The sequence below is a fragment of the Salminus brasiliensis genome, chromosome 21 (assembly GCF_030463535.1).
Source record: "Salminus brasiliensis chromosome 21, fSalBra1.hap2, whole genome shotgun sequence".
Taxonomy (NCBI): Eukaryota; Metazoa; Chordata; class Actinopteri; order Characiformes; family Bryconidae; genus Salminus; species Salminus brasiliensis.
The window spans coordinates 12706684-12828579 of NC_132898.1; the positions used below are offsets into that span (position 1 = coordinate 12706684).

At 39.5% G+C, this 121896-nt stretch overlaps 1 protein-coding gene across 3 annotated transcripts; it reads left to right on the forward strand.

Annotated features, from left to right (window-relative positions):
* The first annotated feature begins 42457 nt into the window (after nt 1-42457).
* On the forward strand, nt 42458-119519 carry hdac11 (histone deacetylase 11). 3 transcript variants are annotated; one of them, XM_072666083.1, is made up of 12 exons: nt 42458-42595; nt 58523-58585; nt 59101-59249; nt 62005-62105; nt 65000-65026; nt 66530-66646; nt 86157-86199; nt 91335-91411; nt 92470-92532; nt 106731-106827; nt 110945-111123; nt 115581-119519. In XM_072666083.1, the coding sequence occupies exons 2-12, from the start codon at nt 58527-58529 to the stop codon at nt 115818-115820; spliced, it is 1152 nt and encodes a 383-aa protein (XP_072522184.1). In that variant the 5' UTR covers nt 42458-42595; nt 58523-58526; the 3' UTR covers nt 115821-119519. The 3 variants fall into 3 exon arrangements, with proteins under 3 accessions (XP_072522184.1, XP_072522183.1, XP_072522185.1); XM_072666082.1 differs by lacking the exon at nt 42458-42595 and adding an exon at nt 57899-58094; XM_072666084.1 differs by lacking the exons at nt 42458-42595; nt 65000-65026 and adding an exon at nt 57899-58094.
* Nucleotides 119520-121896: the final 2377 nt, after the last annotated feature.

The window sequence follows — 121896 nt, forward strand, 5'->3', positions numbered from 1 at the left end:
TTACCGTAAGGCATTGCTGCAGTGCATGTAGACCTGCCGCTTTCAAGGTTTTAGCTAGTATCTGTCATATAGATGATTATGATAATTGATAAGTGGTGAGAATAGTCACACAAATGTACACATTGCCTTTGACTGATGCCTTTTTGTTGTAAATATGATGGATCTTAAACAATTAGGCTTGTTTTTTTTCTTCTGGCTTGAAACCCAAAACAATTACATTTTAGAAGTCATTTTCACAGCCAGAAGTCTGACACTGTCCTCCATGGTCGGAAGCATGGCATAGCCATTGGGGTCAGAAGTCATATGTGGCTTTTCATGGTGGGAAATCTGACCTTGCTCTCCATGGCTGAAACTCTAATATTGCCCTCTATGGATGGAAGTCTGACATTTGCCCTTCTTGGTTGGATGTCTGACATGCTCTCCAATGCACTCCATTGTGAGCTGTCTGACACAACCCTCCAGTCAGAAGTCTTACATTGCCCTCCTGACATAACTTTTGGGGTCAGAAATCTGATGTGCATTTCATTCCTTGGTGGGAGGTCTGACACAGCCCTCAACGATTGGAAGTTTAATAAGACATTTCATGGTCTGAAGTCTGACCTTGCTCTCCATGATCTGAACCAAGCCCTCCTTAGTTAAAAGTTTGACATTGCTTTCCATTGGCAAAATCTGACACAGCCCTCCACAGTCGGACATCTGAGGGCACAGCTTTTGGGGTCAGAAAACTGATGTGGCCTTTTATGATCGGATATCTGCCATTGCATTCCTTGTTCAGAGATCTGACACAGCCCTCAACAAACGGAAGTTTAATGAGACCTTTCATGGTTGGAACTCTAATATTTCCCTCCTTGGTTAGAAGTCTGACATTGCTCTTAATTTTTGAAAAATCTGCCACAGGAAGTCTGATGCAGCCCTCCACGGCCGTACATCTGCCACTGCCTTCCACAGCCAGGAGCCTGATGCAGCCAGGAGCTCAAATAATGCAAAAACTATTTATTTTAAAGAACTCATACAACTTTTATTTTTTCTAGAATACAAGGAACATTTAGTAATCTGTAAAATGTGATAGTATATGTAATATATGTTGGTTGCCTTATGTATGTAATAGGGACATTTGTCAGGGATATGTACTGTGTCTGTGTCTCTAGACGCTCCTTCTAATGAAGGAATTGGATTTTGCACAGTTTGCATAACCTCAGCATTGGGCTGAGCTGCAGTGGAAATGCTATTAGCTGTAATTGTGCAGGAGTGGCATTTGTGATCTGTTACTGATCATCCAACATAACCTCAGTAACTGACCTCACTAATGCTCTTGTGGCTGAACACAATCAAATCTTCATAGCAGTGTTCCCAGAAAAGTAGAGGCTGTTACACCACACAGACACACACACACACACACACACACACAAACACACTTGTGTGAGCTATTCTTTTCAGACAGGTGTTCTGGGACTAACATACAGAAGTGGTAGCCTACCTGTTCTTGTCTAACAGATTACCCTGCACACACTGGCAATTTGTTTTACACATTTCGATACAAAGCCAGTGAAAGGCCGGAGGCTCCGGGGTGTTACTGCAGGGTGTAGCAGGGGCTTAATTGAATCCTCACTCTCTGTGTGTTTGCTATAGCCTGTCTCACACACCTGTCACACTCGTCTAGCACAAAGCCTGTGTCAGTCCAGCACCCGCATTAGCATAACTTTGTATATTCTCTGTCCCTCCAGTCTCTGTGTGTTTGTGTCTGTGTGTGGGTGCAGCAGACGCCACAGCAGTTTCAATGAAGGTGGACAAAGCTGTCACAGTCGGGTAGAAATGATTAGGTTAAATTTGATTACATTAGATTAGATTTGCACATTATAAAGGGTACGTTCAAATCTTATTTGCAAGCTCCTGACAACAAGACTAGAAAAAAAATGAACTACAATATAAATATAATTGATATGTCATTTGCATACAATACCATATCACATAGATAAAATATTATCAATATGAATCTGAATGCAAAAAACTACTAGTAGTAATATTAGAGAAATCATCAATAAAATTAGATAAAATGCCCAGCATATAACATTCTATAAGACTCGTATATTAATTCTATCAAAAAGCAAACTACATTCACTGTCCACTTAACATCCCTGTTCAATTAACTCAACAGAAGCAGAAACGCAGAAAGGCATTACATTGACTGTCATCTTTTAAACAACAATTACAAAATTATGACATAAAACAGCTAACATTTAAGATCTATCCAGCTAGACAGTTTTCTCAAAATAAAATATGTATATCCTACATTGTGGTAAATACTGTATTTTAAAAGTGTGGTTATCAGAAAATATTACAAACAATACAGATAGAACTAGCTACAAAACTACTAAAACCTTACACAGTAAATATCTGTAAAGATGTTGCAATACAGTGGGTGGTTGGGACATGGATGATGGGGATTTTTATTATAGTGTATTGTATAATTTTATATATATAGCTCTTTCATGGAATGGACTGGGACCTATATAACCCTGAGTAAAAGGTGCAGGATTTGTTTTCCCATATTTTCCCATATATTTTACCTAGAGATAATATATTGACACCACAAATTAATTTGTTGGGGCCGCAAATTAATATATTATGGTATAGGAAGAGATAATATATTGAAATACTGACACCACCAATGCATTTATTAATTATATTAAAGCTACAAGATATTATATTAATTTGTTTTTATTTTACCATATAAATATATTATATTGCGAATATATGAAAACATTATATTATTATCATGATATTAATTTGTTGCCTATTACATTATAATATAGTTTACAATACAATATAATAATATAACAATATAAAAGCCACCAGAAGCTTGATTTGTGTCCTCAATATATTCCACCATATTAGTTTTGGGACTTCACGAAATGAACAAAAATAAACTTTCCAAGATATTCCAATTTCTTGAGATGCACTAGTAGGTGTGGGTCACTCGGGAAGGCTGCTCTGAACGCAGGGAGGAATGACCTTTCTCTGATTCCAGTCTCAGAGGAGCACAAGCTGTAGGCAGTAGTGAGAGTGTGGAGCTGTTAATGCCAAGTTCAGTGTTCCGAAACAACCCCACCAGTGGTCATAGTGTTGCTTATTGACTTAATGTGAGTGAAAATTTCTCAGTATTGATCATAAAACAGTCTCTCAGTTCTCTCAGTTCATAAACCTGTAGATCGACCTACAACACTTCTTTGGGAGGTGGCAGCTCAGAAGTTCAGTCAGGTAAGAAGACTTTCCCTTATAGGAATGAGTGTGTTCTATTCAGTTATATGAAATGAAGCTTGGGGTGGCATCCAGACCACTCCTATGGCTACTTTGTCTTATCATTGAAAAAGATTTGCTTTCATAATTTGTATTTATTACCAAAATATAGAGTACTGCTAACAGAAGTGCATCCTCAGATATGGTCACTAACTGTACACCAGCAAGGTGAAGTTACAAGAGAGGGGTGTATATCCATCCACCTTGTTGTCCTTAAACATTCATACACATGCTGGGGTTGCTATGCTAGTCACATACATAAGCTCACACAGAGAAACACACACTCCATTCTGCTGAGGAGTAATTTAAGAACCAATGAATCCTGAAGCAGACTTACAGTAGTCCTTGATCCCTGCCACAACAAGAGCTAACACACTGCATGCTAACTCCTATGCACCATCCATCTGCTGTTGTGTGCAAACAGTTTAATGGCTGGAGAACAGCAACAGGCCTGTTAGCACACACGCTGGGTTAAATTTAGCACGATGGCTCAGAGCAGACAGCATGTGCTCCGCATTCCGTGAAAACGGTGTATAAATCATGTGTGTAGTGATGTGTTTGGTGGTATTGGTGAACCTGCTGTGCTCTGAGGCAGCTCTTTCATGCTCTACGTCTGCCTCATTAGAGCTGGGCCCATCTCCAGCCTTAGCATTGCCTGGAGCTCTGTGGCAAAGGCAAAGTGAGACTGTAGGCTTCATGAGATTCTGTGGGAAATAAAAGTGACAGCAGCTCAGCTAAGGTCGTTATGCAGTTACCTGACCTAGTGACAGAAAAAAGAGAGGCCTAGAGATCTGTCAATTTCTACTTAAGTTGTGCTTTTAGAACTTAAAAAGAAATGGACAGACCCCTGGGCCTCCTAGACAGCAGGTGTATAACACAATGCCATGTAGCTGCATATGTATTTTGATTTGCATCTATGACTGTTTTGAGCTTTAGCAATTTGGTCAACATTCACCTTTGCAATTCTTAAATGCCGATAGAGGGAGATAGTGGTCTAAAGCATGTTTGTGGGTTTCCCTTGACCTATACGTAAAAGTAGTGTTTGTCTTGAAACGCATCAAATATTTTCTTTCTTCTTCGTTTTCCACGTTTGGTACTGCCAATTAACCCACCCGTTCATAGCTCCCTTTAGCACTAGCATTGCTCTGGACACTTGCAAAGCCAGCCACCACCTCTTTTCAAACTGCTGACAATGCTGTGATGCTAGAGAGCCAACACACTCTGCGGAAAGCGGCGGGGCCCTAGCTCCACTACACCAGCTAACAGATGCCTTTGTGGCCAACATAGCTTAAGAGGTATGGGAAAAAAAAACATTATCAACCACGACCGATTGTGCTCTCTCCGACTCTGACCGCTGCTCAGGATTCTAACTTGAAACTTGAAAATAACCAGTTGTGAGTGACCACTGACTCTTGTATACAAGATAATACAAGAGATAATACTTTTATATAAGATAAATAAATAAATCATTGCAAAATCTTGTTCCTCCATTTTTGCGGTTTTCACTTTGACATTGGCAATGTGTTGTGCTTCACAATGTCAAAATTATGTAATAAATGGACTAATATAATTGCTCCAAAATTATGTATTACAGAAAATATTTTTATAGTGATAAGTTATAGTGTAAAGTTGCCATTTTGGAGGTGGCTACAATGTTATTGCACAACAGTGACACAATAGTTAATGTTAAGGATGTCCTTAACATAAACAAACTGCTAACCCAGCATGTCATGAACAACATTGACAAATGCTTGAAAAACAGATGGTGTGTTAAATACATCCTAAGGCATCACCTGAGACTCACAGTGCCCTTAAGCCCTCTCCCTCCTTGATATGGATCAGGTTTTACATGCTGCAGAGATTCAACTTGGTTAAGCATCACAAGCCACAAAGTTCTTCAATAGCTGCTGGAATCAGTAAAATGAGGCTGCAGTGCTTTTTTGTGGCACTGAAACCTTTGTTATCCATGCATGGGCACAACCCCCACCTCTATTTTTGATAAAAAATAATAAACTCCTACGGAAGCAGGTGATGTAACATGATAAATGTGATAATGAGAGAACTAAATGCAGTCACTTATTATTGTTATTAATAATAAAAATACAATTACAATAGTGAAACTAAGTTAATCCACCTCTCCTCACCTTGGTACCTGCCTCCTACAAGAATTAGTTTAAAACTCTGTTAGTTTCAGTTCCACTTCACACTTCAAAAACCAAGCAGAAAGAACATTTGTTTGTAAGGAATACAGCTGAGCCTTTGAATGATATTATCTGAGAGTTTTGCGACAGCCTGCAGATAGATTTCTCCATTTCCCGCAGTCATCAGTCACTGCAGCTCTGTTTTTCACGCCAATCTTATATGTTTTTATTTTCTATTTCACATCACTCACTCAATTCACCAGCAGTCCATAGCCAAGACCGTAACTCTGAATGAAGGCTGCAGAATTGCTGTGTTTTTGTCCCCTACAGTATTCATTACTGCTATATATATGTAATCGACATGTATTCTGTTCATTTGCAGAGTGTTTTTTTTATATGATCTACTTTTAAGCATAGTTTAAATCCCATATTTAATCCTTAGTTTATATTGTGTAGGTCCTTATTATTTGTGTCTGTATTGTAATTTTTCTTTTAAATATTAAATATTACATACTTTATCATTTATTTATCATTTTTGTTAACATTAGGTCAAACTATGACCAAGATATAAGCCTGAAGCTTTCAAGTGAGCAACAGAGCAGTGGGCAATTAGAGGAAATTCAAATCCAGCTCCAGTCTTGGTTCACACTTGGAGTTTGCAAACGGCAAGAGATGGGATTTAGCGTTACACACCTGACTGAACTGTGGAAATGAAATGGTAAGCACTGTTGCAGATACTTTACTACTATAGGCTATTGTGTACCATACAATATATAATACAATATACATATACATACAATATACCATTACCATATATATGGTTAAAAAAATTACATGTGGGACCAAATTCTTCCTCTCCTGTTTTTTTCTGTTTGTTTTCACCATAGCAGCCACAAGAGATACCATAGGAACTACTTGACAACCCCCCAGCAACCTCCTTGATACAATGGCAACCACCTGGAACCCCAAGGCATATCCAAGAACAGCTGAACCACTGGAAACGCTATTGCAACACTATAGCAACCATCTAGCTACACCATAGTAATGAGGGCGAATTACTTAAGTTCTACATTCACCATGCTACTACAGTTTTCATCTGAGCTAAGTACATTTGGTTATTTCATAGATAATAGGATGTCATATAGTTTCAAAAACAACATAAGCAATTTTTGAGAGTATTTGATTGCTAATTGCTGAGGTTAAAATATTTTTTTGACGTGTTAGCTACATTAGCCTTAAAGATGCAGTATAAACAGATGCAAGCAAACTTCAGACATTGAGCTGGCCTGGGTGAATTAAAATTGTGCAAATTAGATTTTATGCCAAAGTGTTGCTTTAAAACAAGCAAATGAACAGCCACCTCCAGGCAGCTCACACAGAGGCCTCATTACTCTCTCCAGTCTAGAAACAGGCAGCTGTTTTAACAGTGACCCTTCAATTTGACACAGGTTTGTGTGGAGCTTCCATCTGGAAAGTGTTCTGATTAAACCACTTTGAATTTGCATGACATATAAACATCTGCCAATGTTGGAGCTAAAGGTCAGCATTCAATAGCTTGCAAATTTCAGTGTTCGTTTCATGGCATTAGCTGCCTGTGGTTTAAATCAGTGGGTTTCGTAGCCCTGCAGACCCCATAAATGTAGTTGTGCTTTTCATCTCTTCTAACACAACACCTGGCTCAGTTCATTAAGGGCTTCATAAATAACTGATAGGAATCAGTTGTGTTGGGAATAGATATTGTGATGGGTGGTAACCACACTACATAGGCAAAAGTATTGGGACACCTGCTCATTCTTTTCTTCCAAAATGAAGGGTATTGTAAAAGACTTTATAATACACTTGAGGATGTTAGGATGTTGGATGGTCATTACCCAACCTCAACTGAACCCAGCTCCATTATTTCAGAGAACAGTTCCACTGCTCCCCAGCTCAATGCTGGGAGCTTTATACCACTCTAGCCCATGCCTGGCATTAGGCTTAGTGCCACAAGGTTCATGTTTATCTGCTCCAAAGAGGACTATTCTATTGGCAGTACTTCTCTATGAGACCAGAAACGTGTGTTGTGCATTCGCACATCTGTGACAGCGATGGATGGAAATTGAAGTAGTTGAATGCATTCATTAGATGGGGTGGCCACAAACATTTGGACATGTACCAGTTTACTCATATATGGTAGACTAAGAAGTTTTACTGCAGTTTTGGATCTGATGCACTGTACATAAAATTATTGACAGTCTTTTATAATTAGTCATTTCAGCTACAGTAATGTGCACTCATTGTTCAAACAGCTGTTCAACTGCACACACACACACAGAGCTTGACATTGAAAGGCACTGTTAATAGACACTCAGGAGCAAATGCAAATGAGGCTAAGGTCACAGTGCCCAGTTCTGACAAAGGAATATTGGATAAACAGCTGTCCACAAACATCTTAGACATATTTTATACGTTCGATCAGAGGAGCCCTTGGGCCATCTAGGCCTTCAGTGAAGGCTTATTGATTTCTAAGAACAAAACACTTCTGTGTAAGTTTTGGTTTATTTTTTTTTATTCAGTAGAATCATGCTTGTATTTAAACTATGCAAGTGTTCCAGTACACTGTGGTATCCGGGCAGATATAGCCAACTGAGCCCTCTGATCGATTTGACTTTTGGACTAGCCTAATGCATCCAATTGATCCAATTGAAACCCATGGGATTATTGTTAGAATTGGAAACCAGGTTTGTGCCAGTACTCTTTACTGAAAGAGTCACCGTAAAACTGTGACATACAAAAATATTTAATATATAAAATTTAAGCTATATGGACAGAAGTATTGGGACACCTACTTTCTACTTACTATCTAGCGCAGGCTTTCTACTAGACATAGGAGCAATGCTAAGAAAATTTGTTTGTGTTCAGTGACAAGAGTGAGGTCAGGATGTTGGATGATCACCACCCCTTTATACCCCCTCTAGCCCACACCTGACTTTTGACATTGCATCAATAGGCTGATGTTTATCTGCTCCAGAGAGTCTCATTTTACTGGCAGTACTTGTCAACAAGGACGTCTAGTACAAGCTGGGGTGTGCATTTGCACATTTGTTTCAGCAATAGGTGCAACTTTAGCAGTAGCATAATGCATTCATTAGAAAGGGCATCGACAAACATTTGATGACAACTTTATGACCTTGTTTTGACATTAATGACATAAAATGAAGATCTATTTATAGTATCTATGGTTTGCCACTGCTTTGTAATCTGTGGTGTTTCTGCTAGGATACATCTCCTTCTAATTAAGCCATTATTTCAGCAAAGTGAAAACAGCTTTTAGGCCTACCTCTAACCTTTACCAGTCAAACAACCTAACACCGTATGTTTTTCAGGCTGTCCTTCTGCAGTCATAACATCTAGACTTTACCATTTGTTTAATGGGTCCATGTAATGAGGCATGTGATTAAATTAAGTCAGCTGAAGTAAATTGGGTTTAGCAGGAATGATGGAGTACTCCATGTTTATCTTTCCAGCATTATAGTATATTAACACAGTCAATGAAACGAAGCCGTCTAAGGGGTTGGATAGTGATTGATTTTTTGAATTTAGCTTTAATGCTTATTACTAGACTGATAATTAAGCACTCAGTATGATGTGTTGTGTACTGATGGCCAGTTTGACGGCGTCAAATTCCGCAGCATGGCACAGCATGAGAGAGAGAGACTTGAATGATGATGAGGCATATGACAACAATGTAAATAATTATTAAAATGAATCTAGCACATATATACTATTTATACTATATACACTCAAATAAATAAAAAGCAGTATATGGACAAAAGTATTGGGAACCTGCTTGTTCATTATTATTTCCTTAATAATAATAATTCCTGGCATTTGGGAAACTGTATGAGGCTCACATAAACCTGATTATGATTGAACGCAGTTTCCAGCTTTCATCATCGACCTCAAGGGAGATCACCAGCGCATGTTCCAACCAATAACTGTATATGTCTTATTTCATTTATAGCCTATATTGTAGTCAATGGTTCAGCTGTTCTGCAATTGTAACCCTTCAATCTAGTTCATAGATTGTTGTTACAGTGGAGGCTCTCGAGGGGAACTGGAGATTCAGTAGGCTGCTGCTTTTCTTAGTTTGCTGCTGACTTATTTATTGGACTCTCTGTAAAACACACAGCGTGTAAATAGATGGGTTTCAGCCTGCACTACAACCAGTGAGGGAAGGGCAGAAAAGACCTATTGATTTCTGGGAGCTACAAAATAAATATATATTTATTTTAAGCCATAGAATCTTCATGCTTGTAATATTTAAACACTAAACACAAAAGATTAAAAATCTTGAAAAACCTAACTGAAATTGTCCGATCAGGATTTCTCTGTGGTATTTGGGTAGACACAGCAAAACATGCTATGCCATTGGTTAGGACAGAAAACATGGATGTCGTGGTTTCATTCCTTTCAAAATTGTCCAGTGTGTGGAACCAATGTGTTGCTAGCTTCAAATAAAAAATGGGCTATCTTTTACAAACTTAAAATGTGTTTAAAATAGAATGTCCAAAAATTGTCATGCATCTGTATTAGTTTCATGCTAACATACTATCAGAGATCCCATAGAGTCAGTAGACGTGTAATAGTTTTGAGATTTACAGCCTGAACAGAAGACTTAGCATTAATAATCAGAGTTCTGCTGGTTACTTAGTAAGAAAATACAATTCTATTATCATGAATTATCCTTCATTAGTTTATTAAGTTTAACTTTGATAGCTCTATTATAAACAAACATATCCAGCAAGTCTCAGAATTGATCTCTCTTTTAAATCAGTTTCAACAAGTCTGTGCGTTCTGTTTAGCACTACTAACACAACTACAGATGCCAGGTTTAATACAGAATCCTGTCTTCATTCCTCAGTTTCGTGGCTAAACCTTTAACAGCTCGGATTTTTGTGCACAGTAATGTTTTGCCAGGGTGCTAGACTGCTAGGCTGCGACTAATAGCCTCAGGTTTTAACATAAATTCTAGCATGGTGCTGGCAGTGCCAAATGGGGCAGAAAGAGTTTGGAAGGTTTACAACTTAATTAACTAAAAGCAAATGTTTCCTCAAAGAGTCGTCCAGTTCAGTCAGTTCTGGAATCAAGGTGAGAGAACCTTAGCTGTTGTACTTTCTTTTACGTACTGTACAAGTTGTTCAGAATCAAGGACTTAAAGTTCAAGTCACTTCAACTTGGCTAACACCAATTTACTTTATTCATTTACTAATTAGGCAAGCAATATTTTAGGATACACGTTTATATTTTTTTTCTAAATTATCACCATTTTTTTATAATTGGAATCTTTCAGGTGTCTTTTAACTTGTGTAAACATGTCATGACGAATGGACTAATAGAAATGGTCCAAAAATATGTGTATGGTTTTTGACAGTGACAATATACTGTATAATTATACAGGCTAGCAGATTACAATATTCACATTAGCATCAGATGTGATCAGTGATTCATGATTGTTGGTGTCAGTCAAGGTTTTTATTTTTTATTTCTATAACTGCTGATCTTAATCTAATAGAACACATTTGGGGTGACGTAGAACATCATTCACCATCAGAGTGCTCCTTATAAATCTGCAGAAATTGCATGGCACAAACATGTCAACATTGGACGAAGTAATGTGTTGACCGCAAAATGAGGCTACCCAGTATTAGTAAAGTACCCAGTATTAGTAAAGTGTTCCTAATAAGGTTCTCTGTAGATGTGTGTTTATTTAAACCTGTAATTGCTAATCAAGATTAATTGGAATTAGTAAATTGACCAGGGCTGCCCAATGTTGTATATGACTGTAAATATATAGTATGGTAGAATTTGTCTAGAATCTGACTGCAATTAAGATACAATATCCCTGTCCTTCTCCTCAAGCAAACTCTATTTTGCTCAGTTTTCTGAGTTGGGTGTAATTTGAATTGGCAAATAGATGTCATTTGAGCTGGCAAATGTGACCGAACAGGTAGCAGCAGAGCAGCAGATCACGTTGTAGGCCTAAAATGTTTCCACAGCTTCAGTAGCCTTGACTGTGGGAAGCTGCCATCACACAGATATGTGTTTGACAGTGTGTGGCTGTCTCTAGACCCGAAACGGGCCAATTAGAGCACATATTAGGAGAAGACATGGCTCAGGCTTATGATCCCTAGATTTTCTGGGTGTTTTCAGCGGGGCCGGTGTGTCCTCATTAAACCGCTGGACCCCCAGGATTCACTAAGGATGCCCACAGTTGACTTCAGTGTGCTCCAATCTGACAATTGCTATGTCTTATAGAACATGTGTGGTTTCCCAATATAGAGACATTTTATGTCTGTATATATGATGGTATGCAAAATGTGGGCACCGCTGGACAAATTATAAATTGAGTTGATGTTAAAGTGAAAAGAATTATGTCCAATTATTGTAGCTCACGTTCTAATTACCTGGCATTCAATATATCTATTGTAATGTGTGTGTGTGTGTGTGTGTGTGTGTGTGTGTGTGTGTGTGTGTGTGTGTGTGTGTATGTATATGTTGTTCCTTTACCTCATTTTGTCTGTGTACCCCATTTTGTCTGGGTGCACTGAGTATCCACAGACCCAAATTGTCTCCATTTGTAAACTGTTTGCCTCACTTCAGCTCTTTTTGGCGAGGCATGGCTCACATAGGAGCAAACTCAAAAAGTTTAAGTGTTGTGTTTTTTTTTGTTTTTTTTTATATATTAGTCAAAGTCGCTCTAGTCCAAACCTCCAAACTCTTTTTCTTAAGAGGACTTCAGGTATGCTAGCACCTGACTCCAATTTGCTTTTTTATGATCATTAACCTAAGGGTTTACATACTTTTTCCATTAGCACTAGGAGGTATTTATGGTTGATCTTAATGAAGATGATCAGAATTTTAATTTTCTTGTTATTTTTTTGTCATTATTTTAGGCACATTATATTTGTCAATGTGCTTTACTTGGATGAGATCACATTTTATGACAAATGAATGCAGAAAACCATACAGCAAAAACAACCTCAAGTTACTTTTAAGTTATTTGATAAATGAGCAATTCATAATCTGAATAATCGGTTATTCGTTTGAATATCAAAGTCAATTTGATTTGCTTTATATATATATATTATATATTATATATTATATAATATAATATACCATGCATTTCCACAAATCTAAGTCTACGACATTCCAAATTCATGACGACCCTCTTTAATCCAGCAGTTGACAGAAAGAGCTGCAAATTGAATTCATCCTGCTCCTGCTCTCATAGAAAGCAAAGCTAATTAATCTCATTGTCAAGCTGTTCCTCTGCAGAACCTTGCTGGCCAGCTCCGCAGGGATGCATGGAAAAATGAGCAGGGGATATGAGCCGTCACATGACCCATCAGAATGTCTTCAAGATTTTGTTATTCGTCCATGCGCCGTCTCTCTGGTCTGCTTTCCTTAGATTGGAGGTATGAAACTGGTCAGCACACACAAGTAGGTCAGGTGTAGCCTTTCACAGCAGGTTTTTGGGGCAAAAAGAATCTGTTGTGCCAAAAACAATGTGTGTTATGTATAAAGCTGATGTTCAAACCTAATCATGTAGCTCACACACTGTGGTTATGGATTCTTCTCCATCATACATATGCATTTGAGGGTGGAGCTACACATTAATAAATTACTTTGTGTCTCGTAGGGTTTTTTGCTTTTTTTATTTTTCAGTTGAGTTTTAACGTGCAATTAAATTGCCCATGCCTTACATTTGTACAGTATTTATCTATTAACCTGACCTATTAACCTGACGTGTGGTTTTATGTAAAAGCAGGCATATTTAATTTTAATGCAACCCCATAAAAATTAGAATTTGAATAGGCTGTCACTGTGCCTTTAAGATTGATATATGCAAATTATCTCTGACTGGCAGCACTGTCATGTCAAACAGCGAATTCAGAATTCTTGCAGTTTTTGATCGGCCTCCGGTTCACACCTCTATCCTTGCTGGCTCTGCATGTGTCTAGGCAGCTATATTTCCTTTTGGATAGCCAAACACACAGGAGATCCAATGCTGAACTGTACTTTTTTCACTGAAAATATAAAAAAAACATGTCTCCATAATTGTGTTGTTTCTCAATCATGTTATAGCACAATCTACTAATGCCACATGAGCTGAGAGGCAGGAAGAGTGTTTGCACATGACATGCCTGTGCTGGATGGGTTGTTTATTGGTGCTGGCATTCACAAACTATGCAGCTGCACTAGATTCATAGAATAATCCTTGAAGAAAATCATCAGGGAAATCATTGTCATTATTTTATTTATATAGCATGCTCATGACCATGAAGAAAAAACAATCATGGAGCACATTAAGCAAGAGGCTATACAGGACAAAATAACAAGCAGCGACACAGTCAATAACATTCAAAGACACCCCCCCTCCTGCCCTCATAAACACTCTAATGGGTTGTTTCTTTTGAATGTCTCATTATGGTCATATGGATTGCTAGTTGTGTCAGTTCTCTTTGAAAACACAGGCTTTCAGTACTTCTGTAAAAAGCAATCTGTGTATATACACAGGTCATATAATTAAACTGATATCTTGTGTCCCTTAAGGTTAACTGAGCTGGGAGCAAACATAATGTCAACATCCCTTGTCATTAATATCATCAATCATAAAAGTATATTATTTAATGCGTATTTAATAATTTAGTGGAGTTATTAAATATTAAATAATTATTAAATAACAGGATTTAGGATGGCTCTCCTCTGTTTCTGCACCCCGTCAACGCCCTGTCTCCTTCCTTTAACCCCTTATGCGCTGTCATTTTTATTACAACCTAAGCATTGTTAATCGGTAACCACATGCAAAGCAATGCAAAACTGTCCGAGTTCTTTCTAAGTTATAACAGCGGAGAAAAATAGCCACCAGTGGTGGAGTTAAAGGCTAAGCCACAACTTAGCTGCTTCATAGTTCTATTTCGTAGAGTCTCCTTGCATATCATCATATCCTGATGCTGTGTAAACTTCAATCTATTTCCAAACTACTTATCTCTTTTATGCACTTTTTTATTGAGAAATTTGTGTAAAATCAACTCCACCAAATTCATAAATTTAAACATTTAAAATTGTAGTAAGGGTCTAGAACTGCTCCTATGCCCTCTTAGTAGTTTCTTAGGCACAGTAATATTCACGTTATAAATATTAGCATGTAGAAATAGTTAACAGTTTGCTGTTAAAGCAAATATTAGTCGGTTGAAGTATGTTGGAAAAAAAAAAGCCTTAATTTGCCTTAAAGCATTTTCATCAAGCATAATGTCTAGTTTTGCTAAGCGTGAAAAGTTAGGTCAATTAAAGCACACCGTTTCTACGAGATCTGCCTCTATTACTGAGGCCACACTTGTTTCATCTCCTCTGAACCCAAATTACAGCCTAAGGTTCACCGCTGATCTCAGGAACCTGGGGATAGTTGTACAAACAGCTGCAATGACAGTATGGTACAGTCACCATCCTTAGTGCTGAGACTGCTGAGCTTATGCGTCACCGTGGCCTCACGAGCAGGAAAGAGACTCCGTGCCCATTCTGGGTACTGCTTCCCAGTGGAGCTGTTGTTCAGAAGCATGATGATTCTGCTGTAATGGAACAAAGCTTTAGAGCACAGATTGAAAGTGAACATTAGTGCAGAATGTCATGGGAAATCGCAGCAGACAGTGTCTACAGTAAGCGTGCTCTACCTCTATTAGTGAGGCCACACTTATTTACACCCCGGAGTAATCCGCATTCAGACGTGTTGTCAGACCCAGCCCTCAATTCCCTGAGCTGTTCAGATTTATGAAGAGCGGTTTCCATTAACAATTCATGAGCTGCTCATTGCCAAACTTGAAACAACAGAGCCAGTACACGTGTTAATAAAATGGCTACAGGCCTGAAGTATTCAGACAGCAGAAGCACAGTAAGAGGCACAGGGGAATATAGACCTGTACTTTACATGCCCTGACAGTTGTTTCTCCAACATCCACTCGTTGCATACTAAACGTAAGCCGCACCAATCTCTGCAGACTGAGGCTTTTCTAAGATTAAACTGTTACTGGAGCGGGCAGACAGAGATGAGGGTGAAATATGCTGTACAGGGATGTAGCGGTGAAGTTTTAACAGTGTAAAATCTTATTAAATCTAAACATCGTATATATACATGAAGTTATTATCAGAAAAGCTCTTGTTTCTCACTGAAGATGGCTATGCCAAAGTCTTCCAATTCGTAGCCCCAGCTGAGTTGATTCTGAATCAAAGGTGCATATGAAAAGTGACTCAAAGAACTTTGAGATGCTCAGAAACGCAACCATGTGTAACCATGACAGGATTCCAGAAAATGCTAACTGGACTAAATTGTCTGTTTCCAGCTAACTATGCACTACAGAACAAACCATGCTGAACACTATTGAACATTACACATGTATACTAATAAAACTAATAAAAACCCACAGCATAACTTGTAGTCCTCCCCAAACACGTTACCTAGAATCCCTTTGCTCTTGACAGTTTTGTATATATAATTAATTCAGGTCCTGCCCATGGTGATGCTACAGTGTGTGTGTGTGTGTGTGTGTGTGTGTATATATATATATATATATATATATATATATATATATATATATACAGGAACACACTGTAGTTCTCTAATTGCAGGCTGTGATCCATCTGTTTCTCTGCTTAGTTTGTTAGCCTGCTTTTGCCCTGTTCTTCAATGGTCAGGACCCCAGAGGACCACCACAGAGCAGGTATTACTTGGATGTTGGGTCATTCTCAGCACCGCAGTGATACTGACATGGTGGTGGTGTGTTAGTTTGTGTTCAATAGTGCTGATCTCAACCCAGAGAGGGGCTGAGTCATACGACTGGAGGACTGTGCTAAGCCCAGACACAGAGCATGATGCAAGTCCACCCCAAATGTGTTTTATTTACACATACGTGCACCAAACACACGCAACAGTACGTCCTTAAACCTGAGTCTCTAGTATTAGTCTCCCAGTGGCTGGGATGCTAACATCCTCTCTAATGGCTTTCACTGCCTAGCTGGGAGGCCAACGTCCTTCCTACTGGCTCTAGCTACTTAGCTAATTTCCTCTCTCTTGTAAGTGAAAAGCAGTTATGTGTGTGAACTACAATTATGCAATTTCCAATTGAAAAAGGTACATCAACATTGTTTACAACCACCAGTTCCCTGGTGCTGTAGTGTCAATACTAAAATAACAGAAAAGTAGCACAATTTGGTGGAATCCAAATTAGCTCAAGGTGGCTTTTACAAATGTATGAAATTAAAAAATTCTTTTATCATAAATATCCTCATAAAACTATTTCACCAATTAATTTGAAAATGACAGACTTCTGTAACTTTGCATGTCCATGCTTTCTTATGATTATGATGTCAACAAAATACCAAAGCAGTATATCAGTAAATCTGTTAAATGTAAGTGAAAAGACCGAAGCAAGCTATTGGTGTTAATCACATGTTCAGGGTAACAGCTGATAAACATGTATATATTACCACATTTATCATCTCTGAACTGAATATGTATGATGTATATTACATTTAATTTTTTTAAACTGTTAGTTTTAGTGTTTCTGTACAAAAAAATGAGATTGTCATTTGTATGATTTTAACATGAACCATTATTTACTCTGTCAAAGTTCTGTCATTTAAAACTTAAAAAATTAAAAGCCCTTTTTTAAGAAATACTTTTTTTTTTTTTAACTTTGTTGATTTAGCAGTGTGTACTTTTATACTTTTACTTGAATACAAAACTTTTACTTAAATATTATACTGGAATATTTGTACCTTTACTTGAGTATGGGTTTTGGGTGTACCTCTGCCACCACTGATAGCTAACATTAGTAATATCAGGACACATTCTGTCCACTCCTATAAATAACCCAGAATTAACATAGGTATATAGAGATTTAACTACAGAAGTCCCTGTAGTTACTGAGTAATACACCTTAGGGGTTAAGTTTGCATGGTGGTCATTTAATCACTCACAACTTGGTAGGTGCATTAACCTCATAGCTCCAGTGAACCATGGCTTATGTTTGCTTTATCAGCTACACTGGCTTGAAGACCCCTCTACATATATGCAGTACCCTGGCAACTCTTTCTATGATGAGCTCTTCATTATAACGTCCTGTTCTTCATTGTTCGTCCTGTGTGAAACGTGCTGTTTCAGACACACCACCATTGATTGGCCTAATACTTGCAATAATGTTCCTCTGGCATTTCATTAAGTAGAGTGTCTGGGTTTGAGATGTAATCTAATTAAAAGTAGGGACCTAGAGAGAGGAGCCCTCAGAGGCCAAAAAATTGTGCTCCACGAGCTTTGAGCAGATTGGATGTTGCCTCCCAAGCCTAATAGAGAGATAAAGACACAGTCTTGTTTAATTCTCTGAAAGGACCGACCGCAAGAGCTTTAGTTAGAAGGAATGTGTGTTTGGGTACATCAAGGCATATCAGGGGACTTCTGAGCTATGAAAAATGACATCTTTAAAATGAACTACACCACATTTTTCTCAATCAGTCAAAACTGGAAGTTCCATTGAGAATATCATCCTCGTACAATACAAACAAGCCAGTTAGCTGGTAATTCCAGTGTTTTCATCATGACAGGTTTCCTTATAGGGCCAAGAAGATGTTTCTGAGAGAACATGCCTCTTCGTCAGGCCTCACTAAGCTAAACTGGCTAAGGCCCCTCTCTTGGCTGGCTCCCTTTTCCACAACTCCATGAAGCACATTAGCCCAGAGATGAGCTGTTAGCTGCCTGAAAACAAACCGATAGAATCAATTTGGAGTGTGGATGTATCAGAGGGTGCCTGTGTCGAAGACTCTGGCAGCTTTTACAGTGATTCTCCTGCCCCAGTTTTACACTGCAGCTTATTAATTTAGCTTGGCCAAGTGGAGACAGAGAGTGGAGAGCACCCTGTCAAGCTTCAAGGCCAAAGGGAGCTGTGGCCAAGCCTATATGTGTGATTAGATACTGTACCTGTCGTAGCAGAGAGTTAAGACTGCATGCAAAAGATTAGGAAGCACACTATTTTCAGTTAAGTAATTAATCAGCGAGGGATTTGGCCGAACAGATGTTACTGGTGAATGGTCAAGGGTATTGCAGTGTTTTTTAATCAACATTTTATCAAATGTCCAAATCCTAACCTGTATGTAAATGTCAGCAAGATCAAGGTGATGATGATAGACTTCAGGAAAACGGAGAGCGTGCACACCCCTATATACATCCATGGGACCACGGTATAGAGGGCAGCAGCTTAAAGTTCCTTGGTGTTCACATAACAGAAGAACTTACATGGACAGAAGACAATGCACGGGTGGCAATAAAGGCACTACAGCTCATCTTCTACCTACGGCTGAGGAGGTTTGGTATGAATCTCCACATCCTCTGTGGAGATTCTCTGCACTGTGGAGAGCATTCTGACGGGCTGTATCACCACCTGGTACGGGAACTGCACTGCTCTTGCGAGTGGTTCACATAGTCCAGCACATCATCAGGGTTCAGCTACCAAACCTTCTGGATTTGTACACCAGCCGCTGTCTGAGGAAGTCCTGTTCTCACAGCTGCCCAGCGGCAGGAGGTACAGAAGCATTAAGACTAGAATCAGCCGGTTCTTAGACAGCTTCTACCCACCAGCCATTAAGCTGCTGAACAGCCAGTAAGTAGTACAGTGTATCAGTTCAGTCCTTCACAAAGCTGTCTCACCGGTCTCATTTACATTTAGCAGACGCTTATATCCAGATCGACTTACAAGGCCAATGTAGTGTTAGGAGTCTTGCCCGAGGACTCTTATTGGTGTAGCGCAGCATAGTCACCCAGACTGGGAATTAAACCCTGGTCTCCCACATGGTGTTGTAACTCAGTGGCAGGTGGTGGTGTTATCTGTTGCACCACACCAACCACACCAACCGTCTCATCACACCCAACTAAGAAGTTCTACCAGAAGACTCTGGAGACATGAGGGCAGTAAATCGTGAATTTAATATTGACAAATAATGAGATGGGAACAGTGTTAGCAAGTTAAAACCGAACTTAGCGGCAGGGGGCGGAGCCTACCCCGGGCAGCCGCCGGTACCTAGTGAACTGGTGGCGGTGGGGAGTAAGGAGGGAGAGATGTGATGTCACTTCTGAAGGCATCAAAAAAGCATGTGTTTCGAGGTCTTTTAACACAGGTGGAAGCTGGTAGGCTGAAGAAAGGTGATGCTGCTTTAGAGTCTCTTGGTAGAGCTTTCACTAGAGCTTTCATTTAACCCAACTTCCTAGTCATTGGACCCTATTTCTGACTATAAATCTCTCAGTTACAAAATGTTGCTGTAAAGAAGTCTCCCTGCACCAGCTGTGAGGCTCAATCAGTGAGAACGAAGCAGCGTGAGAATTTGAAGGGGAGTGTGCATGTGTGCTTGTGTGTGAGGGAGAAAGAGAGAGTGTGTTTGGAGAGGCACATTTCGTCCCAAAGTCTTCTTTGCATAATTGTATTTTAACCACTAAATGTGTGGCATCTTGTCATAAACCTTAAACAAATCCGTAAGGTCAGTTAAGTCGCTGCAATGTGCTCTTTTGACAAATATTTCTTGCTCCAGCTCCCCAAGGCCAATAATCTAAATCTACTCATGCAAACATTATAGTGAACAATGAAAAAGTGCTATGGCCTGATGTAGTCAGCTGTCATTCCCTCCATTTCTCATCAAAACAAAACCACCAATCTGCCTGCCTCATTATTTCATGCCCCCCAAAAACGATAAACAGTGTTATGAATTAGACTGCATTCAAATACTCCACAAAAGTAGTTCATTTGCATGTCTTGAGAACTAGGCCTGCCAAACGAGCCAGTATTTTACATAATGAAGATAAGTAGGACATTTTAAGAATGTCACTGTGCAAATACTGTATTATATGCTTATGTGGCATATAGTCTATATTCTAATATTGTAGAAGTGAGAACTCTGATGCATGCTGTCATTTAATATGAATGACAGCAAATTGTAACTATGCTCGTGCTACTTTACTGCCCAAGAACGTCTAATGTCTAGATTAGGCTCATTGGGTAATAGCTGCAGATATTTTACTGTTATATGAGGGGTTTGCATTATGTAGCATATGAGCAGTTCATTCTGAAAGTTTCCTTGGTTCAATAACTTGCCTTGATTTCTGCCCAACTAATGTTTTAGACAGTGAGAATAGCAAGCTGGATATGCTCTGATATCTTCTCATAGGCTTCCTATGCCCCTTCCTAGCAGCTTAAATGAGCCCATTTAATGTGTGTATACACACACACACACTATATATATATATATATATATATATATATATATATATATATATATATATATATATATATATATATACATACACACACACACACATACATACACACATATATACACACACACACACACACATCTCTGCAAAAAAAATGAATTTGCATCTGTATGTGTGTGGCAGCCATTTTATTCCAGGCATTTCATCAAACAAAGCTGAGTTACCTGAATTTGCAGACTATGAATGGCATAAAGTCCTGATAGATTCTGTCAGTTGCTTGATCTGTTTACAATCAACATTGCGTGCAGCAGACACCACAGCCTCCCAGACACTGTTCAGAGAGGTGTACTGTTTTCCCTCCCTGTAGATCTCACATTTTATGAGGGACCACAGGTTCTCTATGGGGTTCAGATCAGGTGAACAAGGGGGCCGTGTCATCATTTTTTCTTCTTTTAGACCCTTACTGGCCAGCCACGCTGTGGAGTATTTGGATGCATGTGATGGAGCATTGTCCTGCATGACAATCATGTTTTTCTTGAACGATACCGACTTCTTTTTGTACCACTGCTTGAAGAAGGTGTCTTCCAGAAACTGGCCGTAGGTCTGGGAGTTGAGCTTCACTCCATCCTCAACCCGAAAAGGTCCCACAAGTTCATCTTTGATGATACCAGCCTATACCTGTACCCCACTTCCACCTTGCTGGCGTCTGAGTCGGAGTGGAGCTCTCTGCCCTTTACTGATCCAGCCTCGGGCCCATCCATCTGGCCCATCAAGAGTCACTCGCATTTCATCAGTCCATAAAACCTCAGAAAAATCTTAGTCTTAAGATATTTCTTGGCCCAGTCTTGACGTTTTATCTTATGTTTCTTGTTCAAAGGTGGTCGTTTTTCAGCCTTCCTTACCTTGGCCATGTCCCTGAGTATCGGACACCTTGTGCTTTTTGATACTCCAGTAACGTTGCAGCTCTGAAATATGACAAAACTGGTGGCAAATGGCATCTTGGCAGCTTCACGCTTGATTTTCCTCAATTCATGGGCAGGTATTTTGCACCTTTTTTTTCCCCAACACGTTTCTTGCGACCCTGTTGGCTATTTGCCATGAAACGCTTGATTTGTTCGGTGATCACGCTTCAAAAGTTCGGCAATTTCAAGACTGCTGCATCCCTCTGCAAGACATCTCACAATTTTTGACTTTTCAGAGTCCGTCAAACCTCTCTTCTGACCCATTTTGCCAAAGGAAAGGAAGTTGCCTAATTAAGCACACCTTATATAGGGTGTTGATGTCATTAGACCACACCCCTTCTCATTACAGAGATGCACATCACCTGAATACACACATCAAATATTAGTATTGTGTTTAAATTTGAATAATACCCTTTTTTGCATAAAATGACTATAATTACATTTATTTGCATTATTTGAGCAGTTGTTTTTCAGCGGTTGTCATTTCTGCAAATAAGTGCTCTAAATAGCAATATTTCTATTTGTAATTTAGGGGAAATGTTGCCCATGGTTTATGAAATACAATGCAAATGTTAAATGTTTTTTACAGTTGGCTTTGTTTTCAAACTTAGCCAAAAGTCTCCCCTTTGGTGTTCTAATGGACCTTTTTCACATTTCTGGGTTCTCACATCCAGAGTTTTTAGCAGGCAATTTGGTTTCCAGGCAGATGGAGCAGTCCAGCTTTAAGGCTTTTTGCAGTGTTCTTCAGTGCCACAACACCTCAATGGATCCAGGCTATCAAATAAAATACAATAGAAAATGGATTTAATTGCCTATATGGTCTTAACCTTACACTCTTATACAGTAACTTAGGCTATATAAATAACCTGTCTACACTTCTGCTGGGAGTATTTTCTGATGTTTCTTTTTAGGCTACCAGAATAGCCTAAAGGCAGCTTTACCTATAAAGCTGTGCCATAGAGTAGCACAGCCAGTGTACATGTTTGCAGCGATCACTTTGCCCAGAGCGACATCTATAAGACTCCTCTGGGTCGATTCCTACTCAGACAGAGTTGGTATTGTTCTTTGCCCGTTTCTGTCTGAATAACTTTCAAAAACATAAGAAAATCTTTATTTAAGGGCATCCACATGACTTGGAACAGATGTTAACAACCATGATAAAGAGGAGAACATCAATGAGGGTATCTTTAGCATCTGACTATGACAACGCTTCTTTTTGCCACCTCTTGGTACATAAATCTGTTCTTAAGTATTACTTGCTGGGTTTAATATTATTTGTTGTTTGTTTTGGTGCTGGTGTATAGAGTATAGAGAATTGAGCCATCCTAATTTTATCTATATGAAAAAAAAAAAATGCAAACGTCGGCTAACCAGGTGTGAATATATCTGCTTTCCAAAAGTTAGAAAGTCTTAAAAATTCAAGCTGGAAAATGAAGATCATATTTCATCCTGATTAATCACATATTTTGTTGATTTTAAGTTTTTAGTTTTACAAAACAGTCTTAATATGTGTTATTTTCAGTAATTCCAACATACAGACATTATTTTCATATCATGTGAATGTACGCTTCACAATTCAACCAGTGGCTATATACACATTCTTACAGTACTAATTGTAATAATATTGCTGGTTTTCTAAGCATCAGAGGTGCATTCCCCCCCCCCCCCCCCCCCCTTGGTCTCTGTTGGGTAATTGACCATTTGTGACGGACACAGAGGGAATTTGACTTTTATCTGCGCAGTGAACACACACGTGCCCGGAGCGGTGGGCATCCATCGCTGTGGCGCCTGGGGAGCAGAGAGGGTGAAGGGCCTTGCTCAAGGGCTCAACAATGGCAGCTTGCCATTCCCTAGCCCGGGAATCAAACCCACATTCCTGTCATCAATAGCCCAGAGCTCTAACTGCTGAGCCACCACTGCCCCTACTTTTTTATTTTATTAAAAAAAAAATTAGCTGTAAAAATAACATCTCTGAATGGGTCTGGCATGAAATAAGGGCAGTTATTCATTTTTAAATATAAAGTATAAGAGTGCCTTGGTGCGGAGAGAACTTTTGATACTAAAAGCTGCACAAGAACAAGAGGGCTGCAGACAAGGTCTCATTTCAATACAGGATTTTTTAACATGTCATTGTCAACTTTGAAAGCATGGCACTTATGTGTTACATGAACGGCCAGTTGCTGCAACAGGGGGACGGGGCAGTGAGAAGTGGACTTTTCAACTGAAGCACTCTCACAGATTTTGGCATAGCAGCATGTGGAACTACAATTGGTTGGAAAGGTCAAGCTAGCCAAACACAATAACAGTGTTATTTGCAGTTATTTTAACACAAAAACACTTTGTTTTCTCCAAGACCCTTTTCAAACCCTTGTTCACACTCAGGTAGACAACAGTGTCCAATGTCCAAATCAAATCATCAAAGTTTTTGTATAGCACTTTTTACAACTGGTGTCATCACAAGGGTATGGGACCTATGGCATTGATAGGACCTAGGGATGTCCCTATGATGTTATTTTACCTCTGATTGAATCCAAGTCCCTAACCCAGCCTCTTAACCCAGCAAGGCGTATTACACCCTAAGGCTTATTATTCAGTAACTACAGGGACTTCTATTACCAAAGAATAGCCCCACCAGTTTGTACAGAAGTTTGTAATAACACCTTCGGCCTGCTGGCGGACCATAGGCTGTTTAAGGCTGAGTATAACTGATACCAATCTGATCTTTGTGATCGAAATAGCACAGCAAATAACAGTTTAGCTAATAAATACTGAAGTAAAATCACTTTATTTTAGTGTCAGTTTCAATAATAAAACATTCTGGGCTGATTGATTTAGTTTAGTCCAGACTTTTCTTAAAATGACTGTTTTATAGTGTGTTTAATATCTTACCATCCAGTCTGACTCACCTCTCTGTTCCCAGTTCCTTTAAAACACTGTGTGACTGTGTGTGTGTGTGTGTGTGTGTGTGTGTGTGTGTGTGTGTGTGTGTGTGTGTAGTGATATACACTATGGACTGATATCTGTTGTTGTTTGTTGACTACTGGTATAAAATAACTGGTTTATAGTGGGTGAATGTGCTATGATTGGGTTCTCTTTAGTGTGTGTGTATTGGCAGTAACATTAGCCTCCTCCACATTATGCTCTTCTTTTAATTGCTGATTTTATAAAAGAAAAATTAATAAATAAGGTGGTTTGGTTTCACTGGTAAAGCAGAGTTTTATAAAGTTTCAGATATTATTGTCTGTTTTCATGTTGCACTCTAAAATAGTCCCACACTGCAGACTCTCGACTTTTATTTACTTTCTGAGAATGACCTCACAGCTGCCAGCTGGGAACACTGTCCGTACACATTACGGAATTAAGCAGATGCTCTTATCAAGCGCAATTTACAAAAAAGCTTCACTGTTTACTTAGAAAATACCCTTAGCTAGTTTGTAAAGACTAGGATCCAAAAGATACCTCTAAGCTTAGATGCTACTAAACACAAAGGTCAGTATGGAGAACACACATTCTAGACACTACACTTTGCCCAAGTACTCTTTGAAGAGCTGGGTCTTCAGTCTGCGTTTGAAGACAGCGTACAACTCAGCTGTTTCGGACACCCATGGGGGCGTTAATTACACCACTTTGGTGCAGGACAGAAAAGAGCCTGGATGCTTGTCTTCCGTGGATCTTAAGGGATGGTGGGCCAAGCCGAGCCGTACTTGAAGCTCGAAAGAGATGGTACAGATCAGCTTTTGACCATTGCCATCAAGTACGGAGGGGCTGGTCCGTTCTTGGCTTTGTAAGCCAGCGTCAGGGTTTTAAACCTGATGTGGGCAGCTATAGGAAGCCAATGAAGAGAATGTAGCAGAGTAACATGGCTGAACACAGACAACGTGTGCTGCTGCATTCTAGATCAATTGCAGGGGCTTGATGGTGCACAAAGGAAAACCAGTCAGTAGAGAGTTGCAGTAGTCAAGAGACGGAGTACCTGTGTGGCCTCGCTAGAGAGGAAAGGTTGTATTCTCCGGATGTTGCAAAGGAGAAATCTCAGATTTGCAACACAAGTTGAGAATGATATCTGGTCATCCACGTCTACGCCAAGGCTTTGTGCTTCTGCAGATGGCGTGACCAGTGAGTACTCAAAGGAGATGGCAAGATCATGGTGAAGTCCAGTTGTTCCAGTAATGTACAGCAGCTCAGTATTCCTGGGGTTGAGTTAACGGCGATGAGCTGCCATTCTGTCAATTTACTAAGGCTGCGGCTTATCACACAAACTGCGTTTAGCCCCACAAACTAACTCATGATGTGAAGGGTTTAAAGGGCACAATGAAATAGCAGCAAAAAAGAAGCTTGAGGCAAAACAGGAAATTAAAGTTCAGGGGTGAAAAGATTGACATATTGGAAAAATTACTTAATAAAAAGTTAATAAATTATGTTACATTACAGGAGCGTGTAGTGGCTCAGGGGTTAGAGTGCTGGATTATTGATTACAGGGTTGTGAGTTCAATACCTTGGTCCGATAAGCTGCCACTGTTGGGCCCTTGAGCAAGCCAGTTAACCCTCTCTGCTTCAGGGGTGCTGTAGCATGGCTGACCCTGCGTTCTGGCCCCGGCTTTCCAGGCTGGGATATGCAAAGAGGAGAATTGTATGAAGTGTGTAAATCTAATGCAAACAAGGCGCCTCTATCTAATCCTACTCTACCCTATACCCCTGTGCATTGCCCTATGCTTCAGGTCTTCATTCTCAATGCTACATTAATGTCACAATTAGTGACAGTTTTACAAACCCTAAAATAGAACCCTGTGGGACCCCACAAAATGTGCTAAGCAATTTCTAAACCATTCATAAACATTTCTGCATTAGTACTCATAATAAAGGGTTCAGTGTGTTAACAGTAAGTTGGGCTGTGCCCCCATTTACCAGCAGTCTCAAAATGTCTCTGTAAACATATGAGAAGTATATGTTGTATTATTTTATTTATTTTATTTTATTTTATTGAGTATTATTTTCTCAAAAAACAAACAAACAAAAAACAAAACAAAACACAAATATCATTAGAAAATACCAAAAATGTGTTACATGATGGAGTATTCCTTTAGGATCCTTGGTTTTGAAGGCACTGTAGGTTTACACAACCTTTTTTTGGTCTTTATTAGCTCAAGTGTGCACACTAAGCCACACGCAAGCCTCTTTTTAAACCAACTTAGCCTCAGGGTCAGGCCTGAAAATTGAATTTGAGTAACATTGGGACTATTAAGTGAACTTTCATACTGGCACAGGCCCAGAAGCCAGACAAAAGCTGAGCAATGCGTGCTGGAGCTACAGTCCAGTCGGATGGTTTAAAAAAAGAATTTCTAAACTGAGGTAGACAGAGTAGCCTGACACCATCCTTAAGAAAGGGTGCTGATACTTCAATGAGATGATAACGCAAGCGGAATAACAGTATCCTCGCAAAAAGCTTTACAATCAGTAGCAGGTATCAGAGGGTGCATTCATTTCAGAAATGCAGTGAAATCAGTAAATGACTGTAAGACATTACTACTACTACTCTCAATAATACTATTTCATGGTTATTACAGTCTATTAAAAAGGCGTCTTTAAGGCCTACCCCACATTAGTACCTAAAGACAACAGTGGTTATGATCATGATTGACTACAGCTAGTAACTTCTCCTCATCCTAATAAAAATGGTTAGTCTGACAGCCCTCATTGGATTGACCAACACACAGCACAAAAGGATGCCCAAGTAACTCAGTGCAGATATGAGATGGAAGGACGCATTTAACCCCAAAAGCACTGTATCAAATGTTCCGCATAGTGGTGGTAGCAGCATGCTCTGCGGCTGTTTTGCTGCCAGTAGAACTGGTACATTGCAAAAAGTGGACAGAATAGTAAAGCAGGACTGCTTTAGGATTATTTTGCATAACCTCAAACCATCAGCTAGATGGCTGAAACATGGAAACAATTGGCTTTTGGATGGTCATCCTAAAGTCCTGACCTCAAGCCTGTAGGAAATATCAGGACTGTCAGATCAGTGATAACTCCACCAGTACATTCTGCCCATGAAGTAGAACAATCACTGAAAGCCCAATATTGCCATTACATTCATGTTTATGAGGAGTGTATGTAAACACTGACCACAACTGTACTGTGTCACAACTGTGTCATTGGGGTGTACTTATTCTGGTCAGCTGGTGTGAATGGGATTTTACCTTTACCAGAGTTGTTCTCTGTGATCTTCAGTGTCTTTTGGTGTTTCTACTTTCACCAGTGCATCCTTTTTTTGTACCAAAAAGTTGATTTGGCCACCCCTCCACAGCTGATGGCAGAACAATCTCAACTTCAGATCTTCAGAAAAAATCTGTCTAATCTAAAATTGTCTGTCCAACAGATCAGAAACAGCTTTCAGGAGGCGAGAGTGTGTTTGTCAGAGACTACTATCCACAGAAAACTTAATGAAAAGAAATTCTGAGGCTACAATTCAAAATGCAACTAAACGAAATCACCAGATTAGAGTTTTTAAAAAGTACTTAAAGAGTCTGTAGAATTCTGGAAAAGGTTGAATTCTGTGGGCAGATGAGAACAAGATTACCTTGTATCAGAGTGATGGCAAAAGCAAATTGTGGGCTGCTCACAATCCCAAGCATACCACCTGGGGTGTCATGGCTTGGGCATGTATGACTGTCCCAGGTACAGGCACACTTACCTTCATTGATGATGTGACTGCTGAAGAAAGTGAGTTCTGAGGTGTATAGGAATATCTACAGCAAGATAATGATCCCGAACATACTGCTAAGGCAACATCCTGTTTATTTTATGTAAAATGGAAAGTCATTGCCCGTTTAACCGATTTAGCAAGAGTTGAAGATGGCTGCATTAGAGGCTTGCCAAAGCATTAGCAGAGAAGATACTCTGCACCTGGTGCTGTCTATGAATTGCAGTCATTGCCTGCAAACCAAGTACTTTCCACAACTGCTTTAATGTACATATCATTGCTATGGCTCTCACTATGGTGCCCTGAAAGGAGGGGGACTGTGTAAGAAAGTGATGTGATTTCAACATGGTGAAACTCAAATGTATGCAAATTTGTGTCTTTATCCCAAATATGAACTATTTATGCAATGTGTCCAAATATTTATGCATCTTCCAACAGTATGATCTTTTCTTTTTAGATTTAAATGTTAAACATAGCACTTTAGTTGTCTTGTTCATTATTAGTATTTATCTGAACTAGAGAAAAGAATAATGCAAAATAGAAATGGCTTTTATTTATACATAACATTTATATAAACTTTTATTTAGCACCGTCACTTGTCAGTTAAGGATTCTGAATCTAACTACACTAAATAAGTACATTTTTGAAGTTAAAGATGATCAAAGACCCCATAAATAAAGCAGAATATTTAAAATATACTGCATAACACTAGTAGACCTAGGCTTCTTCTTTTTTTATTTTATTTTTTTACAGCAGCTCTCTGACCACACTATAAGTAACCAGGCTGAAATACATGGGAGGCATGTAGAGGAAAAGCCAGCATAAGCCAACTGGGAACAGAGCAGACTTATATCTAAGCTTGTTGGAGTGGGAGTAATGTTGCCTGCAGGATTTAAGCCATTACCTAAAGGTTTAAAGACACTTAGCTTTCTCAAATTTTAAAAACATTAATAAATTCAACATTAAGTAAACAATTAAAACATTAAGTCAACATTTTCTTTTTAATAACTGCAAAACTGAAGGAACAACCGACAAAAGCTCTACTTATGGAAAAATGCCAAACCCACACATTTCATCCACTTTTTTTGTGTCAGCACTCACCGGCTCTCAAAGCCACTTTGGGCCAAAAACAGTTTCAGTATGTGCTTTTAACAGTAGCTCAGAACAGAAAACTGTCAGATCTGCCCAGTGGGTTCCTCAATTAGGTGTTCTTGCCCTCCTCCTTTGCATACTATGTATGCTACCCCTCAGTCATTTACTGTACTGCTAGAAAGTCTAGGAACCCTTTACAACTTGCAATTTGTATTTTTGCATAAGTTTGACCATACATTTGACAACAAGTGGTGTGGCCCCCTTAACCAGCAATAAGGTTGAAGAATTTCGATTGCAATTGTAGTGAGCTTATTAAAAAGTGATGGTAGGCCTCCACAGCTGATGGCAGGATTTTCTCCATAATGAATAGATAATGAATCCCCATACACTTCTCCGACAGGTCAGGAACACCCTTCAGAAGACAAGTGTGTATTTTCTGCCGAATAACAGAAACACAAAGACACCACTGAAGATGCTAACCACTAGTTTGGGTTGTTTGATTGCAATATACTAAAAAGTACTTAAGAAACCCTGCAGAGTTCTTGGAAATTGTCTTGTGAGATACGACTAAGATGAAGTTGGCAGAGAGATGGCAAGAGGAAAGCAAAAAATAGCTCTTTTTAAAACATTTATTTGTTAGATTGCTATTAAAAATCTGCAAACCTGCTCTTTTCTCCAAAGTAAACACAGACAGAAACACAAACGAGGGTCAGTGAGACAGAGTACTGTACAGTAACACAGGGAGCAGAGAGCACAAGCATCACAACAACTGTCTCAGATAAAGAACACAGCTGATATTAATAAAGACCATAAACTAGTGAAGGTTCCTCTAGCGAGTACTTGAGTATCAGACAATATTAATATCTGATCATCGGACTGCTGCTAAACAATTCCATCATTTGATGAAGATATGTCAGGTGTCAAGTCTGAAATATCCACATCGTACACATCTTCATTTTTCTTACACTTCTGCTGTGCTCTTGTGGAAACCATCTGAAGCACTACTGTTTTTCCTGACATTGCTGGGAATCATTCTCAGATCAGGTGGCTAGAAACAGCTGACATTGCACCCCAATAGTTGCCGGATTAGGTACAATTGGACCAGCAGGATATACTGCTGCATTTACCGCTCTCAGAGGACCTTTCACCAGTGAAGATAAACATACAACAATGGCTTCAGCTAATTGTACAACATGTACACTCGACCCGATTCCCTCTAAATTGCTAAAAGAAATTCTCCCAATTATAATCGGACCTCTTTTAACAATTGTAAATTCATCCCTTAGCCTTGGGCATGTACCCCAAACCCTTAAATTAGCAGTCATAAAACCTTTAATCAAGAAACCAAATCTTGATCCTAGCATATTATCTAATTATAGACCCATCTCAAACTTAACATTCGTATCTAAGATATTAGAAAAAGCTGTGGCCCAACAACTCTGCTTATACCTGAGTAAACATTACATGTATGAGAAATTCTAGTCTGGATTTAGACTCAATCACAGCACAGAGACAGCCCTAGTGAAGATTACGAATGATCTCCTTCTTGCCTCTGATCAAGGCTACGTATCTTTATTAGTCCTACTAGACCTTAGTGCAGCCTTTGATACAATAGATCATTCTATATTACTAGAAAGATTAGAGAAAATGGTTGGAATCACAGGGACAGCCCTATCATGGTTCCAATCATATGTAACGGGACGCTTTCAATTTGTAAAGATAAAAGATTTATCTTCAAACTACGCAGAAGTAAGATATGGAGTTCCGCAAGGCTCTATTCTAGGACCGCTATTATTTACATTATACATGTTACCACTGGGCTCAGTTATAAGCAGACATGGCATTAATTTCCATTTCTATGCAGATGACACACAGCTCTATATATCAGCCAAACCTGACGATAAATTTAGACTACAGAAAATGGAGGACTGTGTAAAGGATATAAAACTCTGGATGTCACATAACTTCCTTCTCCTCAACAGTGACAAAACCGAAGTTCTCCTTTTAGGTCCAAAAGACTCTAGAAATAAACTATCAGACTTAATGTTAGACTTGGCTGATTCTTCCATCATTCCTGGTTTAGCAGCTAAAAATCTTGGCGTCACATTCGACTCAGATTTATCATTTGAGCAACATATAGCTAATATTAGTAGAACAGCCTTTATGCAGCTTAGGAACATCTCCAAACTAAGAAACTCCTTATCACTACAAGACGCAGAAAAGCTAGTACACGCTTTTATTACCTCAAGGCTAGATTATTGTAACGCACTACTGTCAGGTTGTTCCAGCAGGAACATCAATAAACTTCAGCTGGTGCAAAATGCTGCAGCCAGGGTCCTTACTAAAATTAGAAAATTTGACCATATCAGTCCAGTTCTATCAGCACTTCATTGACTCCCAGTTAAATCCCGTGTTGATTACAAAATTCTTCTATTAACATATAAGGCCCTACATGGCCTCGCTCCTGAGTACCTGCAGGATCTTATAGTATATTACGAACCATCAAGACTACTTAGATCTCAGGGTGCTGGCCTCTTACTCGTTCCCAAAATTCAGAAAACCTCAGCAGGGGGAAGAGCCTTTTCTTATAAAGCCCCCCAGCTCTGGAATAACCTTCCAGATAATGTTCGGGACTCAGACACAGTCTCAATCTTTAAATCTAAGCTGAAAACTTATATGTTTAGTTTAGCTTTTGGTAATTAATGTTTCTTAGATAAGGGCTGCAGGTCCAGGGGTTCGCGGACCCAGGGAATTGTAGTACACTGAGATGCTGGAGCTGTCGTCTCGCTGCTTACACACGATCACTCAGGTTTGTTGACGGTGGAGCAGATAGATGCTGGTGTTCTCAGGGTACGCCCGTGTCTGTGTTACCTTCTGGCTCTCTCCTTTTATTTATGCTGTGATAATCACACCTGCCGGAGTCGTCAGACATACCCAGATGCTGATTCTCAACATTCTCTGCACTCCATAAAATTCCTCTTAGAACTAACTTTTCTCTCTTTACCTTCTTCGAGTAAATGGCCACCCAGCCCGACCTGCAGGAAGATTGCCCGCTGAGGTCCCCTCTACCTGCATCTAACCAGCTGCCACCTACCAGTCCAGCCAGCGGGTCCCCCCCAACCCGCCACCACCCATGGCTCACCCGCCTGCCGCTGCTGCCTGTTTGGTGCTGAAACCTAGATGGACTCGTGCCTGTCTGACACTATTAACATCACCACTATCAAATTTCTGTTGTATCTGCTTTGGTAATTTTTATCATTAAATGTTTAAAACAGTCTGGCCAGAGGAGGATGGGTCCCCCTTGTGAGTCTTGGTTCCTCCCAAGGTTTCTTCCTCCAGCTCTGAGGGAGTTTTTCCTTGCCACTGTCGCCGTTGGCTTGCTCACAGGGGTCTTTGACCCTTCATGTTATTCCTTCTTTCTTCTCTGTCTCTGTCCTTTATTAAGTACTAATTATGTAAAGCTGCTTTGTGACGACAACAGTTGTAAAAAGCGCTATACAAATAAATTTGACTTGACTTGACTTGACTTGACTCTTTATAACAGACACTTAACCTAAACATGAAGCTGGGTTTTAAAGCTGTAATTACCAAAATGATTAACAAACATTCACAGTTTCTTTTTTTTACTTAATGGTGAAATGTCCTCAAACTTTTGATGGGCAGTGTATCATTCCTATAAGGTTCCAATGAAGAACAGGTTATGTTGCCTATAGTGCAGCATGAAATGGTCCAAAAATCAATACAAATCTATGCTGATATTTATTTATTTTTTTAATGCCTGAGGCTAACTTCATGTGCCGGAGCCTGAAATGAGCAGCTGCTGCTTTGATCCTGGCCGAAATTCTTCTTTGTAAGAGTGTGTGCCGGACTCGGTGCAGGTCCAATCTGGATGCAGCCCTGGCAACAGATGTGTGTGTGGGGTTGATAAATTACTCTTGTAGCACTTGAGAGACAACAATCTATCCAGCGAAAGATTAGTTTGTTCTAATAAAGCACTGGCAAGGAGAGTTGGGCGTACATTCAGCTCCAGCTGCAGAAATCAATGGGCAGATTGAGAAGGATAGAGTTGATTGTACTGAAGGGATATTTGGCCAATCCTATCTTTAGGATAAGGTTGCCAACCTTTAAACAATTCTCACGGCCAATGAGAAGCGCTAACCAGCATTACTACGTTACATAGTGACAGAGACGCGAGATAAAAAACTAAAAAGAGAAAGGTACTGAAATACAGAGGAGAATGAGAAAGTGACTTTTAATGGCTGTAATGTGTGAAAGAGAGTGTGTTCAAGGCCAACTGTGTCGCCTGGCATCCGGTTTTTCTCCACAGTAGTAGGAGCTCCTCAGTCCAACACAACCAGCTACAGTTTGGTTGTTTAGCCTTCCTGCTCGCTAGCAGGTGAGGACCTGTGACTTCACAGCACCTAACTAATAAAGGAAAGCTGCCCTGATGATCATTGGAGAGAGTAAAGAATTCGTCCTGGAGTGTTGCAGACAGATGTTAAGGTGGGCATGAGAGATCTGTAGTTTTGTCTAGGTGTGTGTAGGTGTGTGTACAGGTTATATGTACTGAGGTAGGAGGTCTTAATGTAATTTAGCTGATAAGTAATGAAATGCAATCGATTTTATTAATATAATGTATGTTAGTGTCAGAAACCATATAAGCAAGACCAACATTTGTTCTCTCTCTGCCAAACCCCTCCAAGCTCAGCCCTTCACCTGGGCCACATCGGAAGATACACCTGACTCAAGTGAATCTTATTAAGTCCAGGTCTAACTGCTGGGTAAGGAGGAGGGATTTTGGGGGATAGGTGGCTCTACTCCTCTGTTGTCGTTGTACCTTGTGCACTGTAGGCAGCCATTGAGCTAGCAGTCCCAAGGAGTTTAGCGAGCCAGCAGTGGGTTCCAATGTGCCTCCTAGTGCTACAGAGAGAGCACCAATGCCTGCCCTTAAGGCACCTCATAGTGCTCTAGAGAGACCTCAAGCCCTCACCTTAGCCGTTATATCTGTGGTGTTCCCCAAGCTGCCTTCACTTCCTGTTTTCCCGATGGCTTCAGTTCCTGTTGTTTGGTCATTCCAGTTTTGTCTGTTTAAGCTTCTGGTCACAGGGTGGGTCAAATTCCTGTTCCCTGGGTCATTACAGTACCTGCTATCAGGACTGTTCACCAGGCTGTGGTCTCCAGTTCCGAGGCTCCTCCTTCACTCCTAACCCCTGTCCTGGCTCGACCTCCATCTTGGGTTCTGTCCTTAACCTCTGAAAAGACGTGTTCCTACTTTGTTAAGACTTAAGACTTAAGACTTCTGTTTTGCCCTTTCCCAGTCTACATTTGTTTTCCCCTCTCTCACAGATCCCTCCTCCTGGCTCATTGTAGTATTGGACTTGTGTTTTATCTTTTGGACATTTTTCTTCCCTTCTGCCAAAGCCCTCTAAGCTCCACCCCCCCTCTCCTGATCCGGATTTGGAGGCACACCTGACACAAGTAAAGAAAGCCAAGAAAGCCCAGCAGCGTCTTTACTTCCTCCGGGAGCTGAGAAAGGCCCGTCTCCCTCCACCAATCCTCACCCTCTTCTATAGAGGGACCATAGAGAGCATCTTGAGCAGCTGCATCACTGCCTGGTTTGGGACCTGCACAGCCTCTGACCGCAAGACCCTCCAACGTATTGTGAGGACAGCTGAGAGGATCATCGGAGTCTCTCTCCCCTCCGTCATGGACATTTACACTGCCCGCTGCATCCGCAAAGCAACCAGCATTGTGGATGACTCCACCCACCCTTCACACAGACTCTGCGACCAGACTCTGCAATAGCTTCTTCCCCAAGCCATCAGACTTCTCAACTCCAGAGACTGAACTGATGTTTTTTCTGTTCCATGCACACACACACACACACACACTCTCTTGCTCTCATTCACCAACCATTTTGCACTAATAACTATACTACCTCACTGGACTCAATATTTATTGCACTTCATAATTTGTACACTACCACTAATTATTTATTATTCTTTGTCTATATTGTGTTGTATTGTCTGTCTGCACTTGTGTTCTGTATGCACTGTGTCTATGTTGCACCATGGTCCTGGAGGAACGTTGTTTCGTTTCACTGTGTACTCTGTATGTAGTTGAAATGACAATAAAACCCACTTGACTTGACTTGACTTGATCATCAGCTTCAGGTATAAAGACACAAGCTGCGTTCCAAAGCCTAGGCTGCAGTCGAGGTAGGCTGCATTTGTCAGCCGCCATGTCATAGAAGGCTGTTTTTATAGTGAACGTCCTTCTTATAAAGCTCAGAAATGCAGCTTATGTTCGGAGGATGCTACTGATGTATCCTCCTCTGCACTTGGTTACCCACATTTCTCATATGACGGCACTACAAAAAAGAGCACCATAGTGGAAAACAAAGCCTCCAGAGCTTTAATGTACAATTTCTTATATAAATATATATGATTTCTTAAATAAATAAATAAATAACACACCAGTAATTGCGCCGCAATTGCTAGAGGCAGGACCTTTTTGGTGACGCTTGTTCCATTTGTGTGACCAACAGGCTACTAAGAAGGAGTTTTCATAGGCCAGTCTTACCATCCTCCTACCCAACCTTGACTGCAGCCTAAGCTCTGGAACGCAGCTACAGTCTCTGTGTTCCAAGCTTGGTTTCAAGCTTTTCTTTGCTTTTTAGTTCTGTTACTCATTAAAATACACACCTGTTCCTTGACACTGTCTGCCATTAGGAAGTCCCAAAATGTCCCAAATAAATGCAATTCACAATTGCAGTCTGCCTCACTCTCATCATAAAGAAGCTTTGGACACCAACCATGTCTTGGCAGATCATTTACATTTTGAGTAAGGGGAAAGTTTTGTAAGTTTTATTTTGATAAATTATCATTTTAATGGCTCTCCTACATCAGTAATGGGGAGCACAATGCTCCCTGCGTTCATGTGATCAATCACAAAGACAGCCAAGGATAATTTCAGATTCTTACAAACAGGCGGGATAAAATGCAAAATGATTCATGCAGCCGGTTACGCAGAGCAGCAGGCAGGCACTCAGGAAGTCAAATAAGATGTTTTTTTTTTGTTTTCTGTTCCTGTTTTACTTATATTAATACTAAACTGCTTTTAAACGCTTTGTTTTATTTATTCTATTCTATTACCAGATGTAACAGGCTCTCATTGTTGGCTTTCCAGCTCATATAAGATCACTTTTGCATTGCTCAAAATGTTCGTCCCTTATAATCATGTAGTGTGTGTGATGTTTTGTCATTGATAACAGTACTGAAATGGATGCCATAAAAAGATAATAGTAACAAAATGAATTCATAGCTTATCTTACACTACCCTACAAAAAGATGCTATATATTGCGTGTGCAGCAGCCTCAATTTCACAATGACTGCCTGGAGTATCAGAGAGCATAATTGGTCTCACTCTTTGTGTATGGCCCTTCCTCTCCCCCACCACCGTTACTATGCTAGCCTTTCCTATCCCAGCCCTGGTAGACTTGTGTGGTAGAGGGAGAGGGAAAATTTGGGAAATAATCCAATATACTGAAAAAATATTACTGTATATTCTTTTTATATACTAAGAATACATGGTCATATCAGAATATAATGACCACTCCTGGAATGGAGTTTGATTTCATCAGCTCCATTTACCATTTAGGAGCACTTCTATAGTTATATAATTACAGCTTGTAGCCCATCTATTTATTTGCATACTTTTTTGCCCTCCTTTTACCCTATTCTTTAATGGTGATGACCCCTCAGGCCCACCACAGAGCAGGTATTATTTGGGTGGTGGGTCATTCTCTGCACTGCAGTGACACTGTCTGCCATTAGGAAGTTGGTGTTGGTGTGTGTTGTGCTGGCATGAGTGGAGTGAACTGAGAATAGTCCACCAAGTAGAAATATCCAGCAAACAGCGTCCTGTGATCAGCCTCCTGTGATCAGCGTCCTGTGATCACTGAGGAAGGACTAGAGGATGACGAACACAAACTGTGCAGCAACAGATGAGCTTCTGTCTCTACATCTACAAGTTGGACCAACTAGGTAAGGGTGTCTGATAGAGTGGACAGTGAGTGGACATGACATTTAAACACTACAGCAGCAATGCTGTGTCTGGTCCACTTGTACCAGCGCAACACACACTAACACACCACCACCATGTCAGTGTCCCTGCAGTGCTGAGAATAACCCACCACCAAAAAAAAAACTTCCTGCTCTATGATGGGACTGCAGGGTCCTGGCCATTGAAGAACAGTCCAAACACCAGACACTGTATAACTGAATGAACTAGTATGTACCTAACGTCCTATTAAAAACTGGAGAAAACGTTAAGAACATAACTAAAGCCACTCACCCCCTACTTTTCCCCAAGGATGTATGTGTTTGGTAAAGTAGAAGTGGAGAGTGTCGGGTTGGTCTGAACATGATTTTTGTCCAAGTCATTTAAGAGAAGGAGCCCTAAACATATCTCTCTGGGTCAGGCTATTTTCAGGCTTAGTCAGAGCTCACCAGGTAACCAATCACAAGACTGCACACTGCAACACAGACAAACATTAAAACTTTTTGTTTTGTAACTTGGGGGGAAATGTTCAAGTCCTAATACATTGTGTGTCCAATAGTTTGTAGACACCTACTCATCCAGTGCTCCATTCTGTTTGTGAAGTATAATAGCAGTGAACTAGTTTGCTGTAGGTCATCTAGAGTTTCTCATTTGTTGTTGTTGTTGTTGTTAATATTTCCATAATTTGTGTATGCTGGATGCCAGATGTTATTCTTCAGAAATTTCACAACACCAAACAGCTCAAGTCCTGCTGTATGGAAGAGCGCTGAAGCTGAACTTTATTACTCCCACAGTGTACACACACACACACACACACCACACACTCTGTCCATCACTCAAACGCAGGCTAGAACCTCAAATAAACAGAATCAATCAGAGCAGCGGACTGATGAAATAAGCAGCAAGCTGTGATTTGTGATACACAACACACAGTAAATTATGCACAATGCAAACCGGCAAAAGTAAAAAGTCTGGCAGCCAGAAGCAGATACAGTGGAGCAGAATCTACCCATAAAAGCTTTCACCTGTATGGGCTGTTATTTAAAACAGGAAAAATAAGATTGATAGCCACTATGATGGGCAGATAAGTTGACATTTGATAAAATGGTAAAATACTAACTTTATAAGAGAAAGAAAAATCTTCTTAACTTTCAATGAAAGTCAACATAAAAATATTTTATTCCAAGTCCATTTGGACTTTGTGTGGATACTGTGCGTGACTGAAGAGACCAACAATGCCACTGTATGACTGCATAGACCAGTGATGCCGTTATATGACAGCAAAGACCAATGATACCACTGTATGACTGTGGAGAATTGTGATGCCACTCTATATATACTGTATTTTATTTTCATTTTTACATATATTTCTCTCTGTATTTTTTTTTATTTTTTTATTTTTTTATTTATTTATTTTTTTTCATTTTTACATATATTTTTATATATTTATGTATATTTTATTTATTTAAGTACTGCTGTCTGGGTAAAACTGGGTCCTTGGGTACCACAATTTCGTTCCACCCCATGTACCACATGTGATGCGAATGACAATAAAGTCTCCTTGAATCCTTGAATCCTTGAATGACTGCATAGCCCAATAATGTCTATTATATAACAGCAGAGATGTCTATGGAGAATAGTGATGTCACTGTTTGACTGCGGGGACCAATAATGCCAAGTATGGCTGTGGAGAATAGTGATGTCACTGTATAGCTACAAATACCAGTGCTGTCACTGTATGACTGCAGGGACTAATGATGTGAAAGGTCTAGTTCAGATGCTCATGACATACCTTGTAGCACTGTGTGTTATGATACAGTCCTCACAAAACAATTTCTTTGAGTTGTGGCAGACAGAAAGGGTAGCTTTCGTTGCCCTGAGGCGGGCACCCAACACTTTCTTGATGGTTTGTGGTTTGTCCTCCATCGTGGACTGAGAGCACTAGTTAACAACAAAATACTGTCATTTTATTGTGCATAACATTTTATTTGGCAACTCTAATTGCCAGTATATTACTGTATATATGTATTAAAGTTAAATGCTGGATTGTACAATGAATAGGTACAGTATAAATGCAATACATTTACAGGAAAAAAACTGTAAATTAGTACCAAATATTAAAGGAAACTTAAAAAAAACTTTTTGGCTGTAGTTTGCTGTAAAGTTTTACAGTGTATAATTGCAGAGACCAATGATGCTACTGTATGACTGCACACTGGGACACACCTGTGGAACACACGGTGCACCAGCAGTCATGGAATAACGCAACACCATAGACCATAGACACTTTCCTCACATAGATTGTTTATACTAATTTACAGTAAAAGAAGGGGGAGAGGGAGGGACAATTGGCGACTCCGCCCTCCTTCCACCACAGGACCGAACTGTAATGGCAATAGCATGATGTTAAAAATAATTCTAAAAAAAAAACAAAAACAACATTATAAGGATGCTGTGAACTGAAATTATTGGTGGGGGACATTTTACTACATATTACTTCCTGGTGGGGACACATGTCCCCACAAAAACCTAGGCCTATGTTGTAAAGTGAATGCAATATAATATATTTCATATAATCTTGCAGCTCAAGTTCAGAACTAAAGATGCAACTTTAGATACGAAACTAGTTTTTATGGAATTTCTGAGGTCAATATTTTTCATCAGTCTGTTTTCCATCCCAACCCTTTTAACCCTTTTTTTATGCCATGCTGTTGACATGCTGCTTGTTTTCCCCCATTGTATGATGTGTTTGTATCATAGGGGAAAAAGGATTTCAGTTGCTATGGCAGGCTTTTTTTCCTCCTGTTTTCATCTTTTGAATGTAATATGGGCTCAGTTTCTTTGTAGCGAGGAGGAAGACCCTGGAGATTGCACTTTACACTGGTATTGTACAGTCAATGTTATGAGGAAAAAATTAAAACAATCCATCATACTTCTAAATATTTCAGCAATCCATACACTAAAAAAGGCTGCGGTAATAATCACAGAAAGTGAAGAATCACTGAGCCTTTGAGGAGTCGTAAATACATGTATATATGATATATTTTGGTTTGAAAATCACAGTTAGAAGAACGCAGGTTAAGTCTGTTTTTAGCACTGTGCAGAAGTCGTTAGACAAATAAGTAGAAATGATATGGAAATGTAATTCACAGTAATATGAAAATAAACAACTGAATTGTATATTATGATTTGTGAATAGGTGTGTTAGCATAACCATTTCCAAACTTCTCCTTAAAGAAAGACCAATGCCTAATGTATGTAATAAATCCTTCATTAAAGCAACATTATGTTACATTTTTATCTTAAAATAACAACTTCAAAATCATTGTGCTGGTACACTGACTTGTAATAGGGAGAATGGTGTTGTGTCATTGCAACTCTGGGTCCTGAAAGCTGCTAAAAGCCCTATGTAACTCTGGTGGAGCTCCATGAAACTGTTTGGAGGAAGGTTTCACTTCATAACACTAAGTAACTCGAGTCATATTTGTGTAAAATACAATATCATTGAGCCACCCCTACAGGACACGCTGTACACATGCATTTTGGGATGAGCTGAGAGACACAGATCCAGCATTTAAAGTGACAGAAGCATGCGAGGTTTCGCTCTTCTTGTAAGTCTTGTCCTAACAGCTTCTGTGCAGTTAGCAGCGCACTGAGCCTGGAGTAGCAATGATAGAGAAGCTGTTTTCCCTTTTGCGAGTCAGTAAAGCATCACAACAATTCTGAAGCTGCTATTTTAAAGTAAAAGTGCTACAAAATGTTGCTTTAAATGAAATTAGAGTTGCCGCTGGTGAAATTGAACAAATCCATGCAGTGGTTGGCAGAGTAGTTGTTTGGGACAGAATTCTTTGTGGGCCAGTAGTATTTACTGTGAGCTAATATATAAAATCACAAATATAAACACATAAATGCTCAGACTGACTAACTGTTACACCCAAGTGTGTGCTTGTTTTTATGAGGTTAGGCATAGCAAAAATGAAGCAAGCATTAGGCTCAGGATTAATGGTGATGTCAATCTTATCTTCTTTCGTGTCACTGATGTATCATTTTTCATATGTATTTATGTTTTATTTATTATTTCATAGTTTATGTGCTGGTGGACAAAAGTGGAAAAAGGAATGAGAAAGCTGCTTGAGGAGGATTGAGTGAAATAGTCTAAAATATTGGACATATCCGAGCAGGTGGGCAATGAGGCCTACTGACAGGGATTTACCTCTAACTAGCATTTAGCCTGTAGCACATTAACACTCATAGTTATGTCATTTTTAAGATAGCTAAGCTTTCTGCAGTTTTATTAGATTACTAGCTGGCCATAGACAGATTTTTTTGGCTGAAAGAAGACAGTGTAGACAGTTACTGAGTTGGGTTGATTTACATCATGTAAAAGATGTCAAGAACTGAACCTGCATTCTTCTGCTTGTATATTTATTTCACAACTTTATTAAAACTATGTCTGTCTGTCTGAACATGAGTTCGTAATTACCATTTTTTGGACCAGTGTCTCATTTTTATCTGCACTGCTTGGTCAGTCCAAACATTTTCAGCATTTTCCGACACCAGGGCGGTTTCAAATAAGATGTTTTTAACCACAACAATGATTGTCTTGAACTTAAACCACATCAAGAAATTGTGGACGCGGTGTAGTTTCTCTGTGGCAGTCGGTCAACTCTGTGAGGGTGACCACATCTCTGTGTGTGTGGACGCTTTGTGCTTTGTTTGAGCCGGCTGTGGGTTGTGTATGTCATCCTGCAGCAGCAGAAGGTGGGGGAGTTTGGGTATTGGTACGGACAGCAGAGGGACAGAGGCTTTGTTTTTTTCCAGCTAGACTCCAAACTGCAGGCTCTTGTTTTGTTGGGACTTTGGATAGGCCTCTATATCTCTGGACACAAGTTAGCTCAGCAGTCGGATTTCTAAAAGGAAAGGCACTCACAGATCTTTCCCCTGCACTTAGCCTTGGGGAAATTTCTGCTGGCATGTTGAAGGGCATCCTGATTCTCTAAGGAGAGAAGTTTCTATAGATAGCCTCTTAAATCCTCTACTTGACTCGAGGGGGTGAGTCTACAAAACTACAGACTTCAGCCAGGGCCACGTCCAGAGAGGCATTACATTTTTTCATCACAACCATCTATTGAGGAACTGTCCTCACAGCTAAGTGTACAAGACAGTTAAATGTTTTCATGTTATTGTTATCTCTGAAGTCCATTGATTTCATTTTAGTAAACTGTTCTTTAAACTAAAATCAGTACTAGCTAATGTTAATTGTAGTGTTAGCTTAGTTTACTCTGAGAGCTCAATAGCTCACTAGTAAGCTAAGTGTAGAGCTGTATAGGATTGTGTAGGATTGTTTTATTTAAAAATGTATAGACCCTCACAGATCTTGAGCACTTGTGTTGGGTTTTTTTGAGCCCCACAACTCTAAACATTCCTCCAAAGTACTCAATTAATACATTTCGGTCACAGGCCCTGAGAATTGCTTTAACTTTCCTCCCATTTATAGTGCCCCTGACATCAGATATACCTTTCCAAACTTCTGTCCATCAGACCAGTAGAAATAAAAGTTGAACAGCTTCTAGACCCATTATTTTATCACAGGGCAACGCTGTCCTCTAAACCTGAATCATCACGTTTTTGGACTGTATTCGAGGCATCAGTTGCGTTGTCAGTGTAGCTAGCTAACTACCAACATGCTGGAATGCAGTACAAAGAGCAGATCAAAATGAGTTTTATAGTCATTTGAGGTTTAAATGTTTGGAACATTTTGTGCTTTGCAGTATTACTTTCATAACACTGTCAGACTAGAATGCTCTAAAATAATAAAAGTCACAGATCAATGGACATAAGTGGCTTATTCTGTTAAAGCTATTACATCTCAGCATTTCAAAACAGTCAAAATGATGGTCGATGTGAAGGCAAGAAAATATTTAGTGAGTTAGGAATGTGTCAAAATACTCTTAATTTACTCTGAAGTCACAAAGTTAGTTACAAAGGATTGTGGGAAATGCCCTGTTTATCTGGACACCTATTTACCTGATAGCAGTAGGCCCATTCACAGTGAATTTATAATACATGTTTCAGCCTGAACTGCATTTTGAGGGAATTGCAATAGAAAATACGTAACTTTTATAAACTCATAATTTAAATCCTAAATAAATATTAAATACATTTGGTTGGCAGATTGATTCTAAGGGATGAAGAGAGGTTGAAAAATGGTCATGTTAATATGATTTTCTCAATGTAGGATGTGGGTTCTTTAATAAATCATGCATATGTTTCAGTAATATAATCCTTGCTAAAGCTCAGATCATTAAAAAATATCAATATTAAAAAGTCTATAAATCCCCCTTTATACTTTTCTCTAATTCACACTGACTGAATGGTTCAAAGTGGTTATGATATGCTGTAATATGAATATCGCACATTTTGTAGACTATATACTGTATGGTATATGTATGGCTGTCACTGTATGGTGGTTGGTGTGGCGCAACAGATAACACCACTACCTGCCAGTGAGCTACCTCACCATGTGGGAGACCAGTGTTCGATTCCTTGTCTGGGTGACTATGCAGCGCTACACCAACAAGAGCCCTTGAGCAAGACTTCTAACTCTACATTGGCCCTCCTCTGTAATATGAGTAAAATTATGTATGGCTATTTTTGGTACAGAAACACACAGAAACATCATAACTATAAGACCCCTGAAAAAACACAATATAAGATCTTATTACTAATAAATGAGTTCATACTTCACATAGAAATCCAATTCTGAATTGACGCCAAACCTACAGTAAAAGTGCAGCTTAAAGGATCACAGTTGTTAGCTTCACACAGCTTAGCCCATTGCTAGCTGTAATTTATGTCCAAACACCCATGTCCATATGGCATTAGAACAACTTCTTTTGTGCCAGCAGTGAGTTAATGAAGGTAATGAAAGATGTCAAATCATTTTTTTTAAATTTACTACTGAAAATTTACTACGTTTATGTTCTTTCAAATAGACAGTTTAAGGAGCGACTAATTTATAAACTCCTCATGAACACAATAACAGTGAATCAGAGACAATGGGAGACTGGTATAAAGAACATTCTGCTTATTTAGGGATAAGAACTGCAAACCAAAAGAGAGTTTGATTGCAAATAGCTGAGCTTTCACTTCGGATCCTTTAATAATCTCTGAGTTTCCTGTGGCCTTAAACTACTCCACCCCATCTCCCTAACACCCTGTTTCTCCACCCCATCTCCTCAATGCCCCATTACTCCGCCCCATCTCCCTAACACCCTATTTCTCCACCCCATCTCCTCAATGCCCCATTACTCCGCCCCATCTCCTCAACACCCCATTACTGCACCCATCTCCCCAGTCCATTACACCACCACATCTCCTCAGCACCCATTACTCTACCCCATCTCCTCAGCACCCAATTATTCCACCCCATCTCCTCAGTGGTCCATTACACCACCACATCTCCTCAGCACCCATTACTCTACCCCATCTCCTCAGCACCCAATTATTCCACCCCATCTCCTCAGTGGTCCATTACACCACCACATCTCCTCAGCACCCATTACTCTACCCCATCTCCTCAACACCCAATTACTCCACCCCATCTCCTCAGTGGTCCATTACACCACCACATCTCCTCAGCACCCATTACTCTACCCCATCTCCTCAGCACCCAATTTCTTCCACCCCATCTCCTCAGTGGTCCATTACACCACCGCATCTCCTCAGCACCTAATTACTCCACCCCATCTCCTCAGCACCCAATTACTCCACCCCATCTTCTTAATGTCCCAGTACTCTACCCCATCTTCTCAATGCCCCAGTACTCCACCCCATGTCCTTAGCACTCCATTAGTCCACCCCCTTTTTCTCAACTGCCCATTAATCCACACCCTAATCCACCCCAAACAGTGACTAATACTCAACTATTCTTGCAGCAGCTAATTGCTATGAAGTGAATTCTAAATGTTTAGAAGTTTATAAATTCACTATTAAGAAGCTAAATGTAGTAGAGGGAAGCACTAATGCCTTTACCAAGTAGAATATGTGGAGAGCATGATATAGATTTGGGCAATGGTGGCACATGTGCTCACTGTCACTGTGTGTTGCTATATTTACCTACTTAACCGTGATTGTGTTTCTTAAATATTGACTAATAAGTACCTTAAATAACCTGCGTGTCATACTTTTACAGAAACTTTGGTCTTGTTTTATAATTCATCTATTCTTTCACTGATTAATCAATCCATATATAATTCATACTGCATATACATATTCATGATTTAGTAGGATAATCTTATGATTTTTGCATATGAGATGTGAATATCCTGTGCTCCAAATATTAATTCTCTATTGGTCTCTCTCTATGATTTATGTAAGCACTGTTTGTCCTTATAAGAACATGGTGAGTGCGGAGTCTCATCTAGCCACTGAGAAAGAGACCTCGGTGAATTGTCAGTAAAATAAAATACAGTGCATAAAACGAAATTGTTCGAAAATTGTAATGACTAGGACTAAGAGTACATTGGTCCTGTGCTTCAGTCAAATTGGCTCCTTCTTTTTAATCATTTACTCAAAGCTCACATTTTGTGCATAGGTCTAACAGATGCACTAAAGTTAAAGCATTCAGAAGAGCCTGAATGTTCACAGAAAGCATGGCCTGCTAACATGGTCCTTAACCTTATAATATATCAGTTATATCATTGTCCTGCTGGAACACCCAGTTGTTTACAGCTTACAGCCACCTAGCTAATGGCTTGAGGTTATGATGAAGAATTCTGAGGTAGTCCTCCTTCTTTATTATTCAAACCACTTTTTGCAATGTACCTGTCCTATTGGCAGCAAAACAGGCCCAGAGCATGATGCTTCCATTACCATGCTTAACAGTTGACAGCCTCCCCTTCTCCAAACATCATTGTCTCTGATCATAAAACTATTTGGAATCCGCAGCTGTTTAGAAATGACCTGTGTAAATGTACAGTCATCCTTCTATATATCTGCACTAAGCTTGTTGGTCAGTCCAATCCAACCTTTTTTTTATGGGCTACCATCTGTAGCCACTCAGCCGCTAATCACTTTCAACACAACTGAAGTAATAATTTGACCCTGCATTTAATATATATATATATATATATATATATATATATAGTTTTTCTATGTCTGTATATTACAGTGTCATACAGTATCAAAAACCACATAATCTTGTCTATTTCGAGAACAATTACCAACTTGAATTCATGTGAATTATGTGAATTTAGTTAACACAATGCTGATATGTGCTGATTAGCATGTCTAAATTAGTCTAGTAACTGTCAAACTGTTCAAAACATAAAAAGCAAACTTCAGAGACCAAAAATATCTAGGCCAGTTTACAAAATTTTGTGTAGGAGGTACATTGTGCAAATATGATTATTCTCTGAACTACTCCTTTAAGAAGCTCTCTTCATGAATTATAGATTTTTCCCAGGGCCTTAAGAGACTTGTTTGTGCTTAATCATGAGGTCAGGACCTCTGAGCCCATTGTATCTTCCCACAGTTCAGAAGAAAAGGCCGTCTACATATCGCATATTGGCATTTTTTCCCCCTAACAGACTCTGGTCAGCTTATTTTCTGGAGATAATCCTGTGGGGGGTTTGCATAGAAATGGTTTGTCCATACTAGATGTATTGCTTTACACTATTAATAAACTATCCCACACTGGGTGGGTGGTTATTGGTTTCTTTTGTTGTGTGCGCTGATATTGCGATTGTGCTGTCACATATTGTATTCATTTATTTCTGACTTATACTGATTTATTCTTTGTCAGAAACCGTTTTCAATAATAACAAATTCTGCATCAACAGAACTCTTAGTGATTTAGAACAAGAGGCCAATGTCCATCTTCTGTTTATATGCATGTTGTGTTACATGCACAATTAAATGAAAATATTTTTTTGTCTGTTTTTAGTTTTTTCCACCTGTAGCTGCTCTGTACACTGACTAAATAATTCTGGATGAATAGAAAATTAGAAATACTATAAATTACTTGGAATAAACTCTTATTTTATTGACTTCCATTCAAAGTTCAGAATTTGCCATCTTCTGTAAAGCCACCATTTTGGAGATACATGGTTTTCATTGGACAGTGACAACATAAAGCTGTTAGATTTAATGTTTGAAGAAATGTTCATACAAGAGGGTATACATGCAAAGCATTTACAGTTGCCTACCTAGTGTTCACCACCCATGTCAAGGCACCACAATGTTTGACACATGATTACTGAGGTGTTTTAATTGTTTCATCTCATCTCATTTCATTCAGCTACTAGTCTTAATTTTACGCTTTTGGTTATCTTGGAAGTCTGCTTTTGCTGTTTGTCAACATGAGGACCAGAAACTAACCAACTCGAGTTTCTCACATCACAGTGATGGTAATAGGAACCAAGAGTCCTGATGTCTATATTGCAAATATGGGCATTGTATACTATCCAAAACCACTGGTGAACCTACTTTATTTTCATATTTTTATTTGTAATGTTAATAATAAATGAAGTTTTCTGAAGACAATAGGGCCCCAAGTGGTCCAGCAGAATAAGGCCCCAAGTGGTCTAGCCATCGACAGCCAGGCCCCCAGAGAGCACAATTGGCCTTGCTCTCTCCAGGGTGGGTAGATGTGGGCCAGTGATGTGGGCACTTACCCCACATCACTGGTGCTGGCACTGGTGTCTGCTGGCTGATGCATCAGAACTGAGTACACAGTTCTTTACTCCGAGTGCATTGGTGGCGTTGCTTTGGCGACAGTTCTGAAAAGGAGTGTGCATGTGTGGTCATGGATAGAACTCAACTTATTTACCAGGCAGTTCAATTAAAGGTCTGTGATTACATTTTCTCTCTGGTTATGATAAGATGATAGGATAGATGCCTAGTTTGTTGTTCACTTCACTATAGTCATGTCTCTGGGACATAAGCCGTCTGGACCCTGAACAATGTAATTCTGATTACAGCAATGATATGTAATAAACAAAATATCTACTGTAAAAATTACTTTGCTTGAAAGTTTACTAGGTCAAATGCAGGAAAGAAGCATTAAGAAAGATGCAGTGGAAGCAGTCTAATGAACAGGTGTAAAATAATGGACACTGATGTATAATATTGACGGCAGGTAATTAGTTTCTTTTCCCACAAAGGGCCTCCTGCTATGACTTGTTGGGTAGACATTAGTGTGGGATCTGCCTGATGCAGGGATTGTAAACAAGAAGTTAATTACTCTCCAGGGCTTTGTTAATGGCCAGGTGCTTCAGAGAGCCTTAAAACCCCAAACTACACTGACCACAGTTCCTAAAAACAGCTAAATCTGGTACAAAACCTTTTAGCAGATGAGGGTTCAGAAATGTGTGGATTTTTTTTTTTTGCCATTACATTTCAGTGTGGGCATCTTTACAGGATAAATATGGAGCATTTCATGAGTAATGCTAAAACTGAAATGCTAACACATTTACACATGACACAGTTTTCTTAAAGAAATATCTGGATTCAAAATGTAATGTTATCCAGTAAACGTAGTGATCACGAATAGATTTGCTTAGGTAGGTTCTGACTGATATTTGATATAATGTTAACCAAGAAAGTGGTCAAAAGTCACATTTATCACATAGATAAAAAAACAATAATAGCAGCCAACAAGAAGCCTGTTATTTTCTGTACATTTGAATACCATGGCTGACTGCTGACAACTGGAATTAAGGGGTAATTGTGGACTTGAGTTTTGACCTTACAGACTGAATATGTTCCAGTGTCTTTGTTCTACAAAGTGAAGGCCACCTGAACTCTTAGAACACATTTGTGGCTATAAAAACCCGCCACTTCCCTCTGAGCATTCACACCGTGGTTATGAGGCTATAATATGGATATTGTACACTTTGTAGAGCCCATATAATTTTACCACAGGCCAGTATTGTGTTCCTTCTTTCTCTCTCTGCTCACTGCTCTTATATTGTCTGTTCAATACATTGTCAACCAGAATAATTAATGAACAATTAAGGGCCAGTAAATGTAGCCTCCTCCAATCGAACACATAATTCATGGCCATTTCAGCACATTGCTAATTCTTTATATCTGTCGACCTAAAGATAAACTGCACAATGCATGTTTCATGAGTTTACACCTCCTCTGAGAATCATAATCCCAATTGATTTTATTGGCCAAGAATATGAATAACTGAAGAATATGAATAATTCTGGCTGCAGGTAACATTCAGACAAAATCGCAACACATAAAAAATTAAAACAAAGTAAAAGATGTTCAATTTAATGGAATTTAATAAGAAAAGGGTTCTATATAGTACTTAAAAAAAGTTCAATATGCTCCACTGACTGGTAATAGGGAGAATAACGCCTCTATCGTTACTACTCTGTATCTACGAGCTTGTTCAGAAAGGCAAGTGTGTCCTTTGGCCCACATCCGCACTGAGCTCAACTAGCTTCACACTTCAACTGGAACTCCCTGTATTGTACTTAAGCTGTGTAATGTATTCATTCTCTGCCTGACCACTAAGCTGCTATACTCAATACTACAGTACACTTTATTTACATGACATGATGTGATGCTGTTTACAAACACCAGACCTGGTTTATAACATATATAACATACTACACCTGAACTGTCCTCCTCTATTAATACACACAAACACCCAGCTGTAATTGCTGGAGTCCATATTCATGCAGCTTACTTATTAGTATAATAACAGTTTGCACCTTAAATCACACCTTACATATTTGTATTTATTGAACTGTGTTTATTGTCTATTGTACTTATTGTCTATGTACCCTGTTTCATGTTTTGCACTACCGTCCCATTGCAGTACTGTTTAGCCATTGCTGCACTGCAGATTTAGCCTAACAATCTACAATCCTGTATTAGTATGATGACAATAACATTGAATTGTAGCCCAAATTACATTTTCCAACTGTAGAGGGAGTCCAGGAGCAAGAAAAAACAATTCTCGCAAAATGCTTCTCTATGTTGTCGATTTTTTAAGAACCCTTGAAGGACCTTTTTAAGGATGTGGAGCAGTGGGTAGGATGTGCTAGACTGTGTAATACATACTTTTATCTATACAAATGAAAAAAAAAAAACATGGATCAAGAAATCTGTTACCGTTTTTAGTGATTTATCAATTTGAATAAATAATAGTCCATTTTAAGGTGTCAGAAACCACACAAATCCGGCTCTCCACTACCCTCCTGCCTGCTGAGATGCTGTCTTGCTCTGGATCCTTGCATTAATTCATTCCCACCACACTAGCTGCATAGCTGTGCATAAGACTGTTTAAGCTGCATGGGCTTTCACATTAACACTGAGCATGTGTCCTACACTCCCTCACATTCTCAGAACTCACGGCCTGCTGCCACATTAGCCATAGCTCTTCATCAGCTCACTCTTTCTGTCCAGTTGTTCTCGTTCTTCTGTTATTTGTTGTACTATCTAGTGTTGACCTGAAGAGGATGAGTCTTGGTTCCTCTCAAGGTTTCTTCCTCCTGATCTATCTTTTTCTTGCTTGTTTATAAGAGGCTCGGCCCTGGATTTCTGTGACGCCGCAGTTGTTGTAAAAAGCGCTAAGGAAATTTGAATTAAATTGAACTGACAAGCCAGTCAATTTGAAATGATTTAACACCTAACATGATTTGAGGCAAGTGTATGATAAATCAGGCGTGCAGTTTACACAGTGCTAATTAGGAGCTATTACTCGTTAGCTACATTAACCTCTTATCTCCATCTCAAAACTAAAGAAGTTAACACATCTAGCAAACACATCTTGACTGACTTTATGTCAAGTTTTGAATGGTCATATCTGAGCTGAACTACATGTCCTGTGCTGTCAACATGCGAGTCCGGGTCACTCTGCATCGTCTCCTGATAACACACATCACTGCTGTCAACAGTGCTGGCCTGTCGTCATGGAAACTGATCAACCCGGGTATCTAAGAGCAGGTGTGTGACTCTCCAGTGAGCAGTGATGCCTCTCTGAAACATGACAAAGCATGAGCAGAAAGCAACAGCTGTTCCTCAAACTGCTAAAGCATTTATCATCCGCTAACCAGTTCTAAGAGGAAAAAGACATTATTATTATTATTATTATTATTATTATTATAGATTGCAAATATTTTCTGAATATGCACTGTACCCCCACAGATCTTATATAGAACATGAGATGAGTTTAGACACAACATAAAGACCTTTTTATTTATTGAAAAAAAAAAAACGTATTCAATACCAATGGGCCCTGTGTGAAAAAGTAGCTGCCCCCTTAGTTACTCACTAAATAACTGGGATCACTCAAATTAGGGATCACTCACACCCAGGTTTGATTACTGTCACCCCTGTTGGGTCTAAACACCACTGTTCCAACACTCTGAGAGGTAAGCTAAAAGACCTTTTAGAGAAAGCTGAACGGTCTACATATATATAGGGAGAGACAAACAACGAAATAAAGCAATCAAAGCAGAAGTGTTTGGACCTAGTCAGAGCCTAGATCTTTTTATTAAAGTGTTTTTCATCATTTGATTGGCAGGAAACCAGCTGTCTTCATGCTTTCTGCGCTCAGACATTCAGGATTTCTTCTAGGCGTTCACTTACTTTGCTGCATTCATGTTTTTTCTTTCAGATTTGCATTTAAATAGGCGTGACGCAGATTTCCTAAACTACACGCACAGTGTATCTAAGTGCTGGTTAATTTTAGATGTCCAGGTGGATTTCAATCAGCTCTTTTGGGAAGTGATGGAAAATCTAATTATGTCCTTAGAAACGTCAGAGGTGCATAATCAAACGGGGTTTCAGAAGGGAAATTACACGAAGGCCTGCCTTACTTTGTATTTTTTTAGGCAGCTACAATCATTTTCGTAGGTACACCTACCATATAAGGGCCCTGTAGGTTTACAATTACATTTACGTAATTTATAGGTTTACATTTTACATTTATGGCATTTAGCTGACACTCTTATCCAGAGCGACTTACAAGGTAACTCGTATTACATAGGTGAGCTAGGAGTGTTAGGAGTCTTGCCCAAGGATTCTTATTGTGGTGTGGTAGCTCACTGGCAGGTTGTGGTGTTATCTGTTGCGCCACACCAACCACAATTACCGTGGCTCATCTGTTGCTGCACAGTTTGTTGCTATTACATGTCAATGTCATGTCTGCCACAATGATTTGGTGTGAAGCATTTAAACCCAGTAGTTCTTCTTACTTGAACAAGTTCTTGGCTGACTTGGCAGACATTTGTTTCCAGAATTTGCTGATGTTTGCTGAATCCATTCTCCCATCTACACATGCAGTTTTTGCTGCCACTGGCTGCCACACAACCTGAAGGTGTAATAGATCTACCTCCATGCGTAACAGTTGGCAAGGAATTCTTTTCATTAAATGCTGCTCCTGTGTTCACCCTTTTGGTAATTGTGAAGGTTATATTCTAACACCATCAGCCCCCAGCATTAAGTGCATTATTTGTGGTGTATAGAAGTCATATAGAAGTAGACCTGTTTAGGGAGTATGGAGGCATTTCAGATATCGCAATGAACATTAGCTTGCATAGTCCTCCTGTGAACTACTGCAACAAGTGGCAGAGTGGACCTCCCTGTAATGACCACCAGCGCTGTGTGTATCACCTACAGCATATGGGGTGATATGGTGAAGTGGTGAAGTGAAGCGATTGGTGAGTGATTGGTGTGATGGTTAGTGATTATTGTGTGTTTCTGCTGATTGCAGTGAGCATCGCATTCGATTACATGCTACATAGCCATGCTGATTTCACATTGGACCAGTGATTGGAGCATTGTCTCACAGTAATGAACCACTTTTTCATCCCCATGTTTTCTCTCTCTTTCACAAAGTGACACCTTTTTCTTTCTTTTTTTCCACTTTATGTAATAACACTATTTTAGCATAATAGCCCAACATTTCAGAAATGTATTTTTACAGACACTCCTTGTCAACAAGGCCAGCCTCTTCTACCTAGAAACTGGCCGATGTTGAAAAGGTTAGAGGATGTAAAATTGTGCATCAGCATACAGCAGCAGATGAGCTGAACCTACAGCTGTGGTAGAAGCCAAATTCTATCGGTGTCCATTACAAATGGTAAATAAGCTTGTCTTTTCTTGTCTTGAGATGTTTATATACACTATTTTAAATATTAATTTTAATTGATTTTTGAACAGTTCTTTCTTTGGGGTACAATAACTGTACAATGTATTTCTTTCACAGAAAAAATGTTTTATTGTTTTTTCCATTAACACAAGTACAAATTATCAATACAAAGTCTAGGCAAACCTGATTGACTGTAGACAGTAACAGTGGTGTTCAAGAGAGCTTCTCAGATCTGCACTGACCTCCTTGTTCAGTCTAATCCAACCATTTAGATGTGGGCACAGAGAAGCTAATCTGTAGCCAATCATGATCACTATCCTTGACATTGGCAAGTTAAAATACACTTTCAGCACTTTACTTTTCAGCATCACTTAATTAATAATAATTAATGAATGTAAGTTAATAAGTTAATGAATGTATCATTTTTGATATTGTGCTGATTTCAAAACCACCACCCCCCATTTACATATTTTAAAAATGTGTGTCACTCATTCTGCTCCAGACAAGACACACAAGTGTGTGTAACCCACCACCACAACTATATATAGTGGACCTACCAGGTAGATTAAGCTAATGTACAAAGAAGATAATATGTGGGTGGGAAGTGTACAATACCAAGTTCCAAAATTGTGATTTTTTTTTCTGTTGAAATATAGTTTGTTTGTTTAACACCTGGTTAAACAAACAAACAAACAAACAAACAGAATAATAGCAAGACAGCAAGCATATGCTGTGTTTTAAAACATACTGGTGTATTGATCACATGTCATGGAAGCTGATTGACAACAAAATTTGGTGAGTTAAACATTATTGCCATGACGTGGCCTGCAATGATCTTTCAGTTGATGGCGTGTATCAAATCCACATCCACATGAATGGCCAGCAGAGAAGCATTGTTCTGCAGAACATTGCCCAGAGCATCACACTCCCTCCACCAGCTTGTCTTCTTCCCCCAGAGGATCCTGATAGCATCACTGCCACAGACAAATGGCGTACACACACCCGGCCGTACAGAATATAAAAGGGATTAAAATAGACCATGTGGCTTTTTTTCTATTAGATCTAGGTCCATGTGCCTACTATGGACACTTTCGATGGTGGACAGATGTTAAAATGAGCACTCACTGGTCTGTGGCCATGCACCCACATATGTAGTAGAGTGTGATGCACCGCACTGTATGTTTAATATCTTCCACTGTGGTAGTGGCCTTACTCAATCAGCATGCCTCAACACAATTGTATAACTAGCATGAGAGTTTCTCTATTATGAAAAGCCCTTTGTTGTTGTAGCACTAAAACTCTATCCACAAGTTTACAGCTGTTCTTAATTGAAGGCTTAAGGTGAGGAATATAATAGGAATATTCTGACAATGTTGCTGAGCTATCCTGTCTGAAGGACTAAGAACCCTCTAGGGTGCAAGTGTTGATGGAAGAGAAAAATATGGTAATAATTACATGACTCAACAAAATCTTTTTAAGCTGCAAGAATAACGGCAGAATCCTTTATTCCGTCCAACTGGAGGAGCCCTGAGAAAGGACCCACTGCCACTTTGAATAGGCTGTAATCTTAATGCCCGTCACCACATCTGACACTTGTTCTAATCTGTAGATTTTCTTTAATTGTAAATAAAGCACTTTAAGACTTTCTGAATAAAATAGTGCCTTGATGTTTCTCCTTGTTTCTTTATAGTAGCGTTTTCCCTACCAGAGATCACCTTCGCTGGTTTTTGTTGGATATTCATTAATTTATTTGGATCTTCCAGGCTCCTCAGACTTTTTGTCATACATTGCAGATGTGGGGACAAATATGGGTCTTTAAAACATATAAGCGTCAGTTATGGCAACAGCAAGTGTATTGTGGCCCAGACTTTGGAGGTGCAAATACAGTGAGTTAAGACTTTTAGGGGTTAGGAATGGGCCCATTTTACAGCTCTGTTTTGGTTCTGCAGGATTGTCTTTTGAAAGATGAGACATCAGTGTTTGAGGTCACGATATGCCACTTCCATGTACTATGCCAAGCTACCCTGTCAAAACAAACAAACAAACAAACAAAAACCCAGCCAGCTGTTCAAGCTTAGCATTTGACCAGCATAGGGTATGTTTATGTTTGAGTTTAATAGTTTAACAGGTCTACAGGCATAATCAACCTGACCAAGCTAGACAACCAGTATTACCAAGCTTGACCATGCTGGTTGACAAGCATGACCAAGCTCGTTGACCAGCATGACCAGTATCACCACACTGGTCGACCAGCATGACCAGTGTGACCAAAGATAACTAAAATCAAATGCAATATACACTATACCGGTCTAGAGCTGGTTAACCAGCTGGCTTTCCAACATAGGGTATGTCTGCACATAGATAACCTGCTTCAACCACCTTGATCAATAAAAACAGCTTACACCATCCAAAACCAGCTACCAGCAACACCTGGTTTTCCATTCTAGCGTATTTTCAAAAATGAGTGAAAGATAATTAGCATAACATACTAACAAGCTTTTGTTATGGTCAGCAATAGGAGTGACTTCTATGGTTGACATGTCAGAGAAAAATGCTGGGTTTTCAGTAAAAGAATCTATGAAGTCTATCATAGCGCTGGACAAGCATCTTAAAGGCGACTCCGTGCTGATTAAACAGTGAAAATCCTGAATGTCAAGGCATTAATTAAGTTCACCTAGGGACAGGGTCGATTATTCCTGCTGAGAAAGAGAAGGAGAAGACTGTATTTCTACAAATGAAAATCGACAGCGTTGACCTCAATTTATGCAAATATATTCCATTATACAGAGGAGCTACCCAGGCCACGCTATGGGCTGCTCTCGCTTCAAAGAATGGACCCGCAGAGAGGATATGCTTTGTGGGAGTGCAGAGACGCTTCACATTACATGGTGCCACTGAGTTCCTCCAACTTACTTCTGAGTCTTTTAGAGCATTAAGGGTTATTGATAAAAATGAAGGCTGAATATATGAGCCACTGAGCTCTGAACACGTCTTCTCCTTGAGGAGTGTGGAAATGTTATGTTTCCTGATCTGATGGTCAGCGGATGGCTTTCGCTCTCGGGCTACTCACTGACCTGAACACTGGCAGCCAATCAGAGAGCAGATCCAGCCTTACATCATCGCTATGCCTCTGCAGCGACATCATCATTACGCAAGTGCTACACACATACACTGCTATTTATAGCAACCACACCGCTGGAGGCAGCAGGCGTGCGACTGGATCACAAAGCAAAGTAAAAGCAAATAACAGGCCACATTCCTCCTGAATTGCTAAGACACATGCTGGCCGTACTGTTGCAACTGTACTGAAAATTGGGAAAAGAAAAATATAGAGACCATATCTTGTGGTAACAGAGATTGTAGCCATATATAAACCATATCAGCATGCCTTAAAGACCTTTTCTTTTTTTCAAATCCTGTATAATTCAATGACTGAGATGTAAAAAAAGTCATTTTGAATATGTTAACATGAAATGGTGCATTTCTTTTTTGTGGTACAACATAAATATTGCCATTTTCATTTCAACCCAGAACAAACAGTGAACCTTTGTGTGTCTTTTTTATAGGTGTGTGTTCTAATTATGGTAAAATAGAGATAAATCTGAAAAACTAGCATTTGGTGACTCCCATTTGGGGACTTAAAATGCCATACATGTATTTAAAAAAAATACATTTTAGGGCAAAATCATTTTAAAAAAAAGCTATCTGAATGCTTTATATTTTAAAATCATTTAGTGTAACAAACTTTAGAGGCATTAAACATCTTGAGGCTTCTGATTGTTATCACCACCTTATCTTACCACCGTTATCTCCATTTTTGCCAAGATATCCTGGCACATTAAAAAATACACTTTTAAAAAGATCTAGAGGCTAAATGCTATCTGTTAAGCTTCAGTCACTGTCACTAAGCATTACCAATTATTATTTATTATTATTATTATTATTATTATTATTATTATTATTATTATTATTATTATGCCATTTAGACATATATAGGAAACATATTTCTCATGCTGTAGTGGTACCGTGTGTTAATTATTATACAAATATTCTCATAAGACCAAGAATATCAAATCAGTCAGATTTCTTTTCCACAGTTAAAGGATTCAGACAATCGATTGAACATTAAATAATTGTAGTCAACACTGTGTAAAACACCAGCACGGATGAAATGATAGGGGACTTTAATGAATTTGTTGAGATGTTGACAGCTGTGAACTGTCAACAACGTATGACGTAATGACGCGAACAGCGGAAACGAGACACTCGGAATTGCAGCTCCAGCCTTTCTGACAGTCTGCAAACATTTGGGTGTTTAACACACATATCATACACTGTAGAAGATGGCAGCATGTCTCTTTTGTGCAATAAACGACTAGAAGGACGAAAAGTAATCTCACCGTACATATAAGAGGGCTATAAGATGGCTAGCAGGTGAGTCTCGTACATTTTGGGCGCGATTTTCCGTCAAAGTCCGTCTTAAATCGGTTCTTTGTGCTTTCGAGCCCTTAAAGACATAAATGCATTGAAGAACGCTGCGTGCATTAAATCCACGGAGACTGTGTGAGATACCTAAACCAAGTGATAAAAGGATAATATTTTCTCCAGAACACGAAGTGTTGCGTCTCATAAATTGCTGGCTCGCATGCGCAGGAGTAGTGGAGGATTGTGGGAAATGTAGTTTGAAACGTGAACATCAGATAACAGCGTTCTTATAGCTAGGGTCGTTTCTTTGAAAACAAGTGTAACCACATGCCTCTAAACATCTAAAGGTGATAAGGTTTAGGTAGAAATGCATTGTGCTAACGTGCCACTTTAAATTCGCATTATTAATGGTTTTTTTTTTTTTTTATCTCTTCAAGTTGAATGTTGGGATGTTGGAAGGTCAAAATGTCCAGTAAAGAAACTTCAGAAGGAAATAAGGGGTGAGTATTACACTCAAAACTAACTGCCAGCGCCCAGTTTTAAAGTACTGTCTCTCCTCATGCGCAACACTTTGTAACTGATAATGATGTATGTTACTTGTGTTTATAAACTGTAACCATTTCAGGTGGTATTAATAAGTTATATTAAGAGGTGGTACTGTTTCTGGCACAAAGAGGAATTAGCGTAGCTGTGGGTAGTTTAGTTTTATAGCTTACAGTAAATATAAAAATAAAGTTGTGGCATTCTCTAAAAAGAAAAATGTAATTTATACCAATAATAAGTTAAATAAATGCATCACTTTTAAGTTAAATGTAGATTAAAAATAACTCTGTGTTTTCACTTGGAAATGTAATTTATAAAGAATACTTTGTTTCAATAATTATTTAATAAAATACTAAGTAATCACAGCAATCTGAGAAGTATTAACAAAATACAGTAGCACAATACAATCTGTAAATCTGTTAAACTGTAATAAACATCATGTCTCTCTGTTTATGCCATTTTGGTTCTCCAGTTCACACCAAACGGAGCTGTATGTGCAAGTTCCTTCAACATGTCTGCCAATTGTCTACTCCCCGGAGTATAACATCACCTTCATGGGTCTGGAGAAACTCCATCCCTTTGACGCTGGCAAATGGGGCAAGGTCATTCACTTTTTAAAAGGTAACCCTGCTTTTGGACCTTTTGACCTCAGACCTAGGACTGTCACATCATGCCAACATTATATAGCATGAGCACTTTTTTTAAGCTGAGAAGTTGCAGTTTTTGTTAGCAGTACTTGATATTACTTGACATAGTTCCTTAAAATGACCAATATCTATCCCACATCATTGCTTATAAGCAGAGTAGGAGGTATCCTACACACAGGGCAAAACAGAGATGTCCGCCAGTCGTTTTCAATAAGCGCTCTGGGCGTTCAGTGGTTGCAGTTCTACACAGAAATCATGAAATCGGGACAAATCATGGGCTTGCTTTTGCTAGCAGCACTATGTCTTCTAGTTAGTAGTAACAATTGAATTTTCTGCCTGTACCTGACCGATATGACCCCCTTATTGCTTAGCATAAGAAAACAGAAATGCTGTATTTCACATGTTAGGTTGCATCTGGACCACATGTGGTCAAGAGTTCAGATGCTATGACAAGCCTTAAATGTGGCTTCTACAGCAGGGTACGTTTTGGCCCTCACAGTGGTAGTTCTAGTTTGCTTACCGCCTTGGGTTGTGTGAGGTAGTTATTGAAAAACAGAATATTAAATTAAATATACTACTTTTTTTACTAGTAGCATTACAACTGTCTCTTCTGTCCAGGAAAGACTTTCTATTAGATTATGGTATTATGCATTGCTGTGAGGATTTAATTGCATTCAATGAGAAGACAGTTAGTAAGTCAGGATGTTTGATGATCCCCACCCCACCTCATCCCAAAGATTTTGGATGGAGTGCAGGCATTTCAGAGAACACAGTTCCTCTGCTCCACAGTTGTGTTTGGTAGCTTCAACCCCTCTAGCCCTCACCATTAGGGCATTAGGCATGGTGCCAATAGGTTCATGTTTTTCTGCTCTAGAGAGTCCTATTCTATTGTCTGTGTTTTAAAGGGACTAGACAAGCTGTGTGTGTGCTTCATCTGTGGGTGCAACTTAAAGTAGCTGATTGCATTCATTAGAAGTGGTGTCCACAAACATTTGAACGTATAGTGTGTTATACTCATAAAGACACGTCAAAGCATCATTAGTGCGTTTCCCTTCTTTTCTTTTTCTTGACAGCACCTGATAGCTTAGTTATCCATTTGTGATTTTATTTGACACCTGATCAACAAGTACAACAGTACAACATCCCCCAACAGTCAAGTCAACTCTTCACCGCAGAGGGGAACTGGTTTCATTTGTAGACTGGTTTTCCACCATTAAGAAGAATACGGTTTACCTTTGGCTTCCATGCGGAGATGACTTACCCTGCCACCCCTCTCCATCTCATACTTCTCAGACATTCCCAGGTAGAAGCCGGCCTCGCTCACGTACTAGAATCAGGGCACCCACTCTAACAAGGTTAATTGACCTACATGGTGACCTGATGATATTGTGGCATGTGAGTGCAGCTATAATGCTTCAGGATGCCATTGAGAAAGGACTTTTTGTAGACGTTTTGCTATGCATTGGTATTTTCTGGTCATTTGTATTCTAAGAGACATTCTAGTTTGTTTTTTTTTGGGGAGAGTTTTAAGTAATCACTGTCATGATGTCTAAAATAGTGCCACAGGGCTGTTTAAAGAAGTAAACAGACTTGTGGCTATTAGGGCTGTGTATTGGCAAGAACTTGCCAATATGATATATATCACAATACTGAAATTACACTTTGATATATTGCAATTCTTTAAGGAAGGTAATTATTATTATAGGTAATATTGCATTTTTTTAATCAAATTTTCAGTATAATCAGTATAAAAATACAGCAGCATATACCTAAAAGATTTTTTTTTTTTGCCTTAAAACTTTGCGTTTAATGATTAAAAATCAGTACGGTGTTGCAAAACATAATATCACAATACTTATTATATCAATCTTTTCCTCACACTTTTATTAGCTAAATGTCTCAGTGGGTAGCTGCTTATACCTAAATCTGCCATTGGGCTCACTGTACACCTGCCATTGCCATAACTGAACCGTAAGTGCCTCAACTAGGCTGTAATTATCTGCTTTCAGTCCATCTGCATCTTTACAAATTGATCGTATATATTTGATAGTACAGACCAAGAAAACCCCTTGATTGTCTTTTCCACAATTGATGTCACTGAATGCTTTCAGCCCGACTCCACATATAGCGCATGACAGCATTTGTGATTTCAAAGTTAAGTTGGGAGTTTGTGGGGCAGAGGGTTATGGAGTTAAGGAAAAATGGCGAGATGAAGGGATGGACGGGAGCAAGAGGAGGTAGGCAGAGATAATGAGGAAAGCTGAACCCCGGCGGGAGCAGCAGAAGGAGCAGGTAAAATCCTCTGGCTTTGAGCACAAGGTCAGAGGAAGAGTGCAACTCTGGCAGCGCTTCAGATAAACCCGTCAGCAATAAAACCTCTTCTCCTCATGGCTGTGTTTATCAGCAGAGCACCACACCATCACCGCTCTTTTAAGCGAGCGCGGAAACAGCTTGTTAAGCTTTGTATATTGTAGTTGTAGCAATACTTTATGGAAGCAATAATCTTGTATTTTATGACAGTTTATATCAGCCTTACCTTTGGAGGTTGCAGTTGTCACTGGTGATAACTAAACCATGCTCAAATTTTATATAAAGTATTTTGAATCTTTCAATATGTTGTGTATAAGAGGATTTTTTAAATAACCAACTATGCAAATATTTATATAATTACATAATTGTGTTGTGCTTCCAGATCCAGAGGCAGAAATCTCTCTCTGCTTTCTCCACAGAGGAGCAGTTTATCACGGATGAAATGATAGTGCCAGCCCGGGAGGCCAGTGAGGAGGATCTTTTGGTGGTTCACACCAAACGCTACCTGAACAGACTGAAGGTACAGCTGATCAACTCAGTCTTTGTTTGCTGCCTCTGTTCTGTACGGTTGATTACCACACGTCACCATTTCTGTACCTAGACAAGAACAGAAAACTCGGTGACTTGAACCTGACCTGTAAGAGTAGAAAATGCGTCGTTGCTGAATTAATCAATTCACCATATCCATTAATGCCTCGTTGTCTTACTCAGTTTTAATTTACTCTGTATAATCAGTTTAGCAGTATCCACATTTTTCATACCATCTCCAAATGGGGTGAGGATAGTTACTTGTGGGTGGCCCTATGTTTACTGGTTTTGTGTCTGCTCATGTCATCTGCTTTATTTCCAAAGCGAAAAATGTTCCCTTTTCTCACAGTTGGTATTTGGTCACTTACTCAGATAACAGGTGGACCAGTGTAGTGGTGGGGGTCTTGCCCACAGACTTTTATTGGTGTAGTGCAGCACACTACAGCTCACTGACAGGTAGTAGTGTTATTAATGGTGTACAATTTTAAATCAATCATTTATTAATATTAAACCGTCAGTCTCGCAACAACTGCAAATTTTAAACTGCTCTGTAACAAAAACGGTTAGCTATTGCCAGTCCTTTTGTTTTCCTACCTGTTCACAGCATGTGAGCATAAGTGGTGGTAGATGAGGTAGGCTGATAGAATGTCTAACCAAAGTTGTTTCTAGGAATTTTTATCCAACTTTCCAATAAAGTTGAATTACGTTGAATTCCTGATTCCCAGATATAGCCTCATTGGTAGGGATATGCAGTAACAACCATAAGCTACCTTTACTCACATTTTGTTCACAATATCATGAAAGTGTAGAATTGTGAAACCAGTGTGAATCGCATTGAGCCCTGGGCTGAGTGTATCGTTATACCCTTTCTTGCATTATCCTTTACTGAATTCAGCAGCTGCCCATTGACTTCTTTACATATTGAGTCAGAAGGCTTCCAGTTCTTCACTAAGTACAGAAAAGCAGGTCAGAAGTGTTGTCTACAGCAATCCACCGTACAATACAGATGCGGCAGAGGTTGAAAACACCAGAATATGATGAAGAATTCCTTTAAAACTAGGCAAGAGTTGCAAAACAAGAACTCAGGACTGCTTTTCAGAACTGAATGTGTGACTTGCAAAGTGATCCTGAGGCACACTTTAATGTGTTAGCAGTTTAATAGTAAATTAAGTGAACAAATTGTTACATTTCCTGTGTAATGTTACTACTGAGGCAATCTCCATTGCTTGTAAATACTCCTTTCTTTCGGTGTGCGTCATTTTTCCCTCATGAGCGGCTGAACAATGACGGGCAGAAAGCGTGTGCAATTAAAATGCACTGGGTTACCCTGAGGAGGCACTGATTTCCATCCAAATCAATCAGGTCACAGTCCCCCTGCAGATAGACCTGTGCCAAGTTGCTTTTTTTTCCTCTACCATGAGTCAACTGCCCTTCTGCGGCATCTCTGCAAGAAGGCTAAGTTTAGAGAGTTTTTAATGGCTCTGCGGCTAACGACCGAACCCGAATGTGCATGCCCAGGGTCAGCATTCGGCCTGTCATTTTTCACAGCCGTGTATGTGGTGACCTCACCTCATTCAGTGTGTTTCTTCTTGTCTTTGCTTTTTTAGCAGTGAAAGCTGCACATTGGGGAACACATCTTACGCCAAGATTTAAAAGGATACTCAAATAATCAATTTTTAAAAAAATGGGTTTTTATTTTATTATTTTTACAAATCTCAAAAATCATTGGGAGATTGCAAGTTAGATTAGTGATGCCATCCTGGGCCAGAATGGGTGGATCACTGATAATTGTACGTCATTCTGTTGTCTTGCGTCCTTAAGGGCGTGAGTAAGATATAAGATATGAGGGTTCAGGAAACGGCACCGAACATGTTTACAAAATGAGACATATTTCACTCAGCCATCACTTTCAGGTTATCGTTTTAGTCATGTTTTCATGTATTGGCGAATGTAGCTTAGAATTCTTTCCAGGTGCTCTTACTGTTGTATATTGCTGGGTTTGCTCAGCTGAGAATTAACAGTGTTGTACGCCAACCGCTTTATTCAAATTCCAACCTAACAAAACTTAATTTAACTTTAATTAACTTTAATCAGGTTTTCTTAGTACCTTCTCATTAACTGTTGTTCTCCAATTAAAACACAGAGTGGAAAAGACATTCATTTCCCCTCCAGTTTAGTTATGGGTAGTACCATCCACCAGCTAGGCCAAATTTCTTGATGCTGCTAAGCTGGGAGGGTGATGTCTTTTCCATCTAGACAGCTAGATTTCCTTGGTGCTAACTAACTGCCACCTACATAGGCTTAAATCTCACTGTGTCATGGATGGAGGGAAGACCATCCTACTCACCTAGAGAGAGCGAGGCTAGTTATGCTTTTTTGGACTCCTGCCCACGGATGGCTGTGGCAACACCAGAGATTAACCTTGCAGTCTCCCAATGATTGGGCCAGCAGTTAGACAATTGTGCCACTCAAATGAGCTTCTTGGAGCCTGATTTATTTTTCTGTTTTCAGTGTAATTTAAGCGTGCATTTGCTGAGTGTTATTTACTAGTGTCAGGCTTCCATTTCGTCTTAGCATTAGCCCTGTAGCTCAAGTGCAAAAATTAAAGATGCAAACAGATGATCAGCTATATTTCAGTTCTAGGACAGAGGTGGTGAAACTCCGGACTTGGAGAGCCTGCTTTTCTGCATTTCCTTCTCAGGCACACCTAATTTGATTTGCCGACAAGTAACCGGGTTCAGTAGGTGTGTTAAAGCAGGGAAATCAGCAAACTGTGCTAGACTCTATCCTCAGTCCCCCACCCATGTTCTAGGAAGTATCAGTTCTGTCAGTTGGAGGTAGTTCATCACCCTTAAAAATGTGTATTTATTCTCTTTCTGCATGCAGAACGATATCTTGGAAGGCTCAAGAGAGGTATATCAGTTCCACTGTGACAGAATATATTTGCTTCACTCTTATTTATTTATTTTTTTTTACTGTGTAAAATAGTCTAGTAGTGGTTTGTTACCATGGTTTAACATTTTGCCACCCATTTATATTGAGACTGAGTAACTGCCAATGGCAGACAAATAGTAATTGGAATTAGGAGCCCAGTTTACCTGATTTACCAGTTTGTGGTGAGTTGCCCAGAAGTGTTGTAGATGTGGTCATAAGCTGACAGAGCAAACTCTTAAAATTAACCCTTTGAAATCATCATTGCCATCAGTATTATTTCTCACTCGTAGCTCATTGAAACAGGCAGGGAAATGCCTGTATACCTTTACAATTTTGCCATGATTTTGTCACTTACTGGCATTAAAACAACTGTGCATGCCTCTCCTACCTTCCAACTATTTTCTAAGCCCTATAAATCCTCCACTCACCCCTTCACTTCCAAAAATAAAAAAAAAACTTAAAGTTTTTTAAGTTGCTACATTAAGTTGCACTCATTGCTGACACAGATGTGCAAATGCACACACACAGCTTGTCTAGTTACTGTAGAGAAGTACTGCCAATAGAATAGGACTCTCTAGAGCAGATAAATGTGAACCTATTAGGACATTGCCTAATGCCTGGCTTGTTCTGGAGGGGTTTGAAGATCCCCAGAATTGAGCATTGTTCTCTGGCATCCAGTACTTTTGGATGAGTTGGGGGAGTTGGCGCTAAAGTGGGGTGATGAACATCCAACATCCTGATCTCACTAAAGCTTTTGTCGCTGAGTGCGAAATTCAATTCTCACAGCAGTGCTCTTAAATCTAGTAGAAAGCTGTCCTTCCTTGGAGAATAGTGACAGTTGCTCCAACAAAAGCAGGATAGACCCTTGCTTTCAGAAGAGACAGTGAATGTGCAGGTGTCCCAATACTTTTCTTACATGTAGTGTATTTTGCAACCAACATTCTGATCTTCTTTGAGATGCTAAATTGGGCCTATTGAAGCTGGAGGCCTAAATAGGCCTAAATTGGGCCTAAGAACTTGACACAGCTCGAGGCAAGCAAACTTGGATATTCGTTTGCACAGTGCTAATTGCAAGTGCTTATGCTTCCATTTCCAATTAAGATCCATCTTAAGCCCATATAAACACTTGATGTGTCACCTCCACCTACAATACTCACAGCTATCAACCTTGTTCCAACCCCCCCCCCCCCAAAAAAGTGCTTATTTAATAAATTAATATAAATGGAAAAAACTGCTTCTAAGGGTTAATATGGTCATAATACTGCAATGCTTTTGGGGAACTGGGCCCAGGATGTTCACGTTAAGATAGCATTTGTGTTCTGCTTTGATTTTTGTCTCACTGGTGCTTTTTTGTCCCCTCTTTGTTGTTGCTTACTGTATTTTCTTGCTAGACTGAAGAGAGCAGTTTGTGATGGAATGCACTGGTAAAATGAAACTTGCTTTTTAAGCTTGAAATATATGTGTGTTTGTATCCATCTGCAGTGGTCTTTGGTGGTTGCCACCATCACAGAAATCCCTCCTCTCATATTTCTGCCCAACTTTCTGGTGCAGCGGAAAGTGCTGAGGCCATTACGCATCCAGACAGGAGGCACCATCATGGTACGTCATTTAGAGTCCCTCACACATTTTAATACTTTATTTGGAATAAACATATAGAATCAGATATCATAGACAACCCAAATTATAATTCACAGTCATTACACAAGTCATGATAACATTCACAATACACATTTCTCACAGACACAGGGAACAGCGGCTTCTCTAAATATACAGCCTACCTATAATAGCTGAGCCAGAGCAATACTGAGACAAACTGCTTAGCCTTCCTTTTTCTCAAATCTATAATCTGTAGACAACATTCACATAATGTGCCCATTTTGTAGGCTCTCAAACACCAAGACATGTTCATGTTTACATAACCAACTATGTCCATCACATTTAAGATGTCCTTCACATTTAAGATGTCCATCAGACTGGTTCTTTACATTTTTAGAAGTATATCAAAGCTCCATATATAATTTAAAAGAACATCCAACTTCCATGATTATCACACTTCCTGTTCTTTGGTCAATCAAAATAATATTGGGAATGTTCAAACAGTTAAGATTAGTCTGACCACTCTACCATAACCATCTCATGCATATCAATTACCACTTGTAAACTAACTCGCACTGACACATGCCCCAAAAGCTTTCTATAAGCCACAGAATAACAGTGGTTCGTTTCAATTTTATAATGTAGTTTTCATATTATATTACTTTTCTATTCTGTAATACTAATATTCTAAACTAGCCTGCAGTAATATTATTAATGATCTGTACTATTAAGGTCAATAATATAAGAATAATATTATGAAATATATATAAAACAGAAAATGTTGTAGATGTTTGAGATGTTTGTAGAGTGTTTTTTAACTATATTATTGGTTGTTATTGTTGTTTTCCTTTAAATTAATTTAAAGAGAATGTATTTTATCATTATGTATATGTACAAACTGGATTCCAAAAAAGTTGGGACACTAAACAAATTGTGAATAAAAACTGAATGCAATGATGTGTAGATGGCAAATGTCAATATTTTATTCGTAATAGAACATAGATGACAGATCAAAAGTTTAAAGAGTAAATGTAACATTTTAAAGGAGAAATATGTTGATTCAAAATTTCATTGCGTCAACAAATCCCAAAAAAGTTGGGACAAGGCCATTTTTTACCACTGTGTGGCATCCCCCCTTCTTCTTACAACACTCAACAGACGTCTGGGTACAGAGGAGACCAGTTTCTCAAGTTTAGAAATAGGAATGCTCTCCCATTCATGTCTAATACAGGCCTCTAACTGTTCAATCGTCTTGGGCCTTCTTTGTCGCACCTTCCTCTTTATGACGCGCCAAATGTTCTCTATAGATGAAAGATCTGGACTGCAGGCTGGCCATTTCAGTACCCGGATCCTTCTCCTACGTAGCCATGATGTTGTGATTGCTGCAGAATGTGGTCTGGCATTATCTTGTTGAAAAATGCAGGGTCTTCCCTGAAAGAGATGACGTCTAGATGGGAGCATATGTTGTTCTAGAACCTGAACATAGTTCTCTGCATTAATGGTGCCTTTCCAGACATGCAAGCTGCCCATGCCACAAGCACTCATGCAACCCCATACCATAAGTGATGCAGGCTTCTGAACGGAGCGTTGATAACAACTTGGGTTATCCTTGTCCTCTCTGGTCCGGATGACATGGCGTCCCAGTGTTCCATAAAGAACTTCAAATCGTGACTCATCTGACCACAGAACAGTCTTCCATTTTGCCACACTCCATTTTAAAAGACCCCTGGCCCAGTGCAAACGTCTGAGCTTGTGGAGCCTGCTTAGAAATGGCTTCCTCTTTGCACTGTAGAGTTTCAGCTGGCAACGGCGGATGGCACGGTGGATTGTGTTCACTGACGATGATAAAAAAGCTCTTTTTATTCCCAATCATGTTGTCAGTTGACCTAATTGGTGTTAATTGGTCTTCCAGCTGTTCGTTATATGCTCAATTTACTTTTTCCCGCCACTTATTGCTACTTGTCCCAACTTTTTTGGGATTTTTGGGATTTGTTGACGCCATGAAATTTTGAATCAACATATTTCTCCTTTAAAATGTTACATTTACTCAGATTAAACTTTTGATCTGTCATCTATGTTCTATTACGAATAAAATATTGACATTTGCCATCTCCACATCATTGCATTCAGTTTTTATTCACAATTTGTTTAGTGTCCCAACTTTTTTGGAATCCGGTTTGTACGTTATAATATACAAAAATGTATGTTGATGGGAATGTGTATATATGTAGCCTAGACTGATCCTCCCACCATGTTGGAGCACTTTGTAGTTCTATATTACATTATATTAAATGACTCTTGTCCATCTGTTTCTCTGTAGTACCCTCCTTTCACCCTGTTCTTCAATGGGTAGGACCCCACAAGACCGCCCCACCACAGAGCAGATATTATCTGGGTGGTGGATCATTCTCAACACTGCAGTGGCACCAATGTGGTGGTGTGTTAGTGTGACCCACCCACCCAAATAATTGCTCTGGGGGGTCTTGTGGGTTTCCTAACCATTGAAGAGGGTGAAAATATGAAGAGAAACAGATGGACTACAGTCTGTAATTATAAAACTACAAAGTGTATAAGAGTAGTACAGTACACTGCCATTCATTAGGAAGAGCATTTGATTTCTATATTCATATAAACATACTCAGAGAAATTGACAGAGAAATCTGATCCTTGATCTGTATTCAAATTGGGATGAATCTTCTCTTGTTCTATATAAGTACCCTGCAGGAGCTTAAAGTACCCAACAGGAGCTTAAAACCTGCTTAATTTGCCGGCCTGTTCCACTCAGCTTCTTGCTTTATGTTCCATAGCCAGGATATTTTTGTCCTTAGGATATCATCACTTGTGATCATGTTGCAAATTATAAGCAAATCTTCACATTCCCATCTAGAAGATAGCTGCTAGTTTATTCAAGAACATTCATCATCCTCCAACTTTTGCTTTTTACCATCTCGGTTTTTACATGATGTAAGAAAAGCTCTGTGGGCCATTTTTTGGAGGGAAAAAAGCTCTGTGGGGCATTTTTCAGTGTTTTATGAAAGTGTTTGTGAAAGTGAGCATTTGGGTTGCAGGGAAGTGTGAGTGAAGTGCCGTTTTGGGCCCCTCGCTGACAGAAGCGAAAGGGAACCTGGGGAAAAACAGACGGTTTGAAAGTTTCTGAACATCTGTGATAGCGAAGGCTCAGAGGGGATTCACCAGGTAGCACAGCTCCGTTACAGAAAGAGTTCAGTCAGAAAAAGCTAACGGTGATAACAGTGAATGAAAATAAACGAGCTGGAACCTGTGTGCATTGTGCAAACGGCACCATGCTAATTAATAGGCATATTAGCAATAGCAAGGTAGGATTAGCAGCCTTAAAAAAATAAACACAGAAACAGACTTGGGTACGTTTTTTAAGCAGGAAAAAAGCCAGCATTAATGCTCCACCACCAAAACACAGACCTGAGAGAGAGGGAGGGAGTTGGTTGAATTGTGAATGAGTTTGCTAAGTTGAAGACTGGTGAAGAGTGTGTTTGCGTGAATGTCAGAGGAAGGCAGATAGATAAACATGTTAGCGGTGGGATGTCTCTCAAGGTTTTAGTTTTGTTTGGGTTCTTTGCCTTTCCAGTTTTAACCAAATTACCCTCTTATTTTATTAATTGAAACTGCTGTAAATTGCTTTGATAAATGTGAGCACCTTCTGTCACAATTTGTTTATCTGCCCTGAGAGTATATAAAGCAAAATTGCACCAATATGAAATTTCTGGGCTGTGAAAGATAAGCAATAATTTAAGGTGCTGTATATGATTTCAATCCAATACACGTTTGTATGAAATTCAGTGAATGTTGAATGTCTCACAGTTTGCTAGCTCTACACTCTGCCCAAATGTAACTGCACTCGGGCAAGAATGGCGTAGCGCTGTATTACTCCATATGCTTCTTTCACTGACAGTATTGGGCCTTTACCTCTCAAATTGTCCGTAAAAGCATGTGTAAAACTCGTCCTTTAGGACAGGCTTAAAGCACGAATTACACTACCTGGCTATAGAGGGAGTCCAGGAGCAAACACAACAATGCTGTAAAATAAAGTAAGTAAAAAGTAAGTAAGTAAAGTAGACTGTAGCGATGACACAGCATTAAGTTCAAGAGCCAAGTCAAACAAGTCTAAAATCTTTGCTAACAAATGTATTAGTGCTTTTTAGCTTGTTTACTGAATGGAGAGTTTGCATTCCTTTGTTAACTTGGTGCTCCAACTTCAAACTCCATCGCGAGTGAATTAACTTTAGTAGACAGAAAGAGTCAATAAGTTATTGAGTGTTTTATTCATATGATTTACAGCCATTGATTTAAAAACCACTGAAACCCCTAGCTAGCCTGCAATCACTGCCTGAGTCTATTGGATCTGCGCTCTGCATTCAACAGTCAACACTAGAGGCAGGTGAATGTGGGCTTGGCTATTTATCTTCATTGTAATATCCTTCCTTAGCCTATCCTTCTTCTATCTTTCAAAGAAAAAAAGAATAATTTGCTAAGTTGTAGGGTGAGTGTGGCTGTGGGGCAATGGCTCAATGGTTAGCACTGGGTTATTGATGACAGGGTTGAGGGTTTAAATTCCCAGGTGTGCTAAGCAGCCTCTGTTGGGCCCTTGAGCAAGGCCCTTCTCCCCGGGCACCACAGCGAAGGCTGCACATTGCTCTGGGCACTTGTGCTCACTGTATCTCTGTGTGTGTGTGTTTGCTAGTGTGTATGTATGTGTTCACGGCACCAATAACTGCCAGTAGCTGCCATCGTTGTTTGAAAGGTTTTGTTTAAAATTGTAATGGATCCACAGGGCGTTGTATGTTGGGGTTTTAACGGTTAAAAAAAGCTTTCACATACATAGGAAGCCAAGTATCTAGCTCATGCCTGAATAACAAGCTATTTAACCAGCTATTTAAATTTTGTTGCATTTTAAGTTCCCACTCTACATGAAATACAATGACCGTAAGGTCCAAACTGTGAACTACTAAGATGCTAGCTGCCTCATACTCTTAGACAGTAGAAATTTTTTTGAATCAAAAAAGCAAAAAATCCCCCCAAAACATCTTAGTGTTAAGACGATCATAACTGGTAGAGATAGTGTGCAATGTGATGCTTGCTCAACCATTTGAGAATTATGAGCATCCATAACACTGGCGTTTTCTCTCTGTAGCACCAGAGTTATCCGTTATCATTTTTGACAGTAATAAAGATACTAAATCTCTTTTGAAATGTCTGTCTCTATGTTTATGTTTACCAGTGATGGTGCAAATGAACTGAAATGAGCTGTGGTGTAGTGCAGAACACAGAATTTCCTAATTTAAGATACTTCATCAAGCGTGCTATGGCTCTGTGGTATTGCACCATCTTACCTCACATTTTGCTCTGAGCGTTTTTCTTATTGACCCTTATGGGAATGTGGATGCCTGGCATGAATTTATGATGCATTCTAACATTTAGAAGACATTTTTCACTTTAGAAGCTTTTACTGGGAACATTTCTTGTAGTTTAGGCTACATTTTTTTATGTCATGTTCCTCAATTTGAAAGTTAGTGTATTGAGTTGTTTGCCATACTGACCTTTAGATACTTTATGCAGCAATACACAGATGCTTCTGATGGTATACTTGCATCCTTTGAGACTCTTCAGGACAGTTTTTAGAGATTGTGAGAAGTTTCTCTCTGTCTCTCAGGCGGAGTGTGTAATTACCCACCCGTCAGGCTGCTCTCGCTAGCCTCCCGCGCTGCTAATTGACTGCCAGCCTAGTCCGCCTGCAGAGAACCGTCTGGCAGCGTTCTGATTGCAGAGGCAGTGCGTGCAGTGGTTAGTTTCAACTACACAGCGGCCTTTTGGGAGGGAGAGAGAGAAAGAGGCTACTCTAAACACACTGCTCTCGCTCAACTGTGATGGAAGAAGTCAGTATGAGGGTGGGAGTCAGTACTGAGGATGTGTATGTGTGTGGGCAATTGACATTGAAATGTACCTATTTTAGTTTGAAATACAAAAGGTAACTTATTAAAGCTTTAACACAAATTATTAGTATCACTTAATGTATAAAGCCTTTAACGTATTATCCCAGTTTGACACTTTGAACCATTTGTAGATGCAAGCAGAAGCAGCTGCCCTGCTACTGATTAGTACACTCTGTGGACAAAGGTATTGGGACACCTGTTCATTCATTGTTTCTTCAGAAATTAATGAAATCATTGGATTAGAGTTTATACTGCTTTTGTTGGACTAACTGTCTCTCCTGTCTGGGACAAGCTTTCAACTAGATTTTGGAGCATTGTTGTAATGATTTGATTGCATTCAGCGACATGTGTTCATGAGGTCGGGATGTTGGATGATCACCACCCCACCTTATACCAAAAGTATTGGATAGAGAACCATCATTCCAGAGAACACAGTTCCATTGCTCCCTAGCTTAATGCTTAGGCGGCTTCATACCCCTTAAGCCTACGCCTGGCATTAGGCATGTTGCAAATAGGGTCATGTAATTCTGTCTCCTGTTCTATTGCCAGTATGTCTCTTCAGGGACTGGACAAGCTTTGTGTGTGCATTTGCACATCTATGTCTGCAATGGGTGCAAAATAAAGTAGCTGAATGCATTTATGAGAAGGGGTGTCATTTGGAATGTATTTAGAATTGTTTAAGAGTAGCTTTGAATATGACTCTCCTACTAAAAGCAAAGTTTTGTCCAGATACTGCCATGCTATGAATTAAGAATACTTAGTACATCATTTCAGCACTGTCATCGCAATGTGTGCATGCACAGTAGTCACATTGTAGGAAGTGCACTTAAGGCAAATTCATTCAAACACATTGTGCTTTTTGCTGCTTCATAAAAATGGAAAATTTGCACTGTTCTTATTTTCTGTGACCGATTATATCAAATCTTAGAGACACGGAGTGCATTATTAATTTCAGCACTGTTTGTATCATTGACCTCTACTGAAAATTCCTTTTTTGATTTTCTTTTTTTTTTTTTTTTTTTTTTTTTGTAAGGGGGTGGGGCAGTATGGCCAAAAATGTTAATCACAGTATGTATTTTATTTATAATTTTTTTTATTTGCTATTTTGCTATTTTTGTGGCATAAGTGCATAAAATATATAACAAAATAAATAACGGTATCATGTACATAATAAAGGCTTAAATATTAAGCCTTTATTATGTACATGATGAGTATTAAATGGTTTGATGGGCCTCGCAAAATTGCACAATATATGAAGGAATCAATCTGTCTGAAAGAATTTAAGCAGTGTTTATTGTGCAAACGGCATCATAGCGAAAACACGACTTCTAACTTCTAACATTGGCTTATCTACTGGAAATACACACATTTAACAACTGAAGTATATTTAAAGTATATCTGTTGTTTTCAACATCACTGCAGCATGGTCAGAAAGCCACTGGTTAACGATCTCTCCTCTGGTCTCGTAATGGTGAGCTAGCCGATAGTAGCAATGGGTTTATTTTGAAACAGACTGACGTGAATGTTAGTGCTAAGCTTTCAGGCTGACTGTGATGCAAACACAGTGCTAAAAATCTTTCTGCGCTCTTTGTTGTAAACCACAGTATTACGTATGTAAGAAACACGATATGTACTGTGTACCATCATACTGCCAGCAATATTGCAATTGCTATTCAAAGAACCACACACCAAAGGGCCTTGCTTCACCCCGACCCCTGGTATTTAATTTAAAATTCTGTAAGCTGTGAACTAAGAAGTAGTGAGACAAACTGTGAATAACTGAAAAGAACTGTGAAGAACTAAGTCTTATAGCTGAGAGGACAACATCAATAAACCACATCTTTTTCCTGCACAACCTTCTCATTCTCCTGACTTTTCACCTGCAAGGGTAAGGGTAAACAATTCCCAACATACCTCAGCGTAAAATATGATAATGCTCATTACAACCATTGCAGTTTGTACATTTTTACAATTGCAGTTGTAAAAAGTGACTGGGGATGTAAAAAATGGAGATGGAAAAATCGGTCAGCTGTGTACCGGACGATTTTAAGTCTAAATATAATATTAACTATCGGCAGATTATTATTTTTTTTTTGTAAATTGTCAGATCATATTTGCAAGCTCAAGGTTCTCTGTCACAGTTCCTTCTTCAAACGCTAGATGGAACTATGGAGTTTGTGCACATCTGCAGAACTGTATTACAGCCAGTGTTGTACTCCACTCTGTGTGCTGTATTTGCCAACCTGGCAGTTTTTACTGTATCTGACTCAAACTCTTAATTGTAGAATGTGTAAAACTATGTCTCGTGGGGGAAGCAGAGTAAAGACCACTAACTGAATACATCTCGAGAGTACCTCACTCAGCTCAGTATAGTGATTATCAGAACACAGCAGAGCTAACAAACACCGCTAACCACGCAAAACAGCAAATCCAGCAGGCCACATTTAACCACCACCAAAAGCAGCAACCTTCAGAAAGCTAGAGGAATTACATATGAAGTGATGGAGTTGTAGCGCTAGACAAGCTGCCCTATTTCAGTTGTGTTTTTACTCTGAGCTCCACAATGCAGTTCTGTATGGGAGTATACCGGCTCTCTGAGCTGGAGCTTGGAGTTAAACCGTAGTAGTTTAAATGTGTTTGATTCCAAAAGGTAAAGTACATTTCATCCTGGGAGACAGGGAGCAACACAGGAGCTCTGCACAATGATGCATTACCAATTCTGCCTGGAAAGGTTTTAATGTAAAAATCTAGCCATGCCCCAACTGGTATCAGCAAAGGGAATCAGCCCCAAAAGCACTGATTTAGTCAATTTCTTGCAAATAGATTCTTGTTAAGGAGTGCCTACAAAGCTGATGATGATTTTTGCACTGTCCGAAGGCTTACAAACGCTTTGAGCAAAGCCTGGACATTGTAAAGACTAAAGGACTCCATCAGTATGCTCAAGTCCAACCACCAAGCCTTGAGACTTTCACCATGGAGAATGCTAAGCACTTTGCCTACCTTGGCAGCCAGCTTGCACAAAGGACAACACTGGACAAAGAAATTCAATATAGAACTCAATGTTCTGGGAATCTGTGTCCTGTAATCATTATCCTCAGATCACCGCCAAGCTCCTTGTCAACAAAGGCATGGTCCTTCAATCCCTGCTTTACAGTTGCAAGATGGAGCATATGATGAAGCTGGAACAGCAGCAGCAATGTTTTCTTTGAAAGATCCACAACATCCCATGGTAAAATTGATAAACCACTATCAGTATGCAATCTGAAAGCGTGGAAGCTCAATTCATGCACCATCAGCTCAGATGGGCAGGATGTTGCAGCTATTGCCCAAATACTAGTCAAGTCAAGTCAAGTCAAATTTATTTGTATAGCGCTTTTTACAACTGTTGTCGTCACAAAGAAGCTTTACATAATTAGTACTTAATAAAGAACAGAGACAGAGAAGAAAGAAGGAATAACATGAAGCGTCAAAGACCCCCGTGAGCAAGCCAACGGCGACAGTGGCAAGGAAAAACTCCCTCAGAGCTGGAGGAAGAAACCTTGGGAGGAACCAAGGCTCACAAGGGGGACCCATCCTCCTCTGGCCAGACTGTTTTAAACATTAATGATAAAAATTACCAAAGCAGATACAACAGAAAGTTAATAGTGGCAATATTAATAGTGTCAGACAGGCACGAGTCCATCTAGGTTTCAGCACGGCCACCAAACAGGCAGCAGCAGCTGGCGGGTGAGCCATGGGTGGTGGCGGGTTGGGGGGGGACCCGTTGGCCAGACTGGTAGGTGGCAGCTGGTTAGATGCAGGTAGAGGGGACCTCAGCGGGCAATCTTCCTGCAGATCGGGCTGGGTGGCCATTTACTCAGGGAAGGTAAAGAGAGAGAAGTTAGTTCTAAGAGGAATTTTATGGAGTGCAGAGAATGTTGAGAATCAGCATCTGGGTATGTCTGACGACTATGGCAAGTCTGATTATCACAGCATAATTAAAAGGAGAGAGCCAGAAGGTAACACGGACACGGGCGTACCCTGAGAACACCAGCATCTATCTGCTCCACCGTCAACAAACCTGAGTGATCGCGTGTAAGCAGCGAGACGACAGCTCCAGCATCTCAGTGTACTACAATTCCCTGGGTCCGCGAACCCCTGGACCTGCAGCCCTTATCTAAGAAACATTAATTACCAAAAGCTAAACTAAACATATAAGTTTTTCAGCTTAGATACTAGACTGCTGAAGCAGCTTCTGCATGGATCACTGACAGTAGGCAAGAGAATATACGGTACTGGAGGGAAAAAAAAGCTTGAAGGAAAACCTGAAAGTCTACCTAAAGCAATACAGGTACACCTTCAGACTTGGGAACACATGGCCTTGAACTGAAATGCCTGGCAAAAAGTAATTCATGAGGCTATGCTATGCTTAGAGGGCAAACACACTGCCTGTGCCACTGAGTATCAGAAGAGAAGAAAAGTTATTGAATGCTATTGGTCCTAAAACCATTTTGTTTGTTTGTGAAACCTCACCCTGTCTGCAATTTGTCATAATCAGCCTATTGTTTGGTTCTTAACATTTTGAGACCTCCACCTGTGATTGGTCCTAATGGCTGCTTTGTTGGTTCTGCGATATAATTCTCACTGAAGTTGATCTTAACCACCACCTTGTTTGTTCTGAGACCTTCCCCTGACTACAGTAGGTCCTAATCAACAACATAGTTGTTAAGATACCTCCCCCCTGACTGTGATTGGTGTTGATCATCACCTTGTTTATTTAGAGACCGCACCCCTGACTGTGACTGGTCATGATCACCACCTTGTTTGCTCAAAGACCTCCTCCCTGACTGTGATTGGTCATGATCACCACCTTGTTGGTTCTGAGACCTCCTTAGATGATTCTCAATCTGCGTTCTTGTCTGAACATTTGCTACTGTGGATTTGTGAAACGTCATCAGTTGTAGCCCATGTACTTTTCCATTCAAAAATTCACATCTAGCCAAGTAGAGTTCAGTGTCTGCATGTGTTCTTGTTCCGCCTGTGTTATAGAGGATACTTTAGGGCTTGACTTGTGTGGACCTTACAAAGCCAAATATCCCAGAATGCATTATGCACCATGCTGCTATTCCTGTAAAAAATGACTATACAACGACTTTCTGGAGTTTGTACTCACGAGTTGACTTTGCCATGCCAGTACTACCAAGTACTCCAGTCTAAACTTGACATACTTTGTATTGAGAATCCCTCCTTTTAACTGCAGTTGGTCCTAACCACTACCTTGTTTGTCCTGAGACCTTCTCCTGACTGCAATTAGACCTAATCACTACCTTGTTTGTTCTGAGACCTACACTTGACTGCTATTGGTTGTAATCACCACCTTGTTTGTTCTGAGACCTCCTCCTGACTGTGATTGGTCCTAATCACTGCATTGTTTGTGCTAAGCCTTCCCCCTAACTGTGATTAGTCCTAATTGCCACCTTGTTGGTTCTGAGAACTCCTTCTTACCACAGTAAGAAGTCTTAACCACCACTTTGCTTGTTCTAAAACCTTCCCTTGACTTCCATTGAGTTGTAATAAAGATGCTTTTTCACCAATTTAAGTAAATATTCTTTAATCCTTTCAAATGTTCCTCACACATATATCCATGGTGTTTATGGAACCAAAAGTGGTTCTTTTGTGGCATCACTCAAAAACTCCTTTGTAGCACCGTATAGGTCACATAAATACAAACACATCTGACTAGAAGTCTGTGTGTGATTAGGGTCTGCAAAGAGAAGGCCTAAGCCATAGTTAAGTGTGAATGTGATCCTCTGCTTGCTCTGAGTAGAGTTCTGTATCTGTTTACTCTGGGAGAATCTCCTCATTATGTGACTCTGCTGAGGTGATTATGACTTGGGGTGGATTTATACTGCAGGTGGAAAGTGCTTTTGGGGAGCTTTTAGGGAGCTCCAGGTCTGTTAGAGCTTTGTCATTCTTCTTAGTTTCTCTGCAGGAAAAACACACCCACAGCTTCTATATCAGAAATAAACCAAATCTTAGATCCATCTCTCAGAGAAAAGACAACAGTTCCTGCTGTTTAAGCCCAGCTTCCTGTGTCTACATCAGGTTTGATAGAGGTTTACAAGATGTTTGCTTGGTTTGGGAGAGATGAACATGCTTATGCTTGCTCCAGCTCGCTTAAAAACGAACTCAGCACCTGTACTCATGTTGCACAGTGATGATTGAAGTTTAAAACAATGTGTTGTCCTGGGGTTATCCATAACCCACTGCTCAGGAGTTAATTGTTTCTCAGTGTTTCTGTTAATAACTTTGCAATAACATGCATCTCTACTGTAGATCTCTTTTTCCATTGCATTGCCAGATTGTATGTGACTCACATCTGGAGGATGAGTGTGTCCGTCATCTGCCTCTCATCTGTAATTCGTGAAGTCATGCACCCATCTATGTTTTGTGTTAAACAAACCAATGGACAGTCAAAAGCCATTTATATAAAAAATATATTTTATTTATTCATCCACCACTTGTGTGAAATTAAGACTCTGATGAACTTTGAAGTTTCAAGCACAACAAACAAAACAATTCGTCTACACAAGTAAAGGTACATGAAGTATTAACTTAATAACTTAAGTTCTAAAATCTGACTTTTTTTAGGTTTAGGATTAGAGTATCTCCTAACACAGTGCTCTAGATCACATGGGGGCTCATTACAGAGATTGCTCTGAACATTTTGATGTTTATATATGTAGTTTATCAAGTTATTTGCAAGAGAATATAAGTAGTTATGCAAACATTGAGAAAAAATGAGTGTATAGAGAGAGAGAGAGAGGGGATGAAAGGGGGAGAGTGGAGAGAGAAAGTAAAGCAGAAAAGAGAGAGGAAAGAGAGAAAAGCAAAGGAAAAAGAGAGCAAGGGCAAGAAAAACCAAGGACAGAGATTGAATAAAAAAAGGAATAGAGAAATTGGGGGGGGGGAGGGGTGTAAAGGAGAAATAAAAAAAGAGAGACAGTGTGTGTGTGTGTGTGAGGGAGAGAGGGGGAGGGGCAGCGAAGAAAAAAGATGAAAAGAAAAGAAAGAGGAGAGTAATTGAGAAGAGAGCGAATAAATGGACAGAAAGGGACAGAGTGAAGAGAGATGGTTGGGTGAGAGAGAAAAGCAGAGAAGAGGATGGAGAGAAAGAAACAGTGAAGAGGGGGTAGAAAGGGGGAAAGAGAGAGATGAAGGGGGAAGAAAGGTCGAGAAACACGGATAGAAGAAAGATGGTGGAGAGACAGAAAAGAAAAGGTGAGGAGTGAGAGAGATGGACAGAGTAAAGAGAGCAGAGATACAAAAAAATTACACAGAGAGAAATGATGAAGCAGTCCCTTGGGGCAGAGCGCTGGGTTATTGATGACTGGGTTGTGGGTTTGGTACCTGGGTTCACTAAGCTGCCACTTTTAGGCCCTGCTCTGCTCCCCAGGCGCTGCAACGATGGCTGCCCTCTGCTCCAAGCAGATGTGTTCTATGTAACACAGTGTGTGTTTACTAGTGTGTATGCATGTGTTCACTGCACAGATAAGTTAAATGCTGTGTCCAACACGAATGGCATGATTGTCTTTGTCCTTGAGAGAGAGAAGAGAGATTGAGAAGAGAAGGAGAGAAAAGAGAGAGTAAGTGAGTAAGAGAGAGATCAAACCAGAAATAGAGACGGAAAGAGAAGGAAGAGTGGAGAGAGGAAGAGAAGAGAAAGAGAGAAGGAGAGGTACAGGCATTGGAGAGAGAAGAGAAAGAGAAACAGGCAGTGATCAGTAAGAGAAAGATAGAAAAAAGGTAAGTGGAAAGAGAAATACCATAGAGAAGCCCATTGAAAGAGACTGATTGGAGAAAGGGATAAGGAGAGAGAGAGAGAATGGAGGAAGAGAGAAGTAAAACAGAGCTGGGAATAGAAGGGATGAGAGAATGAGAGAGCGTGGACAGACCGAAATTAGAGATAGAGAGGGAGAGATGTGCCTCCCAGGGACCACTAGATAACCTTTTCTTCATGCAAAGCCATGCGCCAGGACCCAGGGGAGAACACTCAATAAGGCACCATCTATGCATGTGTGTGTGTTTGTCTGTTTGGTCGCTGTGTGAAGTGTGTGTGAGTGAGTGAGTGAGTGAGTGAGAGAGAGAGAGCACTTCTCCCTCTCTCCTGCTATGGTGTTAATGTGCTGTTTATGGATTAGATGGACCTGGACGCCTCTGGTTGGTGAGCTGCTCTCAGACCGGAGCGCCTCTAAATCTGAAATATCTCACTAGCACCCCTCTGGCTGAATGTATAATAGAGGCCGTGTTTACTAAGAAGCGAGCGTTTGCTAAAACGCAGAACCTAAATGTAGTTCTGTGACTGTTTTACTATGACTTGACTTGTAAATGACTTCAGCTGGCTACATTTAATAGCAGAAATGCTAACATACAGATTCACAGAAAATGTGTGGAGGATTACAGTGTAAACCTAACCCGGATGCGTTTGTTTAAACAAAATAAATAACAGCTTTGCACGACAAGCCTAACATCTCTGCTACAAGCGAAAACATGAACCTGGTTCTGATCATCTGTTGCTTGTGGCAGACGTTCCAGAGAAGATTCTAGGATTGTATAAATGGGGGGACCACGGGGTGGCCAAAGCAACTGTAGGAGGTCCATAAAGCGAACATTGTGTCCACACGTATCCAGATATATATTTTTTAAACTGTGGGTTTTTGTCTGCGTTTTGACCTCATGTCCACATGAAAATGCCATTTTTGGTCACTGAAAACTGTCTCTCCAAGGGTGGGGGGGTTAAAAACTTGTGATGTGTGGATGTGAAAAACTGAGCTTTGTGAAAACACGACACATTCATGTTTCTGACTGAATGTCAAATCTTGCCTTAATGTACATTGTGTTCTATTACAGATACACACATGAACAAAATTGTTGGTACCCCTCGGTTAATGAAAGATAAACCCACAATGGTCACAGAAATAATTTGAATCTGACAAAAGTAATAATAAATAAAAATTCTATGAAAATGAACAAATGAAAATCCAACTCTGATTTTGAATCATGCTTCAACAGAATTATTAAAAAAAATAAACTCATGAAACAGGCCTGGACAAAAATGATGGTACCCTTAACTTAATATTTTGTTGCACAACCTTTTGAGGCAATCACTGCAACGATTCTTGTAACTGTCGATGAGACTTCTGCACCTCTCAGCAGGTATTTTGGCCCACTCCTTATGAGCAAATTGCTCCAGTTGTCTCAGGTTTGAAGGGTACCTTTCGAGACGGCATATTTCAGCTCCTTCCAAAGATGCTCAATAGGATTTAGATACATGTGGATGGGGCCTTATTTAGGTAATATTGCCCCATACAGGGCTAGCATGCTGATGCAAGTGTTTTTGTCTCTGTGTGAATGGGAATTCTAATCTAATAAAGTTTTTTAAATATCCTGATACATGTGAACAGGGCCTTAGGTAAATGGGCAACTCCACTCAAGCATATGTTTTACACACATACGCACATGGAGCGTATAAACAGAGGAGTGAAAACACAAGCGGCATTACTTTGACATATGTGGACATATGGATTTTTCCATTCAACAATGAGCAATATGTCTGCTACTCCATTTAAGGTGGAACTAAAATTTTGACTAAAAAGCTTATTTGACAGTCTCTCATAAGCATACTGCTGTGTCTTTCACACAGCATACACAGAAAAAATGGTTTTCTTTGAGCCTTTCTAAACTCCTCTATACTGACAGGTCAGCTAACCTTTACTAGCAGCTATAACCTGGCTATTTAGTTTGCTTACACGTGCTGTATATAAACATTGATAGTGGCAAGAGGACTCAGAACAATGTTTCTGAGAAAAAATCTAAAGCACAGCAATAGGCCGGGACAGGTGTTTTTTGGAGGGTGGGTAGTTTTGTGGACTGTCAGAGGTGTGAAGTCTGAAGTGGTACTCCACACAGCTCCAGTGACCTGTTAAAGACATGTGACAACTAAAGGAAGGTTGAACACCATCTAGATCTGTAGTCGTTAGTCTAAATATACTAGGAAGACAAAAGTATTGGGATACACCTCTTAATCATTGAATTCAGGTATTTCATTCAGTCCTATTACCACAGGTGTATAAAGTCAAGCACCTAGCCATGCAGTGCATGCCTTTACAGACACACTGTGTGGTACTCCTGTGTGGTACTGTAATAGGATGCCACCTTTGCAAAGAGTCAGTTAGTGAAATTTCTTCCCTCCTAGATATTCCATCATCAACTGTGAGTGGTATTATTGAAAAGTGGAAGTGGTCAGGAACCACATCATCTCAGCCACCAAGTGGCAGACCACATAAAGTTACAGAGCGGGGTCGCCCCGTGCTGAGGAGAATAGTGCATAAAAGTCTCCAATGCTCTGTTGACTCAATAACGAAAATCCAAACCTGTTAGAGCTGCAAAGGGGATTAACTCCAAATTAATGCCTATGAGTTAAGAATGGGATGTGATAAAAGCTCCTGTATGTATAATGTGTGGGTGTCTCAATACGTTTGTCCATATACTGTATGTACTATTTCTCATTTTGAGTTTATTATAGAAAAAGATGAATTAACTAATTTCTAACTTATTTATACTTGTTTATCTCCTAAAATGATCTAATTTCTTTGGCAGACCATTTAACCAAATTAAGCAATAATAGCTAATCCAGATTTGGTCAGAAAATGCAGTGGAACAGTGGAATTATAAAAATATTATAATAATAAGTTGAGCAGTCCTATAATATTTGTAATGTTGTATAAATGTATTTAAGTGCAGAGAAATTCACAGTCAGATCATAGTACATTTACACACATGTTAACAAATGTAATATTCAACAGTAACATTCTACACCTAATGCATTCAGTCTTGTCAGGTGTGTGGGTCTGAAAAGTCCTAATTGGTTAAAGACTAATATTTTTGATTAGACTAGTTCTATATGTGTTATTTTATAGTTTTTACAAATGAAGAAAACCCCTTTAATGTGCATGCGTGTCTAAGCCTCTGCCTGGCCCTGTAAATGCTAGAGGGATGCGTTTGGTTACACTAATTCAGTCTCCGCTATATCATCTCTGATGTAATTTCTTCAGTGTCAGAGATGGAGGTTTTTATGCGACAGTTATTTATTGATTTTTATAAACCACACAAGTTTCCAGTGAAAGCAATTTCCTGCCAGTCTCTTCTGAGTCCACAGCTACAAGACTGTTGTTTGCTCCAAGACAGTGCAGAGTAATGTGGGCATGTCTTTGACCTGCTTAAATAAGCAGTTTGATATACACAAGTAAAAAGAGACTAAATCAATTAGTCCCACATTAAAATGCATCCAGCTGGGATTGGATGTCGCTGTTGAGTGTGTGTTGATTGATCATACAGTTGTATAATTTCCAATTTACACAGACAACAGTTTGCCTTAGGGCCAATTTATTCTTATGCATCAAATCCAATACACCATATCCTTCACCGTACGTGTCTCAGCTACGCAGACAACATCAACTGTGCTTGGTCTGCTTGGTAGCCTCATCATTTCTTCTTTGCCACCACTTTTAGATTTCTTTGGACAAACATTATGAGTACACTGACATAGATGGTGGCAGATGATGAACCAGAGCATCAAATCTACCTGCATCTGTCTCTTGTGGCCAGACAAGCACAGAAAATTCACCTTCTCTCTGCCTCAAGTGGCCGTACGGCCCATCTCCTCCAACGTCTCAGGTGTCATGTTTGTTTTCAGAGTTTGCTGCATTTAATTGAATCTGTGCCACTGGCTGCAACACAAGCCTAAAGCATGATCAGTTCTCCCTGTGCTTAACAGTTGGAGAGGTGTTCTTTTCATTAAAAAGCATCCAACTGGGATTGGATTCTCATTTTGTGTTGTCCAGCCCTTGCACTGCTGAGTGTGCATTGATTGATCATATAAGAGCATAACTTCCACACACAACACAGAGCCTTAGGCTACAATCACACCACAAGTAAAAGAAAACCCAAAACTGAGATCAGACTAGTGTCTGATATAGGTAGGATTGGGTGGTAACAGAATACATGTCACGACGGTACTGTAAGCAGTTACAAATGAGCAATATAAAATAGCAGAACTTCATGTTTAAAAGCAAAAAGGAAAAGAATATCACTGTCTGATGTAAATTCTGCCTTCCAGCTGTAAATATTTTTAAAAGACTCAACACTTGAATTTTCTGAAACGTGTTCACACACTTCTCTTTCTGTCTGTTGCTAAACGAGTATGTGGGTGTGTTTCTGTGTAATATTTTAGTATTAATTGTATTAATCATGCTCACCAGCCTACACCAGCAAACCAGACCTGCATAAACCAGTTTAGGAATGGAATTCATGCTGGTCTAAGCCGTTCGTTTTTTGGACAGATGTTTGAACACTTCGTGATGAATGGACCAAATAAATGATCCAAAATACTTAAAATCAATTTTTTTAGACTAACATTAAAATTTTTTTTTAAAATTTGTTTTAGACTGTTCCCATTTTGAGAACATCCAGCAACAGTGGTGCGTTTATTTTAGTAGACAGGGAATTTGTTTTCTAAGAACAATGAGATGGTTTGGTAATTGGTGGAGACGCTTGGGACGGTTTCATGTGAATTTCTATGTAAAGTTTTTCTCTTGTAATTCTTAAATAATCCTTTAGATTACTTTTTAATTAAATTTTTGAACAGGTAATCAGTAATCTTTAACAGAATAGAGTTTTAAGGTAACTCTCCCAACCCTGGATATAGGTCAAATTGACCCCATAAAAAGGTTATGGGGCACTGACAGGCCAAAAGTGTTACCACAAACTTCTTTTACCATAGAATAGCTCCACCAGCTCCACCAGACGTCCCTGTAGTTACTGAGTAATACACCTTAGTGTGTAATAAACCTTTCTGTTGGGTTAAAAAAATGTCTTACATTGGATTTGGGCCTGATTATTAGTCAGACGTTCCTGGGTGTTTCTCTTTGTCTGTATTAAATATGATTATATGTGCTCAAGGTTTAAGGCCTTATCAGAGGTGCCAGTGATTAAAGAGGTTCTCCAGGGGTATTTATTTATTTATAACACACCTTTGTCATAACATGTCATGAAATAAAATAACCATTAGAAATACAAATAAAGGTTTTACATTATTTTGGTTAAATGATTTTCTTATGACAGCAATAATATGTGATTTTTATTATTATTATATATATTTTTACTAAGGCCTAATTTTGTAAATGTAGGCTATTTATGACTAGACTATTTCAATAAGTAGGCTTGTTACAGAAAAGCAGAAGGAACCTGTGCCCTTTTATTTAAAACCTGAGAAGTGTTTTGCTGTTTATTTTGTCACTGGAGGATTTGAACAACTTGGCTTGCAGAAAAACACATTTCAGGGTTTGGTTCCCTCAATGTCTAACTCTGGGTTCAGGTATAACAACATAACATATTTCAAACCCTGTGGTGAGATTGCATCATCATTGAGTCAAAAATAAGTCTTTCAAAACACCTTAGGGTTGAAATGTGTGTGGTTTTTTTTAAACAGTATATTTCTTGTTTTGTAGGCTGGTAAGCTTGCCATGGACCGAGGATGGGCAATAAATGTGGGTAAGTTCTGAATATTTTTATGCAAATGTACACGCACGTGTACAAATCACATGGAAGTGTGTTTGTGCCTAATATATATACAGTACTGTGCAGACGTTTTAGGCGCGTATTGTGTAAAACTATTTATCTCAGCAAAAAGTGTGTATTTGCTTGTAAAAATGCTGGATCATGTCAGAATAGATATGGGTAAACACAAATCGGGTAAAAATGATTTCTCATTTAATTTAGAGAAAAGTAGTTGATATCTTGTGAGCTAGTAGAGCAGCCATGAATGCATGGATTTGTTCAGTTCCATTACCAGGGCAATCCTTAAGATTTGTTGTTTAAATTGAAATCAGTAGTATTCCTGAGTGAGGAGGGGACAAAAAATTCTAATAAATGGTATATATATAATGATATATTCGTTCTAAAAACAGAGTGGTTTGAGAGGTTTGTCACAGGAGTGTTGCTGGCCATGTCACGCGTCTTTAGGTACTTATATTATATACACAACCTCGGAAAGAGGATCCCGGACCGTTTGCTGGATACATGAGCAACCGTGCCGCTGCTAATGATGCTGATACAAACATAGTACGGCTACTTCGAACATGGAAATATCAGAACGGCAAACTCAGTCTTCATCTGCTCATTTAGTCGTTGTCGGACCAAAGAATCGTAGAATTAGAACTGAAGAGAGCTCAACACTGTCTTTGTCAAGACAGAATAAACACTGGCTAGGCTTTTTAAAGGAGGCGAGAGCTCTCCTTTAAGTGATGCTGAGTTGGCTTTTTCTTGCTGAGCCCGAAATATATAATTTTCTTATGCTATTAAATCAGTCAGACTATGGCAGCTGTGGATTTTGTGTGTACCTGTGTTACAGTGTAGTACAGTTGTATTACCTGCATAGCAACTTAGTCAGTTAGCTTGCTAATGCAGTTTTTTTGCCTGTTTGAAAAGCTAGTCACTATACTCAGAAAATGTCAAGCTATTCATACAGTCTTGTAAGCACAACCTATACAACCACCTAAATGGATATCTGACTGAGTGGAGACTTTACATATCTACTGGACTCTAACCTGGATGCTAACCAGCTGTACTCCTATAGCCAGTGTTTTATTTGTTGCTCAAAGAACACAATTGTTTATTTTTCTATCGTTGTACCTCAGAGATACCTTTCATTTTTAGTTTTCTGCATTGTTGTATGAAATCGCTCTTTACATTGGCCAACCAACACACCTGAAGGGAAGCAGATGCCAGTGACGGCCAGCACCGCAGCATCTACCCAACATACAGAGAGCAAGGCCAATTGTGCTCTCTTGGGGCCTCGGCTGCCGATGACCGGGATTCGAACCCGCTATCCTCTGATCATAGTGGGCCCTGAGTGATCTAGTGGGCTAAGGCGCTGTGCCTTAGTACGCTAGATCACACGGGCCCAGGTGTTGGATTTTGACTATAAATAATACCAGACTCCCATGAGGAGAGCTTTGGAGGCATTTTAATGAACACAGTGATGGAAAAGCACTTCTTTTTGTGTGATGTTATTTCTATTTATTTTACTGACTAAATAAACTCTTACTGCACAGAGTTGAGCCAGATTTTTTTTACATGTATTGGTGGACTGACCGTCAAAGTAACTGGCATTTAAAGCAAATAATCTCATAGTAGCACCTTTTCCAGTGTTTTATCTGCATGTTTTACCAGTTGCCTGAAGTGTGAAGCTGCCACTTTTTTATTTTTTTGCATATGCTGTTTGTCATTCGTAATGCCACCTTATCCTGCAAAATATACCACCTGAACTCGCCTGAACTCGTCAGTTCTCCAGTAAGAGTCCAGCGTGGATTTAATTAACATTTCAATAATGTTTTCAAATGTTCTAGCCACACAGGCGAGTCCTCAAATTAAACACAAACAGCAAACAATTAAATATTTTAAAGCTTTATTTTGATCTATTTGGATTAAGCATTATGGCAAACATTGCTGCTGCGGTTGAGAAGACTCTGACATGCTTGAAAAGGATTTCAGAAAGCATTTATATTCATAAAGTCAGTATCCAGTGTTTTAGCATGCTGTGGTTGAGCCAAGCAGAAAAAGGACATGTAGAAATATGACAACAGTAAGGAGAACGCTGCGTGCCGGTCACTGCCATTGTGACTTATGTGAATATAGGACTTATCCACTCCTCTGCGCATTCAGTTGTGTTATGAATCTGGCTGCATATATCCATAAGTCTTCAGACACCCCGCTAAACAGTGAGATTAGCTCTCTTTAAGTGCGCTCATTGATGTTACCAGTGTTAAACTGTGCAAATCTCCATAAAAAAGCATGGCCAAGAGAAAGGGATGCTCTGAATCAGCCTCAGGCGATTGGTTAGAGGAGTATATAACCCCCTAACATTGGGCTGTGGAGCAGTGGAGTTACACTATATGAGCAAAAGTATTGGAACACCTGCTCATTTATTGTTTCTTCCAAAATCAAGGGTATTAAAAAGACTAACTGTCTCTACTGTCCAGTAAAGGCTTTCTACTAGATTGCTGTGAGGATTTGATTGCCTTTAGTGACAAGAGCATGAGTGAGGTCAGAATGTTGGATGATCACCACCCCACCCAATCCCTAACTTTCTAACTCATCCCATGAGTATTGGATAGAGCGTCATCATTCTAGAGAACAACAGTTCTCACCACTGTACTACAGCTTAATGCTAGGGGGCTTTATGTTTATTTGCTACAGAGAGTCCTATTCTATTGGCCTGTTTTCCTGGAAGCTGGAGTTGCTTGTTGTGTTGTTGTGTATCTCCCAATGAACCAATTCAAAAATTCATTCTGAGACATTGCAAAAGGTAACGGGGAAGATCCGGCGGGCAGTGTCCACCCTAGCTTTCCCTTAGCACTAGCCCTTAATGCCGACCCTGATGAGCAGATTCTTCTTCTTTGTGTAGTGTAAACACAAACACACAGGTACACACAGAGTTGATGACTTAATTCAGTAAAATGGAAGTGGAAAGCTGCTGCCTGTTACTATTGTCTCTCCCCAGTGGCTGTATGTATGTATGTATGTATGTATGTGTGTGTGTGTATGCATGTGTGTGTTACACATCACTAATCCACACTTGTCCTCAATTCTGACTGTGGAAAGTGAAACGCTGTATCACAATGGCTCCTGCTAACTCAGCCACTTCCCCACACTGCTGCTAATGGATCAGATGGAGGTCGCTGCATCTGCATTAATAAACATTATTTAAAATAGTCAATGGAAGGACCTTCATTTCCATGCTTCGGGTGTCCATAGATTTCCTTTCCTCTCGCCTCGCAGGACGTTCAGTGGTAATTGAAAAGCGCAAATGGCCGAGCGGGGTTGGGCAGACAAGCAATAAATACTAATGAAACCTCAGCCCGCCTTCATAGAGGAGACAGTGGTGCACACGACCATATAATGAGGCTAAATATGGCAGGTCAGGAAAGGACAGATTGGATCCGTCCCCTGAATGGATAAATATGCAGCTAATTAAAAAAAGGGAGGCTCTCTATTACTTGGAACTCTCAAAGACATTTAGCTATTGAGTACTCACGCAGGTGCTAGAAATCTGCAATCGTTGCTGTATCGGAAAATAGATGTTCTTTCCCCATACTGCACAGTTTATATGCATATCATCACATCTGTATTAAAACCTGGTAACTTGAAAAACATGTGTAAACAGAAATGATCCAGAATCGCTTGAAATAAAGTAGTTGTATTAGTAATTAATAATTAGGATTAAAAATTATGTAGTGCCCCCTACAATACAGTGTAGTACATCTAAGTCCTATTGACTTACAAAGTCAGAAATCCTGTATTGCCCCCTACTTGGTTCAGGCATGTGGCAAGTTGTAGGACCATATATAAAAAAAAAATAATAAAAAAAATAATATATATATATATATATATATATATATATATATATATATATATATATACACATATGTATAAATATATATATATATATATATATATATATATATATATATATATATATATATATACATATGTATACATATGTATATATATATATATATATATATACATATGTATACATATGTATAAATATATATATATACATATATATACATATGTATGTATGTATGTATGCGTGTGTGTGTGTGTGTGTGTGTGTGTGCGTGAGGGATTTAAATACCACTGTAAACATACAACTACATTAACATATACACATATAAATAACCTTAAAAACCTATATGCCCAAATTATTTTCATGACGATATAAAAAACGTAAGTAAAATAGTCAGCTACCTATTTCATTGGACACTTTTTAGACATCCTGGTCTGTGGGACAGGCTATAACTGAGTGTGACCTTGATCTGATTATTGATTTGGACATTTCATATTTGGTCCACTTGGTTTTATGGCTGATTTGTGCATGACATCATTTGAATCTGGAAGTTGTTCTTCATGTGGTGCTGGAAGTTAATAATGAATATTCCAATAGAAATACTGAAATTACTTGGAAAAAAATATTTTTACATTGACTTCCATTGAAAGTTAAAAGTTTTTTCTTTCTCCTTTAAAATTGCAAATTTGGAAATACAAGGTTTTTGCATAATTGTCAATCATGGCTCCAGTCATCTCAGTTTGACCAGTGTGTAGATGCAGGTACATATTAAGCAGCTATTATGGAGAGCAGGTGGGATTTAAAGAGAAGATAAAGTGTTTAACACTGTAACAATCTGTACACTGAGGCTATTGTGGAAGTGAACACTGGCATAAAATCAATGCAAATTCACAGAAATGTTACGCAATTTAGCATTCCAACCGAGAGCATATTTAAATCACAAGTATTTGTCACTGTACTATGTACTGCACACACACACACACACACACACACACACTACTGAACTAGGGGCAGTGAGCATACACACACCCGGAGCGGTGGGCCAGAACCCTGTCATTAATAACCCAGAGCTCTAACCGCTGAGCCACCACTGGTCACATTTGGCCATCATAGTCTGTTCTGAAGTAGATGATCCCATTACTTTTTAGCAGTACTTGCATAACAGAGTGGGAGGAGCAATTTCATATATGTGTGTGTGTGTATATATATATATATATATATATATATGCTGTATAAATTAAATGTATCGGTTAATGGATCAGTGTTTCTATCTCAGGAGGGGGCTTCCACCACTGTTCCAGCGACAAAGGAGGGGGCTTCTGCGCATATGCAGACATCACTCTGGCTATAAAGGTACGACAACGCCATGGCTATATTAAAGATCTTGCAGAATGTGTACATTTAGATTTATATAGCAGTAAGGGTGGACAGTGTGACCTGATATGTAAACTTTATAAATGAAATGTTCATTAATTACATTAAACTGGGTTTTCTGAATGAATGTTCCCACTCCTTCCAGTCCAAAACTAAAAGTATATTGCTTTGATTACTATAGGATATTGTACACTGGACACCGGTTAATCTGTAATAATAATGATTATTTAGATAAAAAGCTAAATTTGTGATAAACGGGCACTTCGTAATAATATTGACGCTTTTTTGTGATTCTTCCTATGTACTCTTTGTATTATGGTGTATCAGAGATCCTCTAGTGGCATGGCGAGGAGCTTCTTTTCCGATGGGCTGACGCCTTTAGCTATCTGCATTAATGTTATTTTGCTTTTCTTTAAATTTAAACAGAAACACTCTGACCACAACATAAGACGCAGTGTTTACACTGCCCTCTGGTGGAGCAAAGTGTTCATAAGAGTTATGATTCTTCATCATAATGTTAGAGAGGAGCTAATTTTCATCTTAAGTCATTAAGCAACTACAGTTAGTTAGTTTTGTCTGTTTTGCCATTATCTTTATCTATTTTTATTTGTAGTCTATTTTCTTAAGGAACATTAATAAAAAGACATGGGTACTCAGTTTGTCAGGCTTTGATACATGTACAAGTACTGCTCTCCTATAATTTTGTTCATTTTAACTTGATCACAAACTTCAAAACAACAATATATCATGATACTTCAGGTACTGTGATGCTGAATTGCCCACCACTAACTGCCATAAATAGCTTCAGAGTGATGCCTCTTAGCCTCCCTAGAGGCCTAGTGGATGAAGTGGACCAATTAGGAAGTCTTTTAGGAACATCTGTGCATCTTGCTTTCTGCAAAGTGTCCAATATGTTAGACAATTATCTTGTTCCTGTCATCTGTGCATGTCAGCATGTTACTCTACTCACACACTCCTCTGTTATTTAACGTCAAACTGCACAATCCCAAACACCCCCAATGTGTTTCTCTCTGCAGTTTCTGTTCGAGAGAGTGGAGGGAGTCTGCAGGGCCACCATCATCGATCTGGATGCTCATCAGGTGAGCAGCGGTCATTTTCCAAACCCACACTGTCAATCAATGCCGCTGCAGAGGAACCTGCACTGTGGACAAGATAATACCTCCAGTTTAGCACTGTAATCAATCACGCTGCCCACTGCCCATTTAGCACCTTACTACACTGTACACCAGACCCAGTGTTCCACATCCACTCTTCTCTTCATATCTCATTAAAGGATGGTTATTATTTTTCTAATTGTGATGTTTTCAGTGGGCCATTATGATAATTGCAGATTATTGTGTAATGATGATGATGATAACTCTCAAGATTGTGTACAAGACACTGAAAAAAAAAGAAATGGATGACAGATGAATTCATGAACAGATACCTTTTAATATGCAAAAAACAAAAACACTGTTGTGTTTAACGTGTGTTTGTGGACACCCCTTTTATTGAATGCATTCAGCTTGTTTAAGTTGCCCCCATTGCTGACACATGTGCAAAAGCGCACACACAGAGATCTTGTCTGGTCAATGCCAATAGAATACTCTATTGGAGCAGATAAACATGAAGCTATTGCCTCCATGCCTAATGCAAGTTGTAGGCTAGAGTGGTGTAAAGCCCCCCAGCAGGAACTGTGAGCTCTGGAATAATGGTGCTTCATCCAATACTTGTGGGATGAGTCAGTAATGCTCACTAACGCTCTTGTCGCTGATGACAAATAAAACATCCTCACAGCAAAACTCCAAAATCTAGTAGAAAGTCTTCCCTAGACTTAGAGAAGAGACAGGATAAACTCTTTTTTTAATACCCTTGATTTTAGAATAAATATAACCATGAATAAACTGGTGTCCCAATAATTTTATCCATAATGTATTGGGTGGTTGAAGTATGTATATTAAAGCAGGAAAACTAGCTAACCAGGGTTAGACGTAATCCAACTTTCAAAGGTGTGCCTCTAATTTTGAGTGTAAGAGTGTAAAAAATATGGTTTAAGGAAGGAAAATTACAACACACCGTTTCTACAGTGAGATCTGCCTCTGTTACTGAGGCCACACTTATTTCATCTCCTCTGAACCCAAATTACAGCCTAAGGTTCACCGCTGATCTCAGGAACCTGGGGATAGTTGTACAAACAGCTGCAATGACAGTATGGTACAGTCACCATCCTTAGTGCTGAGACTGCTGAATTTATGCGTCACCGTGGCCTGACGAGCAGGAAAGAGACTCCGTGCCCATTCTGGGTACTGCTTCCCAGTGGAGCTGTTGTTCAGAAGCATGATGATTCTGCTGTAATGGAACAAAGCTTTAGAGCACAGATTGAAAGTGAACATTAGTGCAGAATGTCATGGGAATGTAGTGTATATATGACATCATTCTGCTGATTGTTATTAGAAATAAATTCAGGCAAATCCAAACAGAATACTAAACAAGGATCAGAAAATTCAATCCTCAGGAAATCCAACCTTGACACAGGTCAAATGGAGTCGAGTGATTAACATGCATAGACACGCATAGTAACCAGGCCTTTTTATAAGAGTTTTATAACTAGTAAAGCTAATGAGCTTTACTGCAGTCAATGGGTGGAGCCCATGGGGAGATGGAATTTTCAAGCACGTCAACATTTAGTCCATTTAGTTATATATAAAAGAAAAAAGCTCTGGTGAGCTCAGCAAACCAAATATAACTGGAACACAACTGAAGCTAAAAATCATAGAATTCTCTCCTTGGTGAAGAAAAACCCTTTCCCAACATTCATTTAGGTCAGGATCACCTTTAAGGAGACAGGCATATTATTGTCAGATGCCTTAGGGTGCTTTCTCATCTACCTTGTTGAGTCTAAACCATGGTGCAGACCAAAGTACCAAAGTACCTGGACCATGGTTTTGGTCTGATCAAAAAATTAATGCGATTTCCGATTAATTAAAGAAATATGAGGATAAGATAAGATAAGATAAGATAAGATAGTCCTTTATTATTTATAATCTGTTACCTCGCCTGCTGTTTGACACGCATGTAAGATAAGATAGTCCTTTATTAGTCCCGCAGTGGGGAAATTCTTTTGTACTCGAAGGGAATCCGATTCTGGTAGGAATTTACAACACGACCATGTCAAAAACACACAAACCGAAGTCAAGTATAGAGAGACGGTAGCCCATATAGGTGATGGCGATAGGGCGACGGTTCTTTAGTGCGCTCGTTAAACTGCCGTGTAAAACATAAAGTAACCAGAGCAAATGTAAACAATGTAACAAAACCATGAACCATGGTTCAGCACATGTGTTAAAATGCCCTTAATGAAAGTAAATAGCAGTGATAACACATAAGAACAGAAAGTTTAAATTATACCGGTAGGAAATATGCAAAGACAGCCTATCGCGTTCTGGAACAAGATTCTTTGGATAGATGAAACCAAAAATGCTTTACTGTGCAAATACTTATAGACCTAACTGTATATTTGTACATTTTAATGGCCACAAATGTTATATTTTTTGGAATTAAAAAACAAACAAAAAAATCTCCCAGTATGGTACTTCCAATTAACCCATCTGTTTGTAGCTCCCACAAGCACAAGCAGTGCCCCAGACACTAGGAAGGTAAGGACTTTGCACTTGTCTATTCCGATGCATGCAACGCCTCTTTTCAAACTGCCTCCGATGAAAGTGTTGGGTCCCTACTCCACCGCGCCAGCTAACAAACTTTGCTATAATTGATTGGGGAGAGAGCGTAATCTACCCACTCATCCAAGTGTGCTCTTTTGGGATCATGGCTCAGGGCATGGCTCAGGGTTCAAACTTGCGAATATAGTGGAAGCCATTCGTGACCGCTTAGCCATTCAGAGCCCCCCAAAAATTGGATAAAAAGATTAGATATTTTACAGTGAAGCCAATGGCTAATTCCCAACATACTTCCTTCTGTCTATCACCATGCCCTTTCTATTTAGCGCCTCATAAACAGTCTGTTAGTGTGTATGTATATGTGCCTGTTCGCAATCTGCTGTACCTGCTGACTCACTCAAAGCTGAGAAGGAAAATCGGCTGGAGATATGATCTTGCAAGCACTTCTTACAGTAGCAGTAAAGTCTGAGTCAGTCGTATTGCTTCGTAATGGAACATGACAATCTGTGCGTTTCGCCTGCTGGGCTTTAATGTCACACAGGTTGTCCTTCCAAACTAGACTGGAAGCGCAGCTTGATTCCACTCATACATCATTACATTATCCTTTAAATACCAGTTCCCACCTAACTGCCTCCAGCGTCTGCTGTTCATTTATAGTCCAGCGTCTCACCTGAAGTCACCCAGGAGTGATTAAGCCCTTATGAGACTCACCTGAGGGGCTTTAGAGCTTTACACTGGAGTCCAGGGCGAGTGAAGGTGAGCATAGGGAGAGATAGGGAGAGATTGAGAAGGAGAAAGAGAGGGATTGATGGAATGAAAAAGAGCAAGAGTGTGCGTGTGCGAGAGAGAGAGAGAGGGCAACATAGAGGACGAGGAGAGAGCGAGAGAGAGCGAGAGAGAGATGAAAGGAGAGGACTCTGTCTCTGTTCCAAAGTTCAGGACAAGTGAAGGAGAGCAGGATAGAAAGAGAGAGAGAGATTGATGGGGGGAGAGAGAGAGATAGATAGAGAGAGTGAGTAACATGGAGAAGGGGGAGAGAGAGAGAGAGAGAGAGAGAGAGAGAGAGAGAGAGAGAGAGAGATGAAAGTCTCGTTTCCATTCCATTCCTTGTGGCACTGAAGTGAGCAGACTACTCTTAAACAGGCAATCAGCTGCACAGGCCTGAAACACACACACACACGCACACACACACACACACACTCTCTATTACCCTAAAATGTGCCACAATTGTAGACCATGTGTCCCAGTTGTGTACTGAATTCCACGTTTATAGTTTATGCTGATCTGGTCCCAACGTTGGTTGCTGGCCTGTGATGTTTTTTTAGGGATTCCTGCCTGATCAGGATAGTGTGGGCATGTTAGACTGCCTTTTGATTGGCAGTGGTGTAGCCATGGCATTGTGCCCATCACACAACAAAAGGTTATTATTATTTATTTATTTAGTTATTTATTTATTACATATTTGTCCTTGCTCTCTTGGGGGTGGGTTGATGGAACCCCTCCCCTCCAACATCACTCCTGGTGTGATGATGTTGTCAGAGCCAGGGAGACTCGCTTTCCTTCGAGTTTGCAGGCTACCTAGTGATGTTGCTGCAGTTCGAAAAGAGGCGGTGGCATGGGATCACAAGTATCAGAGGAGATGTGTGTCTTCACCTTCCTAGTGTTGGGGGCATTGCAAGTGATAGGGGGAGGTCACATGGATGGTGAACCGGGATTGGGTAATTGGCCTTCCAAATTGGGTAGAAAATGGTATAGATAAGATAAAATTACATCCAACCCCCCCCCCCCCCCCCCCCAAAAAAAAAAAAAAACTACACACATTTAGAAATATGCAGCGACTTAAAAAAGATAAAATAAACAAATATATTTTCTATTCCAGATTTTAAAGAAGCCCATTTTTGATTGATGTAGTTTTATTATTTTACCTTTTATAATATTTAACATATTATATTTAAATTATTTAGAATTATGGAACTATGTATTTCATAACACATTATAAACATAACTGTACCCACTTGTCAGCAATTATACAGGCTTATAGGCCACGTGACACATTGCAAAGGCATTTTAGGAGGAAAATGCATAATGCTCCTTTGTCCTATGTCTTGTAATACTTGGTCTTTGTAATAGGCCCTTACACTATAAGTAAGCTGGATTTTATAGCACGATATCACATAACAGGTTAAGGTAATCGTGAATTGCTTCGGCCAGTGGAAGTTCTTGTTTATGAAAAATATATACGATGTGTATTACGGAACACAGCGTCAGTAATTACACATAATCTCTTTAATGAAGGGGTAAATTGCCATGCAGGCACAATCTCAATACTTGTAATAATGGCATGCTAATGGTAAAGGGCTGCAATGTGTAAATAATTATCAGAATTAGAAGATTTTATAAGAGCCTGAAGAGAAACTGATTTACTCAAAACAAGCCATTTCTAGATTGGCTTGTTTTTAGTAAATATGAGAGATTTTTCTGTGCTATTTTCCTTTATAGCTGTTAAGCAGCCTATTGGAATCTGACTTATTTTATTGTTCTCCATGGTAATGAGCCACATCCTACTCTAATGAATCCAGCCATTTAATTGAGTTTGGTGTGGACCATGGGTGGAGTGTACTCTCTCAGTTTTGGCTTCTGCCCACTAAAGTGCCGTAAGCAGTTTGAATCATAGCTTGATTATAATTATGGTCTTTTGCTTATCGACTAAGACAGTGGCCGGATCAGATCAATGCAGATGTGGGGTGAATAATTCATGAGCGGCCGTGCAGAGAAGGAGAGTCAAATCTGCATGCAGGCCCGTACAGAGGCCCGAAAGCGCTGTCTCAGCTTTGGCGTACAGGCTGCAGGAAAATGGAGAGCGGCACAAAGCTGGAGTTAAAACCCTAATTACACACTGTGAATTATGACATGTCCTGGCAGCCAATGCTCTCTGGTGGGCAGAGTTTGTCTGCATATATGAATTCATAAGTGCTAATGAGCTGCATTATTTGCAAGATGAGACAACAAATTGCTAGTGATGAATAGAAGGAATAAGTTCATTAGTCGAAATCTCTGGTTGGCAGAAAGGAGCTGTGATTTAGAATCACATAAAGGCCTAGGGATAGGAGGCTTACAGGTTCTATCGATATTATTGTTACGATAACTTGTTTGACTAGTTGTTTGAATAAGGACTGGTTAAAATTTAACCTCCCAGTGAATCTGCAATGATTAGTTGACAGGTAGAATGATGGTAATGCATATTTTGCATTCTTCTACTGCTCTGTCTTGCATTAAGATGTAGAGTCTGATGGACACACGAACTCATAAGAATATTTGCCACCTCCAAAAATAGGTCTAAAAATTCTATCATCATAAGATCATGAATTTGGTCCCTGGGGGGGCATAGCCTTCGATGGTCAGGAGTCCGAGAGAGCATAAACGACCTTTCTCCCTTTCCATGCCATCATTTAGCACATTGCTAGGGCTTAGCTGATGTAACAGTATTGGCAGTTGGCGTTCTGCTCCAGGCATGTTGAGCTGTCCAGCGGTTCGTCAAGATGTGATGATGCTTCGCAAGGCTTACAGAAGACATTCTTTATATTATTATATATTAAATTAAATATTATTATTAACTATTAAATCATGTGTAGATAAGGAAATTATATCTTATATATCTTTAAAGTCTCAAATAATAAATACACTTTTAACAGCCTTTTTTATAGTATAGAAAAATATATATATATTTCTAGCACTATAGATATTATTTTTATTATAATACCAACCGGTATTTACATAAATCTGTGACTATAATTAATATAATTTTGTGTGCTTGCGTATGTGTTTATTCACAGTCTCAGTTCATAATTATATGAAGCTTTCATGAAGCACAAGATATTATATATCTTGCAAACAAGTATATTATGCTTTTCTGCCACCAATTCATATGATCAGTTTTGACTACTTTTATAAATTGAGTGAAAATGTAACTGTTTAATATCAATATCATTCATAAAAGTACTTTCACAATGAAAGAATCACTCAAGTGTTTCCCACCTCTGCGGAGGTTGTATGGATCGAGTCACATACTGCACTGAATTCACAGTTCTGTGTGGGCTCTTCAGGACACTAATGCACAGATTTAATATATCAGTCTTGTGGTGAAGGCTTTTAGCTTGAAGGGTGGACATCAGTTCACATCAGTCACGCATTTAAATCCATAAAAACACATGAAAATGACGATTAGCTGGAAGGACAGCCTTGTGGATTGTTCAAGATTTTCAGTGGGGAAGCATCATTAATTTGGCCCAACACTGGACTCATGTTTGACATGTTTGACTGCAGAACTGACCCTGCATGGTCTGTTGGGTAAAAGGATCAGTCCTGGAGTGACTGATGGAGCCTCATATAAAATTTAAGGAGTTGTGACTGATGCTGTAAAACATACAGTGTTGCTTCTTGATGTCTAAAAGTGGTATTTTTGTGTCGTTTGTCATTCAGAGAGGAAACTGTGGTTTAAAACCCTTGTTTTTCCTATCTGGTAGCTCTCTGGTCTCTTTACAGTGGACGCTTTATAGTTGTTTTGGCAACTTGTGCCGTCACAGCCCCATCGTACAACTCCCCTGATGGTTGCTGCTTAGCCTGAAGGGAAATTCAGGACAATGAAAAGAGGCCAAGAACAGTAAGAGACAAAAAAACAACAACACTGGTCCATCTGACAGTTTGATCATGTCCTATAAATAGTGCTGTTGCATTCGGTTCATAACATCCACAGAAATACGCTGTCCGTCAAAAGTATGGGGACTATTAAATGTTTTTCTTTTAACATGTTTTCCTTGTTAGGTCGCAATAACCTAAAGAACGAGTGTGTCTTCAGGTTGATCAGAGACACATGCACTCCATGCCCTGCTTTCAGTACGGGAGTTCAAAAACCGTCAGTATGAACATGCCAACAATTCTGAAAGGAAGTGTTCACTTTCTGCATATGACTGAGCTGCAAATGTGACCTTTTCTTCCCAGCACTGTCCCCAGACAATTATAGGTGCAACATCGGAGACCGAGGGCATTGTCTAGCAGTGCAGAAGGGACACCTTACATTCTTTTGAAACTTGAATCTTCTTGCTGTTACTTTTAATTTAAGTTGAGAGAAACTGTCTGCAGAACCTCTCATTAGCATAAAACTGCTGTTTGCTAATGCTTATTCATAGTGTCGCTTGTATTTTTTATGCATGATTTGAATCTGATGATAAATTGACCAATAGAAATGCTCCAGAATTACTTGGAATAAAGCCTTGTCAATTTTCTCCAGTTAAAAGTTAAGAAGGGTTTTTTTTATCTTGGAGATTAAAGGGACACCATATGGACAAAAGTATTGGGACACCTGCTCATTGAGGGTATTTAAAAAATGGTTTATGCTGCTTTTGTTTGAGTAACTGTCTCTACTGTCCAGGGTAGGCTTTCTTTTAGATTTTGGAGCATTGCTGTGAGGATTTGATTGCACTGTAACGCTATATAACTACATAAGCTCTGGCATCTCTTGCTCAACAACAAAATCCACCTAGCAGCCATTGCTGAAAACTTTTTTTGTCTTAATATCGAAATGAAAATACTTGAAAATTGGAGTGTGACATTTACAAATCATTTGTTAATGGGGATGTTGTTTATGGGTGCTTGTTTGGAGTTTGCTGCCTCTACATTGGAACATTGCTGTAAGGATCTGATTGTATTCAGCCCCATGAGCAGTTCTACATAGTATCTCAGTGCGTTTTAATGGAGATGTCACAGGCAATGTGTAAGCAAGTTCTGTATATATACCAATTGTGTAAAAGAGGTGCCTGGATACTTTCCATATTCCGTATTTATATTCATCAGGACATGAACAGCTAAAACAAAATCCTAGATCAGCTGTTTCATTTTATGAGATGGCTGCTTTCAGGATGCCGACTTTATTTTCCTATGCAGAGATTCATTTTTAATGACCATAGCATCCCAATATTGATGCAGGCAGTCACACTGGTGTTAGCGATGCTTCTCTGTTTGAGGCTGAACACATTTTACTGCTTCACTGGGCCAATGGTGTGGTGTAGAGAATTGAGAATTTGCTGTTAATTTGTTGCTAATTAGACAATCATCTTTCATCATGCACTATATAATTTCTACTTGATTGACATTTTAAATAAAAAAAATACATTTCAGTCAATACTGCTCATAAATCAAAGTGTAGTTGCAAAACTGTACCATGGTTATGATGTCATTTACATATCACCACCCATTCAGCTTTTAGCAGCTTCTCCCATTCACATTGACATAATGCACTCAACACTTCACATTGAAGTTTTGTTACGGCAAAGAGTCTGTAGACATGGGGAAAATGAGGAATGAATTATAGGTTATTGCTGGTTTATGTAGCACAAAATAGTCAGAGCTATTTTTTCCTGGGCATGTTCAGCTGTTTATCCCTTAAAATCATACAGTTTGTATGATATTGTGTCTTCAAGACAGTTATATATGTGAATGAATTCTGCTAGTGATTGGTCTTTAATGTGCTTTTTTCAAGAAGCTATTGAGACTAAAATACTCCTTATGCACCATATTAACTATGCGATTTACGAGAAGTGAACTTGATTCAATTTTGCATGACGTGGACATTTTATCTCATTTAAGTTGGAAAATACAAAACTAAAATACAAAACATTTATAGTCATACATATTTTTCTTGTAATCTGACCTGTTCTAAGCCATTTTTTTATTCAACCATTTGACCAGTGTTAATTTCATTTTTGAAATTTGTGCTCTAAAAACTGCTCTAAGAAAAAAAAATCTAAATAATAGCATAAATAGGTAAAACATTATTCTGGAAGCAAATGGATCAGTGTAGCCTTCCAAATTATCCACAATTCAGAAAAAGTGAGTGATGTTTATGTTTTCCCGTGTCCCTGAGGACATCACTCAGAATCTAACCATCTGCATATTCTGTAATCATGTACTGTTATGTGATGAGGCATTACAAAAGGCAGCCAATCAAAACTGAGGTATTTTATATACATTTGTCTTATTGGCACAAAAAAATCATTCAGAAACCACTCTAAGGTCAGGAGTTTGGAAAATGGACACCAAAAACATTATAGCTGTAGACTTTAGAGAAGAGAAATAAAACACAGAGAAATTGTGGGATATAGGCCTTTTAAGGCTAGAGAGTGAAAGCTCTAGCGGCAGCAGTTGCAGCAGCAGTCCATTAGAGGTATGAATGCTGCTGCTGATAGGAAAGTGACAGTGTCCAGATGCCACAGAGCGAGCAAAGATAATGAAAAGTGATGGAGGTTTGGGGGACTTTGGCACATAGACTTTGCCGCTTAACGTCCACTAACAGACAGGAAACGGTCATCTTTCATCTAGCTCTGTCACTCATAGTTTATATAAAAAACAAGCCACTGCTTTTTTCCATCCATCATGCAAGGAGAAGTGGACAACAGAGATTGGCCCTGCTGCCATTACTCTAAAAATGTACTCCATTCAAATGGTTCTCAAGAAATCTCCTGCTTTCAGCTAGATTTGCTAACAACTTCAGCTAATCTGAATGTAGTGCTAGCTAGCATACCATCTAAGCAAAGAATGAATCTATACTGATCAGCCATAACATTAGCAGTCATGACCTTTGAATTTAACTAATTAGCTTCCGAGAACACCCCACAAGACCTGCCTGATGCTTTGGAGATGTGCTGACCCAGTCGTCTAAATATTACAAGATGACCCTTGTCAAAGTGGCTCAGATTTATATGCTTGCCTATTTTTCTGGTACCCAGGAAGCTAGAAACCCAGGAAGCTAATTAATCAGATTCCGTGTATTAGAACAGGAAGACACCAAATGATGCAGGAAGGGGGTAAAATTGCAATCTAATCAGCTTCTTTTTATCAGAGATGGGGACCCAAGTCAGACTCGACTGAGCCTTGCCACTGACTGACTCATGAAATTTCATCCTGAGGTAAAACATAAACAAAATTGATTAAGTTGGGCTCTTCGGTCAGTAAATTAAAAAAGCCTTTAATTTCCTACCTGACTTGCGCAATTTGGCCTGTCAGTTTTGTTATGGTCATGAGCAGTCATTACTGCAGTGCTAGTCTCCCACAGTTCACCAGAGCGCCAGGTTCAATACTACTTCAAATAATGAGCCTTTCATTAGAGGAAAACCTTCAGTGTGATGTACAGAGATACGTGCTACATGCAGTGAATTTGGCGTTTAAAGGAAAGATGCGCAACAACTTGAAATGTCTGAAAAGGGGGTTCTTCAGGGATTCTTTAAGACATTGGTTCTATATAGAACCATGACAACGAAGAACCATTTAAATGCATAAGTGGATCTTTGCTTGATTAAATGGCCTTCAAATACAAATAAAAGTTGTTGTTGATGGTTCCTTAAAGAGCCTTTAAATCGTTCAACTGTACATAGCACCAAAAAGGGTCCCACTGTAGTCAGAGGAACCCTTTTCAGTTCTGTATACACTGATCAGCCATAACATTAGCACCACTGACAGGTAAAGTGAAAAACATTGATTATCTTAATCTGTAGTGACCTCTGTCAAGGGGTCGGCTATATTAGGCAGCAAGTGAATGGTCAGTTCCTGAAGGTGATGTGTTAAAAGCATGAAAACAAACTGAGCCACTTTGACGAGAACCAAATTATAATTTGGTAGACGACTATAGACGACTGGTTCATAGCATCTCCTGTGGGTGTTCCAGGTATGCAGAGGCCAGTAAATATCAAAAGTGGTCCAAGAAAGGACAACCGGTGAACCAGCAACAGGGTCACAGGCACCAAAGGCTTATTGGTTTGATCCATGGATCCACTTCACAACTTAAAAAGATCTGCTGCTAAGGTCATGGTGCCAGATACCACAGGACGCCTTCAGAGGTCTTGTGGTGTCCGTGATTGGAATGATCAGATCTGTTGTGGCAGCATATATTTATGCATGAGCAAGTCTTGTAAACTGTACACTGTAAAACTTGGTTTGGGTTAAGTGAACTGGTTTTGGAAAAATGATTGCCTTAAACCATTTAAGGTTTAAAGCTTATAATAGTTTTAGTAACTTAAATTCTTTAATAAGTATATAGTTATATGTCAAAAAAACAAAACGCAAAAAAGGGCATTGCTCAAAATACTCACAACTTAAAAGTGAATTCATTGTCCTAAGAGGAAGCATCTAGTGTTTTCAGTCCTGGGTTTTGTTCTCGCCGGAAGTCAAGGCAGCAATTAATGTAATTGACTGCCCTCCTAGTGTGATACCAACCAAAAATGACAAAGTCCTGGAAATGGATTGAAAGTCCAGATTTGAATACCTTTGTCTTTTGTCTTTGTCTCTGACTTTTAAGAACTAACATTAACAATTGCAATCTTCAGAAATGCTTACAACTAAATTACATTAGTGTATGAGTGTTTGTTTTTTTGGTTTTTTTTGCAATTAGCCAACATAAAGAAAAGTGGTAACTTGCTCTTACAGCCCACAACACTGAGGCCAGGCAAGTACAATGTAGATCACAAGTGAACATACAGGGAAATGTAGCCTATGGGAAATGACTACACATTGATGGTGAGTGAGGGGGAGCGAATATATGGCAGTATGCAAATAAATGGTGCCAGGAGCCTATGGGAAAGGTGTGAGTTTTACTCATCAATGTTGCACTGCTTAAACATTCACCGCACCATATTTTGTTAAACCTCAGTCAATCAGTCACCTTAACTTAATAAAAATACACAAATTAACTAAGTATGTATTTCAGTCTGTTTGTGTATTGAGTTTGTTTGGCTTAATCCGCAGTGCAGTTGGTTTTTCGGTGTCCATATCATACTTGTCAGCTTATATAGATTCTGATTATTTTAGGTTTTACACTAAACAGTGGTACAGTGAAGGCCAAACTACACCACAGCCTGCCGTTGTGTTATAATGAATGTGCTTTTTCTCTGCTAGTGGCAGAGTTCATACAGTACACCAAAGAGCAAAAAGTAATTAAAATCTGTCTGAGCTCTATAAAGCTGCTGCAACAAAGTGGCCGTATGGCCGCTACCTCCGCTCATATAGCCATTTATCATAGCTTCAGATTATACAGGCTTAGTTAGGCCAAGGTTCACAAGGCAAGGTTTTATAATGAGTAAGGATAAATAGGATTTTATTTCATGACGGGTAGTGCAGGAACGTGTTGCGGTGTGTGCGCTTAAAGCTACGGCTTAGGAAAATCTTCACTGTATAGTCGCATTCACAATTTTGGTATCTGTCATTTTGGTATTTTGTCATTTATTTTAATGAGAGGAATGGGCCTCATTCACCGATATCTTCTACAATTTTTCTTATTTTTCTTCCTGAGGAAAGTTCTACCAAGTCTATGTCAGATTTTATAATGATGGATCCCAGTGTAAATTGAACAAATCCCAAACAACAAACCATCAATGAATCTTTAGGAGTCAGAATCTGTGAGAAAACTGTGGGTTTTAAGATTAGGTTCCTTCTTAAGAACAGTGAATAAGGTCCAATGTGTTGATATTGTACTGTATGAAATCTGTATACCCATTGTCCTTTGTTAAAGGTGAAGTTTTGCTGGGAATGATATAGCCATGTTTTAGACAATAGGAGAAGGTCTGAAGATCTTCACTCACATCAAAGTAGAGCCAGATCACCCAGAGGTGAACAATCCAAATCTAAAGATCTCTGAAGATCTCCAGCAGCAAGTCTAAAGACGTACAATTCAACTCTGTACAAGGATCTGTAACAGGTTACAACTGTTCACTTATTATTAAAAAATGAACCTTTGCAGGCAAGCCAACATAACGCTGCAGTACAGTAAACCAGCACCACATAACAGTGTGCTTATTTACTGTATAGACACTATATGTCCACATATTTGTGGACACCCCCTCTAATGAATACATTTCGCTAAATGAAGTTGCTGACATAGATGTGCAAATGCACAAATACACACACACAGCTAGTCCAGTCCCTGTAGAGAAGTATTGCCAATAGAATAATACTGCAGCAGATAAACATGAACGTTTTGGCATCATGTCTAATGCCAGGCTGGAGGGCTTTATATAAAAAGCCCTGTAGGTATAAAGGAATTATGGAATGGAATTATGTTCTCTGGAATGATTGCAAGCCACGCATTACTTTTTGGATGGGAGTTGGGGATGAGGTAGGGTGGTAATCCAACATCCTGACCTCACTAACACACTTGTCACTGAATGCAATCAAATCCTTACAACAATGCTCCAGAATCTAGTGGAAACAAAAACTCCAACAACAGCAGGAGAAACTTGTTTTTTTTTGTTTTGTTTTGTTTAATACTCTTGACTTCGGAAGAAACAATGAATGAGCAGGTGTCCCAATACTTTTGTAATATCCATGTGAACGTGGCCCATAGCTTATAGCAACAGTGGAAAGATGATGTTCAGCACAATTTGGTAATTTTTCCTGCTGAAACACACCTGATTGAACTCATCACTTAATTGTCAGGTTCAGTGAGCAGGTAAATCACCAAACTGTGCTGGGCCTCAGTCTTCAGGACTCCACCCTTGGTTTATAATTTTACTAGTATATCAGATGTTTGTGTATCTGAACACATTTTATGCTCTCTGCTCTCTTCTGTAATTTTCCAGGGAAATGGACATGAGAGGGATTTCCTGGATGACAGACGCGTTTACATAATGGATGTGTATAATCGCTACATCTATCCGGGGGATGGATATGCCAAGAGTAAGTCGAGGAGTATGCAGAACCTCAATCTCCAATCATATTACACAAAGCAATTACGAGAAGATGGCTGTACTGCTGCGATATGAAAAAGTAGCAGTGATTATTAAGATTCATCCTGAATGGTCATGATCTGCATTTACACACAATTACTAGGTCACAAACAGGGAGAGAGAGAGGGAGGGAGATACAGAGGAAACAAAAAACTTTGTGTTTATAATAAAAAATTATGAGGCAAATCATTTGCTCCCCTACAGGGGGCAGTGTTATGCAGCATCAGCATGCCCTCATTTGTGTATTGCCTTTAAAACGGTTTGTTTCCATGCCTGCATGCCAGGCTTGAGGAAATGTAAAGAACACTCAAAGAGGATATCTCTTTATCCCTTTAATTTATATGCAACAACTGCAATACTACACACCAGACATAGACTACCAGGCAGATATGTTTGAATGTATGTTTTTAATAGTTACACAATTAGATTAAGTCATTTTACCACTTAAGGTAGTAAGCATGCATAATCTAAATATCCAAAATTATCCAGACAACCCCGTCCAATTTTTTGATTCAGCTTTGTAAAGGTGCACCAATTGCTGATGCATGCAATCACACAGCTTGTATAATCCCCATAGAAAAGCTCTGACAATAGAATGGAGCACTCTGAGCCTGCACGTGAGCCTAAGCCAGATTCGAAATACAGTATATCCTTATGAAGAAGGTTCTTTTGCAAGTGAAGCAGCCCAGTTTGAAAAGGCCATTAACTGACGTGACAGCTCATCCATTTATTATTAACATAAAATAAGCCAATGCTGCAGAATTAGAAGTATCTTGCCCCCCACCAGGGGGCCCACTCCACACTTCAACTTAAGGCTACTTAGAAAGTGGTGCCCTTTCCAGATCCTGGTGACCTACCACCCTGCAAGCTTTAGTAATAAAGACCTTCAGAGACCAAGAGCCAGATTATTTATTAGTATTTGGTCTGAACTTCACCCCTGGCCTAAGGTCAAAAGGTCTGATGAGTCAGTGTCAGCTAGAGGGATTCAAAGAACCCCAGCATTGAGTTGTGGAGCAGTGGAACTGCATTATCTGGAATGGTAGTGCTCCATCCAGTTCCTTTGGGGTGAGTTGGAGTGTGATTTGTCATGCAGAGGTAATCATGACCTGGCTGCATCATGACCTGACCTCACTTTTCCTTTTGTTACTGAATGCTGTTATCTGATTGTTATCTAAAAGCAATGTTCGTTGAGAAGGTGTCTACAAATTGCAACAGCCATAACATTAGAACCGTGAGGCATGAACTCCACATGACCTCTAACCGCATCCTGGGGTATATGGCACCATGACATTACAGCAGATCCTTTAAGTCCTGTAGGTTGAAGAGGTGGGTTCTCCATGTATCGCATTAATGAGCTTTTAGTGACTATGACCCTGTTGCCGGTTCACTAGTAGTCCGTTCTTGGACCACCTTTGGTTGGTACTGACCACTGCATACCAGGAGCAAGGCAAGACCTGTCATATATTTTAGCAATGTTCTAAGACAGTCTTCTAGCCGCCACAATTTGGTTCTTGTCAAAGTGGCTCAGATTCTTATGCTTGCCCATTTTTCCTGCTTTTAACACACACCAACCTTTAAGAACTGACTGTTCATTTGCTTGCTTATGTGCTAATTTTATGGCTGATTGGTGTATAGAGACACAAAATGTGTCCCAGTTGGCTCTTTATGAAGCTGCATGCCAAATAATGTGCAAAGCTGCTTTCCAGACAAAGTACTGTAAAGAATGTAAAATACACCACGCTATACCAGCCATAATACTACATTCACCTACCTCAATTACATAATTACATTTTTGTCACAGAAAATTGTAAAAGGAAAAAATTAAAACCTGAAAAAAACAATTTATGACTCTAAAATGTAAAATTGCCAGAAAATGAGAAAATGTCCAAATGTTTGACTGGCCCAGTACATTCTCGTATGTGCTGTCTTTCAGTAATATGGCCTTATGGCACTACTTTAGCATCTCTCCTCTGGGGCTTGCAGCAGCAGCATGTAGTTTATCCGCTATTATACATATTCTCCTTGACAAATTCAGTCAGGCTGTCAAAATGGAGGAAAGGTGCGCCTTTCCTTTCAACCTATCCACTTTTTAAGTTCCTAAACAAAAGCTCTATTATATGAATTTGTACGTCAATCCTACATATTCATTTGAAGGTACAGCCTGGCTTCCCAAGATAAGGTGTGCTCGGCCCCGTTTCTCTTTGTTTTTCTTTACTTTCTCTCCAAGACATTTTCCCTCAGTGACATTTCACTGTGTTCAAAGACAAAGTGCCTTGCTTTTTCAGGCCTACTGTGTTTTTTCTCTGGTGTCTTCATCTGCAGTTAAAAGCACAAGGGACTAATTAGGTCCTAAAAGTGTCTAAAAGAGCAAGGCATTGTTCCTCATAGTTTCCTTTCCTTTATACCAAGCTTGGGCAAATGTAGGGGGTGTGCGGAAAGCCACAGAGAGGCTAGCTTTTTTTTTTTTTTTACTACTACTAATTTCCAACCCATGGCAAATGAGAGGCACTCATAAAATCATATGGCGACCATAGTTCAGAAAAAAAAAATCTCATTTCAACCACTACAGATTTGGTCTTTTTGAACTGTACTCGCTAGCAAACTGCATGCCAAAATCACCACACTCTTACACCTAACAACATTATTTTCCAATTTATTGTACAGTATATTTATTGTACAAAAGTATTAGGAAACCTGGTCATTTATTGTTTTTTTCCAAAATCAATGGTATTAAAAAATGTTTCTCCTGCTTTTGTTGGAGAACTGTCCAGGGAAGGACATTTTTTATTATATTTCTATTAGGAGCATTGCTGTTATGATTTAATTGCATTCAGGGGCAAGAATGTTAGTGAGGTCAGGATGTTGGACAATCACTAGCCCACCTCATTCCCACCTCATCCCAAAAGTATTGGATGGAACACCATCATTCCTGAGAACAGAGTTCCACTGCTTTACACCTCAATGCTGGGGAGCTTTATACCCCTCTAGCCCACGACTGGCATTACGCATGGTGCCAATAGCTTAATTTGTATGTGCTCCATTGAGTTAGATTCTGTTGGCAATGGCAAACAAGCTGTATGTGTGCATTTGCATCGGTAATGTGTGCACCTTAAAGTAGCTAAATGCATTTATTAGAAGGGGTGTCCACAAACATTTGGACTCATAGTGTAAACCCCCTATGCTTTCTGAAAGATTTGAACAGTATAAAACCAAATACACCTTAATTCAGTCTCTATGGTTTTGTTATATTCATCTATTAAATTATTCCTCAGTGAAGAAAAGCTCATTTTGGAGTGTTTATTTTGTATATTAAAATCCACTTTCTTTTATTAGCTGTCTCAGTAGAGGGGTGACGTAGGGGATGTGAATTTGTGAAATGGATACCTCAACAATGGCTGGTGCAGAGCAGAGTAAAGATATATAACTTTTTAAGCTTGTTTATCCTAAGAGACCAGATGCAATGACTAAATAATGTACTTATACAGTGTTTAATAACATAGAAACCTTGTTACTTACTTTTAAAGTAGCATTTATGTGTTAGCCCTACACAGATCATGTTCATTTCTCGTAGCCTGGTAATACAGATTTAGCTAGTACATGAGCATGGCACTAGCTGCGGTGAATTTTGGTCTTTTGTGACCCCTCTCCAGACTGCAGATATTTGAAGATAACTGATCAGCACAGTGATTTATCAGTCTACTCGGGCTTTAGTAAAGTTCAGTAACACTGAGATAAATAACTGAGCAGCACAGTAATTTATCAGTCTACTCAGGCTTTAGAAGAGCTCAGTAATACTGAGGTAAATAGACAAATAAAAGTCCCAGGTACATCTCGAAACTGTGTACGTTTCACAGCTAAAATGAATACTGTCGGCCATCTTGAAGCATGATTTTCCTCTATAGTTTTGGCCTTTTTAATGTAAAACAAATCATTATTTAGAAACATGTCTTGACTGATTAGCTGCATTTAGAATAGGGAGCATTGCCACTTCAGCAACCTGTACTGTTAATACACTTGTCCAGTTACAGTTTATGAGAAACTAATTGAGCTTTTTTGGCTATTTTGAGGGGCCATTAAGAGGAAAGTGGAGCTGGACTGGGGTACGGAGGATACAGAATACCTGCAAAAAGTGGAGCTGCACTGTGAGGGAGCACTGAACGAAATCAGACCAGACATAATTGTCTACAATGCAGGGACAGATGTTTTGGATGGAGATCCACTTGGAGGACTGGCCATTTCTCCACAGGTATGGCTGCTGATCTCACAGCCTAATGAATTACACATTAACACTTTATTTTACTTTGCTTTACTTTAAAAACAATATATGCACTAAATATATATTTATTCAGTATTGCCATCTGTCTGCGTCATGCAATAAATGCACAATGCGTGATGCATTGTGCATCTGCTACTGGCTGCTACATTTCTTTCAGGATCAATAAAGAATCAGTTCGCACATCAGTCCATCCATCTATCCATCCATTCAAAAGAACACACACATTATGAGACACATACACTTATCATTTTTTAATTTTAATGCCACAGAAAGCCACATTTCCTGACACTTAAGTCATCCAACATAGACACTGCGAGAGATGCAAACTATCTTTGGCTCCCGGTTCTATCAAACCCATGCAGGTTGGCCACACATGGTTAACCGTGCACCAATAAAAACAATGTAGGGAATAAGGCTGGTGCTTGTATTGTGGGGAGCTGAGCTACCCCTTTAATGAGGGTGGGCCTAGTCCTTCCTCATAAGGCATGTAAACTGTATCTCTTAGTTACCGTCTCTTGGGAATCTCACCCAGAGACAAATGGCTCATTGCCTTTGTAAATTCAGAAGGGGCTGGGAATTTCATGATGCCACCTTGGCAGAAAGTCACAGATTATCCATTGTGTTTCTCCAGAATCCACTGCCAGTATCAGCAATTGATGGGTACTTATAAGCACCAGGTGCCATAGAGAGGCAAACTCATCCTTTCTTTTACAGTCATGGAGAAGAAAGCTGGAATTTTCTTTCCTCACTAATGTCCCTGACCTCACTGTAAATTTGGAGTTGCTGCAGAGATGCCATCGCCCCCAGCGACTGTCTTATGAAGACAGTCCTCCAATGAGGGTTACACTACCAGAACCTCAACCAGGACAGCATAGTTTTAGAGCCTACCATGAGGAGTGCGTCCAGACTATTGTGGTCTTAGGGAATTTTTCAACAAATGCAAGGCGGAGATTCACGGTCACAGATCATACAACTGGCCCTGTAACCTCCTCCTGGGCACCAGTCCTCCCTGAGGTCATCTGTTCTCTCTCTCTTTCTCATTCAGAGAAAATATCTATGGAGGAGCACATCAAGAAGGTTTTGGCACAGGGATACTACATTCCTTGCCTGTTCCTCATTGCTCCCTGTCGTGTCTGTCTCTACTTCATTATGGGATTTCCCAGGTCTCGGGGCAACTCTGTAAAATTGGTCATAGTGGGCAGATTCTCAAAAACTTGCCCAACACTTCCTAAAACTCTTCAGCTTAAGGAACTGGCCAACTCCTGTTGCAACATGTAGTCCGGTCCAATGGTATTCCCTCTGACTTGGCCTCTGTTAGCCTGTCATCTGGTTTCCACCTTCAGCTTAATGCTCTCCTGCAATGCCTCTGCTAACCCGTAAACAATAGCAGATGATTTTAGGTGGGTCGAATATCCTCTTCTGAAACCCTTTATGTGTAATCCCAAAATGTTGTCCAAGGAAACCCCTCCTGTATGCATTATTGCGGGTTCCCTGGCCTATGTATTATCTTCTCTCTTTCTGCTTGTTTTTCAATCTGCCTCTTCTATGGACTCACTTTCCTGATTCAATCCTTGCTTGAGGATAAATAAATTAATCACTTTCATTTTTATCCAATTCTTGCATTGCTGGGTTCCAATATGCACCTGGGTCCAGTGTGGTGGTTTATAGACACCAAAACCTAATCAAATGTGGTCACCAAATACCCTTTTTGTTTTGAGAGGTTTGTTGACCCATTACATTAACTGACTGATTATTGATCATCAAAGTTGTTCTAATCTAAATTAACATTTAATATAGTCCACAATCGTTATTGTTACAGTGTGCTGAAAAGTCACAGATTATGCCTCTGCTGCACTCAGTTGGCCAGTTTGCAAGTCTATGCCTTGTTAAAGGGACAATTGTCTTTTTGTTAGTTATAATTTATAATGACCTTCAGTAAATTAACAAGGGCTCATCCTTTCCTAGTTGTAAAAACAATGGTATGCATTCCATATTTTAAAATACAAATATAAAATATTAGGACTAGCCTTTGCTAGGAAGATTTAAATTAGTAATTTAATTGCTGATCGAAGTCTGCGATACAAAACCCTCATGATGATATTTGAATCGATGATTGAAATGACTGTTATTTCGCCTTTTGCGATTCTGGATCTTTTGCTCTTGCCTTGTGGGCTCCAGTAGCCCAGCCAGTAATCTCATATTCAGGCCTGCTGCACAGAGTGCAGTACCATGATATGGGCAGCTGTATTTGGAGCGTTTTCAGGAGCCTGAAGGAGTAAAGTTAGTTTACAACAGCATGATATCCTGTTGGAGCTTGTGGTGGATTTAGTTCCTCCCATACTAAGCATGTTGGATGAACACTAACAGTCAAATGCACTACAGTTTACAAGTAGCTGTGAATCTAAACCTTCATCCATCACATCCACTGACTCAGTAAAAGATGTGGTGGGAGTGTATTTTCTACATTTGTAAATGAGAAAGGGACGGGAGCCAGCGACTCGGATGCGAGTCGCACTCAAGCTGCATGTCAATTGACTTGCGACTTAATTCTGACCTAATCTAACTGAATTTTAGCGTGTGAGGGAAACAACAAACAGTGTTAACTTTGGACTGTCCACCTTTTACAAGTTAATAAAAAATGTTTCTAATCCTCTAACCATGTGTGAGTTTACCTGTCAGTTTACTCCTTTATGGGCAGTGCTGAGGAAGGTGTACTCACTGCCGCACTGTTCTTTTCTTAAGAAATAGAGTTTAACACATTTCATGTTAAAAAAAAAAAAGTCTTATATGTATTATTATATGTGAACATGTTTTCATGTGTGAAATAATGGGTTTTTGGGAACATCACTGACACACACCATTTAAAAAAAAAAAAAAAAAACTGTAAATTTACATTTACGGCATTTACACTCTTATCCAGAGCAACTTACTTGGTTACTCGTATTACCAAGGTAGGCCAATGCAGTGTTAGGAGTCCTGCCCAAAGACTGGGAATCGAACCCTGGTCTCCAACATGGTGTAATAGCTCACTGGCAGCTAGTGGTTTTATCTGCTGCACCACACCAAATGTGGTCTTTTGTGATACAAGGACAGGTGCCAAAAACTGTCAGGAAACAACTGCTCATTCAGCTAGTTATGAAACACAACCAAAAAACATCTACGGTTAACCTAAATCAGGGCTGTTCAACTCCGGAACTAGAGGGCCTAGTGCCTACTAATTCCCCCCTAGTCAAAAATACCTACTAAATCTGGCAATTAAGGAAACAAATATGGGAACATAGATTCATTAGAACACTTTAAGAAGACTTTAAGACTTTCCCCTAAGACAGAGGTATAATTAATAATGTAAAACCACTATATTACTCTGGTCCAATAGTGCAATAAAATAAAGCTACAAAACCACCTGTGAAGCTTGAAACACACTGAAATGGCACATGGAAGGCAGTAAGGGGATTCAGGAGGTCAGGCTGTATTGTTAACAAAAACTGAAACACAAGGAACATACAAGGACATCAGAGATACAAACAGTAGCAGTGGACGGTTCGAACCCTGCGTCTGTTTTATGAGCAACTGAACAGCATTCTGGGAGATGAGCCAAGTGTATCGGGCTGTCATTGAAGCCTCCAAAATACAATTTGTTCTTACCTATTCCATTACTATAGCTGTTGAGATGACTCCAGAAAATATGTAGCCTGAAATACACAGATCTGATCTAAGAATTAAAAAGGTAATTTTACTGTCCATGCTCCGCCCACAAATGTTTTTTTTTTTTGAGCCTTTCAAAATAAATTCTTAATGAAATACACAGTTATGTAATTAATAACTTGTTTCAACAAGTTCAAGTTTGAACTTCTGTTTTTCTTTTTAGGTCTGATTTCAAGATGCCGAAAATGCCCAAAACATTTAAAAATGTGGTACAGACTTATGAGTTATGAGTAAGAAATAATTAGAGAGTGATTTTATTATAACTAGGGATAACCACCACACTTAAGGGTTATTTATTAGAATTAGAAACACACTTTACAGCCATTGCACAGCAGTACACTGAATTTCCGCCTCTGCATTTAACCCATCTGTGCCAGTTAACACACACACTTATACATTATTACTGATTAGGTGCGAACATACACCCGCTGGATGCCTGGGATTAGATGCCTTGTACAAGTGCACCTCGGCCATAGATGTTGTGGGAGGAGAAAGTGCAGCTTCCCGACCCCTATTTCACCAGTCCAGGGGATCGATCCGATGACCTTCTGGACCCAAACCTGCTTCTCTAACCTTTGGGCTACAGCTGCCCTCCAACATTTTACAGCAAAAAGAAAATCTGTGGCTATTGCAGATTCTTATGAAAATAAATCCATTCCACATTTGTGGGTAGAAGAGAGATTTCTCATGATTTGAACCAGTTGTTTCCTCTACTTTCACAGGGAATTGTAAAAAGAGATGAAATCGTCTTCAGAGCAGCACGGAGAAGAGGGATCCCCATCCTCATGCTGACATCAGGGGGCTACCAGAAGAAGACGGCTCGCATCATTGCTGACTCCATCCTGAACCTACACAGACAGCATCTGATTAGTGGAGAGGTGCTAGAAGGGGCAGGGCCTTCCATGGTGCCAGTCATGATGAGCAAGTCTGTGTCATCAGGGGCAACTCTGAATGCCATCTGACACAGACATCTGATGATTTCTAATTGGTCGGTTTATTTAACCCCTTAAACTCCAGTCTTGGTAATAGTTTGGCAAACAAATTAATTCAACAGTTTTCCCTGTTACACCCCAAAAGAGGTCAATCTGCCAAGACGCGTTGTTTGTTGTGCATTTTTAGTTTTGCACTGAAGCTACAAGGCTCATGTATTCAACAAGTAATGGATGGCCACCAATAAGATGGTGATAATTGGGGTGTGGATTTCCATTACTTGTTAGATACATTAGCCTTGTAGATTCAGTGAGAAACTAAACAATGAAATGCATCTTAATAGACTGACTAGATTTGAGTTGCAGGGCAATTATGTATGTTGTCTAAATTAGGTATTTTGTCAAACTACAAAACACAGACTTTTTCCAGTAACTACTAGAAATTACCTGGTTACTACTATGAAACTACTATATAAGAATGAGAAATCATTAACTGGAGTTTAATGGGTTAACACTAGCACGGTCATTTTCATTCATTAACAGAAACATTTAGGCCTGAGATGCTATAGACGGGACATGTGGGACATGTGGACAGTGATGGCTGGCGTATACTCTTTAACCACTTCAGGCTACGGTGCATTACTGTATAGTACTTTAAATATGGATTGGGTGTTTTTAGATGACACTTTTCTTTGGTACTTTATGCAATGCTTATTTGCACATCTTTGAAATTCCACTTTTACTGACCAGGACAAAAGGTACAGCAGTTTTAAGGGAAATCTATTAAAAAGCCCAGAATTAATTACAAATTCAGTGTAATACCATACTTTACTGTAGGATGTATCCAAACAAGATGGTACTAAATATACTGATGGTCATATCATTTACATACGACTCATATCTCTAGGTCTTAACTAAATCTCTAATACTTAGAAATACAAGAGTTTAGTCTGAATCTGTACCACATATAATTAGTCTTAGCCTTCAGAATCAGTGCTAGCATCAACCTTAAATTATTCCATGGTGTTTTCTATAGGAACTTTGTAGGGACTATTTTAGGAAATAATAGTATTTTGCAACACTGTATGTTAAGGACTACTTCCAGGGTAAATGTTCTCTTGAGATTAGGGATTGGTGATATGACTATGTAATATTGCTGTACATAACATGATCTTTGTGTTTTGCAAACAAGTTTTTATTTTGATTTAACTTATCAAGGAACAGCAGGAAAAATATCAATACTCTGTTCCACAACGCTAGCTCAATTCAGCAGTCAGATTTTTATCTGTGAGTTAATAAGCACCTTATTGCTTTGGCTTTATGGGTCTAACCTAGTAAAACCTTCGAGAAGGGAAATGATTTGCACTTAATTAGTTGGAAATGCATGCTTAACGACCTGGCTGATGAACCCAAAGTCTTCTGGTCGTCAAAAGTCTCCATATTGCACTCCCACAGACCGGTGTGATGAACCAGACAAGGATACGATACAGCTTGAATGTGCTGTTTAATTGAAGTGCATGGATGACTTCTCAGACATTCAGCCTTTTTATCAGTTTTAGTTTAAAAGGTGTCCTCCTTTAATGAGTCGTTGTGGGCTGGCTTCAGGGGGCCGTGCCCATCCAATTAGACAACTAGGCCCTTTGAGAAAAGTTTTTTTGCAGCGATTAGGCTAGGTGGTATCATTAGGTGATATTTAGGTATAAAGGGGCTACAGACATAAATCATCAGGTTTATTAGTGTTGGAGGTTTACAATGTTCTTCTAAACCAAGCAGACAGATTTAACCCCTAATCAAAGTTGTAGTTTATGTATTGTAAACAACATGCTTATCATCAGCCTGTCAAATATTTTATTAAAGGAATACTCTGTCTTATTCCAACCTATCTGACTGCCACATCAGCATCTCATGGCCAGCTACTACAGACAGTAATCTCCAGGTGTACCTAAAAGTCAAAAACACTTTTGATGGACCTCTGGAGTGACAGAAAGTCATATTGTAGGTTATATTGTGTTTGGACTCATAGTCTGCCAGCTAGGATTACATAAGGTAGCTAGTAAGTTAAACACAGGTCAGTACAGGTACAGGTCATGTTCCAGCTAGCTAGCTTTTTTTCTGAGTTGTTTGTTTTCACACCTGTTTTCAGGGGGTGACATCACCTGTCAGTGAGCTTCTAGAGCGCCCCCACCTTATGGCCATGTTAAATACACATGGGGGGAAGAAGGAGCCTGTGTACTAGGTAGGCAGATCTGTTCAGTTCTAGTCAAATCTATTTTTTTAAAACTGTTTGAAAAAGCCCAGTATGGCCAAGACATTCTTGTTCATGATGAGTGTATGTAAATGTCTTACCATTACTGTAGCAAATTTACTTTTAGACTTGTTATTGATCTCGTAATTTAGAGCATTCTGTGACTATAACAGTCCATTCCTGTTATAGTGAAATTCAGGTGGATGCGAGGTCTCTAAAAGCCTGTAGGAAGATGCTTTGCCACAGTTTTTTGACTCGAGTATTTTGAGTCAGATTTTTTTTGTTCTTTTTTAAGAGCATAGAAATGATAGGGTATTTGATGCTGCAGGTTGAGGTTAGATTAAAAAGCAACAGAGTATTCCTTTAAGATTTAGACTAATTTGACACTATATTGAACAGTCAGTGCGGTTTCATAGAAAGCCAGCATCCTGGCTTGCAATTTGGTTTGGGCAACAGTTCTGGACCATTCCAGCTTTAAACTCCTAAACTCCTATCCTACTCCACACCCCTAAATAAGCCTTAAGCAAGCCTATGCCCCATCCATTCACCTCAGCTCATATCTGTTCAGAGATGTCCAGCAGTGAGGGAATATGAATTACAGGTGTGCATTCCTCATAGGTCATGCTTTTATCCCCTTAAAAAGCTGCCCATGGCCTCTCCTGACCAGATGCAGCTGTTTACAGCTAGGAAGAGTTCATACGAGTTTACCGCTCGCGTTAGCCTGAGGGAAGCCGACAACAGAATATCACAAAGCCTAAGAGTTTAACAAGACAGAAAACACTCGACTGGGTAAGACACTTCCTTTTTTGTAGACGTTAAAGTTTCTAAATGTTTTTTTTTAACAAGGTCTTTTTGCAGCTTCTGTCTTTTCGGTTTAAAGCTCAGTTTATGGAGGGTGCTTGGTAATAGCCACTAATGAGTGTGATATGACTCAAAAGGGTGTGTATGTGGCCAAGATGAAAGATGCAAAGCCTTTAGGCTAGCCTTCAGCCTGATAGATTTGTAATGGATTTCTGCAGCAAGATTGGTAAGATGATTAGTTAGCTCTTTGATGAGGAGTGAGTAAAGGTACGAGATGGTCGGACAAGTCAATAGTAGTGTCATTAGCAGTGTGTAACAATGCTAATTCACATGATCTTCATGAACTCTAAGGCCTTGAAACAGGCTTGTTTTTTTTCTTTCTTTGTGGGTGATGTGGGTTTTTTCTGTTTTTTTTTTTATCAACATGAATATAGTTCCTGCACTTATTCTCCTCTCAGGGGAGCCTAATCCAGTACGTTTGAGTGTGTTATAACAAGTTTAATGTATTTAAATGCTCATGTACTTCATTACTGTACTGTTTTCATGCACTACACGTTGTGGCACCAATTAACAAAAGTGCCAAACATGATACTTTATTTATACATTCATGACTTTTTTCATACGTGGCATTAACTTTTAAAGCACCTCTATGTGAGAATGGGACAAATAAATCAAATCTAATTATACGATTATGGTTGACATTGTGTGAGCTTGTGTTAGCTGTTAGCAATGATTTATGCTAGCTCTTTCTCTATTAGCATGCCACCAACAAACACGTCCGCTTTTATTGTTTGAAAGCCTCTCCACTTCTGGAGAATTTGATTAACGACGAGAGCGCTCGCCTCCTAAGCGGGCAGAGAAAATGGACTGTGCTATTTATCATCATTTCTCCTCGCGGTCTCTTTGTTAGCCTGTTTTGCGTTCAAGTGCAAAAGCACATATCATGCATTTAAACTGATGAGGATTAATCGATGAGATGCCGACGGAAGTGATGTGGAGTGAAACTTGGAGATGCTCATCTCAGCAGATGTCTACCTCACACGAGAGAATAACTGGTGGGAGAACTCTGGGCGATGTTGTAGCTAAGCACCAGAACACGCCTTCAGCTCTTGCCTGAAGCCAGATCACAGCCATGATGTTATTCGAGAAAAAATATGACCTCAAGTGTGCTATTACTGTTCTACAATGGTCTGATTAGTGATGCAACATGACCTAGAGGGTGTTATTGATGTCATGCAATTTGACAAAGAAGCCCTGAAGCTTGTTTCAAATATATAGATTTAAAGCAAAATTATGCAGCATTTTTACCTTAAGATTAAAATCATTGTGATGCTCCAATGACTTAATAATGACTTGCGTAATATTGAGAATAGTGGCTCTATCGTTGCTGTTCCATGCTCCGAACACTGCTAATTGCATTATATAACTTTGTATCATCATACACTATACAGACAAGAGTATTGGGACATCAACCTATTTATTGTTTCTCCTGAAATCAAGGGTATTAAAAAGTTTCACTTGCTTTTCCTGGAGTCTCTACTGTCCTGGGAAGGCTTTCTGCTAGATTTTGGAGCAGTGAGGATTTGATTGCATTCAGCAACAAGAGCATTAGTGAGGTCAGGATGTGGCATGATCAACCTTATTCCAAAAGTTTAGGATGTAACACCATCATTCCACAGCTCAGTGCTGGTGGGCTTTATACACCTCTAGTCCATGTCGGGCATTAGGCATGGTGCCAACAGGTTCATGTTTATTTGCTGCAGAGTGTCCTATTCTATTTGCATTACTGTCTCAGCAATAGGTGCAACCTAAGGTAGCTGAATTCTTTAATTAGAAGGTTTGTCCACAAATAGTTGGACATACAGAAGCATTAATCTAGAGAAGCCAAGTTTTCAGACAATGTGCCTTATGTGTACATCAGCACATCCAGTCAGACTCCAGAAACATCTCAGAACCGTCGAGGCATGGCCTCCACAAAACTTCTGAAGATGTCCTGTGGGATCCGACACCAGGATGTTAGCAGCAGATCCTTAAAGTCCTGTACGTTGTGAGGTTGGGCCTACCTGAGCCTTTAACCCCCATGACCCTGTTGCCGGTTCACCGGTTATCCTTCCTTGGAGCACTTTTGCTAGTTTCTAATCACTGCATCCTGGGAACACCCTACAAAAACTGCCTGATAATTTGGAGATGTTCTGATCCAGTTGTCTTGCCATTACAATTTGGTTCTTGTAAAAGTGGCTCAGATTCTTATGCTTGATTTTTTTGCTTTATGTGTGTATGTCTGTATGTGCAGATATGAATTGGCACTCTCTTCTGGGTGAACCCCCCCTAGTTATCAATCCATGATTGCAGTGTGGACATGTTAGTAGGAACCGATGACAATCTCTGTAGCGTAGCGTGAAACTGGGGTAGAAGGTCTATGAATGAATGGTTTTAGGTAAAGTCTGGTCGAGGGCCAACCCCAAGCGTGTGAGGCTATCACTGTAATCAGGGGGCTGTATTGCTGTGCTGTGTTACAGCATGTTGGAAGGGTCTTTTTCTATTTCACCTCATACACTTCTCCAAAGTGTTTCACACAGCTCTATAAAACAGTCCATAGAGCAGCTCTGACGTAGCCGACTAGGTGTGCCAAGAACATCTACACTAAAGGCCCATTCCAGGACGATGTCATAGGTTATTTCAAGAAGGTCTTTATGAGTCAGCAAACAAGTATCTCAGGTCATTTACGTCACACCCGCCATCCGTCAGAAGGTTACGGAGTCGCTCAAACACCCTTTTTTTTCACGGGCACCCTGCTGGCCCGCATTTATAGGCCCTCATTACTGGTGCTGAACCTGGCAGTGTTTATAGAGGCTGAGGCAATGAGTGTGTCCACCAGCTTTTCACCTCACACACAGCCTGGCCTCAATAAGGCTTTACTCTGGAGCTCCTTTACCAGGTGGCAGGGTGTCTTTGGCCTGGAGAGGACAATGGGCTTTTTTAGTAGTTTTGACTAGAGCAGAGTGTCTAGGAGTGCAGGAATGTGACCACACTATTTGATTTGATTAGGAATGCGATGCAGTG

Bases quoted from the DNA above. Each gene is read 5' to 3' on its own strand.
- hdac11 (XM_072666083.1), top strand. From the start codon at position 58,527: ATGTTGGGATGTTGGAAGGTCAAAATGTCCAGTAAAGAAACTTCAGAA. The intron at 91,412-92,469 runs GTACGACAACGC...TTCTCTCTGCAG, and splicing joins ACATCACTCTGGCTATAAAG to TTTCTGTTCGAGAGAGTGGA. The intron at 106,828-110,944 runs GTAAGTCGAGGA...GGCTATTTTGAG, and splicing joins GGGGGATGGATATGCCAAGA to GGGCCATTAAGAGGAAAGTG.